The following is a 143,131-nucleotide window of genomic DNA, read 5'->3' as shown; positions in this document are numbered from 1 at the left end:
CATATGTGTGTGTGTGTATATATATATACATATATATATAACTAATATTTATTTATCTATAAAACAGTCGTTTTTGATAACATGTTAAAGGTGTTTAATAAAAATACAAGCATGTATACAACCCATGTATCATGTTGTAATTGTATGCTTGTTGGAAATAAACTCAAACCATAACATTTAAATTATTTTCTTTCATGAAGACAAGAATATAAGTTGGTTTATTACCTGATTCTGATGACATGCATTGATTGAAATCAGACAGGATTTACAGTAGTGCTGCTAACGTTCACATTAGAGGAGGTCCTTCATACCAACAGCCATCAGACTGTATAATGCATATGTTCCTTCTTGACTGCACTTAAATGTAGAATATATGCATAATATATTTACCGTATTTTTTGGAGTATAAGTCGCTCCGGAGTATAAGTCGCACCGGCCGAAATGCATAATAAAGAAGGAAACAAACATATATAAGTCGCACTGGAGTATAAGTCGCATTTTTGGGGGAAATTTATTTGATAAAACCCAACACCAAGAATAGACATTTGATAGGCAATTTAAAATGAATAAAGAATAGTGAACAACAGGCTGAATAAGTGTACGTTATACGTTTGTATGACGCATAACCAACTGAGAACGTGTCTGGTATGTTAACGTAACATATTATGGTAAGAGTCATTCAAATAACTATAACATATAGAACATGCTATACGTTTACCAAACAATCTGTCACTCCTAATCGCTAAATCCGATGAAATCTTATACGTCTAGTCTCTTACGTGAATGAGCTAAATAATATTATTTGATATTTTACGGTAATGTGTTAATAATTTCACACATATGTCGCTCCTGAGTATAGGTCGCACCCCCGGCCAAACTATGAAAAAAACTGCGACTTATAGTCTGAAAAATACGGTATATTATTCACCTGTGAATAATGCTGTATAGTATTTATTGTCTATTGTGAGCGAACTGTGGTGCTGAATTTCCCCCAGGGATCAATAAAGTACTTTCTATTCTATTTTATTCAATCAATCAATCAATCAATCAATGTTTATTTATATAGCCCTAAATCACAAGTGTCTCAAAGGGCTGTACAAGCCACAAAGACATCCTCGGTACAGAGCCCACATACGGGCAAGGAAAACTCACCCCAGTGGGACGTCAATGTGAATGACTATGAGAAACTTTGGAGAGGACCGCATATGTGGGTAACCCCCCCCCCCCCCCTTCTATCTATTCTATTTTCAAATTTACATTGGAGACAAGAAGTCATCCTCTTTTCCGTCCAATACAACATGGAAGTGGTTGATTTTTGGCATCTTAATTGTCCAGCTTTCATATTCGTTTTTATACACTTTACAATAAATAAATTGATGGCAAACTCCGTAGCTTGCTAGCTTGTGCGCGTGAGTTTTTTCTTATTTGGTTAGCGTAGGCAGGATGGATCAGCACTTTTATTTGGAAAACAGGAAAAGCAAGAGTTTGTTGGAATAAAAAGTGTTTCTTGCCTTCCTGTCAGTCGTTTTTTTCTTAATACTGAGCTCGCTGCATCTAGTGTCATCTCACAAGATCCTCGGGTCCTGCAAATGTCAATCAAGTGACGAACGTGATGTCATAGTGAAGATTGATGATCGCTAATATTTAGGACTATTTTATTAATGCATGACTGCCGATCGACTGACACACCTTTTGCTATGTCTATGAAGGTTCTCATGCATCCAGGTTATTTTCATCTCAGGGCATTCAGTTGATCACAACTCGACTGCTTGGTTTGTCTTAGAAAACGTTTCGCCGCTCATCCGAGTAGACTTCATCAGTTTGTGCTCATAGATTGGTCAGATCTAGTCCAGCGGCTTGTGCCAAAACCTCCAAAAACCAGTAGGTTGTGCCTGGGCAAGGATGGTTTCACCCTATCGTAGTGAGAAAAACAACTGTTTTAATGCAAAGGGGCAATCCTAACTGTCAAAGCCAACGACAGTTGTTGAAGTGTAAATTCCCCTCGTTAGCATTGAGGTATCGTGTGGCAGAACGATCGCTGTGGATCGACTACTACCAGTCCAAAATAGTCGGAATCCCCCATGTAAGCATTCCATTCAGTTGTTAACAAATGGCACACATGGCATTCTGGTCTAACTCCTAATATTTGTTGGAGGCTAAATTGCAGTCTTTTCGGAATGGTTGACGGACGGTGTTGTATGTGGGAGACAAGTGGTGTCGCAGACCACCACCTCTGTTCAGGGATGGTTTTTCAACCCATCGATGGCTTCCCTCACCCCTCTTTTGTATCATCCATCCTCCCTGTCCAGAATCTGTACATTTTTGTTCTCAAAGGAGTGCTGTTTCTCCCTGAGGTACAGGTAGACAGCTGAGTCTTGGCCTAAAGAGTTTGCATATCTATGCTGTGCCATGCGTCTGCATAGTGGTTGTTTTGTTTCCCCGATATGATTTTGTGGGTGTGGGGTGTCCGGTGTTTAGGATGCACCAGTCTCTGTCTCAGGGTGTTGCCTGGTTTGAAGTGTACTGGGATGTTGTGTTGGTTAAAAGTTCTTCTGAGTTTGTCAGATAGACCAGATAAACATGGAATGACAATATTTTTGCGTCTGTCCCCTTTTTCCTCCTCATCCACTCTGTTCTTGTTATTTCTGGAACTTGATGCACTTTTCACAAACGACCAGCTGGAGTAACCACAGGTTTTGAGGGCTTCCCTCAAATGCCTATGCTCTTTTTCTTTAGCCTGTGGCTGGTAGGAACATTATCAGCTCTGATAACACTCAGTTTGTGTTCCAGTGGGTGGTGTGAGACAAAAAGTAGGTATTGATCATTATATCTGGGTTTTCGGTAAACCCCAACATGGAAACTCAGTGATCGACCGGTAGCTTGCGATCGACATAATGGGCACCCCTGGTCTAGGTTTTCTTTAGGCTACTGTTTATTTACCTGAATCCATGCAGATTTGGACGTATTTTGAAATTTTTAGAGGCAAATATATAAGCAATCATGAAACAATATTTAAAATGGAATGGAATTCATAAATTTTTTAAGAAAAATATTTTTTTTAGGATTTAAACCACCAAGACGTTACTGCTCGCCACAATTTAACTTCATTTGACACTAACAGTATTTAGAGAAGAAAAGATTGGAAGCACATCATGTTTTTACATCTGAGGGGTCCACAAATTAAGCATTAATTAGTGAAAGACAAAGTTTATTAGTGCATCGGTAAGTAACATATTTGATTGACATAACGAGTGCTGTGCTGCTGTGATCGTGACGCTAATGTGAAAAAGGATACGTTTGTTTAAGTTAAGTAGTCTAGTAGTCTCATCTACAATTCATGTCTGCAGTTGTTTTTATGGTGTGAAGTTCATATTTTGTGTCATTATTTAGCTATAGATGTCCCTGTTGTTCAGCAACGTTTGCTAGCGATATCAAGATTCAGTGCTGTTGAGCCTACGAGAGATTTATTCATTTAGTTTATTAATACTACTAAGGATATTTAATTGATGCTCGCGAATATCACCAAAGACGCTATAATGTGGTCATTCGTGTCGAAATAAGCACTTGGCTTTCCTTCACAACAACAAAACTTTTAGTTTCTGTTATGAAAATCGACAACAAAAATATGATGGATTGGACCAACAATCACAATATTTATTACTCAGACCAAACATGACGTTAGTTTATTTGCACAACCAGGTCTTCGTAGTAATATTCAGGCATAGCAACCACAAAAGAACACAAACTAATGCCATATATTGTCCTTTTCTTACCCTACTTATAGTAGAGAATAAACCTGATTGCATCAAAAAAATTCTCATACAAATCAAATGTTAAAACATTTTACAAAGTGATTGTTGCAGACACAAGCTGTCCGATTGTATTCCACAAAATGATGGAAGTGATATTTTTAAGAGCCATTTCCTTTGAAACAGTTGAGTTTTTTCCCTGACTTTATTACGTTTATGAACCAATTATTTCGGGACTCGAGGAAATCTCTCTATTTGAACGACTGGAACACTGAAGAACAGAACAGCCACACGACATTTTCTGCTCACACTCTACACTCACTCTCACTTGTTGTAATGCTACGCTACGCTTGACCATCGTGTGAATTAAGCCGCGAAGAAGAAAAACGGCTGTGATGTCATATGCAATCCTCCTATAGGGCCCCTTTAAAGGTCTCGGGGACCCTAAAGGGTCGTAGTCATAACTTCAAAACTATCTGTCAATTGTTTTTTATAAATTTTAAAAATGTTATGTTACATGTCCTTTGTCAAAGAAAACTGTGGTTTTTATAAGGCCAACACACAAAATATGCAATATTTTTACCACCCCAAAAATTCTAAGTGCAGTATTTGATGTGAAGTAATTGGAGGCTTCAAAAGGGCACTAATTCATCACAACGATGATTTTGATTCATTATTATTTTTTGAGCAATGACAGTTGTAAAGAAAAACAGCCTGCATCGCAGCTTTTATAAGTGTCCAAATTTAAGCTTTTTCTTGTTACATTACACCTGTTTGCTTTTTTATTCCACTTATGTTTTGTTTTTTTGTAATTGTATTTTTTGAAGGTGCCCTCGGGCGTCAAATTAGCTGCGGGCTGCAAATGGCCCTCAGGCCGCACTTTGGACACCTTTGGTCTAATGAATAAAATCTGTCACTCAGGCCCCAGAATGGTTGATTTGGTCAGCACATTAGTTTGATTGTTGTGTTCACACCTGACAGCTGATTACTGTATAAAAGCACCCTAACATGTACTCTCAATGAAATACCTGCCAATGTATTGCTGCATAGATCTTAATCATTGGTAAACTCCATCTGTCTTCTGTAGGTTGGGACCACATTCAAACCATAGATTCCTTACTACGAAAGGGAGGTTACAAAGCCCCCATCACAAATGATTTCAGGAAGACCATTAAGTTAACCAGGTAAGCTCACATGGTTAGGTTTACTCATACAGCATACACACAATGATACTTTAGCCACAATATTAGGCACACCACTGCTGAGAACACATTGAAATCCTTTTAATTTGATTTCTTGTTTATGTGGATGGTAAAGTGCTTTACATTCACATAAAGTTGGTAAGGTATTCAATCATTTTGTGATAAATTTCCCCCAAAAAAACACCTGACTACCATGCAGCGATCATCCTCGACAATGTTACAGGTGAAACTCAATAAATTAGAATATCGTGCGAAGGTTTGTTTTTACCAGCAATTACATTTACAAGGTGAAACAAATGTATAACGTTAGCTCATAACAAGCAAGTCAATATATTTCAAGATTTCTTTTGATATAATTTTGATGATTGACGATTATAGCTTAAAAGTTTTATGAAAACCTCGAAATGAAAATGTCTTTACATTTTTGGTTTACAAAAACTGTAAACCATTATCAAAATTATAACTAATGAATGACTACGCACAAAAAAGCTTTTGTGTACCCTGTCCAGGGTGTACCCTGCCTTCCGCCCGATTGTAGCTGAGATAGGCTCCAGCGCCCCCCGCGACCCCGAAGGGAATAAGCGGTAGAAAATGGATGGAATGACTACGTTAAACAAATCTCTGTGAAGTCGGATTATTAATAAATCAAATAGAATTAAATGAGGTACTCCTTTTGAAAAATAAATAGAATTAAATGAGGTACTCCTTTTGAAAAATACCAATACTCGCTTTGGCGGCAATACTTCAAACTTAGGTAAATATTTAAAGGACAAACATCCAAACCTGCATGAGGGGTTTAAAGACAGACAGGTAATGTAGTTAACTAGCTCCCCTGTTGTGCCCATATAAATAGTTAGATGCCCCATAGAGCAGATTTGCCCGTTGCCAATTATTAGCAAAGTCAAAACTAATGCAAGTGAAATGACTGAATTTCTTAACAAATTCTTACAATCTTACAAAGTGCAGTTTTTGAAAGTGGAACTGCACTTTTAAAACAATATTTCTTATCATTCACAATCCTTGTCTAATCTACATTTTGTTTAATGCATTCTAACTTGTAAAAGTCTAGCAAAAGTCAGCTAACAATGGAGGTAATGGAATCCACACTCTTCCGGCAGTTAATCGCTCTAAAACATCCAAAAACCTCCTTCAACATTTTATATACATGCTGTAAGTATATACTATATGTAATGTAGTAACGGGCACATTAATAATAACATGAAATACTTACATATTTTGGTCATCTTAAGCATACAGCGGCACATACCTTTGACAGACGCATCACACCGTTCGCTATATCCTTCAACAACTACTCCTAATCATGGCAGGCTTCATGAGAAAGAAGAATAGCTGAATAAACTGAGGTTGTGCTCCAAGTTTTAGAAGCTGAGTGATAAGCAGATCTAGCATCATGCAGCACTATGGCTAAGTGCTAAACAAGAAATACAAACTACATAACAAAACAATCACTTAATCACTTACTGTGCACTGTCTGCTCTGTGTCATGCCTTTTAATGGACTGTTTATATATTGTTGTATAGATTAAGAACTATTCATAATCCTCACCTGGGTTAAAAAAAAGGGCTCAAATGAGTGTCTTTTTCCCATCTCCAGGATTAAGATGAATGTCAAATTTGACCAATTTCTAGGTTTATGGCTAAAATATTTTACTATACAAGTAGAGGCATCATTTATAATCTAGAATGTAATTTATCAACTGAGAGGCAATGCAGTAGGAGCTCAATATGTCAATGGCAACATAAGCTAGTTAGCGCTTTGTGATCACGGTGCAGCTAAAAGTAGTTCCTTAAAGGCCTACTGAAACCCACTACTACTGACCACGCAGTCTGATAGTTTATATATCAATGATGAAATCTTAACATTGCAACACATGCCAATACGGCCGGGTTAACTTATAAAGTGCAATTTTAAATTTCCCGGGAAACTTCCGGCTGAAAACGTTTCGGTATGATTAGGTTTGCGCGTGACGTCACGGGTTGAAGCACACATTTTGGAATAGCACAGTGGCCAGCTTAAGTCGTCTGTTTTCACCACATAATTCCACAGTATTCTGGACATCTGTGTTGGTGAATCTTTTGCAATTTGTTCAATTAACAATGGAGACTGCAAAGAAGAAAGCTGTAGGTGGGATCGGTGTATTAGCGGCTGGCTACAGCAACACAACCAGGAGGACTTTGAGTTGGATAGCAGACGCGCTACTGTGAGTACAGCATTGGCTTCCAAACATTTGATCGCTTGCCCGTATGTGCGTGCCGCTATGTGCATGTCACGTACGTAACTTTGGGGAAATATATGTTTCTTGCCGACTCTGATGGCGGCCGGGGTGTCGTCGAAAGCTACAACGCCGTCCGCCGCCGCGCCACTGTCCTCACCTGTCTGGGTTGACTTCCTCCGTCTCCGGGCCGCCGACCGCACCGATCATCGTGGTGAAGTCCTTCGTCGCGCTGTCGATCGCTGGAACGCAGGTGAGCACGGGTTTTGATGAGCAGATGAGGGCTGGCGTAGGTGGAGAGCTAATGTTTTTAGCATAGCTCTGTCGAGGTCCCGTAGCTAAGTTAGCTTCAATGGCGTCGTTAGCAACAGCATTGCTAGGCTTTGCCAGGCGGCACAGCATTAACCGTGTGGTTACAGGTCCAGGGTTTGGTAGTATTGTTGATCTTCTGTCTATCCTTCCAGTCAGGGGCTTATTTCTTGTGTTTCTATCTGCAGTTAAGCACGATGCTATCACGTTAGCTCCGTAGCTAAAGTGCTTCGCCGATGTATTGTCGTGGAGATAAAAGTCACTGTGAATGTCCATTTTGCGTTCTCGACTCTCATTTTCAAGAGGATATAGTATCCGAGGTGGTTTAAAATACAAATCCGTGATCCACAATAGAAAAAGGAGAGTGTGTGGGATCCAATGAGCCCTTGTACCTAAGTTACGGTCAGAGCGAAAAAAGATACGTCCTGCACTGCACTCTAATCCTTCACTCTCACTTTCCTCATCCACGAATCTTTCATCCTGGCTCAAATTAATGGGGTAATCGTCGCTTTCTCGGTCCGAATCGCTCTCGCTGCTGGTGTAAACAATGGGCAAATTTGAGGAGCCCTTCAACCTGCGACGTCACGCTACTTCCGGTACAGGCAATGCTTTTTTATCGGCGACCAAAAGTTGCGAACTTTATCGTCGATGTTCTCTACTAAATCCTTTCAGCAAAAATATGGCAATATCGCGAAATGCTCAAGTATGACACGCAGAATGGATCTGCTATCCCCGTTTAAATAACAAAATTTCATATCAGTAGGCCTCTAAAGTTAGTGCTTATAATAACGATATCGCTAACATTTGGTCATTATTCAGTTTACAAACTGTAAATGGAGTTTTTTTGGATGATTTTTAGAGGGCTTTTTTGGGCGCAATTGATGACTCTGATTAGCTTCACTGTTAGCCACTTCGTACTTGCTGTCTATTACAAATTGGAGTGCTTAAAAAAGAGACGTGACTGACAGTAAAAATTCCCCCCAAAAAGTGCAGTTCCCCTTTAGTAATGTGTGTTTTACCTGCTACATGTCTTCTTTGTGTAGTTTTAGCCATAGTGTTGTTTTTACTATTTACTAATTATTTTATTTGTCTTAAAGGCCTACTGAAATGATTTTTTTAAATTTAAACAGGGATAGCAGATCCATTCTATGTGTCGTACTTAAAAATTTCGCGATATTGCCATATTTTTGCTGAAAGGATTTAGTAGAGAACATCGACGATAAAGTTCGCAACTTTTGGTCGCTGATAAAAAAAGCCTTGCCTGTACCGAAGTAGCGTGACGTCACAGATTGAAAGGCTCCTCACATTTCCCCATTGTTTACAATGCAGCGAGAGCGATTCGGACCGAGAAAGCGACGATTACCTCATTAATTTGAGCGAGGATGAAAGATTCGTGGATGAGGAACATGAGAGTGAAGGACTAGAGTGCAGTGCAGGACGTATCTTTTTTTGCTCTGACCGTAACTTAGGTACAAGGATTCATTGGATTCCACACTTTCTCCTTTTTCTATTGTGGATCACGGATTTGTATTTTAAACCACCTCGGATACTATATCCTCTTGAAAATGAGAGTCGAGAACGCGAAATGGACATTCACAGTGACTTTTATCTCCACAACAATACATCGGCGAAGCTCTTTAGCTACGGCGCTAACGTGATAGCACATCGGGCTTAAATGCAGATAGAAACAAAAGAAATAAACCCCTGACTGGAAGGATAGACAGAAAATCAACAATACTATTAAACCATAAACATGTAAATACACGGTTAATGCTTTCCAGGCTGGCGAAGGTTAACAATGCTGTGCTAACGACGCCATTGAAGCTAACTTAGCAACAGGACCTCACAGAGCTATGCTAAAAACATTAGCTATCCACCTACGCCAGCCCTCATCTGCTCATCAACACCCGTGCTCACCTGCGTTCCAGCGATCGACGGAGCGACAATCATAGATGCGGTCGGCAGCCCGGAGACGGAGGAAGTCAAGGTGAGGTCGGCGGCTAGGGCGTCTGCTATCCATCTCAAAGTCCTCCTGGTTGTGTTGCTGTAGTCCGCCGCTAATACACCGATCCCACCTACAACTTTCTTCTTTGCGGTCTTCATTGTTCATTAAACAAATTCCAAAAGATTCACCAACACACATGTCCAGAATACTGTGGAATTTTGAGATGAAAACAGAGCTTTTTGTATTGGATTTAATGGTGTACCACCGGTTCAACGATTGACGTCACGCGCATACGTCATCATACATAGACGTTTTCAACCGGAAGTTTAGCTGGAAATTTAAAATTGCACTTTATAAGTTAACCCGGCCGTATTGGCATGTGTTGCAATGTTAAGATTTCATCATTGATGTTTAAACTATCAGACTGCGTGGTTGGTAGTAGTGGGTTTCAGTAGGCCTTTAAAGGGGAACTGCACTTTTTTTGGAATGTTGCTTATCATTCAAAATCATTATTGAAGGACATGAAGACGGATGGATTTTTTTAATGCATTCTAACTTGTAAGTATATGTCCGCTTACAGCGGAGCCAATAGCAGGTCCTCTATTTATAATGAATCCAGTGGGAGGTCCTTTATTCAGCCCATAAAACCCGATAAATAACGCCAAAATCGCCAACAATATTCCATTTACATTTTGTGACTTGAATATTAACCAACTATTAGTGATATTATTATTTTAGCGCTAACGCATATAAACTATTTATAGCGGCACTGTGTACCTATGTTTACATCATCAAGTGGTAAGGTGCTTCTTTTGCTCGTGAAAGTTTACTGTAGATCATAAATCATGATGAACATTCTGAATTTATTTCATCCATCCATTCATTTTATAGATAATCTTATTTATCTCACCGTATGAAATATAACGTATTACTTATGGAGTATATTGTGAATAAATTGAGAACGGGAAGTGAACAAAAGTTTTATCAACTGCCATGTTAAGGAAAAGGGGTTGGATTAAATAAGCTCTGTTTCTTCCTACTCTTTTTCGAACATGTTGAATAGAGAACCTGGAAATTGTGATGTATCATGTTGTATGCATGCATGTTCGAGATAAACTCAAACTCAAATCATGCCTTTCACCTGGTAGTAGAAGGACAAGGATGCAAGTTGGTACACTTTGATAGCTAATTTAGAGGTGTTTGGATGTTTTTAAGGGATTTTTAAGCAGAATAGAGAGACTCCCAAAAGCTCCATTGTAAGCTGACTATTGATTGCATTTATTTAATATTTACAATGCATAAAAAAAGGAAAACGTATTTGTTCTTGTCTTATATAAGGATTGTGAATGATAGGCAAAATTCCAAAAAAATGCAGTTCCCTGCAGACTAAGAGTGGCAACCATAAATTATGAAACATTTAATACAATGTCAATAAAGCTTTTTATTCTAGTTTTACCTAATCCTCGATTATGGCTGGTTATATGTAATATGTAAAGTTGTAAATAGTTTTTGAGTGCAATAAGAAAAAAAGCCCAATACATATCATGGCTTTTAATTTTTACTTGAATCTTCTAAAATTGTTCTTTGAGTGCAAAAATAAAGCCAACAATGACATTTTTTGTGGTGCCCTTTAATTTGAAAAGTATCGAAATACATATTAGTATCGCTACCAATTCAAAAAAGTTGGTATTTGAACAAAACTTACGACAATCTAAAGGTGTTTAAAAAAACAAACATTATTAGAGCCCTCCTAACATGAAATAACACACACATAGTCATGTTTCGACTGGCTTCACCCAATATAATAGCATTGAGTGTATTTTGTGGATTGCTTTTCTCACCGGTAACATAAGGATCCTCTAAGCGTCATTGCTATGGCTGTCACCTGGCCTAAGTCTGGACCGATGCCATCCTATATGAACCTGGACCTATACTTAAAAATATATTTAAGTATTTTAAATTGTGTCAGGGTGCTTCTATTTTGACAAGCACAGCTTTTGTAGTGATATTGTTTTACTGAATCATGAAATTCACCATCTAAGGTGCATGCAAGTTAAGCCATCTTACATGATACTATTCAGCCAATCGGATCTGTGCATTCCAGGCAAGGCCGGCCCATAGCATAAGCACACTATGCAGTTGTTTATGGACACAACCATGTGATCATGTCTTGGGATTTTGTAAAATTTGTTAGATTTTGTTCTTCAATTTAAATCCGTCTGTTATCAAATAAGACATCATAAAAGTTAATATAGCATAATTTTTGTTGTCAAAGTTCAACACAACACTCTTTTGCTAAAATGCAAAATAGTTCATTCCTCCTGGAAAACCAAGCATAGAAGTTCAATCAACACTGATGTCCTAATGTCGTCAAAGCTCATATTTATGCATTCACAGGTAAAAATATCATACATTTGTAGCCAAATTTTTTTGTTGTGCTTGTGCAATGACAATAAAGTCCTATCCTATCCAAATGAGACCGAGCGAGAGAACAGAGAGACAAGTGAGCAACACAGAGTGAGAGTACAAAGAAACCCTATTTAGTGAATTTGCATTATTTTATTTTCTTAACTTTTGAATTGGAAATTTCAATTGACTGTTAATTGTTAAGAGTTTTTGTCCTTTCTTCCGGGCGACCTTCCCTACCTGTATTCTTCTTTTTTATTTTTATTTTTTAACTTTCATGAAAACAGCAGCAGCGCTTCCTGAGCAATTCTTAAAAACAAAAAAACAAACAAACAGCAGTGTAAGTCAGGCCTTCAAAATAAAAGCAGGACACTAAATCTAAAAAAAAACCAACCCATCAGCATAACACATCTTGTAGCTGTAAAGTCAGGCCTTCAAAATGGAAAACGGACAATAAACAACAGAGTTGCACCACATAAGACAGTCCGGGTTTTACACCTGCAAAATTTGAGTGTATTTGTTTTTCCTGGTATTTTTAAAAGATAATTTAGAGAGGCATTTCAAATCCTTTAAAAACAGCATCTGATGAGGCGTGACATGTCTCCCTATCCCCCCGTTTTAGGTACCGTAGCGAGAAGATGACAATGGGCTATGCAGACTACATAGCCCACCGCCAGCATCCTCACTACCAGAATGGCATCGGGCACCCTCTTCCACCCTACAACCATTATTCCTGACAGCGAGCCGCATGACCAATCATTGGACCTCTCTGCTGACCTTTTCCCAGGAGAGCCCGCCCCCTCCTGGTCTAGCTATTTCTACTACTGTACCATTTTATGATGATAGTTTCCGTTGTCATGTTAGCAGTCTCCCAAGATGATGTTAACATGGCAACGGGCTCGATTACGGCGAGAGAATCCACCTTTTTGTTAATGAGTGTGTGTGCGGTTTTTGCAGCATACGTATATCTTATAAATCCCTTTTATTTGTGGTTTTTGTCATTTTAACCATCAAGTCCACTCAGTAACCGAATTCTGTGGATGAAAGGAAGTCTTTTATTTTGCAACCATATTTTACTTGGAATTTTTTTTTTCCCTTTCTTTTTCTACCAGACTTCATGTAAAGCATGTAGCAGGGCAACCACAGTTCTCAAAGGCTGTGTCATCTCTACTCTTGACTCCTCTCAAAAAAAAAAGAAAAAAGTTTGTTTTAGCGCTTAAACTCTAGTGTAGTAAATTTGTATCGAGTTGTGTATACTCCAAAAGTTTCCATTGATACCATTGAAGAGCTTTTGTTGGCTGTTTATTGCTGGAGCTCACATTTTTAGTTTTTGTGTATGTATTCTTCCTTCCCCTGATAGTCAAGACATTTAAGATGGAGTAGTGTTATTTGTTGTGTTGTCCCAGCAGGCGTGGCCATTTTTAGGCTTGTCTTTTTTAAAACGGAGTAACAGCATTTGATTTAGGGAGGGGTCCTGATACCACATGTATGCTGTTTCCGTTTTCTGGCAGGGAAGTCGTGTGACAGGAAAGCTTCTTAAAGCCATATTTCTCTCAAGTCGTCGTATTTTGGATGGCCGTGACCTCCAGCGTATTCAACGCAATATGTGTATTCATTCGCACGTCTTCGTCTTTTTGATACGTATTTTGAGTTTCTTTTTGCGCAGGAAGTTCTTTGTGTGCAGACACAATGAATTAAGGCCCGGGTTTTCGCGGAGCTTCGGTTTGGTTGGCTGGAATTTTTTTTTGAGAGGTTCTCTTTCCCTTTTTTTTATTTTTTTTGGGAGGGGAGGGGGTGTAACAGCCTTTTAGTTTTTTCTTTATGCAAAAAAACGTCAAGGGCTTTTTGGCACTCCTAACCACAGCTAACTCAAAATGAACCCACATTTTTTAAGTTATGTTGCCTTAAAACAGATTTTTACCAACAAATGACGGTGAGATGATGCTCTGTTCCTGCGTTTCCACCACCGCGGACACGCCCCCAACCCCGGGAGTTTTTAACGGAGCTTCCATTTCCCGCTTCATTTTCAATCCCAGCACAACCACAACTGATCTGCTGCAAAACCAAACTGACCCATGCTCTTGAACACACATGTCTTTGTGTACACATGCAATGTATCTAATTGCATCTATGAGTATGAGACCTATGGTTTTCTCCATCATATATATATTATTATGCTTGATTTATGGCTTGGACACTCTAAGAGATCGAAATGACAAATATGGTGCTATTTGACCTCATATTGGGGTGGTCACGGTTCGTGACTGGTCATGCGGACTCATATCTTTAAAAAAAAAAAAAAAAAAAAAAAAAAAGATGTTACATGTAAGGTTTTCTCTTTGGTATATTGCTGCGAAACGCAGCACATTTTTATTACTGAAGGAAAACAAAAAAAACGTAGCCCCCCTCCCCTCCCCAGCTGTCATCAAATCCATTGTGGTGAGTTCCCTATGGGAAAACGGATATTCCTTCACGTGTAATGAAGACATGTCCCAGCAGGGGCTACGGAATGTACTGTTACCAATCCCGATATATTCCGAGAGAATCTTATGTGTGTTACCTTTTTTGACTCTTTGATATATGCAGATCTGTTTTGTGTTCGCCCGTGCATGTTTGAAAGGACAGGAAGTCAGACGTAAACTTTAACCACACTCGCACGGCCTCGTCTGTCCAGGTGTCATCGGTCGTTTGCCCCTCTCCATAGGTCAGATCTGATTTTCCTTTAAAAAAAAAAAACAAACAAAAAAAAAACTCTCGTCTAGCCGCTGCCAAATAATTTGACGACCTTTGAAACGGCGACGCGTTGGTGTGTACCGATGCAGGGCAGTTGCCTGGAATTCTGAGCCGCCTGAAAGAATATCGTAGTGGGCCTCTCTACCCCAGTGGTTCTCAAAATGTTTTCACCAAGTACCACCTCATAAAACTCTTTGCTTTCGAAGTACCACGATAATGACCAATATTATAATACAGTTGCGTAGTAGGCCTAAGTATTCATTTAAAACAAGGCAGAAGTTTTAGTCAAGTATATTTGATATTTTTGGCCACTGTGACATGACACACAGTTTGAACAGTAACACTGAATCTACTTAAATTAAAATGAGGTGATTCTTTGGCACACCACTAAATGGAACCCTACTGCAGTTTGAGAATCATTTTACCCAAGTCATTGACTGTGTGTGCCAGTGTGGGCCCTTAGAATTGTTCCCCCCCTCCACAGCAGCGATACCTCATGGGATATTGGACTTGTTTCTAGTTTGTCGTAGCAGTTAAGCGTCAATAAGGGGGAAGAAGGCTTGTAGTTCAGCCTCAGCACTTCCTCGCACGGCCATTTCTCGTATTCAGCTGGCGTGGACTTGTCGTGTTTGACTGAACCAAAGATGCAAAGCGGCCGTGTCCCAACATGCTGCTCTTCTGGCCCGATTTCCTGTCCTTCCAACGCAGTCGACTAAAACCTTAATGTTTGTGCGTCGGTTTATCGAGCAACCCAATTTTTCAATGAAAAATCTCATCTGAAGCCGTTCATGGCATCAAGGATGGTTTTAAAAAGGTTGCATCTTATTTTGTTTCTTGTTATTGTTATTATTGCTCTAATTCACACACACAAAAAAAAATAATTCCCATTGTGTGCCTCGTAGCTTTATGGGTTTATATTTTTTCCCAGAAAACCAGCAGTTATCCTTTGTATAAAAGATGGGATTTGTTTCTTATGTTTTATGCCATTAAAGATGAAAAGCCTGTTTTCGTTACTCTGGACCCAGTAGCTGCACTGGTGTACAATCGCACTGATAGATGAATAGTAAAAATAAAAATGAATAAAAAAAGAATCATTAATAATAATCATGACAAATGAAATAAGATCTACAATAAACTTGTGTTTGAGACTTTTTGATTACAGAAGATAAAAAAGACTGTTTTTGTACATCAGAAATTCTTTTGAAAAAAATATTTTGAATCTTGTTTCTGAATTATTTTAGTGGTTTTCTATGTTCTGAATTTTGCAGACACCGACTTCTATGAGAATATGTCGCTGTACAAAATTATTTTTTTCAGTTGCAGTGGCCTGACGGGCAGGGGTTTGCCTGGTGTAACTCCCCATACCAACTTTTTTTCTTTTTGACTTGTTTGAATATGCTTTAATAACTTGAACATGTTGATGGAAAAATATGAACCTGGAAAGCGCAAATCCCACCCCTGTAGAAGTAGAACCTTCCTCCTTGAATTGCTGTTAGTGTGACAAGACTTGAAATGGGCATTTTGTTCATCGTGTAAGACCCCCAACATAAAAAAAAGTTAGGTATACACAAAAGAAAAGACATAAAAACAAAAAAAATGCAAAAGAGTTAGGGTGGGGATGAAAAGATCTTAAAAAAAATACATATATCAATGGGTTATCTTGAGTATGTAAGCAATGGATGTGAAGATAATGTAGTTTTAAACATTGTTATTACCTTTTAAAATCATTTATTCAATAAAAAAAGTCAACTCAAACATCAATGGGTTGTTTTCTTTCCGCAGTCACAATCGCCATGGTTACGGTACATATGCGGTTTGTCAAAGATAAACGTCCAAGTCTACATTTCAATCTAAAATGGTGTTAGCTCCCGTTTATTCTGTAGAATATGTTCTCAAAAAATGTAAACATGACAGATTAATAGTTAAAAATTAAATGTAACAGTAAATGTATATAAGTATGTGTATATATGTATATAAATATACATATATTGATCATCATAATTTTGTGCTAAGGACGAACAGCTCGTAGGTTCAGTGTGCACAACTGAATAGCTCAGTTGCTCAGACAGTAAGTAATGTGTAAATATATGTACATACATAATTTGTATGTATATACATATATTTACACATTACTTACAGTTTCCCTGCTCGTCGGGGGATTTATTTTAAAACCCAGGGAAACCTGCGAAACAGGCTTGTAGGGATGATATAGCCTCTGTGTTTATATTTCGCTCTACCCCGGTATTGAGCACTGTATAACGGATAAACCACAGAAACCTCGACTATAATTTGTGTATATATATGTATATATATATATACATATATGTATATGTATATATACTCTACCTACTCAGTGGCCTAGTGGGTAGAGTGTCCGCCCTGAGATCGGTAGGTTGTGAGTTCAAACCCCGGCCGAGTCATACCAAAGACTATAAAAAAAATGGGACCCATTACCTCCCTGCTTGGCACTCAGCATCAAGGGTTGGAATTGGGGGTTAAATCACCATAAATGATTCCCGGGCGTGGCACTGCTGCTGCCCACTGCTCCCCTCACCTCCCAGGGGGTGAACAAGGGGACGGGTCAAATGCAGAGGACAAATTTCCCCACGCCTAGTGTGTTTGACAATCATTGGTACTTTAACTTAACTTATATATATATGTATGTATGTATTATATATGATATATATGTATTATATATAAACAGGACTGTCTCAGAAAATGTGTATATTGTGATAAAGTTCTTTATTTTCTGTAATGCAATTAAAAAAACAAATGTCATACATTCTGGATTCATTACACATCAACTGAAATATTGCAAGCCTTTTATTATTTTAATATTGCTTATTATGGCATACAGCTAAGAAAACTCAAAAATCCTATCTCAAAAAATTAGAATATTTCCTCAGACCAAGTAAAAAAAAAGATTTATAACTGCAAAACAAAATCAAACATTTGAAAATGTCAATTAATGCACTCAGTACTTGGTTGGGAATCCTTTTGCACGGATTACTTCATCAATGCGGCGTGGCATGGAGGCAATCAGCCTGTGGCATTGCTGAGGTGTTATGGATGCCCAGGATGCTTCAATAGCGGCCTTTAGCTCATTTGCATTATTGGGTCTGGTGTCTTTCAGCTTCTTCTTCACAATACCCCACAAATTCTCTATGGGGTTCAGGTCAGGGGAGTTGGCAGGCCAATCGAGGACAGTAATGCCATGGTCAGTACACCAGTTACTGGTGGTTTTGGCACTGTGGGCAGGTGCCAGATCATGCTGGAAAATTAAATCATCTCCATAGAGCTTTTCAATAGATGGAAGCATGTAGTTCTCTAAAATCTCTTGGTACACAGCTGCATTGACTCTGGACTTGATGAAACACAGTGGACCAACACCAGCAGCTGACATGGCTCCCCAAAACCCAAGAAGCTGAAAGACACCAGACCCAATAATGCAAATGAGCTAAAGGCCGCTATTGAAGCATCCTGGGCATCCATAACACCTCAGCAATGCCACAGGCTGATTGCCTCCATGCCACGCCGCATTGATGCAGTAATCCGTGCAAAATGATTCCCAACCAAGTACTGAGTGCATTAACTGACATTTTCAAATGTTTGATTTTGTTTTGCTGTTATACATCTATTTTTTTTACTTGGTCTGAGGAAATATTCACATTTTTTGAGATAGAATATTTGAGTTTTCTTAAGCTGTATGCCATAATCAGCAATATTAAAATAATAAAAGGCTTGCAATATTTCAGTTGATGTGTAATGAATCCAGAATGTATGACATTTTTGTTTTTTTAATTGCATTACAGAAAATAAAGAACTTTATCACAATATTCTAATTTTCTGAGACAGTCCTGTATATATATGTATTATATATAATACATACATATACAGTTGTGCTCATAAGTTTACATACCCTGGGAGAATTGATGATTTCTTGGCCATTCTTCAGAGAATATGAATGATAACAAAAACCTTTTGTTCACTCATGCTTAATGGTTGTGTGAAGCTATTTATTGACAAACAACTGTGTTTACTTGACTTTGATCTGATAACATGCACAGAAGTTGACACAAACAGGTTTGAATGGCTAATCAAGGTTCCAATCCTCACCTGTGACCTGTTTGTTTCTAATTAATGTGTGTGTGTAAAAGGTCAGTGAGTTTCTGGGCTTCTGACAGACCATTGCATCTTTCATCCAGTGCTGCACAGATGTTTCTGGATTCTGAGTCATGGGGAAGGCAAAATAATTGTCAAAGGATCTCAGAGAAAAGGTAATTGAACTGCATAAAACAGGAAAGGGGTATAAAAAGATATCCAAGGAATTGAGAATGCCAATCAGCAGTGTTCAAACGCTGATTAAGAAGTGGAAAATGAGGGATTCAGGTAGACCAGCAAAGATTTCAGCCACAATTGCCAGGAAAATTGTTCGAGATGCAAAGAAAAATCCACAAATAAATTCAGCTGAAATACAGGACTCTCTGAAAAATTGTGGTGCGGCTGTTTCAAGATGCACAATAAGGAGGCACTTGAAGAAGAATGGGCTGGATGGTCGAGTCGCCGAAAGCAATGGATGTCGAGTGGGTCTGACATAATATTGTGAAAGTCCAGTCCATAGTGGATCCAACATATTAGTGAAAGTCCAGTCCATAGTGGATCTAACATATTAGTGAAAGTCCAGTCCATAGTGGGGCCAGCAGGAAACCATCCAGAGCGGAGACGGGTCAGCAGCGCAGAGATGTCCCCAACCGATGCACAGGCGAGCGGTCCACCCCGGGTCCCGACTGTGGACAGTCAGCACTTCATCCATGGCCACCGGACCTGTCCCCCCCCCCCCCCCCCTCCACAAGAGAGAGGGGGGCAGAAAAGAAAAAAGAAACGGCAGATCAACTGGTCTAAAAAGGGGGTCTATTTAAAGGCTAGAGTATACAAATGAGTTTTAAGATGGGACTTAAATGCTTCTACTGAGGTAGCATCTCTAACTTTTACCGGGAGGGCATTCCAGAGTACTGGAGCCCGAATAGAAAACGCTTGTTTTGGGCTCTGGGAATCACTAATAAGCCGGAGTTCTTTGAACGCAGATTTATTGCTGGGACATATGGTACAATACAATCGTCAAGATAGGCAGGAGCTTGACCGTGTACTATTTTATACGTAAGTAGTAAAACCTTAAAGTCGCATCTTAAGTGCACAGGAAGCCAGTGCAGGTGAGCCAGTATAGGCGTAATATGATCAAACTTTCTTGTTCTTGTCAAAAGTCTAGCAGCCGCATTTTGTACCAACTGTAATCTTTTAATGCTGGACATAGGGAGGCCCGAAAATAATACGTTACAGTAATCGAGACGAGACGTAACGAACGCATGAATAATGATCTCAGCGTTGGTGGTGGACAAAATGGAATGCATTTTAGCGATATTACGGAGATGAAAGAAGGCCGTTTTAGTAACACTCTTAATGTGTGACTCAACGAGAGAGTTGGGTCGAAGATAATACCCAGATTCTTTACCGAGTCGCCTTGTGTAATTGTTTGGTTGTCAAATGTTAAGGTGGTATTATTAAATAGATGTTGGTGTCTAGCAGGACCGATAATCAGCATTTCCGTTTTCTTAGCGTTGAGTTGCAAAAAGTTAGCGGACATCCATTGTTTAATTTCATTAAGACACGCCTCCAGCTGACTACAATCCGGCGTGTTGGTCAGCTTTAGGGGCATGTAGAGTTGGGTGTCATCAGCATAACAGTGAAAGCTAACACCGTATTTGCGTATGATGTCACCTAGTGGCAGCATGTAGATACTAAAGAGTGCCGGGCCAAGCACCGAACCCTGGGGGACTCCGCACGTTACCTTAACATAGTCCGAGGTCACATTGTTATGGGAGACGCACTACATCCTGTCAGTAAGATAAGAGTTAAACCAAGACAAGGCTAAGTCTGTCATCCCAATACGCGTTTTGATACGCTCTAATAAAATATTATGATCGACATATATCTATGTATATTATATATATATATATATATATATATATATATATATATATATATATATATATATATATATATATATATATATATATATATATATATACATATATATATACATTAGGGGTGTGGGAAAAAATCTATTCGAATTCGAATCACAATTCTCACGTTGTGCGATTCAGAATCGATTCTCATTTTTAAAAAATTTATTTTTTATTTATTTATTAAAATTTAATTGTAATTTTATTTTTTATTAATTAATCCAACAAAATAATACACAGCAATACCATAACAATGCAATCCAATTCCAAAACCAAACCTGACCCAGCAACACTCAGAACTGCAATAAACAGAGCAATTGAGAGGAGACACAAACACGACACACAACAAACCAAAAGTAGTGAAACAAAAATGAATATTATCAACAACAGTATCAATATTAGTTACAATTTCAACATAGCAGTGATTAAAAATCCCTCATTGACATTATCATTACACATTTATAAAAATTAAAAAAAAGAACAATAGTGTCACAGTGGCTTACACTTGCATCGCATCTCATAAGCTTGACAACACACTGTGTCCAATATTTTTACAGAGATAAAATAAGTCATATTTTTGGTTCATTTAATAGTTAAAACGAATTTACATTATTGCAATCAGTTGATGAAACATTGTCCTTTACAATTATAAAAGCTTTTTACAAAAATCTACTCTGCTTGCATGTCAGCAGACTGGGGTAGATCCTGCTGAAATCCTATGTATTGAATGAATAGACAATCGTTTTGAATCGGGAAAAAATTGTTTTTGAATCGAGAATCGTGTTGGAATGAAAAAAAAAAAAATCGATTTTGAATCGAATCGTGACCCCAAGAATCGATATTGAATCGAATCGTGGGACACCCAAAGATTCGCAGCCCTAATATATATATATATATATATATATATATATATATATATATATATATATATATATATATATATATATATATATATATATATATATATATACACACACACACACATATATCTAGCTATGTATATATATATATATATATATATATATATATATATATATATATATATATATATATATATATATATATATATATATATATATATATATATATATATACACACATATATCTAGCTATGTATATATATATATATATATATATATATATATATATATATATATATATATATATATATATATATATATATATATATATATATATACACACACACATATATTTATCTAGCTATCTATCTATAGTACAGGTCAAAAGTTTGGACACACCTTCTCATTCAAAACACAACTGATGGTCCCAACCCCATTGATATAGCAATACATTCCACTAATCAACCCTGATAAGGCACACCTGTGAAGTGAAAACAATTTCAGGTGACTACCTCTTGAAGCTCATCGAGAGAATGCCAAGAGTGTGCAAAACAGTAATTAGAGCAAAGGGTGGCTATTTTGAAGAAACTAGAATATAAAACATGTTTTCAGTTATTTCACCTTTTTTTTGTTAAGTACATAACTCCGCAAGGGTTCATTCATAGTTTTGATGCCTTCAGTGACAATCTACAATGTAAATAGTCATGAAAGTAAAGAAAACCCAATTGAATGAAAGGGTGTGTCCAAACTTTTGGCCTGCACTTCATATATACCTGTATATATGTATTTATATGTGTACACACACACACACACTTATATGTATTTAGCATTACAGTTATAATTTTCATTTGTTTCATCTTAAGGTTAGAAATTGCATTGCAGATTTTGAAGGGCATAAATATTGATTGCATTTTTTAAATTTAAATAAGACATTAATATGTAATTATTGTGTCATTCTTATTTAGTAATGTTTCTGCTGCTTGTATTTTTTTCCTTAATGTGATATGGGTGCCCCTCAGTCGGAAATAAAAAATAAAATGAATTGGCAAATATTTACTGACTAAATGACTACAGGATGAATAAAGTTGGGCTAAACTGTAAATGTTTCACTCAGTGTGAAAGATAAAGAGTTGTACTTTGGACGGCAGTTCCCAAAATAAGATGTTGGATTTGTGTAGAAAAGAAGAAAGCAGCTGCAAAATTTGTTCAACTGAAATAACTTTAATTAAGAACCTACACATAATCCCTTTAGAGTAGAAAAAGCATCCCTTTACATTGCAGTATATGTATACAGCAGAAGTCAAATGTGCTACAATGATGCACCCCCACACTCTTGAAATGATACAACAACACTTTCTTATGAAGACGCAGCCAAGAAATGACCCAAAGTGACCTCATGCAGATAAAGGGTGGATTTTGTGGTGACTTTTTTATGAATATCAACATGAGCAACAAGCAACACACTCTTCAAGTTTCATAACACATGACTGAAGCTTTTCCCTTCTAGCATATTTTGTCCAAATATTTAAGACAAAAATCAGAAAACGTCCTTGGCAGAAGAGAGCAAGACATCCCAGCGTGATCCTACAACATCTCCACAATGACCCTGTTTGCACAAGAAAATAGCAGGCAAAGACTAATGCCCTTTTTGTACTAGTAAATCGTTTGAAATGAAAAAAAAAATCCCAACTTCTTTGCAAAGTTGCTCTAGAAAAAAACTTTTGTACGACTTTTGATGAAACCCTTGTGGCAATAAAACACTAAACATCTCCTGATTATCACAATTGGAATAAACTGAATGGCTGGAAAAGGAAGCAGAAACTTACAAATGTTTCCTTCTGCATGTAGAAAAAGACCCAACTTCAACCAAATTCACATTTACAGTGGATAGCAAAAACAAAACACTTCATACAAGTAAAATGGCATTTTCACTCCCGAACACTCACAAACCGTTAGGAAATTTAGGAATAATTGGGGTGAAATTTCAAGATGCAGCTAAAACGCACCACAGGTGGCCTTTTGGTGACAGACTGTGACGCAAGTCTCATTTAGAAGGCGGATCTTACAAATGAACACAAAAGTCACTCAAATTGTATACAAAACACACTAACGTCGATTAGTCATAACAATACAACTACTGTAGCGTTCAATTGTGTGATTTCCGACTGCATTTTCACTACATACAAGAGAAGTGTATGTAGTGAAATTACTGCCAAAAATCCACAAACACACACATATATTTTACTCACGCCCGCTCAACGTAAAAAAAAGCCCCAATTATACAAAAAATAAAAATTCTGGAATTAAAGAAAAACAAATATATAAACATTTTTCTTTAAGTTAAAATCTTTGGCAGTAATTGCTAGTAATCAATGAAGTGACTTCTTCCCAGAAATGAAAAAGAGTGGTGGTCAACCAAGCCAAGATGGCGGTTGTGCAGGAAGCAGTAAGTTAACCTGCTAGTCTCCCCTCTCCTCTGTCTGCTATTTGACTCCCCACCCTGCAACTTAGGGGTGCTCTGTGTGCAAGTGTGTGGACCACGCAGGGTGAAATACTACTGCCAAAAGTTTTAACTTGAGGAAAAATAAAAAATATCGTTTTTTTGTGAATCGTTGGGGGTAAGTAAAAATATTTATGTTTTAGCAGTAATTTCACTCCATACAGAGGGTGAAGTTGTTTTGGCGCTATTGTAGCCGACTCCAACACGTGTTGGTGTTGCACAAATAGACATCATTGATCAACCACCTCCCCATCAGTCTGACAACACTTCATTTGACGCTACGATGCGGGCGGTCTGAGACAAGTGCGGCCAATATTGAGCACACCAAAATGACTCATCTCAAACACAACTGGGGGGGATTTCACCCATCAGTCACAATACACGTCTCTCTTTTTTGTGTTCACAATGATGAAACAAACCCTGCTAGCAACAGGTGGCTAAAACATCCCAAACCGAGGGTCACTTTTGAAGGCACATGGTTCAATGTTTCACTAGGTTGTTTTTTGATAAAAAGATGATGCACAATTGTGAGGCTTCAACTAGGACAGGGATGGGCAAACTACAGCCCACGGGCCACATCCAGGTGGTCTTTTTAATCTGGGCCGCCAAGTATTGGAACACATTTAAGCAAAGATTGGTTTTGAAAACAGAACTGATAAACTAGATCAACAACAATGCTCCCACCAAAAGAGAATGCAAGCTTTAACTCTGTAATATCGTTTTCATGTTTATTTAATGTTCTTATTTGAAATAATTTCTTTTTTTATCCTTTATATCAGTGGTCCCCAACCTTTTTGTAGCTGCGGACCGGTCAACGCTTGAAAATTAGTCCCACGGACCGAGGGGGGGGGGGGGGGTGTAGGTGTATTTTTTTAAAATAAAGAAATACAATCATGTGTGCTTACGGACTGTATCCCTGCAGACTGTATTGATCTATATTGATATATAATGTATATATTGTGTTTTTTATGTTGATTTAATACAAATAAAACATAAAAAAAATATTTTTTATTTCTTGTGCGGCCCACTGGTTGGGGACCACTGCTTTATATAACCAGGGAAGTCCCATTGACATTAACAATCTCTTTTTCAAGGGAGTGCTGCACATTCATACACCAGTGTCAGTGCCACAGGAGCAAAGTGGGTGAAGTGTCTTGCCCGTGATTAGGATGGCATAAGCTGGAATCGAACTTACAACCTTCAGGTTGCTGGCGCGGCCGCTCTACCATATGAACCACGCCGATCTGATATATTGTTGAAACAAGATGTATTAAAAAAATCCTATGTTTGAGAAGTCTACCACCCATAGTTCCAACAGAAATATGCTTTGAGATGCACCGTGTGAATGCTACATTTTAGAAGCCTATGTGGCCCCTGAGCCAAAAGTTTGCCCATCACTGAACTAGAATGTTCTTAGAGCTGCAAGTGTCTTCTGTCGGGAGATGCATTTTAGATTCATCCTGAAATTTGCTGACTGGTCCTAAATTTGAGTAGTGCTTTATCTTGAAGTTAGGCATGTGCTATCAGTAGTGGCCTTTTTCTGCACACAAAAAAGGCAACATAAGAAATTATTTTCTGGATATTTTTGCACATTTGATTCTCAATTCGGACCACTAGCCTTAAAACACCTCCCTACACGTATGGCATGCGAGCAGTGTACGTATGCCACTACATAAAAAACATGGCGTCACAAGCAACACTGACTGAAATAAAACCGTAAAATACTCTAAATAAAAGCAACATAAAAGGCAATGAAAGTGAAAGGCTTGTTCAGTCGATTTTCTTGCTGCGCAGTCGGAGTGTGTCCAGCGAGTATCTGCACACAGGGCCCGTGTGTTGCGAGAGCAGGGTCAGGAACTTTCCGTGGAGCAGCGTCAGGAGCGTCTGGTGGCCCGTCGCCCACACGCGGTACCAAGGCCCGTAAAAGGGATCGGACACGGCCGGGCACAGCATATTGTTGAGGTTCACCTCCGTCGCCTGTGGGCCAACACAATCATCTTTATGGTCTGCATACAAATGTCAAATGAACATTTTTGCCGACTCCTCCTGTTCCTTCTTGGCTTCAATCCACAGGGATTGGTGATGCTAACATGTAGCAGTAGGAGCGAACTACACTCAAGAACTGCTGGAAGGTTTTATACAACTTTTAATATTTACATTATGCAGTCTTTTCCATTCATCTTTGTATAGAAAACATACATAAAAACATTTGGTGGTAACCCGTTCGCCCCCGCTCATAAGCAGAGAGTAATTTCACCACACCTAGTGTGTGTGTGAGACTATCAGTGATACTTTAACTTGACCTTAAATAAGCACATTAGAATTAAAGATGAAAAGACACATGTCCAAAATAGAAATCACCGTGGGGGACACCAAATGATACAGTATAGTAGTTTGTTAATACTGTGTTAGAATGTTTCAAAACATATTTATTTTTAATATATACTCTGCCTGTAATGCTCCTCAGAAGATGGCTGACTTAACAGATCCATGTATTTTTATTATTTTGACACGGTGCTGATTTTGTTTTATACACTGGAGTTCTAACTTAAGTATGCACAGCAGAAAATAAGGACCAAATACATAAAATTTCACAAAAATGTATATTTGAGCCAGTAACCCTGGCTGAATGCTGAGGTGAGAGCTCTTCTGAAAACTAGAAATGCTGCGTTCAGAGCAGAGGAAACATCAGAACCCATAGTGGCGAGAAAAGATCTGATTGCAGGCATCGCGAGGACCAAAGCCACATACGCCCCCAAAAAAATCCAGGGTCACTTTAACACCAACGACCCCCTGGAGCATGTGGAATGGCATTAGGTGCATCCAAAGTACAGCATCAGGGATGCACAATGCCCAGGGGAACCCTTCTTGCCAGGTACCCTCAACACTTTTTACGCCGCTTCGAGGACCCTGACAACCCCCCCACCAACACCAGACTCACCCCACCACCAGGTGACACGCCCCTCAGTGTGACCACAGCAGATGTGAGGAGGACCCTTCAGCAGATCTCAACCCGCAAAGCGGCAGGCCCTGACAACATCCCGGGGAGGGAATTGAGAGACTGTGCCCACCAGCTGTCTGAGGTGCTGACAGACATCTTTAACACCTCACTGGCATCTGTCCCCACCTGCTGAAAGAATGCAACAATTGTTCCCAAGAGCTTCACAGTGACAGGCCTGAATTACTACCGACCTGTTGCACTAACCCCGGTAGTCATGAAGTGCTTTGAGAGGCTGGTCATGACTCACATCGACGTCAATGAGGACCCCAATCAGTACGCCTATAGAAAAAAACCCTCCACTGATGACGCCATCTCGTCAGCGGTCCAGACAGCCCTCACTTACCTGGAGAGTAGACACTCCTATGTCTGCCTGCTCTTTCTGGACTTCTCCTCAGCCTTCAACACCATCAACCCACAGACCTTAGTGCAGAAGCTTGCCTCTCTCGGACTGAGCCCCACACTGGTGAACTGGGTCCTGGACTTCCTGGCCAGTAGACCTCAGACAGTCAGGATGTGTGTCCTCCTCCATCACCCTCATCATCATCATTGGCGGTCACTCAAAGCGAGTATGACCGCCTGGTAGGGGGGTATCCCTTTATGGAGGATGCCTGTGCGTGACTTTGTTTAACGTGGGGAGACTGGTGCACAGACAGTCACCACACGATCCTTGACAAATCCGGGTCAGGGTCCAGTGGCATAGAGTCCAAGACGACTGAAGACCCTTTTCTGCTGCAGCCTTCATCCGCCATCCCAGCCGTTGTGACGCTCCATAGGGTTAGCAATCATCCTCCGCCTGTTCCACCGTTGAGGTCTTGGGTTGTTATTTCCCCATAACTGGGCCCACATGGATGTGGGGGTGCCTTCTTCCGCCATCGCAGCCGTTGTGGTAGTTCTTACATCTACCGTCTTCCGCCTGCTCCGCCGTTGAGGTCTTCACCGTATCCCTCGCTAGGGGGCAGTCAGGTACTAGGCCTTTGCCAAAGGCCACCAGGGGTAACAGTAGTAAAGGGGTTAACCTCCTAGTGCCCCAAGACCCCATAGAGGAGCCTCCACTGCCGGATGCACTTTAACGTCATGCCCAGGACACATCACCCTCAGCACTGGCTCTCGCCAGGGTTGTGTGCTGAGCCCCCTCCTAGTCACGATGCTGACGTATGACTGCTTGGCGAGCTGTCATATAGTAAAGTTTGCGGACGACACAGCAGTAGTGGGACACATCACTAACAACGGTGAGTCCGAATACAGACCGGAGGTTGAACAACAGGAGCAGTGGTGCAGAGAAAACCACCTCCACATCAATGTGAAGAAGACCAAGGAGATGGTGGTGGACTTTAAAAGGGACGCATGCCCCCCTCCTCCACTGTACATCAGAGCAGCTGTAGAAGTGGTCTCCAGCTTCAGGTACCTGGGTGTGCACATAACCAAGGACCTCACCTGGAGCACCAACACATCCTGTCTGGCCAGGAAGGCCCACCAGCAACTCTACTTCATCAGGAGGCTACGGTGAGCTGGATTTGGGAGCTCAGTCCTGAGGAGCTTTTACAACAGTGTGGCGGAGAAGAAGGCACTGCAGAGGGTGGTGAATGCTGCACAGAAGACCAGGGGGATAAGCCTTCTCAACACCTCAGAACTTTACACGCGGAGATGCAGGGGCAGGGTTTCCACTTACCCTGCACCCTTTCAACCCCTCCCCTCAGGCAAGCGCCTGCGGAGCATAAGGAGTAAAACCACCAGGCTCAGAGATACCTTCTTCCCTGACGCTGTCAAGCTGCTGAACGCTAGCCGGGCTCCATAGTCTCTATCTGCTCTTCTATCTTGTTGCATGCACAGATAATATTAAAGTTTAGAAGATACAAAGAATGGGTGCTTAAAGGCCTACTGAAATGAATTTTTTTTATTTAAACGGGGATAGCAGATCTATTCTATGTGTCATACTTGATCATTTCGCGATATTGCCATATTTTTGCTGAAAGGATTTAGTATAGAACAACGACGATAAAGATTGCAACTTTTGGTATCTGATAAAAAAAAGGCTTGCACCTACCGGAAGTAGCGTGACGTAGTCAGTTGAACATATACGCAAAGTTCCCTATTGTTTACAATGATGGCCGCATGAAGTGAGAGAGATTCGGACCGAGAAAGCGACAATTTCCCCATTAATTTGAGCGAGGATGAAAGATTTGTGGATGAGTAAAGTGCAAGTGAAGGACTAGTGGGGAGTTGAAGCTATTCAGATAGGGAAGATGCTGTGAGAGCCGAGGGTGACCTGATATTCAGCTGGGAATGACTACAACAGTAAATAAACACAAGACATATATATACTCTATTAGCCACAACACAACCAGGCTTATATTTAATATGCCACAAATTAATCCTGCATAAAAACACCTGCGTGTTTGTTATGCTAGCTCCTAGCTCCTCTGCTAGCTCCTAGCTCCATAGAACACGCCAATACAATTCAAACACCTGATCAACACACACAATCACTCAGCCCAAAAGACCGTTTACCTAACCCAAGGTTCATAAAGCTTATATATTTTTAAAAAGTTACGTACGTGACGCGCACATACGGTCAAGTTATCGAATGTTTAGCAGCCAAGGCTGCATACTCACGGTACCTGATATTCAGCTGGGAATGACTACAACAGTAAATAAACACAAGACATATATATACTCTATTAGCCACAACACAACCAGGCTTATATTTAATATGCCACAAATTAATCCTGCATAATAACACCTGCGTGTTTGTTATGCTAGCTCCTAGCTCCTCTGCTAGCTCCTAGCTCCATAGAACACGCCAATACAATTCAAACACCTGATCAACACACACAATCACTCAGCCCAAAAGACCGTTCACCTAACCCAAGGTTCATAAAGCTTATATATTTTTAAAAAGTTACGTACGTGACGCGCACGTACGGTACGGTACGTGTTATGCTAGCTCCTAGCTCCTCTGCTAGCTCCTAGCTCCATAGAACACGCCAATACAATTCAAACACATGATCAACACACACAATCACTCAGCCCAAAAGACCGTTCACCTAACCCAAGGTTCATAAAGCTTATATATTTTAAAAAAGTTACGTACATACGCAAAAAAAAGCCAAAGCTGCATACTCACAGTAGCACGTCTGCGTCTTTGTCATCCAAATCAAAGTAATCCTGGTAAGAGTCTGTGTTGTCCCAGTTCCCTACAGGCGTCTGTGTATCCAAATCAAAAGTCCTCCTGGTTAGAGTCTCTGTTATCCGAGTTCTTCCATCTTGACTGCATCTTTCGGGAATGTAAACAAAGAAGCGCCGGCTGTGTACTGTTGTGGCTGACTACGTTCGAAAAATACGTCCATTTCGCACCGACAACTTTCTTCTTTGCTTGCTTGGCTTCCTTCTCCATAATGCAATGAACATGATTGAAACAGATTCACGAACACAGATGTCCAGAATACTGTGGAATTATGAAATGAAAACAGAGCTTTTTCGTATCGGCTTCAATGTGGAAGGCATACCCGTGTTCCCCGGGCTACGTCACGCGCATACGTCATCCGCAGAGGCGTTTCGAACCGGAAGTTTAGCGGCAAATTTAAAATGTCACTTTATAAGTTAACCCGGCCGTATTGGCATGTGTTATAATGTTAAGATTTCATCATTGATATATAAACTATCAGACTGCGTGGTCGGTAGTAGTGGGTTTCAGTAGGCCTTTAACAACATCTATTCACATAAAAATCGCAACTTTTGTATATTTTGATTGTACACTAGCCCCATTCATAATGTTCGAGAATTGATCAAAATAAATATATATATATATTTCTTTGCCAAATATATATATATTTTTTTTTACAAAGATTACAAATAATACATTTTTGGATTGAACATTAAATACTGACGTTATTATTATTATTGATACTTTTGCTTTTATACATTTTTGATTTTCCTTTTTTCAGTATTATATTTAGTAAGTATTGTATGTCTTCTAAATTGATTTGTAAATTTGTATCCTAAATATTGTTGAGCTGGGATTGGGTTGGAGTTGATCTTTTTTCTTTTATTTGATTGATTAATATTCTGGGATTTTTGTAAATAAAATCTTAAAAAACATTTTGTAGGCCAACACTGCGAGTATAAATTTTGTCAGCAGCCAAGAGGAACTTTTGAAACCTGTAACCTGTTTTGAAAAGGTTTTTATTATAATTTATATACCAAATAATATATTACGATTGAATCGAATCGTCACCCCAAGATTCGGATTTGAATTGTGAGGTGCTCAAACAAGATTCCCACCTCTAGTATGCAGTAATTTTTTTGGTCAAAATTAAAAGAACAAATACATTTAGCCAAAAAGTATATTATTGACGCACGTTATTTCCAGCCTTTGGTGGGCCACATAAAATAAAGTGACAGGCCACATCTGGCCCCTGGGCCTTGGCACCTGTAGATTAACGTATCGAACCGAACCATGATTTTAATGTCTGGTAAAGTAACTTGTCGTCCAGGTAGTGGAGTAACTTGGCTTCTTAACACACCTAATTTTTACCTGGTTAGCTAGAGAATAAGAAGATGAAGCTACAAAGATCAATGTTGCCAATTTAGCAACATTGTTGCTATATTTAGCAAGTATTCATACCTATTTTAGGCCTGGGGGAAATATCGATTTTATCGATAAATTTGTTTTTTTGTTGTAGCTGATTTAAAAAATTTAAAAAATCTGTTTTTTTCCTCTTCCTCCGGCATAGTGTTTGCCTCCATGAGTTTCCGTAGCCCTCGCCTGCCCCCTTACTTCCTTAGCGTAGATTCACAAGCCTTTGCACGCTGCAGTTTGTTTAAAAAAGGCAGCATCACAACAAACTTACTCTGGCATCTTAAATCGAGCACAGCGGGGGAAACCAAATGAAAATATTTACAAGGCAAACAAGACTGCAACAACAACTAAAGTCCTGCTTAAAAGCAGCTTACTGTGGTGGAATCACTTACACAAGGTATTATGATGATACCATGTATGATGAGAAAATAGAAAAATGCACAGAGCGATCACTAAAGCAGTCTATCTGCACATCCACATGCTGCTGCAAAACTCCCGTGGAATTATAATGCGTTTAATCATCAATGAAGTGATATACTACGTGTGCAATGAAGTGTACATTGCCAGCACACACACAAGGACCCCAGGATACTTCAGGGTAAAGCCTGCGTTTATCCACTTACTATAAAACTATACAGTCATCTCAATGTTTTATTTTTGTATTTATTTACATACAATATACACAACTACATTTTTATTTACAGAGTTATTTTAATCAAGACAGAAATTTTAAGTTTGCACTTTATTGGTCTGATTGATTTTTATTACTATTTGTTGATCTTTGGTATCTATTGATTTATTGGAGTGTATTTGCATGCAATGTCCAATGCTACCTTTTTGTTTACACAAGTATTTTATTCAAGATGGAAGTTTTAAGTTTTTACTTTATTAATCTCAACACTGGAGATTACTTGCAAGCAATGTACAATGCTACAGTTTGGTTTACAGAAGTAATTTATTCAAGTATTGCCTCCCAGACAAAGCTCTTAATATAGTTCTTTGAAATGTATTGCATACAAAATACAATTTACATCTGGTCTAAAAAGAAGAATATTATACAAATCTGAATTTTGCCAGGAGTAAGATGCAGTGTATGCAGTGTCATTTCAAACAACTAGTTTTCGATCAACTGAAAGCAAAACTGGTTTTGAATTATCACTGGCATTTGTATTCATTGGTTTCTTTAAAAAGTAGGAAAAAATTAAATTTTTGTGTGAAAAAAACCCCCCAAAGTTGTTATTTTTAGGCTATACTACCCAGGCCGAACCCATTTATATTCTGTTTTTCAAAACACAACAGGCAACCAAGGGTCTTATCAGACACTTTTAGAGACCTTAAAGCAGCTTAATGCTGTTAAGCAGCTTAATGCTGTTGTGCCCCCTCTATAACAACAAAAGTGACAGAAGAAAGTTATTTTCTATTTTCACATTGTTTTTTCTCTGTCTGCCTTTTACAGCAGTTTTAAAGATTACTAGCATATGCGTCACGGCCAATTTTTCAGCCTCTCCCAACCCCTAATACCCAAAATTGATTTCGCCTATTCTGCATTTGTCACACAATAGTTCTAAATAAAAAACGTTTTGGTTTATTTGTTTCCAAAGACGCTCATCATCACATTTACAATTCAACATGTTTAAAAAGGAGTCGGAAGAAGCAGAGCTTATTTAAACCTTCTCCAAGTCTCACTAATTACAAATAGATTGTTCACTTCCTGTGTTTTAATGTGAACATTTTTATTTAGGAGTAGACAAAAAGTGAATGTTGGCAGATGGCTTATAAAAAGAACAAAAAAGTGTAATAATAAATCATAAATGTGTCTTGTGATTGAAGACCAAGTATTTTTTCTGTTTAATTTAATATAGTTCTTATTCTGACCTCTTTACATTTTCACTCTTTGTAACACTGCAGCCATATGCTAAAACCCTTTAAGTACTTTTTAAATGTACACACAGCACCCAATTTTGTCAGAAAAACACAGAATCCCCTACAGAGGACTGGAGGCAATTTAATGTTGTGTAGTAAATGTTTTGGTAGCATTTTCATCCCGAATCATGTTAATGTCATGCACAAATTGAAAGAATGATCAAATATGTATTGTAACAATACAACTAAAGAAAGACTCAGCCTGCATGCATTTCCAAATAATGGTAATATGAGGAAAATATGGACCTCTTCTGTCAAATTAATTTGCGCAAAATGGGACAGACCAACCGAGAGAAATGTAATTTGCAACTATTATTTTAATGATTTTGACTTCAATGAAGAAGGGTTTTGGTCAGAGTTTGGATGGAAATTTTTTCAAAGACTGAATTAGGAACTCCCTCGAAAGGACAAAGTCCAAATCTATACAAAAACTGAGAAAGAAGAGCAGACTTGCCGCTATTTTGCATCCTCTTGATGTTCTCAAAGCTGAAAGAGCAAAGGCTATAATGTCTATAGAAAAGGAGATGGAAGAGCAGGTAAGTCCGGAAATGGCGATTCTTTTATATTTATTTTTTGCTGTTAACCATATCAGCACAGTTAGGTACAGATTACTGGTACTCAAAAACGAATTGATATTATGGGAAAATGGCTGCCAATTTGAAATAGCAAATAACTAATAAATAATACAAATATTAATAATAACAATAAATAATAAAATACATAAATACAAGATAACTGCTATGGGTCCTTTGATTAGGAAAAAATTAACTTAAATAATTTTAGCAGACGGCTGCAATGTTACAAAGAGTGAAAAATGTAAAGGGGTCAGAATACTTTCCTGTACCCACTGTATATCGCCAGTTCTTTGTTCAACAGGGATGATTTAAAAACATTTATTTTTGCTCCTAAAAATACAGCCTATTTGCCAACTTCCCTAAAGAAGTGAAAGAACACTGTAGAGCACTACAGGATCTGTGGAGAGACAATCCTTTTGCATCCTCCATTCTTTTTATATCAGAATTCCTGTAAACATGCCGGGTGCTTACAATGCTTGTAAAATATTATTAATTTACATCTAACAATTAGCACTTTCATTTGTCTTGATTCACTCAAATCATAAGCACCACCTTGCCTGACCAAACAAAAATATGAATATTACAATAAACATTGTGCCAAATATGAAATATCAAGTGCGGCCAGCAGGGGTCTCTCTCTTACCAAGCCAAGAACTTGCAAGAAGACAAAGTGATACAGGAAGAGGATGCCGGTGGCGAGCAGCGCCCACCACATGTCCCCCAGGGGCTCAGGCTTGTACACACCTAAGAAGAAAAGCACACACTAATAAACACAAGTTTGTAAAGTGAAAAAAAGGTATTGGGAATTACATCAATCATATTTTATTCTTATTTGCAACATTTTTATTTCTTACTTTTCCTTAACACTGCACAGGCTACAGAGCATTTTTTTCAAACATTTTTTGCTTCTTGATATTTTTTTCCCCAAACCCTTCCCTTTGTCTTACACAAGAAGTGAAGAAAATGACCAAATGCAAGCACATTAAATATAAGATAAAGTATGAATGATTAATCGGTAATAGATAATAGAAGTAATAGATAGGAATAATTCGACTCCTTGTTAGGCATGTTGAATTGTGCAAATGCAACCACATGATGTTTCTTGCAACAAATACACCAGACTATTAGATAAGTCAGAACTGATGGAACAAAATAATGTTGATTCTTCCCATTTCTGACCAGTTTATGAAGACATGTAACACTTAGTTGCAGTGGTAGCCAGAGGATGTGGTGTCGAACGGGCTTTTCCTGTTTGCTCACTAGTGGCTCATAAGAGAGTAGCACTGCAGGAAAGTATTACATTTCCTTCTTTCATACTGGCTTAAGAAAACAAACAATACAGTGTGCTGATCCAAACGCTACTAAACAATGAGACAACTAGGAGTGGGTTCATAACTGCCACTGCTCGTCATGTGTTGTCAAATCAGAAAACCAATATATTAGGGACAGCTGTGATTAAGATGCAGTTTGGTTTCGCATTGGTGCCGAGACCAGGGTTGTCCAAAGTTTTTATACCGAAGCTCTTTTTGAACTTTATTGCTGACCTTAAAATGCCAACAGCAGTGACCAGTTGCAACATTGTATTCTTAAACACACCCATACACACCCATTTCTCCAACTCCACAAAACTTCCTCATAATGAACTAATCAGACTCTTGGTGAGGTGCATTCACAAACACCAGAATTCTGAATAACTAAATTACACAACTCGGCAAGGGTCCGTAACATATATTGCTGGATGATATAATGTAACACAAATTATGACCAATATACAATGTTATTGTCAACATTATTTTGAGACCAAATTAAGCACTAATGTAATCATAATATACAATACAGTAATAATAATGCAAGTAACCCTTTCTAACGCAATAAACCTCTCTCATCAGTGTAGAATTTTACCCTTGAAATTGGAAGGTCAAGAAATTTTAGATATGCTACATTTTGTAAACAAATATAAAAATAAAATGGACTCTATATATATATATATATATATATATATATATATATATATATATATATATATATATATATATATATATATATATATATATATATATATATACGTATAAGTATATATATATATATATATATGCATATATATATATATATATGCATATATATGCATATATATATGCATATATATATATATATATATATATATATATATATATATATATATATATATATATATATATATATATACGTATAAGCATATATATATATATATATATGCATATATATATATATATGCATATATATATATATATGCATATATATATGCATATATATATATATATATATATATATATATATATATATATGCATATATATATATATATATATATGCATATATATATATATATATATATATATATATATGCATATATATATATATATATATATGCATATATATATATATATATATATATGCATATATATACATACAGTATATATATAATACAAAAATTAACTCAATAGATACTGAACATCTTGAAGTGGAGTTTTTTCCCCCAATTGTTTTGTTTTGTTCTTTTTTTGTTGCCATCACTTTCTAACAAATTCCGGCATAAGAGCTCATTCGTCCGTTTTGAGGGCTTATCGCCCTCATTTCATGATTCATTTTTTACTTTTTTCTGCAAATTTTTGCTACTTTGCGGTATTTTATTTTATATTGGGGAATGTATTCCTTATTTTTAATTGAATCTCTATTATATTTTTATATTTTATATCTATTATATTTCATTTAAAATTATGATTAACTTGCATGTCACAAAATTATTTTCAGACAAAATATATTTATTTTTCCTTTTTTAAGTACCAGGTTGGCCACCACTTAAGCACTAATACTGTTTGAAAAGTACCGAGCAGAGTATGCTTTTTTTTTTACAACTTCTCAATAACTTACACTGAACAATAGAGTGAATATTTTGCTTGAGTTCCTCTAATTCCCTGATTGTGATATCTAGACAGATATTTCCCAATACCACTTCTTTCTTGCAAATGCAATTAGGTGACACAAAGAGCTTCTATTAGGAGGGCTGTTAGTACACATTTAAGTTCTCGCTCCATACAAACAGGCCATCATGTTAATTGGGCCCACCTAAAGTTGAATTAAAAGCAAATAAAAGGGGTGGAGGAGAACCAGTGGACAAGTGGAGTTTTAAATGATGCACCAGGTCTGAAAATCTTTCCTTCAAAGTAGGAAGACAACAAAGTCTAGAGCCAGCAACGAGACGATACAGGTGTAAACCAACACCTTACCTCCTTTCCTGAAAAGGTAGACTGGCACCAGGTAGAGCATGGAGTGCTGGATGTAATAGACTTCTTTCTCAAAGGGCAGCTGAAGACAACACAGAGGAGGAAAATCAGCCTTGCTGATGATTTAAAGGTAAAAGAACAGGGTACCCATATGAGAGAAGATCAATCCAACTACTGTACTTTTCGGACAATAAGGCGTATTTAAAATCCTTTCATTTTCTCAAAAATTGACGGTGCGCCTAATGTATGGACTAATTCTGGCTGTGCTTACCGACCTCGAAGCAATTTTATTTGGTAATGATAAGTGTGACTGGTAGATGACAGTCACACATAAGAGATATGTGTGGACAGCAGGAGGACACCTGTTCAATAAATGACACTAGCAAACAAGCCCAAAACTTTGATACATTATTGAGAATAGAGAACATCACACACGGCGCTCAAGTCTGTCACAATGTTCTGGTCTGACTTTGGTAAGCTACGAAACAGCACCGCTTGCTGGATTGTCCGTGTATTACAGCTACCGTAGTCATACGTACTGTGCTTCAATGTATGGTCAGGGCTCGAATGCCGCGACCGCCCTCGTCGTTTGCCGTAATGCCCTAAAAAATTGATCAGCATTGGCGGCAAGAACATGCCATGACTCCCTTGACTTTTTACTTGTTAATGGACTAGGGATGTAACAGTAAACGGTATAATGATAATTTGTGATAAAATTCCAGATGGCTAGTAATACCAGCTATTTTTTTAATTACAGAAAAAACTTCATTTACGAATGTATTTTAGGCAACACGAAGTCAGGCGCATGTGCACTAGCGTCATTTGGCTTGATAATCATGGCTAACTACACAGACTTTGCTCCAGAGATTTCCCCTCCGTGTAAACGGAGCCAAGCGCTTGGTTTAACGTCATTTTCCCCTCGCTTCCCGGCGTGCGTATAAGAGCGCACTGCTGTTAGATGGCGACAGGTGTGGACAATATTGGAGATGGACGCACTTGTCCCCTCACTAAAAGTATACAGCGAAGGAAAAAAACTATTTGATGTTGCTTTTATTTTCTCAATACAGCGTCCATCAGCTGCTGTGACTGAGAGTTAAGGAGATGAGGAAACATACAGCAGGCGATGTGTCGTGAATGTTGTCACAACTTGTTTATAAAATGTTTAGTTTGTTGACAGGGATGCTCACTATATCGGTGTTCAAATAACATCAATACTAGCTAAAATGTTTTGTCATCTCATTGAATTGAACGCAGGCTGTGAAGATTGTATATTCGATGCGAGAGGTATCACTCCTGTTTTTGTTGTTGTTGGCCAAACTGTTGTACTGAACCACTAGGGAGGCGTTGGAAAATAACAAAGCTTGTTTACTAGACTTCATCTTCATTAGCCAAACTGCTTTGTGTTTTATTTTGAGTAAACGCCATGTTTTTTTTTTTTACATTACTTGTGTTTTTTTCATGTCAGAGGTATTCCTTCAAAAACCATTCATTTGACACAGCATTTTGTTAATGTTTTATTGTGTATAGTGAATTCCTATATGACATATTTATCTTTAAACTCCTAATGGATCTGTCCCGATACAGCATCTACATGTACATATTAATGTACATAACTTAAAAAATAAAATAATCCCTCTATTAAAATGTAAACAGAGATAAAGGCATCATGTAATGACAAAAAGCTGACAAGTTGATATCAATAAAGAATACAAAAACTAATATTTGTCTTTAGATATATGGATAACGTTAAGCTATAGCATTTTTTATTAGACATTACAAAATACACGATGGTATTACGTTCACACCCCAACACTGCTTTACCTAGCAATCAGTAATCATGATTTAAATATTGATAACAATAATCTTAATTATTACTTTGCCACTAGATCTCATACATGAACACTATTTTTATCTATATGGACAAAAAGTGCAGTTACGTCTTATGGCCATCAGTTGCCATCTTTCAAAATTCTTAAACATGCACGCACACCCATACGCACGCCCACACGCCCACACGCACGTTTTGGAACCCCTGCTTTGAAAGAAAACAATGTTTGCCTTGGTGCCCTAAAATATGAGCCTTCCTTTAAGGTAACACTTGCCTTGACCCTAAACAGTTAAAATTCGAGGCCTGTAAGGGTATTATTATTGTGTGTGTATAAAGAAGCCAAAATAGCACCTATTAGGAGACATTACATGCGTTTTGTTTCACAATATTATACAAAACCAACTTGTCTTACTTATTAGTACCTGCTGATGTGTATTTGGGCTCTGCATTAGTCCTGAAAATTGATGCAAATCCGCCATTGTAGTACACGCATTCGCTGTAGTCAATGAGCTCCTTCTTTTTCTCCATCCTCTTGTTGTGGGGCATTTATCCTACCCGGTTGCCATTTCTAATATTAAAATACCGGTACAACAAAGATGACGGAGAGAAAACGCAGTCGAAGTGGAGCCACGTAAATAAGACCGCCCACAAAATGGCACATTCTGAAGAAACGCCCAGATAGCGGTCTGTAAAACATAATCTATGCAACATTTTGACTAAAGAATCACCATTACATGTTATGTAGACCACAAAGAAGTGTTTTAAATTTAGGAAAAAATCCTAATATTACCCTTTTAATGTGTTTTATAATCCGGTGCGCCTTTTGTATTAAACTAGACCTGAATAGACCCGCTCATCAGCAGTGCACCTTATAATCCGCTGCATCCTATGGTCCGAAATGTATTTGGTATTTGGCTTCTAGTGATGGCCATATTTAGACTATGTGGCTGTCTATAACATTATTCACTCATTCAAAAGTTTTGTATTCAGCCAAAAACACTTGGGGCAAACAATTATGGAAATAAACATATGTTGGTAAACTAATATGTTTTTTTACTTCCCTAATACAACATTTGTTTTTAGTTTACTTCTAAACATGATATGGTTAAGTAGACATAACATGTAAGTGGGTACAGAAATTGGATGCAGTGTGTATATCAATGAGAAAAAAAAATACAGTTATGTTTATGATTTTAGCAGACAACTGCAATATTCGGAAAAGTGTTCATTTAAAGGGGTCTAAATACTTTCCGTACACACCGTATACATTAAGTAATGTAGTTATATTGTACAGCATTTTCCTTAAAGAGTGGACTTCTTTGGTATCCCATTCCAGCTTTTTCTCCATCAAACACACCTTGAGCAGCTTTTGCATGTTTTTATAGATAACATTTAGATATTATTTTAACATTCTTGGCTGGCGTTACTCATTCTGCTTCAGATTGGTGCACACTAGAAGTGCTATGGCCACGTTTTTGATAACATGTCATAATTTCTTTTTTAAATTAAATGAATTATCTTCTAGTCTGTCCTTCTCACCAACTTTCCTTCTTCTGACAGTTGTAAAACAAAGTTATGTCGATCTCAAGCTGTAAGCTAATGCTAGCGAGTAAGACCAGATACTTTGGGCAGACCTTACGGGGTTCACTGGGGTATTTGCTATGCTAACAAATGGGGGGAATGCTTGTAACTTTAAGTACTTGGCCCCCTACTCTTCACCATCTACCTCCTGCCCCTCGGTCAGATCCTCCGCCACCACGGCCTTCAATTTCACTGCTATGCCGACGACACACAACTATACCTTTCCACCACGACCATCACTCCAGCCACCCACTCCACCCTCACCACCTGCCTCACAGACATAAAAACCTGGATGCAAAAAAACTTTCTAAAACTCAACTGCAACAAATCTGAAATAATTATCATTGGCCCCGACTCCCTCACTCGCTCCACTCAGGACTTTTCATTAAACATCGACGGCTCCCTTGTCACTACCTCCACCCACATCCGCAATCTAGGTGTAATCTTCGACCCTACCCTCTCATTCCTCCCCCACGTAAACCACATCACCAAAACTGCATTCTTCCACCTCAGAAACATTGCCCGTCTCCGGCCCTCCCTCACACCCTCTGCTGCCGAAACCCTCATCCACGCCTTCATCTAGACCAGACCTGGGCATTGTACGGCCCGCGGGCCGCATCCGGCCCTTTGCGCATCCCTGTCCGGCCCGCGTGAGGCCAATCATAAATTACAAAATAAATTTAAAAAAGTATCTATGTCGAGTGTGCAATACAACAGTGCTGCTTTTGTTTTGAAAAGCGTTAGTTGTATTACTTCCGTGTGGACGTATGCGCGTGTGCGATTGTGAGTGAATTGAACGGCGCAATTACAAATTACAAAATAAAGTTTAAAAAACATCTATGTCGTGCGCGCAATACAACTGTGCTGCTTTTATTTTGAAATGTGTTATTTATGCCGTATGTCCGGAGGGAACCTGTGAGGGAAGGTGCATAGAGACAAGTGATGAGACGCTAAAAAAAGAAAAGTTGATGAGGAATGGCGTGTTTCCAACAAGAGATGGAATGCCAAGTATTTCTTTACATAAATTAATGGTAAAGCCGTGTGCTTAATGTGTGGTACACAGGTTGCTGTGTTTAAATATCATTTTAATCGCCACTACACGAAGAAACACGAGGGAAAATACCGGAATGTGTCTGATGAAGCGCGCGCAAGGGAGGCTGATGCGTTGATGGTAAAACTGCAAACCCAACAAGGACTTTGTGCCATATTTCACACCCCCAGAGATGCAGCCGTCAGGACAAGTTTCGTCATTTCTCACAAAAGCGCCAGAAAAAGTAAGGCGTTTTCTGACGGAGAGTTTATTAAGGAGTGCTTATTGGACTTTGTTGCGCTGATAATGCCCGGAGACAGGACTGTTTTTCGCTAACTTTGGATGAGAGCTCTGATGCAGTCAATTAAAGAGACAACCACAGGTAATGACCTGTTCACAGAGGTAAATGGGTGTTGGGACACGCTGGCAGGTGTGACAATCCAATCCACTTTATTTATATAGCACATTTAAACAACAAAATGTTTCCAAAGTGCTGCACAACAATATTACAAACAATATTCAAATATTATCCTTAGCTCCACCAATGACTGAATAAAAAGAAAAAAACAATTACATATAAAACCAATATAAAAAACAATATAGAATAGATATGATTAAAAACTATTTTTAACAACAGATGGTTGTCCAAATCTGATGGGGAAAAATGTTGGATAATGCAGGATAAAGTGACCTTAAAAAGCAATCTGCTTTTGTATAAAGTTAAGTTAGGTTAAATGAAATTATTATTATTATTATTATTATTAATTATTATCATCATTATTATTTATCTTATGGTATATCAAAAATAATATTGAGCAAAATTTAATTGAAATATTGTCGTGTGGCCCTCCAGCAGTGCTCGGGTTGCTTATGCGGCCCCCGGTGAAAATTAATTGCCCACCCCTGATCTAGACTATTGCAACAGCATCCTCTACTGCATCACTTCCAAAACCCTCAATAAACTGCAATATGTCCAGAACTCCGCTGCCCGCCTGCTCACCGGAACCCGCTCCAGAGAGCACATCACACCTGTCCTTCATGACCTCCACTGGCTGCCTGTCAAATACAGAATCCCCTTTAAAATACTCCTCACCACCTACAAGGCACTCCATAACCTGGCTCCACCCTACCTCTCTGACCTCCTCCAGCCACACGTCCCGTCCCGTTCCCTCAGGTCTAGTGATGCTGGCCTCCTGGAGGTCCCCAAGACCAGGCGCCAAACCTGGGGCGACAGGGCCTTCTCCGTGGCTGCCCCCTCTCTCTGGAACGCACTCCCCAGGCACATCAGAGATGCCCCCTCCCTCCCTACCTTCAAAACCACCCTAAAAACTCACCTCTTCACATTAGCCTTTCCAAACTGACCCTGCCCTTGGTGTTTCTTTATTATTTTTTTATTTTCTTAGTTTCTTTTCCTAATAAAGTTGTTTTAATCCCCCCACCCCACACACGTGTAAAGCGACTTTGGGTATTTAGAAAAGCGCTATTTAAATCCCAGGTATTTTTGTAACTGAAAATTTTCATTGCAACTAAAAGCATAACATTGAGCTGTTAGACAGCTCTTATTTCAAAACACTCTTAATTACAGGTACCTGTATACCTAATGTGACCGGTTACGGTACTCTTTCATGTTGATGAAGTTTATTACACCTCCACTAAATTAGTAACATTAAACAGTCAATAAACAAGACAATTATCCTTGTGTAGCTCAGAAAGAAAAAAACAAGAGCACAGGGGGTACTTACCAGTCGGGTGTTGACTACGGGGAACATTAAAGCCAGTAGAGCACCATTCAACATGTGTACCTGCAGCCTGGAAACACATACATAAGTATTACCGACAAACATCTGATATCCTAAAGCCATCATTAGTCAACTTTACATGTTTTCAGAAACGTAAACTAGCTGAGCTCATCCAACAAATTTCCACATTGCAAACTAAACTCAATCAATTTTGAGTTAATTGTTTTAAGCACTCAGGTGGTTGCTGGGTTCAAGGTGGTGTTGTATACTTACTAGGGATGTAACTATATGGAAATTTCATATCACGGTTATCGTGACCAAAATTATCACGGTTATTATTATCGCGGTATTGTTGGATGTGCTCCAAAAGTACAAACACACTGACATGTTTTGACCAACTTATTTTTTTAAATAACTAAAACCCACTACTTTGCATATTTTGTGTTTCTTATGTTTTACTGATAGTGTTTAAGTCTTAGTATTTTTTAGCTTTTATTGTTTTAAATATTGCTTTGTACTGTAGCACTTTAAGATGTATTTAAATGAAAATTGCATAACAAATATAATCTATTATTATTATTATTAATTATATTTGGCAGGCGTTGTGGCATCCTACTCTGTTCAGCAGTCCTTGAACACACCATAAAAACACCTCCGCCTCGTATTCTATAGAACCATCACTCTGCCCTTAAAGAGCACAGCTTGTAGGTTCAATGTGCACAACTGAATCGTTTAGTTGCTCGGACAGCAATGTGTTTATATAAATTCCAGATTAGGGTATGTCGTTTCTTAATGTGGAAAGACGTTAACGTCTCTTGTTTTATATAAGCATTATATATGAGCTGGTGCCAGTCAGTCTTTGTGGTAATCAATCACTCTTTTTCGAACAATGTAATTTTAAAACGGTAACACTAACCGTCAGGAGTTTTACTGATATTATTAATATTGTTTATTGTTACATCTCTAATACTGAATGATCAGCATACATTGATAGGGATATTAAACAAGATATTGACTGACATGTAGTAATAGGTTTGAAGTGGCTTTTTGTCTCACTCGTCTTTCAGTAAACGCACACAACCTGCCTTTTTGTAGAAAGAAGGCTACATGGGAATTTCTTTTTTTTTTAGCTAATTATTACTCAAAAGGCTGATGTGTGTAAAACGATATGAGATAAGTGGGTGTAGTGTAGTTATCAGGTGTACCATGGGAATGTATCCATCCATTCATCCATTTTCTACCACTTGTCCCTCTCGGGGTTGCAATTTCACTTAATTGGTTTGAAAAGTATTATAATATATGTATCTTTGTTCAACTATCAATGCCAGTGACACGCAGAGACAGGCGGAACAATGAATTGCTCCTCCACTAGATGTCAGAAGGTACACAATACAACCATCCATCCATTCATCTACCCATTTTCTACCGCTTGTCCCTCTCGGGGTCGCAGGGGTGCTGGAGCCTATCCCAGTTGCACTCGGGCGGAAGGCGGGATACATACTGGACAAGCAGGCTCGTGTATAAAGAGAGTATGGCCAACTGGGTTTCAGGCGATTTCCTCAATAATCGGTCAAAAGGCACTCACGTGACTACAGTGCGCCATGACTACTAATAACTTTAAGCTGATGCTGTGTGTTTGCGATGCTTCCTCGTTAGTTGTAAAAATACCCCGTTGTGCAGAATGGGGTTGCTCCACCCGCGAGAATTGTGGAAAGCTTTTACATCGCTTTCCCCACAACCCGGAAAGTATGGGAAGTTAAGGTTTGCAAACAACACTGGATAGCCACCGATTACAGCGTCTTGTGCGAGGTAAATTGCAGAGAACAGACAGAAGCTAACACAAATAATAACAGAAGAAATTCCATCCATCCATCCATTTTCTACCGCTTGTCCCTTTTGGGGTTGCGGAGGGTGCTGGAGCCTATCCCAGCTGCACATGGACAAGTCGCCACCTCATCCTAGAAGAAATTAATAAATTAAAAAAGATGGGTTGACAAAAGTAGACTCTTTGAATATCAGTAAAACTAAAATAATGCAATTTGGTAGCAGCAGAAGAGAAAGTCAAACACAAATACAAATAGACGGACATTGAATGACTAAAAGAAACCAAACTTTGGGTGTGATAATAGATGAGAAAATGAACTTAAACGCTCATAAAAAATATACAACATAATGTGGCAAAAAATACATCAATAATGATTAAAGCAACAAATGTTCTGGACCAAAAGTCACTCCATATTCTCTACTGCTCGCCAGTGTTACCATTTCTGAGTTATTGTGCAAAATAATAGGGAAATAAGTACACTCATTCACTTACCATGCAACAAAAAAGTAAGATCAGTTAGAATAATACATAATGAGTGATACAAACAGCGATTACAAATACATTGGAGGCAGCCACCACAGTTGATATATTTCATAGACAAGTCATAATTACTCCGTGATTGTTGGTCCAAAGCTTATGAAAACTTTGGCAAAATGAAGGTAATATAATATTTTGTTTGGTCGTTCTTTTAATTTTATGATTATTGCGCCGCCGGGTGCATGTTAGAGTGCCTGCTGGTCACGAAACACTGCATAAATGTACTAGCAGCACAGTGTGTCAAATACGGCCGCAAAATTATATTGTCACAAAATAAAAGCATGTTTAATTGTTAAGTTTATGAGCTGGGGTATGTTTAGAAATATATATATATATAGACATATTATTTGGGTTTTTTCGTCAGAAAAACTAACGTCAAAACGAAAGCAATTGCATGCAGCCGGGCACAGACGCGCACGTTCCTGGTAGCAGTCATGGTGCCTCTTGTTGAGTTGGCCGTACTCTCTTTATACACGACTCTGAATACAACAGAATGCAGAGAGATTGTTTTAATGTCAAATATGTGCCCTGGTTGGATAAAGGTTGGGGAACAACTTTTTTGGGCTAATTTGCAGTCACTCTGCAATATCCTATCATATTTTAGGAAAACCGTCTACTCAAGTTGCCATTGAAATTCTTTCAAAGTTTCATGTTTGGCTAACCCTAACCCTATATATGAAAGTTAAGGTTGGAATTTTGAATGCAGTGGTCAAGGAAAGTTAAGTAGGACATGATCCTCCAACTGAGCTTTATGATCTGTCTCAAGAATGTTGTATTTGCGGTATTACCTGCATTCTGAATTCCAAGAGACATTGCACTTCGCCTAGCCAAAAGTCCATTGATAACAACACTGCGGCTCTCCACTGCACACTCATTTGTGACCGAATCCCAATGACAAAAACGTACGGTTCACTACTACGACACCTGTGACAGGCAAAACTAAACTGACCCGTCAAATTGAAACCCTATACTTTGCATCTATGCATTAAATAAAATGTAGAACAGACTAGATAACCAGAATGATATAACCAATAAGAGCTCGAGACAAAGCCTGAAAGAGCTGGTTGTTATGGAGCTTTCTCAGGCCAAGCGAGGAGGTGTCAAGTTTGAACGTTACTTATTGTTTTCTTTTTGTTAGACAACTAAAGGTAGCGGGAGCCTGAGGTGTGCCTCATGTGACATGTTCAAAAGGACAGACCAACTCTACTCTCACATCAGGTGTTTCACTTTTCATGATTTGCACATGCATTCAAAATGCCAGGTCACATTTTGATTTTAGTCTCGCTGCAGGGGATCAGTAAGTACTGAAACATTTTAGCAAAGCAGAATGGTGGCTGAAGAAAGCTAACAGAACCACAAGCAATAGACTCAAGTCATCCAGTTTCTGAACAGTAGTAAGTGGTGGTGATTGTGGAGTGGAAGTTGCAATTTCCTCAGAAACTGCATGTCAACGGTGGCAATCATTTCATTATCTTTAAAACACTGGAAAGTTCTTGAATTGGATCTGGGTTTTGCAGGTGTACCTAGTGGTGTGGTCGGCGAGTGTAACAGTTTACCTAAACACAACCATTGCAATTTTACAAGGCGGACAGGCCAGCAGGAAGATCTGTGGAACACAAAACACAAGGAATAAATTAATTATTTCTCACAGGATGATAGGACAGACAGCGAGCACAATATGGGATTTAAAAAAGCAAGATAAGATAAGAAGCGCAGAATGATTATTTTTTATAAAACCATTTATGGCTAAGCAATAATAAAAAAAATATATTCGGAAATAGCAATCCAAGTTGATGGTTACCGGTCTTCAAACATCTTAAAAGTGGTTAAGATATAATTTGGTGGCAAAGATTCTACACCCCGCACAAATGATATAAAGTGATTAGTTAAGCCCCTTTCACCATGCCTTTTAAAGACTGGAATTGTTTGCTTTTGATTGTGTCGTTGTAGTTTTGTCAACAGCACAGACACAGTATTAAAGTAGTGAAGTGAAGTGAATTATTTTATAGCGCTTTTTCTCCAGAGAAACAAAGCACTTTACATAGTGAAACCCATGATCTACATCTTTAAGCTACATTTAAACTAGTGTGGGAGCAGGTGCGTAAAGTGTTCTGCCCAAAGACACAACAACAGTGACTAGGATGGCGGAAGCGGGACTCGAACCTGAGACCCTCAAGTTGCTGGCACGGCCACTTTATCAACCGAGCCACGTTGCCCTAGTATTGGCATGGACTTCATGATCCATCCATCCATTTTTTACCGCTTGTCCCTTTCGGGGTTGCGGGGGGTGCTGGAGCCTATCTCAGCTGCATTCGGGCGGAAGGCAGGGTACACCCTGGACAAGTCTCCACCTCATCACAGGGCCAACACAGATAGACAGACAACATTCACACTCACATTCACACACTGGGACAATTTAGTGTTGCCAATCAACCTATCCCCAGGTGCATGTCTTTGATACAATGTTTATCACGACACTCTGACTTTATTCGGACAAACAACAAAATTTAAATATGAACAAGCAATTCACTGATCATCACAATTTGAATGGTGAACAGGCTAATTGTATTCTTATTCTTAATCTTAAAATCTTACTGATTTTTTTTCCACACCTAACAGATATGGAATTGACTACAGACAAATTGGCCCTGTTTACACTGCACACCAAATCTGATTTTTTTTCCCACTGAAGTGACACATATCTGATTTTCTTTGCCAGTGTAAACACTCCAAAGCACTTCAAATCTGATATTTTCCAATCAGATCTGATCTTTTCAAATGTAACAAAAAAAAGATACCTTAAGTTTCGAAAATGCCATCAAATTAAATATATAATAAAATATTCACTTGAAGCGCTAGTGACAAGTCAACTCTTCATCTGCGAGAGGTATCTCATTTCAACAGATGAACTTCCTTTGTTTACGCTTAAGGAAGCTGCCCATGCAGGTGACATCAAGGCCATATTTGGGCCACAATAGGGCCTGTGTGCGTTTACACTGGAATCTGATAAAGATCACATTTTACTTGCAGTGTAAGCATTGACCTTAAAAAAATTTTTTTTTTGAAAAAAAATCTGATTTGGGCCACTTTGGCCTGCAGTGTAAACGTAGTGAAGACAAGCTGCAAACTTTCATTTTGGAAGGCACGGCGGTGAAGGGAACAAGCAAAGAGCCAGTTATTATGCATCCATGGACAATAATGCAACCCAACACCATGGATAGATTGCAGTCATGTAGGGAACACTGGTCAGATATGTTGAAGTGATGTTAAGCTTTTTGTTTCACCCATTTAGCACAGCTCTTACTGGGGTAAGGCAACATACATCAGCATATAACACCAATGGAAGTCTGGGCTCCTCTAGTGACTTCATCTCTGTTGCTGTTTTTTTTGTCACACAAGAGATTACGCTTGGAAATGGATTTCATGCAAATTACTTCGCTGTAAAGTCTTGACAGAGCGGAGATGTTTGCTTGTCTACTCTGAAATAGACTCCTAAAAGATTTATGAGTCACCGCTGACACATTCATCAAAAACTAATATGTCATTTAAATGGGCAGAAGTTTTGAGAAGGAGGCTAATCTGTCTGTCCCAGAAAATGTGTGGCAAAACCAGATTGAGATAATGTGAGAACCAGTATTAATCCTGAGCTGGGCTACTCTCACATGAAGTTGTGGTATTATTACGATGTGAGAATTGTAATCCAGTGCTTCACACATACATACAAAGCTCCTCAGCGTTCAGTCACAGGCTAACCGTTTTTGAGTTATACACATATTGAGACTACAAAATTTAAGGAACAGTTATATGGTATCAGCGTCTCGTCTAATCAGCAAATTGACCCAAAGTATATATTTGTTTTATATTGTGTTTAGGAAAAATCTACAGGTAGTTTGTCAAATTCATCTTTCTTTTAGTCTTACTTTGCGGTGTGCACAAACAATAGTTCAATGTATAACTACAAAATAACATGCTGACCGCAAAGTAACCGAAGAATAAGTGCTAATTTTACTTTAAGAGGTGAAGGTAGAATTGTCTTTGAACAAACTTGCCTTCTTCTTCACTACCACTGAGACTCGGCTTAATACTGAAGGCATGCCTGCCACTGCCCTCTGCAGCCCACATCGAGTAATTACAGTTCACTACAAAATATTACCATCGCTATATTCTTGTATAACCTTTTCTGATTGAGAGTCCGCAATTGCAGAATGTTTAATAGGCTGAATGTTAAATTTGTATTAATAAGTAGGTAGAGGAAGCTAAAACATTGTCACGCAGAGATATGAATGCCATTAAGTTGCACTACTGTGTAGAAATTTGGGGCAATAATTCCATAAGCACACTATATCCACTCATCACCCTGCAAAATAAAGAAATAGGGGTCCTTTATAAGGCAGGTAATAGGGATCACACAAATACATTTGTTCAAAACTATTGAAATAAATTTAAAAAAAATAACAAAACAGTACAGATTACATATAAAGCAAAAAACTATTCACTGCCTTGAAATGTGCAACCATTTTTCACTGAAAGGGAAGGGGGTTATAATTTAAGGGGTAATTTCAATCTTAAAATTCAGAATGTACGCACAACACGAATAAACTTTTGTGTTTCAAAATGTGGTGTTAAACTATGGAACAGTTTGAATGTGGATAAAAAAGAATGTTCAACCTTAATTTTGTTGAAAAAAATGAAACAAAGTCATGAAAGAGGGTTTCTAACAATCTGTCCATAAAAGTTATGAACAGAATCGGTGACAAAGGGCAGCCTTGGCGGAGTCCAACCCTCACTAGAAACGTGTCCGACTTACTGCCGGCAATGTGGACCAAGCTCTGGCACTGATCATACAGGGAGCGGACCGCCACAATCAGACAGTCCGATACACCATACTCTCTGAGCACTCCCCACAGGACTTCCCGAGGGACACGGTCGAATGCCTTCTCCAAGTCCACAAAACACATGTAGACTGGTTGGGCAAACTCCCATGCACCCTCAAGGACCCTACCGAGAGTATAGAGCTGGTCCACAGTTCCATGACCAGGACGAAAACCACACTGTTCCTCCTGAATCTGAGGTTCGACTATCCGGTGTAGCCTCCTCTCCAGTACACCTGAATAGACCTTACCGGGAAGGCTGAGGAGTGTGATCCCACGATAGTTAGAACACACCCTCCGGTTCCCCTTCTTAAAGAGAGGAACCACCACCCCGGTCTGCCAATCCAGAGGTACCGCCCCCGATGTCCACGCGATGTTGCAGAGTCTTGTCAACCAAGACAGCCCCACAGCATCCAGAGCCTTAAGGAACTCCGGGCGGTTCTCATCCACCCCCGGGGCCTTGCCACCGAGGAGCTTTTTAACTACCTCAGCAACCTCATCCCCAGAAATAGGAGAGCCCACCATAGATTCCCCAGGCACTGCTTCCTCATAGGAAGACGTGTTGGTGGGATTGAGGAGGTCTTCGAAGTATTCCCTCCACCGATCCACAACATCCGCAGTCGAGGTCAGCAGAACACCATCCTCACCATACACAGTGTTGATAGTGCACTGCTTCCCCTTCCTGAGGCGGCGGATGGTGGTCCAGAATCGCTTCGAAGCCGTCCGGAAGTCGTTTTCCATGGCCTCCCCGAACTCCTCCCATGTCCGAGTTTTTGCCTCCGCGACCGCCGAAGCCGCACACCGCTTGGCCTGTCGGTACCTGTCCGCTGCCTCAGGAATCCTATGAGCCAAAAGAACCCGATAGGACTCCTTCTTCAGCTTGACGGCATCCCTCACTGCCGGTGTCCACCAATGGGTTCTAGGATTACCGCCACGACAGGCACCAACTACCTTGCGGCCACAGCTCCAATCAGCCGCCTCGACAATAGAGGCGCGGAACATGGTCCATTCGGACTCAATGTCCAGCACCTCCCTCGTGACATGTTCAAAGTTCTTTCGGAGGTGGGAATTGAAACTCTCTCTGACAGGAGACTCTGCCAGACGTTCCCAGCAGACCCTCACAATGCGTTTGGGCCTGCCAGGTCTGTCCGGCATCCTCCCCCACCATCGCAGCCAACTCACCACCAGGTGGTGATCGGTAGAAAGCTCCGCCCCTCTCTTCACCCGAGTGTCCAAAACATGAGGCCGCAAATCCGATGACACAACTACAAAGTCGATCATGGAACTGCGGCATAGGGTGTCCTGGTGCCAAGTGCACATATGGACACCCTTATGTTTGAACATGGTGTTCGTTATGGACAATCCGTGACGGGCACAAAAGTCCAATAACAAAACACCGCTCGGGTTCAGATCCGGGCGGCCATTCTTCCCAATCACGCCTCTCCAGGTTTCACTGTCGCTGCCAACATGAGCATTGAAGTCCCCCAGTAGAACGAGGGAATCACACGGGGGAGCACTCTCAAGTACTTCCTCAAGTGAATCCAAAAAGGGTGGGTACTCTGAGCTGCGGTTTGGCGCGTAAGCGCAAACCGCAGTCAGGACCCGTTCCCCCACCCGAAGGCGGAGGGAAGCTACCCTCTCGTCCACCGGGTTGAACTACAACGTGCAGGCTCTGAGCCGGGGGGCAACAAGAATTGCCACCCCAGCCCGTTGCCTCTCACTGCCGGCAACGCCAGAGTGGAAGAGAGTCCAGCCCCTCTCGAGAGAACTGGGTCCAGAGCCCTTGCTGTGCGTCGAAGTGAGTCCGACTATATCTAGCCGTAACTTCTCCACCTCGCGCACTAGCTCAGGTTCCTTCTCCCCCAGCGAGGTGACATTCCACGTCCCAAGAGCTAGCTTCTGTAGCCAAGGATCGGACCGCCAAGTGCCCTGCCTTCGGCTTCCGCCCAGCTCACATCGCACCCGACCTCTATGACCCCTGCTATGGGTGGTGAGCCCATTGGAGGGGGGACCCACGTTGCCTCTTCAGGCTGTGGGTACAGGCCCGGCCACCAGGCGCTCGCCATCGTGCCCCACCTCCGGGCCTGGCTCCAGAGGGGGGCCCCGGTGATCCGCGTCCGGGCGAGGGAAATCTGGGTCCTTTGTTTTTATTTTTCATGGAGGTCTTCGAGCTGCTCTTTGTCTGATCCCTCACCTAGGACCAGTTTGTCTTGGGAGACCCTACCAGGGGGCATAGAGCCCCCGGACAACATAGCTCCTAGGATCATTGGGACACGCAAACTCCTCTACCACGGTAAGGTGGCAGCTCAGAGAGGAGCAAATTCTGTATTCCTAAAAATTAGAAAATACCAATGCACTGCAGGTATTTTTTAAATTCTCTTTAAAAACATGTTTGTAACCTTTTCGTGTTCAGCTGTTTCAAAAAAGCATATTGCTTAAAAATATTTAATTAAAGCAAATTAATTGTCCAGTCATGGTATAAAAACTAAAAAAAATATCTGTCTAGGGTACACTTATTAATGACGAAAATTTTTATTTTTCTGCGATTAGTCATGATTAATTTAACTATGAACAAAATGCGATTAATCTGGAGTAAATATTTTAATCGTTTGACAGCACTAATATATATGTATATAAGTATATATTTAATGATCGTGAGAATTAAATTAATTAGTTTGATTAATTGTCCAGCCAAAATAGTTTGATACAAACATAAATTAAATCTACAGATTAATCAAATCAGTAAAATAATTGGTTCAATAAATGTTTGGTGCAGCACAAAAGTCATGTTGAGGACTTCAGAGAATTTTGTCCAGCGTAACAACCATCATCCACCTTCAAGACTGAGCATAAATATTATATACACAAACAATCTGGCCCACATTATAGCCAAAAGCGTGAGCATTGTAAACTGCTCATGACATTGCTGATTTAGGCTTAAAGACACAATTAACTTTGTTGGGCACATCTACCTATTAATTGTACAGCTGAAATATAAATGCATCAGTGGTTCTGTTTTTTTTGCATTCCGCAATCTCAAAAGGGGAGGAAAAAGAGAGATCAGATTTGATACAAAGACCAAACGACATGCTGCGACTTTGAAGTTTTCATTCCAAAGTTGGCACTGTGATGAAGTGGCAACTTGTCCAGGGTGTACCCTGCCTTCCACCCAACTGCTTTTGGGATAGGCTACAGCCCCCCCGCGACTCCGAGAGGGACAAGCGGTAGAAAAATTGATTGATGAATGGATGGACATGCTGAAATGTGTGAATAATCAGCTATTGTGACTCAACATGCAAGCGATTATAGACAAACACTGGCAAAACAGCAGCAAATTTTGACTGATTACTTTTTTTGTGTGAGTAAAATGCATACATGAAAATAGTCACTTTTCACAAACAAAATAAATTGATATGAACAGAATATATAGGACTAATTAATTTATGGTCATTTATGTGCTGCTGTATTTGTATTTTGTCTATCTTGATCTGTGTGTTTAACTACACTTAACACGCTGGAAAACGTTCAACCAAAACAGAACATTCTGTTGCAAGACTGTTTGACTAAAATTAATCATTAAACTCCATCCGAGTTTAAATTTCACTTCCTGTTACTATAATAGACATTATACTGTAAAGTGAAAACTACTGCAGTGTGACAAACTCACTTATAAGCCAATCCTCATTTAACTTTACAAGTGCCAAGATAAAAAAAGATTGCGTTAAGTGCAATCGGCATTATTAACATCTCGTGGAGTCTTGGGTGCTATTGCTCTGACTGATCGTGTATACTGATACAGAAACATTGACCGATAATGCTGATATTGTAGGCACTTATATTGATATTGAATAAAGCTTGTTGACAACAAGATATTATCTTTTACCCACACAAAAACCTGAAAGCTAGAGAGAGGACATACAGAAGAAATAAGACAATCATAGGGAAAAAAGTTAATATAATAAATTCTTATTAATGATAGGCAAATGGGAAATCCTGTATTGGCAGCTTTTTGCTTCATGCAGATGTAACAAGTAAAAACAAAACTCTGCCTGGGCAAATGGGAAGCATCACCTTCTCAGTCAAGACATTTCAAAAGCCCTTTGGGACTCTCAGTGAGCTTGGCCTGCTGTTTCAGATTCCTCTCACTCACACACACAAGTACTATTGGAACATTTTGGGTCAAAATATTTTGGCTAACAACACCACCTGTACATATCTAAGAGTTGTTGTATACAGTTGAGGTGAAAGTTTCTTCAGAATTCTTTGAGAGCTATTCAAGAAGGGCAAAAGAGTGCAAGATTTTACGAAAGATGACAAAAAAAAGGGTCACACACTCCAGTCCAAGAGAGCAGAGTTTGAAGACTGCACAAGTTTGATAATTATCATCAATAATCAATTGATAATCAGTTTGTTTGATATATTTTTAACGTTTAGTATTTTTCATTTAAGTATTGTCCTGATATTTGTATTTTATCTTGTTTTGAAGTTCCGTGAAGCACAAACTCGGCGAGTCTAAATAAAAGACAAAATATGAACAAAACCTACAAAAGTTAAGCTTTTATTAAAGGCAGCAATCATAAATGAAGCTTTCAGCACATACACAACATTGAGATGTATAGTTATACGTTGATAAAGACGGGCAAAATCACAAATACTCATAAACAGCGAATGCAACAACAACCAGGCAGCAAACATGGCTGTAGACGTGAAGTTAAATCATGAAATGCAACTTTAACCAAGCTTAAAGGCCTACTGAAACCCACTACTACCGACCACACAGTCTGATAGTTTATATATCAATGATGAAATCTTAACATTGCAACACTTGCCAATACGGCCGGGTTAACTTATAAAGTGCAATTTTAAATTTCCCGCTAAACTTCCGGTTGAAAACGCCTTTGGATGATGATGTATGTGCGTGACGTAGCCAGTGAAACAGGAGTATTGGTATCCCATTGAAACCAATACAAAATAGTTCTGTTTTCATTTCATAATTCCACAGTATTCTGGACATCTGTGTTGGTGAATCTTTTGCAATTTGTTTAATGAACAATGGAGACTGCAAAGAAGAAAGTTGTAGGTGGGATCGGTGTATTAGCGGCTGGCTGTAGCAACACAACAAGGAGGACTTACTTGGATAGCAGACGCGCTAGTCGCTAACCGCATCTGTGATCGGGTGAAGTCCTTCGTCCAAGTATGACACATAGAATGGATCTGCTATCCCCGTTTAAATAAAAAAAATTAATTTCAGTAGGCCTTTAAACGATCCATGATTCATATTAAGAGTCTTAATACCAATTTTCTTGACCCAGCCACACACAAAATGTGTTAAGTCTCCATGCTTTTCCAAGCTTTCATCTGTTTTGTCGGGTAGAATGTCTGGATCACCAGTTAGTTCAACATGTCTGGGATCATGATTGAAGGATAATCCTTGATATCGTTCGACAAATATTTTCTTGATAACGTATAGGGATCGATTCAGTTCAGTTCAGTTTCAGTTTATTCCGAACATGCATACGATACAATGTAATGCATCACATATTTCCAGTTGTTTCATTACAGCACGTCTGAAAAGGAGAAGGAAGAAGCTGAGCTTATTTAATCCTAACCCTTTTCATACCATAGCAATTTTATCCCATATCCTTGTTTTCTGTAACAGAACAGTGAATAATAAATAATAAATAAATATTATACCATAGTAAGTAAACAAATATAAATACATAAATAATCTTTATCTCCAAAAAAAAAAAAAAAGTTAGATTTTTTGCTTGTATCTGCTTTTTGCAAGATGATCTAGGCCCCTTGCATATTCAGTTTGCGTGCTGCTTGCTGCACAACAGCCATCTTGGCTTGGTTGAACACCAGTTTTTCACTTTCGGGAAAAAAATCCTATGTTTGTGTACGTTTGTGTTTGTGTGAAAGTGTGTCCTTGTGCGACGTCCCTTTTCACCGTTGCGAAAGTCAGGCTCGTCACAACGTAAATGATGTTCAATCAGCATCGTGCCTCTTCCCTCTTACACAGCTGGAAGTGGAGCCCAGAAGAACAAGATAAAGAAATATGACTAACACTAGCATAGAAGTACAAACAAGATTTAAAGGAAGCAGCGACTTTAGTGACACACTTTACTCTCACTATCTGTTGCAGCTCACCAGTAATACTACCCTGAATGCGTACTTGCAGGCACTCAGAAAGTCTATGTGACTGAATTGGTCCCGACTGGGAGAATCAACACACCCATTAATTTAATCAGAAAAGGCATTTTTTATATCTAAATACTTTTTAGGCTGACTTTTTGTTTATGTGTCTGCAAAGATTTCGGGGCGGCATGGCGTAGTGCCAGAGCGGCCGTGCCAGAAACCTGAGGGTTGCAGGTTCGCTCCCCGCCTCTTACCATCCAAAAATTGCTGCCGTTGTGTCCTTGGGCAGGACACTTCACCATTGCCCCCGGTGCCGCTCACACTGGTGAATGAATGATGAATGATAGGTGGTGGTCGGAAGAGCCGTAGGCGCAAACTGGCTACAAAAGTAGCTTACCACCACCAGGTGTGAATGAATGATGGGTTCTCACTTCTCTGTGAAGCGCTTTGAGTGTCTAGAAAAGCGCTATATAAATCTAATCCATTATTATTATTATTATTAAAGATTTCACTCCTCTGATATAACAAAACATGTACAAAACCCAAAACCAGTGAAGTTGGCACGTTGTGTAAATCGTAAATAAAAACAGAATACAATGATTTGCAAATCCCTTTCAACCTATATTCAATTGAATACACTGCAAAGACAAGATACTTAACATTTGAACTGGTAAACGTTATTTTTTGCAAATATTAGCTCATTTAGAATTTGATGCCTGCAACCTGTTTAAAAAACACTGGCATATTTGGCAAAAAAGACTGAGAAAGTTGAGGAATGCTCATTAAACACTTATTTGGAACATCTCACAGGTGAACAGGCTAATTGGGAACAGGTAGGTGCCATGATTGTGTATAAAAGCAGCTTCCATGAAATGCTCAGTCATTCACAAACAAGGATGGGGTGAGGGTCACCACTTTGCTCACGCATTTGTTCACAAATTGTCGAACTGTTTAAGAACAACATTTCTCAACAAGCTATTGCAAAAAATTTAGGGATTTCACCATTTAGTAGGGGTGTAACGGTACACAAAAATTTCGGTTTGGTACGTACCTCGGTTTAGAGGTCACGGTTCGGTTCATTTTCGGTACGGTAAGAAAACAACCAAATATAAATTTTTGGGTTATTTATTTACCAAATTTGCAAAATCTTCCACCAAAAATATTTTTTTTGTGGAATATTTGATGTGAAGTAATCGGAACCTCGGATAGGTCAATAATTCATAATAACATTGATTTTGATTCAATATTATGTTTTGAGCAATGACAGTTTGAAAGAAAAAAAAAACAGCTTTGTTTTATTAGTCAACATTGCAACTTTTTCTAAATTACAATTAACCTTTAAGCTTTTTTATTTCACTTTTGTTATGTTTTTGTTTATTTTAATAGTATTTTTAGAATGTGCCGTGGGCCGCAAATGGCCTCCGAGGCACACTTTTGACACCCCTGCTATAGATAATAAAAAATGTAATCTGATAAATATATGGATAAAAAGCAGAGCCTGGAGACGCATGTGTGTTTATCATAGCTCTCTCTGTCTCTGCCCCTCCCTCACGAATGCTGCTGCGCGCACAATTTGTTTTGTTTTTAACCCCTTCTTAACCCCGAACGTACATTGAAAATACACGCAACCCTAACTCAAAATGCCAGACATTTGAGGCATTTAAGAAACTCTGCCATGACAGCTCCGCAAAAGAGGACATGTCCGGAGAAAAGAGGACGTATGGTCAGTCTATCATAGCCTGTTAGTTGTTAGCATGCCGTGTGTTGTGCCTCAGTGTGCATTGTTTACACAACGTGCAGAATGCTACTTAATGTGTCTGTGTGGAAACTCGTTTGGTACACCTCCGAACCGAACCGGAACCCCCGTACCAAAACGGTTCGATACAAATACACGTACCATTACACCCCTACCATCTACAGTCCGTAATATCATCAAAAGATTCAAAGAATCTGGATAAATAACTGCACATAAGCGGCAAGTCCGAAAACCAACTTTGAATGCCCGTGACCTTCGATCCCTCAGGCAGTACTGCATCAAAAACTGACATCAGTATGTAAAGGATATCACAACGTGGGCTCAGGAACACTCCAGAAAACCACTGTCAGTAACTACAGCTGGTCGCGACATCTGGAACTGCAACTTAAAACTCTACTATGCAAAGCGAAAGCCATTTATCAACAACACCCAGAAACGCCACTGCTTCGCTGGGCCTGAGCTCATCTAAGATGGACTGATGCAAAGTGGAAAAGTGTTCTATGGTCTGACAAGTCCACTTTTCAAATTGTTTTTAGAAACTGCGGTTGTCGTGTCCTCCAGACCGAAGAGGAAAAGAACCATCCGGACTGTTATCGGTGCAAAGTTCAAAAGCCAGCATCTAATATGGAATGGGGGTGTATTAGTGCCCAAGGTATGGGTAACTTACACATCTGTGAAGGCAGCATTAATGCTGAAAGGTACATACAGGTTTTGGAGCGACATATGTTGCCATCCAAGCAACGTCTTTTTCATGGACGCCCCTGCTTATTTCAGCCATACAATGCCAAGCCACATTCTGCACGTGTTACAAAAGCGTGGCTTCGTAGTAAAAGAGTGCGGGTACTCGACTGGCCTGAATGTAGTCTAGACCTGTATCTCATTGAAAAGGTGTGGCGCATTATGAAGCGTAAAATACGACAACGGAGACCCCGGACTGTTGAACAACTTAAGCTGTACATCATGCAAGAATGGAAAATAATTCCACCTGAAAAAATTGGTCTCCTCAGTTCCCAAACGTTTACTGAGTTTTGTTAAAAGGAAAGGCCATGTAACACACTGGTAAAAAGGCCCTGTGCCAACATTTTTGCAATGTGTTACTGATATTAAATTCTAAGTTAATGATTATTTGTAAAAAATATATTTCTTTCTCAGTTCGAACATTAAATATCTTGTCTTTGCAGTGTATTGAAAAGGATTTGCAAATCATTGCACTCTGTTTTTATTTATGATTTACACAACATGCCAGCTTCATTGATTTTGGGTTTTGTACTAAAAAAAAAACTCTGCAGAAAGACACTTTGTGTTCTTTTTGGTTGTGGATTAAAAACATTTTGTTCCTGAAATAATCATTAAACTTGTTTTATGTGTTGGTAAACAATTTTACAGTACCTCAAATTCAGACTGTATTTTAATGTATTTTTATTCAACATAAGATACAGAATCACCCACATATGCGGTCCTCTCCAAGGTTTCTCATAGTCATTCACATCGACGTCCCACTGGGTTGTGAGTTTTTCCTTGCCCTTATGTGGGCTCTGTACCGCGGATGTCGTTGTGGCTTGTGCAGCCCTTTGAGACACTTGTGATTTAGGGCTATATAAATAAACATTGATTGATTGATTGAAGACTATAGGGCTGAAGAGAAGACGGTGAAGCCATGGCAGTAAGCTTAACCAATAACTACTGTATGTGTCATTGCATTGCATCAATCAGTCACCGCACGCTATCAATCAGTCAGATCCAAATCAATCAGTATAGCCACATTATATTCTCCTCGACCATGGGACTGCAGTGCCTTGTTGCCATGAACCTACGGCATGCAATCATGTACCATGAAGGTCAGGCAATCTGGAAGTGCCAATGAGAAATATTCTCATGGCAAAAGTTTATAAGTGCTTGAGTTTGAGGCTTTGCTGTGTTATAATTATGTAAATCCAATGCATAATTATTTCTGGTAGCATTTGAATGTACAGGGACATTTTGGTACACACAAAGTATTAGTCCTACACATAGAAATCAGTACTATTTTCATGATAGCGATTGCTTCGTACATCTAAGCCTGTTTTCCACCGGAATGTGGTCAAAATTTCAACAAAAATGATGCGATGTTACAGTAAGTCAAAAGGTATAAAATAATAAAAATAATTGCAAAACAGCATCTTGTGTTTGCCAACAGTGTCAGTTTAGTTCATGAAAACTACAGCACAACATTGGTTAGATTATACAAATGTCATGTGTCAAACAAAATATTCCTGTAAGGTAACAATGCTCAGTTTTGATTTGGGCTTAAGTAAAAATTATCTTTTAACATTTGTGATATAATAAAACTAAAACTAAATTGTAAAAATCTAATATGCAATTTTTTGGTTGTCATGTGATGCAAGCGACAAAGAGGAACAGTACAGTACACTCACTTATGTATATTTTAGTCTGAATGCTACACAGTGGTTCTCCACTTATCTAACATTCAGCATTCACAGCCCCGCAAATTTTCAGATTTTAGGTCTAATATATATTTTTTTAATTTCTTCGAATAGAGGCTATTATTTCAGTAGAAACAAATAGAATTTCACTCTTGGTAATGCTTGCTAAATATATTATAATATAGCATAACATGTACATAAATTGAGTACAGCATACAGTACATGAACCAGGTTAGGATGTTACATTAGTGCAAGATGGTGGCACCCTGTTTGGTTAAAGCAGCAATAGATTTAAAAGTAAATCAGGCTTCAAACCTTGCAGTGAGATGTCAATTTTGCATAATTGGCCATGACGCATTGAGTTGTGCAACATATTACGGGTGGGCGCAGGGTTGATGCAAATAGCAATAGTATTGTTATCAGGGGTGTATATATTTTTTGGTTGTTTTCTCTGTATATTTTCACAATTATCTGTTCTCTTGTGTTGTTAAAATTACAATATATTGTTTACAAACTCTCTGAATAATAATCATTGGGTAAAAAAACGAAATATTTGAATTAGATCTAGATTAGTTTTTGCTTTTGCTTATTTTGTACTATTGACTTTATTTGTGCTCTAGAAGAATTTTTCACAAATAAGTTTATTGTACCAACATATTTGTCTAAAATTTCAGTTTTCTGCTTGCGTTAAATGAAAACTATTGAACATAAAACATTGTCATCCATCCATCTATCCATCCATTTACCACCACTTGTCCCGCTTTATGTCGCAGGGGGTGCTGGAGCCTATCCCAGCTGACTCAGGCGGAAGATGGGGTACACCCTGGACAACTCGCCACCTCATAGCAGGGCCAACACAGATAGACAGAAAACATTCACATTCAGTCAATTGGGCCAATTTAGTGTTGCCAATCAACCTATCTCCAGGTGCATGTCTTTGGAGGTGGGAGGAAGCCCAATCAATGAAAAAAAGATCCATAAATTAGCCACACTGTTTTATAATGCACATAAAAAGTAGCGGCTCATGATCCGGAATTTACTGTAATTCTGATTATTATGATGATGATTAACAGGAGCCCAACAAGGATCTGTCATGTACACATTATACATTAATGATTGCAAAAGCACTAGTCCTGGAATCACCTATGTCAAATATTCATATGACAGTTATTATGAACACTACTAACACACGAACTATTAAAAGCAGACATTTATTAATTTTCTGATTGGTGCAAACACAATTGCCTGGATCTCAATACATCCGAAACAAAATAACTGGTTAATCATTTTAGGAAGGAACAACACACTAGCAAAACACTCCACATTAACAAAGACACAATAAAACAAAGGAAGTCATACAAATACCTGGGAACCAAAATTGTTAATGAACTCACATTTCAAGTCAACAGTGAGAACTTTTTTGATAAATGTCAGCAACGTATTTGTTTTCTTAGAAAACTAATTAAATTGTGTCAGTCTTCTACAGATGCTTCATTGAGTCAGTCACTGTGTTTCCATGCACTACATTAATTTAATTTTTCAAATAGTTTGGTTTGTTGTATTCTTCACACCTACATGTTAAGTCCAAGTGTCCATGCACTCTCTCTAATTCGACTATTGGTCACATGCCGTGTGCCTCCCGTACACTGCAGGGCGCTGATTTCCTTTTAGCACGGATAAAAGCATTGCTATTCCGGCTGACCTATGACATCACACTAGGCATCTGCGTCTCCTTGCAACGTGCTGTACCTGATGCCTGCTGTAATATCGGCACAGATTACAAATACTACATCTCTAACTGCTGTGCTGATGTTAACTAGCAGACAGTATCAACAAATGATCTAATATTACGCTATGAACATGACGCTAGTACCAAGAATGTATCAGGGCGGATGCAGATTTGAAGTAAAAACGGATTGGCAAGAGTTTTTTTGAAGGAATTTTCAGCTGGAGAATCATAGAGACAAAATGTTTGAATGTCTCGGAGTTCATTCATAAGGCTCTGTGGATTGATGGAAGGAGTTTTAAATCCGAAGGAAAAGACTGTTCGTGGCCCCACTGCTACTGTTCTAAATGAAGGTTATGCTGTTATTCTGGACTATCTTGCCAGTTGTGTGCTGTTATTTTGGACTAACTTGCCAGTTGTGTGTAATACATAGTTATTGTTTATCAGTGTGGAGTGCACAAATGCAGCGTAAAGGTTTGTGTATGCTTTATTATTCGCCTTTAATGTACCTGCCTCATTCTCTTTCATCTCATTTGTATTTCGTTCGGGAGTCCAAATGAAGCCATTTCCTTAGCTACCTTCTTAAATAAATCTTTGTTTTTTTTGTTTTTTTACTATCGATGCACTTCAAAATGTTCTGTCCATCCATTTCCTACCGCTTGTCCCTCTCGGGGTAACGGGGGAGGCTGGAGCCTATCCTCGCTGGGCCAACACAGATGGACAAACAACATTCACACACTACTAGGGCCATTTTTTGTGACTGGTGCAAGCGTGATGCGAAGGGTCCTCTCCGGCCACACACCCCCTCTCGAGAGATCTGGTTTTCAATCGCATAATCCAGGTGTGTTAGTCCAACTTTTCAAAAACAGATGGTGATGTTTCCATGGGTTGTAGGATGCTTATTGAGAGCCGAACTATTTAAGAAACTGCACTAATTTAGTTAGGGGTGTAACGGTACGTGTATTTGTATTGAACAGTTTCGGTACGGGGGTTTCGGTTCGGTTCGGAGGTGTACCGAAACGAGTTTCCACACGAACATTTAACATATAGAAGAACATAAGTAGCCGCCTTTGCTTCCTTCTGCCTCTGTCTCTGTCAGTCCTCTACACAGCACCCAGCATTGTCCCACCCACACAACCATCTGATTGGTTACAAACAGAGCGGTAACAGCCAATCAGCAGTGCGTATTCAGAGCGGTAACAGCCAATCAGCAGTGCGTATTCAGAGCGCATGTAGTCAGTGCTTAGCGTTTAGCACAGGGGTGGGCAATTAATTTTTACCGGGGGCCGCATGAGCAACCCGAGCACTGCTGGAGGGCCACATCGACAATATTTCAATTAAATTTTGCTCAATATTATTTTTGATATATACCGTAAGATAAATAATAATAATAATAATAATTAATAATAATAGTAATACTTCAACATAGTGTGTGCAACAGCATTCCATGACTAATATAAATAAATTAACATTAATAATAAATGACAGTAAAATAAGCACACGTATGACTGAGGAGTCATAGTGTAACTTTGTGTGGTGTTTGAGTTGTCCGACTTTTTGTGTGGCCATAAACGCACCAGTGGTTTAGTGCTATGCGTGTTGGTGACAGATGACAAGTTGGTTTTGGCCTGTTTTGTACGGCAGAAAATGACTAGTTTTTCGAGATAGAATTGTTTTACTCATGTTTTTGGTGTGGTTATGTCCGAATATAAACAGTTTTGCTCAATATAGTGATCGATATAATTCCTGTCCTCGAAGCATCTCGATAGACGTTACAATAATTGAACGGTGTTCAATTGAACGGTGTTGACGAACACCGTTAGGGCCGCTTGTTGTCACTGTCACTCAAAGTTGCATTGCAAAATTACATATAATAAATATGTTTATTTTGTTTAGAATTCAGATGGGATTTGATTTGGTGCGCGGCATATATTTGCTGCGCGCAGCAGACGCTTGAGCAGTGCGCAATTGCGCAGGCACGCACCTTAGAGGGAACGTTGCTTTGCAGTCCATGTCTTGTTGGAAACACGCCATTCGTCATCAACTTTTCTCTTTTTAGCGTCTCGGGTGTAAACCGTGCATCACTTGTCACTGCATGTGCACCTTCACTCGCAGGTTACATACGGACACACGCCCATAAATAATACTTTTCAAAATAAAAGCAGCACAGTTGTATTGCGCGCACGACATAGATGTTTTTTTCAACTTTATTTTGTAATTAATGATTGCAGTTGTTCACATTCACTCACACGCATACGTCCACACGGAAGTAATACAAATAACGATTTTCAAAACAAAAGCAGCACCGTTGTATTGCACACTCGACATAGATACTTTTTAAAATGTATTTTGTAATTTATAATTGGCCTCACGTGGGCCGGACAGGGACGCACAAAGGGCCGGATGCGGCCCGCGGGCCGCAGAATGCCCATGTCTGGTTTAGCAGGTAAGCATCAGGCAGCGGACTCTCCCCAAATTATAATAAACACCTCCCAGTCAACTACTAGTAACATCACTATGAGCCCGTTGACCTTCTAGAAATATAAAAGGCAGTTCAGCTCGCTCGCAGTCCTGGCTTGAGGTGAAGGCTAATTCGCTTTTAGCGTAACGTTAGCTCATTTTGCGGTGTGTGGTTGTGTGTGTGTGTGTGTGTGTGTGGGTGTGTTACGGACAGCACAGCCCTGTCTGTCTGTTATTTCACTTTACCTATTTCTGTGTTGATTGAGCTGTGTTGAAGCAGCAAAAAAGAACATTATGTTAAATGAAGAGTTTCTGTCTCTGATAGTTGATATAATAATGTAACTGCATCATTAAGCCTACATGAACTCCATGGTGTTTCAGCTATAGTTACATTAATCATTAGAAATGCAGCAGCCTAGTTTTGAATGGCAGGGTCCCTGCTATCACATGTTGATAAAAATATAACATTTACATAATAAAAATCAACTACAGGCTTCCCAAATGCTGTAATAAATTAAGCATGATGAGTTGACTTGAAACTGTTTAATATTACACTTTGTATATGAAGAAGAAAAGTTTTGTCATTGTATTTAATCTGAGCAACAACTTGAGGCAGTTTAATGTTGATTAACGTGAGCAGAATTATTACAGTGTTCCCAATGTTAAAAGGATAAAGCCATTGTTTACAAATTTGGTAAATAAATAACCAAAACATTTATATTTTGTTGTTTTCTTACTGTACCGATAATCAACCGAACCATGACCTCAAAAACTGAGGTACATACCGAACTGAAATTTTTGTGTATCGTTCCACCCCTAAATTTAGTGCATGGAGACACATATACAGTACATATTACCGTCTGCTCAAAACAGTGAAAAACCGGGACCACAGACAAACCGGGTACTTACTTTAATTTAGTTTTGTAGCGCCCACAAAAATCAAAAACCTTTTAAGTGAGACTGAAAGGTATGCATTTGTTTTGAATAAACGAGGGCTGTCAAAACATAGTTACGTCTTGTGATTAATCACAAATATATTGCATTAATCAAGTACATACACAGATTAATAACACAATTATTTATATTATTTATTCTGAATTTATACATTTTTTGCACTATTTATTTTGAGTGCCCATGTTCCTTTACCTTAACTGTGAAGGTTACCTGGAAGACTGTGCGGGTTGTATATGTCAGTGCAAAGGTGAGTGAAGAGACTGGCTTGTGTGCTTGCTTGCAAAGTTCACTTCAAAATAAACCCAGATGGGACTTTAAAGAAAACTGTTACCAAGTTTTGATTAAGTAAATGATGTTCAATTAAAACATTTATAACAAATTACTGTATTGACATTCTAGCAATGAAATGGTATTATTGTACAAATATTGAGGTCTTTTTTAAAGTTAATTTACATAATGCAAGCAAGTTTTTAACCTGTGATTACCGTATTTTCCGCACCATAAGCCGCACCTAAAAACCACAATTTTTCTCAAAAGCTGACAGCGCGGCTAATAACCCGGTGCGCCTTATATATGGATTAATATTAATATTTATTTTCATAAAGTTTAGGTCTCGCAACTACGGTAAACAGCCGCCATCTTTTTTCCCCGTAGAAGAGGAAGCGCTTCTTCTTCTACGGTAAGCAACTGCCCTCATAGAAGAGGAAGCGCTTCTTCTTCTACTGTAAGCAACCGCCAAGGTGAGCACCCGCCCCCGTAGAAGAAGAAGCGCGCGGATATTACGTTTCATTTCATTTGTTTGTTTCTGTAAAGACCACAAAATGTCTCCTACTAAGAGACACGCGTATAAGGTTCCACTGACTTTTGATATTCATGTGAACCGCACTGTGGATACAACGGGAACACGTACGTTGAATATTCGCACCACAGGGAATGAGAAGTCGTCCTTCACCGTGGTTTCTAGCTTGCCATGCTAACGGCCAGAAACTTCCACCCACGGTGATATTCAAAAGGAAGACCTTGCCAAAAGAGAACTTTCCAGCCGGCGTCCTCATAAAAGCTAACTCAAAGGGATGGATGGATGAAGAAAAGATGAGCGGAGAGACCGGGTGACTTTTTTCACGCAGCTCCGTCCCTGTTGATCTACGACTGCATGCGCGTCCACATCACAGATGGTGTCAAAAAACAAGTGAAGCACACCGAAGAAGAATAATTTGAGGGATTTGTGGATGAGTAATAACTTCAGAAAGTGAGCTTTAAATGTTTATTTTGTGTGTTGTGTGACACTAACGTATGAGCAACGTTGAGTTATTGATGCTGCTATTGCTCTGCACTATTTTGAGTGTTACTATTTTTGTGATTGCACATTTGCACATTACATTTTGGGAGTGAACAGAGTTGTTAGAACGCTGGTTTGTAATATATTATTAAAGTTTGACTGACCTATCTGACTGTTTTTTTGACATTCCCTTTAGCGTAGCGTAGGTGCGGCTAATAACACGGGGCGGCTAATAGGTAAACAAAGTTTTGAAATATGCCATTCATTGAAGGTGCGGCTTACAACACCTGCCTTATGGTGCGGAAAATACGGTATTTTTGAATAATCCAAATTCAAAGGTGTGATTCATCTGATAAATGTTTTGTATCATTTGATTGCACTATAATAAACATCATGTTAAAATATTTTTAAGACCATTCATAGTCCTATTTAAGACATTTATGAGATTTCGATAGAATTTCAGACATAAAGTCCCTGAGGGTACCCTGAGATAAAGTACTATAATTCAATTACATATTCTATGTAGGGGTGTGCCAATTGATTGGTCACCCACCAGTATCAGCCAATTTCCCTGTAAAAGTACCTAATCGCCATTGCTGATGAATGTCTTTTAAAGGGGAACTGTACTTTTTATTACATTTTTTTAAACTTTTCCTATCATTCACAATCCCTATATAAGACTTCAACACATATGTTTGTCTTTTTTTTAATGCATTCTAACTGGTAAATAAATAAATAAATAAATAAAGGTTGTATATACATGTCGTATGTATATTTGTAATGTAGTAATGGTAACATTTATAACATTTAATATTTACGTACAGTATTTTGCTCATTTTAAGCATACGCGGCACAATTTCAAAAATGCATCACAACGTTCGCTTTTTTTTCATCAACAACATCACTGATTACTACTCACTGCAGACTTCATGAGAGCCAACACACATAATAAAACATCACTTACTGTACAATGTTTGCTGTCCTTAGTATGCCGACTGATAGAATCTTGTTATATTCCCGTATGGATGAAGGATGAATCATAGTCCTCGCGAAAAAAAAAGGGGTGGTGGAACCAAATGTCTTCTCGTGTCTTTCTTGCTATTCCCGGGTCTAAACCGGCTCTCAAAGCGTACCAACTTTTCGGATTACGTCCTGATTCTTCTACTATCAAGGTGAGAGGCATGATTTATGATCTATGACTTTCACGAGCACCGAAGAAGCAGCTCACCAGTCAATGAGGTCAACATAGCCACACAAGCTAGTGATCACAGCGCTGTTATGAATAGTTTGTCTCCGTTAGCACTTATAATAACAATATCACAAATATTTGGTTAATATTCAAGTCACGAAATGTAAATGGAATATGTTGGCGATTTTGGCGTTATTTATTGGGTTTTATGGGCTGAATAAAGGACCTCCCACTGGATCCATTATAAGCGGATGTTTATTAGTTAAAATGCATTTTTTAAAAAAGGCATCCGTCGTCATGTCTTTTGTAATGATTGTGAACGTAAGGCAAAATTCCCCCCAAAAAGTGCAGTTCTCCTCTGGCTGTTTATTTAGTTTTAGTCCCCCTGCTGACAAGTGTCTTGAAGCGAATAATGTCTGATTAACAAATATTTCTATATAAAAATGCCTTTTCTGATTACATTTTGTTGATTCTCCCAGTCAGGACCAATACAGTCACATAGACGTTCTGTGAGTGCATGCGAGTCCGCATTCGGGCCAGGATTACTGGTGAGCTGCACCAGATAGTAAAACTAAAGTATGTCAAGTCGCTGCTGCTCTTAAATGTTGTGTTTCAATTACTATGCTAGAGTTAGTCATATTTCTTTATTTTGTTCTTCTGGGCTGCACTTCCAGCTGTGTAAGAGGGAAGAGGCACAACACTGATTGAACATTCATTACCTCATGAGGAGACTGACTTTTGTGACGGTTTAACGAGATGGTCTTGCACACAGACACACTTTTACACAAACACATGCAAACGTACACAAAGACACAAAATTCACAGACACACAAACTCAGCATCAAGGGTTGGAATTGGGGGTTAAATCACCCAAAAAATTATTCCCGGGCGCGGCCGCCGCTGATTGCTCACTGCTCACCTCCCAGGGGGTTAACAAGGGGATGGGTCAAATGCTGAGGAAATTTTACAACACCTAGTGTGTGTGTGTGTGACAATCATTGGTACTTTAACTTTAAATGCAATTTTGGCCACCCTTACACTAAACTAAAACTGAAATAATATATTACTGTTAAACATACTTTTTAGGTTCAAGATGTTATTTTTTTCAGGGCAAATTTAGGATACAAACGGACATATTAATAAACTATTTATGTGGATATAAAGGATATTGTGGAATACTTATGTGGTAAGTGCTGCTGGGGCATATAACTCTTACCTGGATCATGGTGACCACATGACAGGGGTTCAGCAAGTAGATGACAGTCTTAGTGGCAAATTTGAAGCCCACCTCCACTCCAAAAGTCAAGCATAGTGCAACAAGCAACAGGTTCTTGCTGAGACTGTCCTCTTTTGATTTTGTGCACTCTTTCTCCGCCACTATCAGCTCTTTGGAGATGTTTATTTTCTTCAGCGCCACGCTAATCTCAACTATGGAGAGGAGGATGACCACCAGACTTTCACAGACGCGCTGCTGGGGCGCCAGGAAGGCGGCACATTCCGGGCCCCCGTTGCCCTCAAACTTGGGGTCCACCCCGCCGTACACCCAGTCTAACAAGCTGTATATGTTATACCTGGACATGTTCCTCTTCTCGTGGTGGAACAGATACGAACAAGACGGGATGAAAGACGTCACACTGACCTCTTGGCGAAACATGAACTGCAAAATGTTTAGCAGTAGGTGGAGAGGAAGACATGTACAAGCCCCCTTGCCCCGTCGCCGCTTGCTAATTAGCCAAACCTTCTCCCCGGGCGGATGAGTAACTTCCAGCTAACTGCAGGAGGCTGCCAGTAAACCGTCAAAACAAACCAGTTGCACCACCGGGCTTACTAAGAAGCTTCTTTTCTCATTCATCCCCACTCAACTGGCGTCGGCATTATTTAATACAGGGTTACGCGATGTTTGTAATTTAATACACAACCCGAGTTAGCAACAGCATCGGTACCGGGGAGCTAGCTGGCTAGCTCTAGCTACGAAGCAAAAATTGCAATCCCCGAATTTTGCTTGTCAGACTGAGCAGCAACGCCATTGGCTTTGGCCAACTGTGTTGCGTTCATGGCCCATTTGCAATGTGGCAACCAGCGTTTAAAAAACAAAACAGGGCATTATTAGACAATTTTCCTCCATTTTTACCAATTCTAAACCTTCAGTTAAATGTATGTTTTCCTTGAGTGGTCATTTCTTAGAACATTTGATTTTCTCAGTGTGACTTTCACATTACATAGGAAGGGCGTATTGCCTGAAAGACAATAACAGGGACAAACATTTTAACAGCAGTATCCAACACAAGCAAATGGTGGTGCATTAGTATTTACCGGAAATTACACTTAGTGTTTACAATCTGTGTTATGTTTTTAATCTGTGGTGGAGGACCAACAAATTAACCTATAATTTAATAAGATAGAGGGACAAGCGGTAGAAATGGATGCATGGGTTTTGTTTTCACTTACATTTCTTCAGACGGACAATTCTTCTCAACAGAAGTGGAGAAAAATAATCTTTGAGAAAAATATAATTGAAAATATCTATATGCACGCACAACAATTAAAACCTTAAACATATCAATACAGCATGTGTAATGAAATTATGGAATGGATTACAAAAATAAATCAAACAATGTACAGATATGATCCAGTTAAAAAAAAAATCAAATTTAAAGTGTTTACAAAGTACAAGGCAAAGGATTACTGATACAAATATTGAACCTGATTGAAGAATGACACATAATCTATCACTTATTCAGTAAATTATGTCAACCCATCCATCCATTCCCTTCTTGGGGGCATACTTGCCAACTGAGACCTCCAAATTCGGAAGATTTGGGGGGTTTGAGGTGGGCAGGGTCGGGGTGGGCGGGGTTAAGGGGGGATGAGTATATTTATAGCTAGAAGTCACTGAAATTCAAGTATTTGTTATAAATACTGTATATATATATAAATGAAATAAATACTTGACTTTCAGTTAATTCTATCTATATATATATATATATATATAGATATATATATATATATATATATGTATATATATATATATATATATATATATATCTATATATATATATATATATATATATATATCAGTGGCGTGCCGTCACTAGAGGCAGGGGAGGCACGGCCTCACCTGCCATCATGGAAAGAAAAAAAAAAGTAAAAAGAAAAAAATAATAATTAAATTGTTATATGTATCCAGTGATTATACTAAAGTTATTTTCCATTTAACTTCACCAGTTTTAGATTATTTTTATTTTTATTTTCACATTTCCCGTTCAAATACTGAGAAGAGACGGTGCGGTGATCAGCAGCCAGTTGAGGCACTTGTGCCTCACCATGGATTGCGACTCGGCTGACTGCTGGCCTGCTGTGCAGTGACACCGTATTGCTATATGAATTATATTATACATTTCCATAGTTTAGTTAGCTGAGGTATATAATGTACAGTGTATTTTGTCAACAACTGTATGTGTGTAACGTATTTTTAGTGCTGAGCGATCATAAATCTGCTGCGGAGACACACTGTGTGAGGCTCGTATCATAACCCCGCCTCCTGGTGCCAAGCCTACGCCGCAGAATGCACTGCCCGACGGGAGCACCGCGGCCACACCAACCAAAGCCCACACCCAAATCCTCCACGTGCAAGACCGAATCCACCCAAAAAAAGTCACTTAACAAGAAGCCAAAAAGTGCAAAAACAACAATGCTCGCGCTGGAGGAGCCGCGAACGACCGCAGGGACACAACAATAGGTACACCTGCACTGCAGGTTCATATGTTTGTAAATCAGGGGCCGTATTTATCAAGCGTCTTATAGAGTGCCATTTTACACTTAAGTCCTGAGAATTTGCGAAATTTAGTCCTACTCTCAAACTTAAGAATAAAAGCTTTTTTTATCAACTTTCTTAAGTCTAAGAATCACTCCTACTCTCCACGATATTTAAGAGACCTTCAGAGGTGTCTTAAGTGGTTAGGAGTTGCCAGCAGGGGATGGCACTGAGGCGAGAGAGACGTGCGCGAACGTTCAGGGAGCGGAATTCCGCTCCCTGAACGTCCTTAAGGATGTCCTGGATTTGTTTGATGATGAGCAGCTGATCAAACGGTATCGTTTAGACAGAGCGAATATTATTTTTGTCACAGATTTAATAATTTTCGATTCCTTATTGATTTCTGCATGTGGCTGCAGTGGGCTATTATACATAGAGCCACCCACACCAGTTTCAAATTAGTTGCCTAATTAATGAATAGAGTAGCGTATGTGTGTGGCCGTGAGGTGAGTGACGTCAGTGAGTGTGTGGGCGAGAGAAGAGAGGGAGCGGTAGCGTGATTGCAGACGGGGACTAGTTTGTTTTGTATTATTTTGTAGTTTATTGTCAAAATATACACTCCCATTGTCCACTTAAATATTTCTAAGATATTTCTTTATTCTTAGACAAGGGATTCCCTTCCGTGATTGGTCATTTCTATGGACACAGAAATGACGTCACCTAAAATTCCGTTTACGGCACATAGTAATGTTGTAATTCAGCTCTGAGTGTGACACTTAAGATTCAGTCCTACACTTCGCTGAAAGTGTGAGTAAAACGCTTGATAACTAACTTTTAAGTGCAGCTTTCAGCGAATAATTTATTTACTCTTAAGTCAACTCTTAGCAGACTTCTTAGAAGTAATTCTAAGAAGCTTGATAAATACGGCCCCTGACTGTGATGATGCAGTCGTGCCTCACCAGACATTAACCTCACCGCACGCCACTGAGATATATATATATATATATATATATATATATATATATATATATATATATATATATATATATATATATATATATATATATATATATATATATATATATATATATATAAAAATAAAATAAATACCTGAATTTCAGTGTTCATTTATTTACACATATACACACATAACACTCCTCTCTACTCATTGTTGTATTTGAAAGTGCAATGCTTTGCAGCCAGTAGCACAGGCTTTGAAGGAGCATAGGTATTGGCAGTGTAATATTCTGGGTTGGAGTCAATAACCAGGCGAGGTGACGAAGTTACGTCTCTTTACTTCATACTTCAGAACCGACTCCCACACTTGCCGCCAGGGTGCGCAATACAACGTAAACCGTTGGCCAACCAAAGAGTAACCACAGAACACTATACGGTATAGTGTTCTGTGGTTACTTTTTGGTAACCACAGAACCACCCAAAGCTGAAGATCCTGACCAAAAAGTAACCACAGAACACTATACAGTATAGTGTTCTGTGGTTACTTTTTGGTTGGCCAAGCGGACGTGACGACAGGCTGTCCTCACTCAGGTCCGCACGGACCTGGAGGGGGCGGGCCTTAAGTCCGGCTGGAAATCGGGAGAAATTCGGGAGAATGGTTGTCCCAGGAGATTTTCGGGAGAGGCACTGAAATTCGTGAGTCTCCCGGAAAATTCGGGAAGGTTGGCAAGTATGCTTGTGGGTGCGGGGGGTGGCTGGAGCCAGTAAATTAACTCCCTAGACATATGAACTCTATTGATATTTATTTATCTATTCATCGAAAAAGGTAGTGAACAAGTGTGTTAGAAAGTATTGCAGGCAGGAAAAGGTTAGGATTAAATACCATCCATCCATCCATCCATCTTCTTTCGCTGTCGCAGGGGCAGAAGCCTAAGCAGAGAAGCCCAGACTTCCCTCTCCCCAGCCACTTCGTTCAGCTCCTCCCACGGGATCCAGAGGCATTCCCAGGCTAGCTGGGAGACTTAGTTGCCCCAACGTGTCCTGGGTCTACCCCGTGGCCTCCTACTTGTCAGACGTGCCCTAATCACCTCCCCAGGAAAACGTTTGGGAGGCATACTGACCAGATGCCCGATCCATCTCAACTGGCTTCCCTCGATGTGGAGTAGCAGCAGTTTTACTTTGAGCTCCTTCCGAATGACAGAGCTTCTCACCCTATCTCTCAGGAAAAGCCCCACCACCCGATTGAAGAAAAACATTTCAGTCGTCTGAGCCCATGATTTTGCCCTTTTGCTCATAACCCAAAGCTCATGACCATAGGTGAGGATAGGAATGAAGATAGACCCGTAAATTGAGAGCTTTGCCTTCCGGCTCAGTTCCTTCTTCATCACTTAAAATTCGGCACCGATTCACCTGTCGATCTAATGGTCCACACTTCCCTCACTCGTGAACAAGACTTCGAGGTACCTGAACTCTTATACTTGGGGAAAGATCTCTTACCCAAAGCTGAAGATCCTGACCATATGAAGCCAGCAGGACCACATAATATGCAAAAAGTAGAGACCTAATCCTGCAGCCACCAAACTGGATACCCTTCACTCCCTGACTGCACCTAGAAATTCTGCCCATAAAAAGTTATGAACAGAACCGATGACAAAGGGCAGCCTTGGCGGAGTCTAATCCTCACTGGAAACAAGTCCGATCTACTGCCGGCAATGCAGACCAAGCTCTGATACAATCATTCAGGGAACGGACCGCCACGATCAGGCGGTCCAATATACCATACTCTCTGAGCACTCCTCAGAGGATTTACAGAGGGACACGGTCAAATGCCTTCTCCAAGTCGACAAAGCACGTGCAGACAGGTTGGGCAAACTCTCATGCACCCTCAAGGACCCTGCAATTGTATAGAGCTGGTTCACAGTTCCGCAACCGGGACAAAAATCACACTGCTCCTCCTGGATCCAAGGTTTGCCTCCTCTCCAGTACACCTGAATAGACCTTAGCGGAAAGCCTGAGGCATGTGATCCCACAATAGTTGGAACACACTTTCTGGTTCCCCTTCTTAAAGAGAGGAACCACCACCCCTTTCTGCCAATCCAGAGGCACCTCCCCGATGTCCACGCAATGTTGCAGAGTCTTGTCAACCAAGACAGTCCCACAGCATCCAGAGCCTTCAGGAACTCTGGGAGGGCCCTGCCACTAAGAAGCTTTTTAACTACCTCGGCAACCTCAACCCCAGAAATGGGAGAGCCCACTACAGGTTCCCCAGGCACTGCTTCCTCATATCATGAAGGTGGGATTGAGGAGGTCTTCAAAGTATTTTCTCCACCGGTCCACAACATCCCGACAACCAGCGGGTTCTGGGATTATAGCTACGACAGGCTCCAACCACCTTGCGGCCACAGTGGCCACAGCTCCAATCGACCGCCTCGGCAATAGAGGCACGGAACATGGTCCACTCGGACACAATGTCCAGCGCGTCCCTCGTGACATGTTCAAAGTTCTTTTAGAGGTGGGAATTGAAACGCTCTCTGACGGGAGACTCTGCAAGACGTTCCCAGTAGACCTTAACAATGCGTTCGGGCCTGCCAGATCTGACCAGCATCCTCCCCCACTATTGGAGCCAACTCACCACTAGGTGGTGATCGGTGGATCCTAATTAAAACAAAGCAACTAGTGATACAATATTCTATTTTTAATAATTTCAATAACCCCCTTGATCCCTTCCTATAAACATGGTTTGGTCCACACCGCTGTTCGTTCACGCCACGGTGCTTCCTCATCTCAATTAAGCAAGCGCGAGCGGACTCCAGCAGGGTTAGAATGCCCCCCAAAAAGCACTTAACAAAAGTACTTTATTAAATGTTGGGTAATAATTTGTTTAAACAAAACCAGTTTTCTTTTAAGTAATATAAACAAATGTTTGTGCTGTTCATCTAATTTATGGAGGTATGTAGTTAATCATAGAACTGTACAGATTTAATTCACAAAAGAGAAGTGTGGGATACTTTTCTTGTTGCCTTATTTGTATTTGACTTTATTAAATGGATTTATTTAATGTTTGGCGCGGCCGGACCGGTGCAGGAGAGGATAAAAAGAAGAGAAATAAAGGAAGCCAGAGGGGGAAATTGAGGGGACAAGAGGGGGATAAGACAGAGAGACAACAACAACAAAAACGACATCAACAAGATCAGCAAATACAATATGTACAAATATGATACGAAACAGAACCCGTTAGTGAAGTAAATAGTAATAACACAGAAATGACAATTAACATTATTGCACTACAAATGGAGCAATACAAATAATAAAATAGCACTATTAACAATTCATAATAAACGATTTAATCATAATTACTTCAGTTATCAACAATATCAATCAATCAATCAATCAATGTTTACGTATACAGCCCTATATCACGAGTGTCTCAAAGTGCTGCACAAGCCACAACGACATCATTGGCTCAGATCCCATATCAGAGCAAAAAAAACCTCAACCCAATGGTATGACAAGCGACCGGTGCAATGGACGTCGAGTGGATCTAGCATAATATTGTGAGAGTCCAGTCCATAGTGGATCTAACATGATATAATACATATATTATAATAATATTATAACATATACATACATATAACACATATAACAATATGATAATAATACAATTGTTTCAAATGCAAAAATACATATATGTAATGAAAACTTGAAATACAAAAGAAAGCAGATAAATGGAGGGGGAAAATGAGCGACAAACTATATTAACCTTGTAGATTGTTATAGTAAAATTAGGTTAAGCTTAATTCAGTGTGCAGTGTTTTACACAGTTTCCCCTCAGGGGAATACATTTAAAATATGTTTGATGAAATATGATTATATGCATGAGTGTAGGTGGGTATGCAACAACAACAACAACAACAACAACAACAGAGAATGTATGTACCGTGTGTGTGTATGTATGTACTGTATTTGTGGCTGTATAAGCGAGCGTATGTACCTATGCATTTCCTTAAGTACCTATGTGTTGGCGTATGTATGTATGAACGAATGTGTGCATGTATGTGTTCATGTATAAATAACTGTGTATGTACATATGTGTGTGTGTGTTTGTATGTACAATGTATTTGTGTCCCAGTATATGCAAGAGCCAATGTACAGCCCCAGCCATCCAGAGAGCCCAACCCAAAACAGTAGGTGCGACACTGGCCCCACGCAGGCAGGTCGGCCAGCGACAGGACCCCCAGAACCGGGCCCACCATGCCACCTTGCAGGCCAGCGATAGGCAGTAGACAGACAGCCCTCAAGCCAGTGAGCATACCCCAGCATACCCCACGCGGGCAGAAAGACGGGACGCCCAGCCCTGGGGTCCCAGAGACTCCCCGCAGCCGGAAGGGAAGACAAGCAACCGGGCCACTGCAAGCCGCCCCACTTAAGTCGGCCGCAGCAGGACTGCCCAGCACGGGGCCATGGGAACCAGACGCCCCACCTGCAAGAACCCCAGCGATGGAGATGGAACATCCAACAACAGCCCTGGTTGATCTTCTCCCTGAGAAAAGAGAAAAAAAAGGAGGATAGAAAAGGAAAGGAGATCACAGATACGCCAACACACAAGGTCACTACTCCAGCAGCTAGCCGCCATGCAACACAGCAGAATACCATGCAACACACACAGGTGCCACGATAGACGATGGGACTAGACCCAGCAGCCCGCAATCAAAACACACATACACACATATACATACATACACACACACATACATACATATAGACATACACATACACTGAACAAAAATATAAATGCAACACTTTTGTTTTTGCTCCTATTTTTCACGAGTTGAACTCAAAGATCTAAAATATTTGCTTTCCAATATTGTTCACAGGTCTGTCTAAATCTGTGTTAGGTGTGGCCTATCAAGATGATGATTAAACAGCATGATTATTGCACAGGTGTGCCTTAGGCTGCCCACAATAAAAGGCCACTCTGAAATGTGCAGTTTTATCACAGCGCACAATACCACAGATGCCGCAAGTTTTGAGGGAGCGTGCAGTTGACTTGCTGATGGCAGAAATGTCAACCAGAGCTGTCTCCCGTGAATTTAATGTTTGTTTCTCTACAATAAGCATCTCCAAAGGTGTTTCAGAGAATTTGGCAGTACATCCAACTGACCTCACAAACGCAGACCACGTGTAAACACACCAGCCCAGGACCTCTACATCCAGCAGGTGCACCTCCATGATCGTCTGAGACCAACCACCCGGACAGCTGCTGCCACAATTGGTTTGCATAACCAATATATTTCTGCACAAAATGTAAGAAACCGTCTCAGGGAAGCTAATCTACATGCTTGTCGTCCTCATCGGGGTCTTGACCTGACTGCAGTTCGTCGTCGTAACAGACTTAAGCGGGCAAATGCTCACATTCTATGGTGTCTGGCCCGTTGGAGAGGTGTTCTCTTCACGGATAAATCCCGGTTTTCACTGTTCAGGGCAGATGGCAGCCAGAAAGTGTAGCGTCGTGTGGGAGAGCGGTTTGATGATGTTGATGTTGTTGATGATGACGTTGTGAATGGAGTGGCCCATAGTGGGGGTGGGGTTATGGTATGGGCAGGAGTATGATATGGACAACAAATGCAAGTGCATTTTATTGATGCCATTTTGAATGCACAGAGATACCATGACGAGATCGGCCCCATGTTGCAAGGATCTGTACACAATTCCTGGAAGATGAAAACCTCCCAGTTCTTGCATGGCCAGCATACTCACCAAACATGTCACCCATTGAGCATGTTTGGGATGCTGTGGATCGGCGTATACGACAGCGTGTTGCAGTTCCTGCCGATATCCAGCAACATGGCACAGCCTTTAAAGATGAGTGGACAGACTCTTTTAAACATATATACAGAAGAGTATGAAGCCGGACTTGAAGCGGAAACCTCAGTTGCTTACTTCTGTGACTTTGTTGGATAAATGTGAAATAAAGGAAGCAGCACACGAGTGTATGTGGAGAGGCGGGGCCGGCAGTCCGACACCGGGGCCCGCTGCAAGATGGCGGCGAGGAGACGTGGCCTGCGGACCCGCGTCCAAATGGACTACAGGTGCGTGGGTCGGGCAGCTGGGCACAATCAGATAATCTGCTGTCTGTGTATAAAAGCATGACAGCCGAGAGAGACGAGGAAGGAGGTGGAGAACCAGAGGCAAGACGCAGAGCAACGTTTGCAGCGAGAGCAAGATGCCGACGACGAAGACGCGGCCGGCTGAAAAGCGGGAGGCGGATCGAGCAGCAGGTGGAGCCGGAGCTGAAAAGCGGCCAGCAAAAGACTTTCTGAGATTGCAAAATAAAGAAGTCAAACCTGTCACGACAATGTCGTCCTTGGATGGTCCTAAGAACCCACCCGGAAGCAAGAGTCTTCCACATTTGGCACCCAACATGGGGCCATCGGAGGCGGGGGAGGACGATCTCCTGTGGGCTCTTGTGGGGGCGTTCACGGAACTGGCGGCAAGTAGCCGCCAGCGTCTCGAAGAGTCCCGCAAACAATTGCGGCTCCTGCAGGTCCTGGCGGGCCAGACAGGGGGTGGCGAATGGCCCCCCACAAAAGAAGAAGAAGTGGTGGAAGAAGAAGAAGAAGTGGTAGAAGAAGTGGTGGAAGAAGAAGAAGAAGAAGTGGTGGAAGAAGAAGAAGAATTGGTAGAAGACGTGGTGGAAGAAGAAGAAGAAGAGGTGGTGGAAGAAGAAGAAGAAGTGGTGGAAGAAGAAGAAGAAGTGGTGGAAGAAGAAGAAGAAGTGGTGTAGGAAGAAGAAGTGGTGGAAGATGAAGAAGTAGTGGAAGAAGAAGATGAAGAAGATGAAGTGGTGGAAGAAGATGAAGAAGTGGTGGTGGAAGAAGAAGAAGAAGTGGTGGAAGATGAAGAAGTGGTGGAAGAAGAAGATGAAGAAGATGCAGTGGTGGAAGAAGATGAAGAAGTGGTGGAAGAAGAAGAAGAGGAGGAAAACCATTCAGGTGCTCAGCAAGGACCAGCTGATGACGAAGGTGGGGAGGAAATTGACAACGAAGAGGAGGATGAAGATTGGGATCACGATGATGACGAAGATTGGGAGGAAGAAGGGGAAGAAGAGGATGAAGTGGACAAAGGCAAAGACAAAGAAGGAAAAGGCAAAGACAAAGACAAAGAAAAAGACAAAGGCAAACAAGGTGAAGGAGAAGAAAAGGACATGGGAGAAGAGAAAGACACAGAAATTGAGAAGACCGGGGCAACAGGGGGACCGGGCCGTCCCCACTTCCCGCTCCCTCGAAATGGGGGGAGGGGAGTAGGCTTGCGTCAGGCGATGGAGGACTGTGGAGAGGCGGGGCCGGCAGTCCGACACCGGGGCCCGCTCCAAGATGGCGGCGAGGAGGCGTGGCCTGCGGACCCGCGTCCAAATGGACTACAGGTGCGTGGGTCGGGCAGCTGGGCACAATCAGATAATCTGCTGTCCGTGTATAAAAGCGTGACAGCCGAGAGAGACGAGGAAGGAGGTGGAGAACCAGAGGCAAGACGCAGAGCAACGTTTGCAGCGAGAGCAAGACGCCGACGACAAAGACGCGGCCGGCTGAAAAGCAGGAGGCGGATCGAGCAGCAGGTGGAGCCGGAGCTGAAAAGCGGCCAGCAAAAGACTTTCTGAGATTGCAAAATAAAGAAGTCAAACCTGCTCACGACAATGTCGTTCTTGGATGGTCCTAAGAACCCACCCGGAAGCAAGAGTCTTCCACAGTGTAATAAAGGTAAACAACATCAAATATTAACTATTTACTTTATTACATGTTGTAAAAGTAGTCGGTGACTCTCCATTTGTGTAGTTATTAACCTCAACCCGAGTGAACAGAATGATAATGCTAACAAGCTAACGCTAAAGGCGATGTGTTTGTGCTGTTGGCGTGAGATATTCACTGACATTTATTATTTACATATTGTTATTTACAGCTGAACTGGACCAAAATGACTAACCTGGCCCTCATAAATTCATCAATTACCGAGAGGACAACTTTCTGACTGTTGGACATAGCGGACAAAAGCCTGACTTTTTATGAAAAATGTGGTACACTAAATTTTTTGGAATCATATTGTTTTGTATACGATTTCATTTACTTACTTTTAAGTAAAAAAAACAACCTCCGACCTAATATTGTCTGTTTATTTACATAGTATCAATGTAGAAATATAGTAAACCACTTCTCCATACGTCATCAGCCTGATTTGTATAAACTACCTTGAACTGTGAAATGCGGTGGAAACACAAACCACACACTTCTTCAAGAACCTCTAGTTCCAGGAACTAGAGGTTAAATTTTGGTGGAAAATGGCCAAATGTGAGTTAAAAGCATCTCCAACTTTAGTGGGCTTAGCAATTGCCGGAATAAATGAACCCTGTAAGATCTGCCCTTAAAAATAATCTCATCACCTGTCCCAAATCATTCTAAAGTCACTCCCACTGTTAACAGAACACATGAATGATACTTAAAGTACACAAATAAAATGATTAAATACAACAATCAAATCAAAGAAAAAGAAAAAAGGAACTCCTCCTCATGTGAGCTACATTTCTGAGACAATTTAGCCAAAAAAACCCTGATAAGTCCAAATAATGTTTATTTGCAAAAAAACAGACTCATCCTACATGGTGCCAGCCTGGCCCTAAAAATGACAAATTTAAGTATTTTCAGAGGAATGCTTTTTCTATCAGTGTAATGAATACATTATATCCCAAAAAAATCACCTTTTTTGGGTGATCCCCGGACAGGGGCGTCTTGGGTTTCCATTGACCGATGCATCATGACATCATGACATGACAGCTGCATCACAAGACACCAACAGCAGAGTAAACACTCGATTCAGTTTGTCTTTGAGAGAGTAGTGGTTACACACATATCCTATACATTATGTACACTAGCAATAGACGGGATTTTTCAAACCACACTGTGCCGACCTTTCTTGCTCACGGGCCGCTCAGATTTGTCAGGACAGCGTCTCTTTTTGCGGCAGGTAGGCGACGGCACCACATACTCACTGATTTTTAAAAAAGTTACTTATTTTTGATGCTTTAATTTAGTTACAATAATCGCAAAACCGACACGAAAAAAGCAAACTTCGGCATTGATGTTGGATGAAGTCATCAAATTTCGATGCACTGATTGGTCTGATGGATTTGTCTGTTTGTGCCTCAAGAGAGCAGGGTTATTGATTGTTTCTGAAGCAAAACTGAATATCCAACATTGAAATGTGAGAAATAAGTGGTTTTTGCAAAAAAATTGATTTACAGCTCAAAATCCGTGTAATGGCGTTTATCGGTTTTCGCGTCTGAACACTTCGGAAATGTGAATATCTCTTGAAGAAGAATAAAGTATCTATTGATCTATGTTCTTTCAGCATTTTCTCACAAACAATTCAACTCAACTCAAGGTACAATTTCAGCAATAAAACATCAGTAGCAGAGGATGCAAAATAGAATACTAGCAGCTTACCTTCTATTTCTTTACTTTTTGAGCGCCCGTGTCCGTAGCAGAGCTTGTGTACCCTCTGCGAGCGTGAAGCGGACCTACATGTCCGTGTTTATGATATGGATACTCTTAAGCTCCACAATGTAGCCACTAGTGTGTCGGCTTCAGGCCGAAAAGAAGCCACAACATTATGATGACCCCAAAAAGTGTACAACACGTAATGTACAGAATATTTTTCTATAGGATTTGACTCTTTCTTTCCTAGCAGGTATTTTGCTATTTTTGTCAAATTCTGCAAAAAAATAACATGATGAAGATGCTACCAAAAGACAAACTATTTAATAGGGCTGCGAATCTTTGGGTGTCCCACGATTCGATTCAATATCGATTCTTGGGGTCACAATTCGATTCTAAATCGATTTTTTCCGATTCAACACGATTCTCGATTCAAAAACGATATTTTCCCGATCCAAAACGATTCTCTATTTATTCAATACATAGGATATCAGCAGGATCTACCCCAGTTTGCTGACATGCAAGCAGAGTAGTAGATTTCTATAAAAAGCTTTTATAATTGTAAAAGACAATGTTTTATCAACTCATTGCAATAATGTAAATTTGTTTTAACTATCAAATGAACCAAAAATATGACTTATTTTATCTTTGTGAAAATATTGGACACAGTGTGTTGTCAAGCTTATCAGATGCGATGCAAGTGTAAGCCACTGTGACACTATTGTTCTTTTTTTATTTTTAATAAATGTCTAATTATAATGTCAATGAGGGATTTTTAATCACTGCTATGTTGAAATTGTAACTAATATTGATACTGTTGATAATATTCATTTTTGTTTCAGTACTTTTGGTTTGTTCTGTGTCGTGTTTGTGTCTCCTCTCAATTGCTCTGTTTATTGCAGTTCTGAGTGTTGCTGGGTCGGGTTTGGTTTTGGAATTGGATTGCATTGTTATGGTATTGCTGTGTATTGTTTTGTTGGATTGATTAACTAAAAAAAAAAAAAACAGAAAAAAAAATAAAAATAAAAATAAAACAAATAAAAAATCTATTTTTTAAAAATGAAAATCGATTCTGAATCGCACAACGTGAGAATCGCGATTCGAATTCGAATCTATTTTTTCCCACACCCCTACTACTTAACATGAAATTGCTTCCTGTCTTCTGTAGGTGACGTCAGTAATATGTTAATTTTTAAGATAAAACTATCCTAAATTCCCTATTGTTTCTATTTTGGGGGGAATTTTACCTGTACACATTTTTAGCCAGAATTATGAAATAAGTGCTAATTTGAATAAAACGTGGTTTGCTGTCTCAATCAGAAGGGAAAAAAACAGTACTGCAGCTATGAATCCAGCAGAGAGAGCCACTTTACAAGTCAATTCACTCAATATATTCCAGCTTGAAGACGCTTTAGCAATATGTGATGCTGTGTAACTGCATGTTACACAAACGATACAATTGCACACGATACTGTATACTCTACAGCAGTAATTGTTTATATGTGGAAGACTGCATTTAAATTATGTTTGATAACTGCAATATAAGCTTTAGAGCAGGGATATTCAACTAAGTTGCCAGATTTCTTACTTCACTATTAGTCTAATTTTGGGTATGACGAAGAACAAGTGTACTCCGCAGTAGACATTTGATTGTGGTCTATTTTTATTGGGTCTATCCATTATTGGTCAGAGTTACAGGAGCGCTCTGCTGTTTTTTAGGACATTCTGCAAAAAAGCTAGTGAAAGATCATCTCTATGACAGCCTATAGGTTTTTTTTTAAGAATTTGCTGCAAAAATTTGAGTCTCTCACAAGTTTTCTAAATTGAACTCATGGGCCACCATGGTGGTTCAATAGCTCAAATGATGAAAATGAGAGGACCTAAAAATAAACCTTGAGGAACACCACGAGGATAACTAAAGATGTTAAACAAATGACTACTGACTGCATCGGAGGTAGACAAGCTACTGCAACACCTTAGATACATAAATCACATTACAAAAATAATTTTTCAAAAAAGAGAGGACTTAAAGGGGTCACCTGAAGAACACCTTAATTATGTAAATCAAAAGTATGGATCTCAGCGTTCTATGTTTTCTAGAAAAGTTGAATTGGCAATGCAAAGACCTGCCAGTATGTTTAAATTTGTCCAAGTTGCTCTAACATGAGCACACTAATGTTTTAGGAATTTGCTGCAAAAATGTTTGTCTTCCAAGTTTTGAACCAAACCCTGGGGTCGGTATAGTGTCATAACTGGGTCGGATATGTCCCTCAGGCCAGCAGAATATACATGCTTTAGAGCAGGGGTTCTTAACCTTTGACCTCAGAGCTTAACTTTTCCACTAGAGACCACACGTACCAGGCTGAGAAACACATGTGTTTGCCGGCCCTTTAGGGGGCGCTTGCAGCCTACAGATTGGCCTCAGCACTATGTTAAAGAAACACTGCTTTATGTATCTAAGATAGGCATTTTTAAGGGCCTGTTTTGGTATTTGCCGGGGGTCCTGGAACTTAAGCCCAGCAATTATGGGTTATACTTGTATAGCGCTTTTCTACCTTCAAGGAACTCAAAGCGCTTTGACACTATTTCCACATTCAGACATTCACACACACATTCACACACTGATGGCGGGAGCTGCCATGCAAGGCGCTAACCACGACCCATCAGGAGCAAGGGTGAAGTGTCTTGCTCAAGGACACAACGGAAATGACTAGGTTGGTAGAAGCTGGGGATCGAACCAGGAACCCTCAGGTTGCTGGCACGGCCACTCTCCCAATTAGCGGGGATCTTCTTTGGCTTCCAGTTTTTACATTCAATTTATTTTAAAGGTGTCAATGTACTCTCATTAAACACATCAATTCTTGTTTTTTCCCCTCAGTAATGAGCACCTGGCATCAGCCAAGATTTTAACGTCACCGACTTGGAACAAAAGCAGCCATAGTTACATTACGTGGGCGGTTGGGCCAGAGGAGACGGCATCCAAATGGACAGCAAATCAAGCATATTGTGTTAATGTTTGTCAGATATTGTTGTGTAAATGTTTGTGAAAAAAAAAAAAGTTACACTTAGGGATTACTATGTAATAATAGGCCCGCGGGCCGCGCCCCACAAAAAGGACAGAGTCGAGGACATGAATCTAACCATCAGTCGTGCATGGGGAGAAACCCAGAAGGAGAATAAGCTTGCTCATCCATGCAGCTCTCTGGAGAAGGAGGAGGTGGGTGGAGGTGGAGGAAGGGAGCTGAATGGTTAAGTATGTCATTGTATTAACTCAGGAGATGTGGTGTGGGCTGGTTTGATGCGCTAAGACAATCAAAAGCTGAGTGGAGAGGTTGGCAATATTACAAATTAATTACACGCATAACTTACCGATATGCGTGATCATCTTAATAACAAATAGCACACTGAGCTAAAGAATTGTGTGTTTTCACCAGTAAAAAGGCAGACAGTTTCATCTTATATTGGATTAGACTGAACAGCTATGACCAGAGAGAGTGCATTACATATTTGTCATGACTGTCATGTCAAGTTTGGACTTTGTTTATTGTATTGTTTCCTTTCCAGCGTTCTTATTTTCAGTTCCATATTCTGTTTGTTTCTTTTTGCCACCTATTTTTCAGTGTAAGCGCTGGTTTCCTCACCAGTCCATGATTGACCAATCTGAACACACCCGTCCCTGGTTGCCAATCAAGATGCTTTATATGCTAGGCCTGTTCTTTTTAACTGCACTTTGTCTGGGGTCTCTGCATTTTGGGGTCAAAACCAATAAAACCGTGACACGTTCTAAGCTCTGCTACACCGGAACGTAACACATATCTATATTTATGTCAACTTCCTGCCTGAAATGTTTGACCTGCGAGGACGTCTGTATCAACCGGCTTGTTTGAACTCATCGCCACACTGCTTACTGTCCTCTGTACGACGTAATCATTTTCAAGCAATTACTTTTATTGTGAACTTGTAATTTCCTGCCTGATCCCCACACTCCAGTTATTTCCTTGGTTTATGGTTAAGGCATTATGAGGCAATTCCAGGCACACATAATGGGAAGCCATCAAACACGCATTCGAGTCGGCCTGACAAAATAAAACTATTTGAATAAGGTGATTATTTTTCTTGCTTTAATGCTCATTTTGACAGGCGTGCTGCAGAAAAGCTCATTTGCAAGCCATGGGGTGAGGGTTGATTGTCGTCTACTGGTATTTGCACAAAGGATGTAATTACCCACAAACCACTAATTGCGGACATTAAGGTGTATTCAGCCACTGTGAACATACACTAATTCAAACTCATGAAACTGAGATGAAGAAAATATTACAGTTTTCTATTCTTTACACTCTAGACCAGAGGTCACCAACCTTTTTGAAACCAAGGGCTACTTCTTGGGTACTGATTAATGCGAAGGGCTACCAGTTAGATACACACTTAAATAAATTGCCAGAAGTAGCCAATTTGCTCAATTTACCTTTAACTCTGTTATTATTAATAATTAATGATATTTATCTTTGTGGAAACACTGATTATCTTAATGATTTCTCACAATAAATATATATAGAAACAAATAAATATCAATATGCAACACTTTATTTTTATATTTTCTCTAAGTGCACATTTTTCAAATTGAACATTTTCAAATGATCACTTCTAAGACAGTCTTGTGAAATCACAATATCCCATTTTAACTAGCTAGCCACTAACATTTTTTAACAAATCATGAATTACTTTGCACCATGTTTGTACAAATAATAACTCATGTAAAATACAAAAGTAAACTCTCAAATTTGTAAATCATGTCACACTTTGAACTGGACACCAAATCTGTTATCTGTTTCTTTGTCAGTTAGTGGGAAGCCTGTTAACTAGTGTGTTGTACTCTGGTGTGTAACTTGACACTGCAACTCTGAGTGAGTCTTGCAGATGTGCATCAGTGAGGCGTGTTCTGTGTTTGTTCTTGATGAAGTTCATGTCAGAAAAGGCTGATTCACAAAGATAAGATTTTTCCTTATTGTTTGCGGAACCTTCTTAATCTTTTGGACATATTTTCACAGCAATCTGGCCTTAAGCTTAATTATGATAAATGTAAAATGTTAAGGATCGGAAATCTAAAGGGAACGTCCTTTCGAATGGAATGCAAAGTGCCTGTTTTGTGGACAGATGGAACAGTTAACATACTTGGTGTTGTTGTCCCAGAAAATCTGGAAGATCTAGGCTCAGTAAATTATGATAATCGACTAAGAAAGCTGGAGAAAAATTATGCAATTATGGAAAGGGAAATCCCTAACCTTGTATGGTAAAATGTCTATTGCCAACTCGTTAATTATTCCTTAATTTATTTATTTGTTTTTGTCATTACCAGCTCCATCACAAAACTTTTTTAAGATTTATGAGCGGAGGGTCTTCGATTTTGTCTGGAACGGCAAACCAGAAAAGATTAAAAGAAAGGTTTCGTACAAAGAGTATGAATATGGGGGCCTGAAACTTCTCAACCTTGAAGCTATGTGTCTGTCTTTAAAAGCATCAATTGTTCCAAAGATGTATTTAAACATTGAGTGGTAGACAAATGTCCTGTTGGACAAAAAACATGTACTGTATCAAAAGAAATTGTATCCTTTTTTACAAGTGATCCCCTCCCAGAGAGTCTGCTGGGAAACATGGCGGGGTTCATAAAGGAAACAATCCACTCATAGTGGTGTTTTCAATTTTATGTGCCAGAAAAAAGAGACGATATTTTGCAGCAGTTAATATGGATGAACTCTAATATTGTAATAGATGGAAAGCCTTTCTTTTGGAAAAATATGTTTGAAAGAGGAATCATTTTTGTCAATGATATCAATGAGAATGGTAAAATTATGAAGTATGATGAATTTAGAGCTATGTATGGTGATGCTTGCTCAAGCTTTTCATTTTATCAACTAACTGGAGTAATTGGGAAAAGATGGAAACAAATAATTAATTATGGAACTACTAAATTATTAGTTTGTAAACCTCTAATAAGAAATTCTAGTTGGCAAAAAGGAACTAAAATAAATAGAAAAATATATAATTTTTATTTAATAAAGAAATCTTTGAAGGCTGCCTCATACAACACAAATTGCCTTTTTTGACTGCCCGTTGCCATGGGATGCCATATTCAAACTAATCTATAAAACCACTATCGATGTGCAAAATCGTTATTTTCAAATTAAAATTATTTATAACTTCTTACCCACAGGGAAAATTTTAAAATTATGGAATATGAGTCAGATGATTGCCGATTTTGTTGTCAGGAGCCTGAATCCACCCTGTATTTGTTTTGGTATTGTCATATTGTGTCTTTGTTTTGGGTGGAAGTTGAAAAAATGTGTTTAAGGATTGGTTTGTTTATGAAGCTTAATGTGGTTTCTGTTATTTTAGGAGAGTTCATTGACAATCATGATTTAGTCAATTTAATTATAGTACTCGGTAAAATGTTTATTTTTAAGGCCAAAAACAGATATTCACTTAGTATTACTTTCTTTAAAACATTTATTCAGTATTTTCTAATTTTAGAAAGTTACATGGTTGAAAACGATAATGATGCCAAAAAACATTAAAAAAAAGATGAGAAGTCCTCAAAGGCTTATTTTGAAAGTATAATTATGTTTATATATTATATGATATCTGTTGTTGTGTTCCCTAATTTGAGTGACCTGGACATAATCTGGACTGTACATAAATGCTTATTTTGAAAATGTAATTTTGTTTATAAATTATATGCAATCTGTTGTGTTCCCTAATTTTTTTCTGTGTACATGATTGAAAGTGTGTGTTGCTGAGTCCGACTTGGACATTATCTGGACTGGGCCTGGTTTAAAAAAAACTTTAAACAAATCTAATTTCATTGACAACCTGGGGCCGTACTTATCAAGCTTCTTAGAGTGCCATTTTACACTTAAGTCCTGAGAATTTGCGAAATGTAGTCCTACTCTCAAACTTAAGAATAAAAGCTTTTTATCAACGTTCTTAAGTCTAAGAATCACTCCTACTCTCCACGATATTTAAGAGACCTTCAGAGGTGTCTTAAGTGGTTAGGAGTTGCCAGCAGGGGATGGCACTGAGGCGAGAGAGACGTGCGCGAACGTTCAGGGAACGGAACAATGTTGTTGTTTTTTTGATGACGAGCAGCTGATCAAACGGTATCGTTTAGACAGAGCGGATATTATTTTTGTCACAGATTTAATACTTTTCGATTCCTTGTTGATTTCTGCATGTGTCTGCAGTGGGCTAGTATATATAGAGCCACCCACACCAGTTTCAAATTAGTTGCCTAATTAATGAATTGGAAAGAAAATGTTATGACAGTAGCGTTTGTGGGTGAGTGTGTGGGCGATAGAAGAGAGGGAGCGGTAGCGTGAGTGCCGGCGGGGACTAGTTTGTTTTGTATTATTTTGTAGTTTATTGTCAAAATATACACTCCCATTGTCCACTTAAATATTTCCAAGATATTTCTTTATTCTTAGACAACGGATACCCTTCCGTGATTGGTCATTTCTATGGACACAGAAATGACGTCACCTAAAATTCCGTTTACGGCACATAGTAATGTCGTAATTCAGCTCTGAGTGTGACACTTAAGATTCAGTCCTACACTTCGCTGAAAGTGTGAGTAAGACGCTTGATAACTAACTTTTAAGTGCAGCTTTCAGCGAAGAATTTATTTACTCTTAAGTCAACTCTTAGCAGACTTCTTAGGAGTAATTCTAAGAAGCTTGATAAGTACAGCCCCTGGTCTGTTGAAGATAAGGCCCTTTTTTAAAAAATAAAATAAAATAAGATAAATAAATAAAAAACATTTTCTTGGATAAAAAAGAAAGTAAAACAATATAAAAATAATTACATAAAAAATAGTAATTAAGGAAAATGTTAGTGGACCAGCAGCCTATACAATCATGTGTGCTTCAGGGACTGTGTCCCTTGCAGATGTGTTGTCTATGTTGTGGGAACCAGAATATTGGTAGTGGAAAGAAATAACCCCTTTTGTGTGAGTGGGTGTGGATGAGTGTGCATGGGGGAGTTTGTTTGGGTTGATGCACTGATTGAAAGTGTATCTTGTGTTTTTTCTATGTAGATTTAATTAAAAAAAAAAAAAAAATAAATAAATTTTTTTTTTTTTTTTTTTTTTTTAGAACAGGCCCGCGGGCGACTCATCTGGTCCTTACGGGCGACCTGGTGCCCGCGGGCACCGCGTTGGTGACCCCTGCTCTAGACACAAGCTAAAACAAAAGTAACACAACTTGATGTTGTTGTTGCTATACCTTCAACACAATGTAATCATACCTTAAACAAAAACGCTGCTTTGCATTTTGTTGCAATGCTGCAACACACCTTCTCTTTTTTGCAACAAACTGCACACTACAGACAATTTCAAACATTAGGCAATTTGTTCAAAAATGAAATCTCATTATACCATTAGGAAATGCATCTATTCAAAATACAAAACACATCGGGTAATTGTAAATACTGTACTTAGGGCCTGGAATTAATAAGGTTGTGAATCTTTGGGCACCACACGATTTGATTCAATTTGATTCGATTTGATTCTTGGGGGTAACGATCGATTCAGAATCGATTTTCGGTTCAAAACGATTCTTGATTCAAAATCAATACTTTTTTTTAATAACATTGGGTGCCAGTTCTTTTACTTATTTACAGTTTTTTCCAATTGCTTACACACTAAATTGTACATTTTCACACAGTTAACAAAAGTCTACTCACAGTAAACAAAACCACTGTGCAGATTTGCCTAATATTAGGCATAGACTCTGTTTCACATTTTTTGCGAAATATTACACACAATGCTTTACACACACCTTCCCATCTTGCACACAGATAACGATTGTGATACACACATTTTTACACTTTACACACACACTTGGGTTGTGATACACACATCTTTACACCTTCCACAAAGATAAGAATCGTGAAGTTACTTCCTGGTCAATCCAAAGGGCTGGCTTGCCAACAACCACACAATTGAACACATTGGATAATCACATCCATCCATTTTCTACCGCTTGTCACCAGGTGTAAAGACACTCGGGTGATACATTGAAAATACAGCTTTCAAGTGGGTGCTACATTTATACAATTTTTTCCATTTGTAATTTTTATCTCCAGATTTTTTTTCAAACCTTTTTACAGTTTTTTCCATTTGCTTACACATAATTTTACTAAATGTGTGTCTTTTTTTCAAAAGGATTTACACAGTTTTCCAAACACCACATTAAATGTTCTTAATTCCTAGATTATTTCCAGAATGACACAATTCAGTGAAAACATATGCCCATTCATCAAAATAAAGCAAGTATTTGTAAAAATGCAGTTTTATTGTCATCTCACTCACACAGACTTCAAATGATAACACACTATTGGAGTGAGTTACCCAGAACAGTGATAAATACAAAACCCATTTGTAAAAACCCCTATTTTACTATAAGAAATCACATGTTTGGGGCATTTTGCCCGACCTTTTTAGCATATGTGATGAATGATTACTGTAACTTGACAAAATATATTGGCAAATCCATAGCAATCGTCATTGTTTACTTTAAAGTGGGCCTATATGTAAGGACCTAAAGAGAAAGTAAAAATATCCTGTAATCTTTTCAAGAACTGCTCAACAATGATGCTGCAAACTGCAAATATTTATTTTTACCACAGTCAGGTAAAGTAACATATCACAGTAGTCAACAATGACATGCAGTACAAATCATAAGCAGCGTGTATGGCGTCGTGTGAATGAGCGGTTTGCTGATATTAACGTTGTGATCAAATGGCCCGTGGTGTCATCCATTACGTACTCAGTGGCCTCGTGGTTAGAGTGTCCGCCCTGAGATCGGTAGGTTGTGAGTTCAAACCCCGGCCAAGTCATACCAAAGTCTATACAAATGAGACCCATTACCTCCCTGCTTGGCACTCAGCATCAAGGGTTGGAATTGGGGGTTAAATCACCAAAAATTATTCCTGGGCGCAGCCACTGCTGCTGCCCACTGCTCCCCTCACCTCCCAAGGGGTGATCAAGTGTGATGGGTCAAATGCAGAGAATAATTTCGCCACACCTAGTGTGTGTGTGACGATCATTGGTACTTTTAACTGTTGGCATTCATCCATAGTGATCCCCTTCTAGCCATTCTGTAGAAAAATGCAAGCACAACTTGTTATTGCTTTGCTTCTTATTTACAGCACTGTATATACAAGATAAGCTTTTTCCTCAAGGCTGTGGCCTCCATAACGTTATTGCCACCCCCACCCTCCTCCCACCATATGCCTTGTCCCCTACACACACTCCTAACATAGATAAACAAACAATTACCATACATACACAAAGCATGGACAGTTCGCAAATATGAACACGTATTAAAGTCTATATAAAATAGACTTAAATACTAAAATAGTTTTTAGTTTTTTAAGCTGCGTACGCTTGTTGTTTTTTATCTTTGTGTTTTTTTTATTGTCTGTTGTATCTTCAGCTGCTGTTGTCAGAGTCACCCAACAAAATGTTGTTGTATTCCTTTACAAGGATAAAATAATGTATTCCATTGTATTATATTTTGAAATTTACTTTATATAGTATACGCAGTAGTAAAACATGTCAACACATACTCGTGTATTTTTCACAAAACTACCACTTTTGTAAGAAAAGGGACATTTGCCACTCTGCAATACAGTGCATGTGATAAAGTAATGTGATGTAGCACAGTACTGTAAATACTTTAGAGTCTGGGTAGAAAGTTGAACATTTCGACTGTAAATCAGCCGTTAACTCTCTACTTCAAAGCATGCATGAGAACGTGTTGACATATGTCGCTGCTGTGTATAGTATATAAAGTAAAGTACAGAATATACAGTACTAAGAAAAAGAAGCAAAGCAATAACAATGTCTTTGAATCTTTGAATCTCAGTAAAACTAAAATAATGCTATTTGGTAATAGTAGGAAAGAGCATCATACGCAAATACAAATAGACTGAGTAGACATCGAAAGGGTAAAAGAAACCAGATTTTTGGGAGTATTAATAGATGATAAAATGAACTGGAAATCTCATATACAAAACATACAACATAAGGTGGCAAAAAACATTTCAATAATGAATAAAACAAAACACGTCCTGGGCCAAAAATGACTTCATATTCTCTACTGCTCACTAGTGTTACCATATCTGAGTTATTGTGCAGAAATATGGGGAAATAACTACAAATGTGCGCTACATTCGTTAACCATGTTACAAAAAAGATCAGTTAGAATAATACATAATGTTGGATATAGAGAACATACAAACCCTTTATTTATTAAGTCAAAAATATTAAAGTTTGCTGATTTGGTAAAATTGCAAACAGCTAAAATGATGTACAAAGCAAACTATAACCTGCTACCAAAGAATGTACAACATTTCTTCTCAACTAAAGAGGAGAAATACAACCTTAGAGGAAAAAATTATTTAAAACATTTATATGCACGTACAACACTTAAAACTTTTAGCATAACAGTATGTGGAATTAAATTATGGAATGGATTAAGTAAAGAAGTTAAAAATTGTACTGACATGATCCAGTTTAAGAGGTTGTTTAAATTAATAGTGCTTACAAAGTACAAAGAAGAAGAATTATGAGAAAAACTTCCAACCTTATTGAAAATATTCTTCATCTCAGTATGTTAATAATGACTGAATTAATTAATTACATATTACAAACTGTTGTATATACTAATTCATAGATGTTATTTTATTATATAAAAAGGTCAGTAAATGATTTTATATAATTGTAAACGCTTTGAAGTCAATCAATCAATCAATCAATTCCTTTATTGTCATTGTCATAATAACACTTAAGTCATACATGTCAACGAGATTTTGTTTGAGCTTTGTCCAGCGGCATAGAAACTGCATTAAAGTGCCGGTTGACCATATTTCACAGTTTAGCATTGTCAGGAAGATGGCGAATAGAGGGGGCATGGGGGTGGGAACAGTCAGATGTCTGATGGGTGTTACGCTGATGTTGCAGCAATGCAGTGTCCAGAGCACAATTATTGAGGTGGTGAAGAGTGAAGTAATGAGATGGTCCGGGGCAGCAAAGGGGCAGGCTGTTCATTTAGCAGTCTCACAGCCTGGGGATACAGACTGTGAGACATTCTGGTGGTCCTGGCGCGAATCGATCTATACCTTCTTCCAGAGGGTAGCAGGTTGAAGAGGCCATGTGCTGGGTGGTATCTGTCTTTCAGGATGTTGTGTACTCGCTTTAGGCAGCGAGTTGTGTACATGGCACTCATCTCTGGGAGTATCGTCCTTGTAATTTTCCCCGCCGCTTTAACCACTCGCTGGAGGGCCTGTTGGTTCGCTTTAGTGCAGCTAGCAAACCACACTAAAAAGCCGTAAGTGAGGACACTGCTGATGGCACAGTTGTAAAAGTTAACCATTGATTTCTGCGGAATGTTTGCGCATTTTAGTTTCCTCAAAAAAAAAAGACGTTGTTGGGCCTTTCCGACTGTAGAAGCAGTGTTAATGTCCCAGCATAGATCTTCTGTTATGTTCACCCCTAAGAATTTGAAATGCTTGACCCTTTCTACTAGATTGTTATTAATTAAAAGTGGAGGGTGTTTGCTCTGCCCTTTCCTGCGGAAGTCTACAATTAGTTCTTTTGTTTTGTTAGTGTTAAGAACCAAGTTGTTGTTAGCACACCATGAAGCCAGCTGTTGGACCTCTGCATTGTATGCTGTCTCATCATTGTGGGAAAGGGGTAGGATTAAATAAGCTTTGCTTCTTCCTACTCCTTTTCGGGCATGATGTAAATGAAATGATATGAAATTGTGTGATGTATTATGATGTAAATGTGTTCATGTTCGAAATAAACTAAAAGAAAGAAAGAAAGAATGTGTGCTTGCATTTTTCTACAGAATGGCTAGAATACCAGCTGGGGATGGACACCAATACACGGTGAGATTGATAAACCCATTTCCACATAATTGTAAAAAGCTTCTCAACCTTTTTGGCCCAACTTTTCCACTACAGAGGGGCTAAGGGCTCACTCAAATATTAACAATTAATTAGTAATATTGCTCTTGGTTTTAATCAAATGTATTAATTATATCTAACTATACTTACAGTTTAACAAAATCAACCTTGTAAAATGATATGACAGCATATGCTAATCACAAAGATTATTATCAAGGCTTAGGTAAAGGCAATTACAAAAATAACTACTAATCAAATATACTGCAAAAGAAGGGAGTCATAAAATCTGAAGAACCATTCATTTACATACTATTTAGCAGAGCTAAAATAAGTACATTCTAACTAAATTAATATTAAATAATGATATGCATTTTCCTTAAATAAACTGTCAATGAAATTTAGTTGCAAATGAAAATACAGCTTCACCACTTTAGTCATAATTTTTTCACTGAAGAAACTTCTCTATGACTTGAGCTCCAGAATTCTTCTCTTTGTTTGATATTGTCGATACCGCCACACGTGGTGGAAAAGTGTATTACAACTGATTACCGCTGCGGCCCATACGGACCACAGCTGAGAAACAGATGTTATTCGGCGGCCCTCTAGGGGGTGCTCAGGGCCCAACAATGGTTAAGAAACACTGCTGTATAGTACACTACTTAATGTACAGTACTAAGTATTTTATTTTTTAGTTGTTGTGATAAGATGCCTTCTGTGGAACTGAAAAATGAAATAATGCAGAGCTTTATATGAAGTAGATTTGCGAGTTAATTCATGTAATGCAAATCTGTATCAGTTTGTCATCAGTGTGACATTTTTTTGCATTGTTAGGTTTTGATAGCCGAGTGTCAATTCGACATGAATGTGAATGTTTTTTTTCCTCAGTGTTTGTGTTTTATTCGCTTGTGTATACAGTTTTGATACAGAGTGCTAAGTTTTGCAAAACATGTCCAAGCAATGGGCAAAAACTATACAAACATTACATATACTTGTTTTGACTCTGAAATTCCACATCACTGTGGGAGGCCTGCCAGTAGCATCCTTTACATCAGTGACTCATGCAGTCTCCATCACGACAAGCTTTCCGCAGCAGGTACAGTGTAAGGTCAGTATTATGTGATTATGAAGTGTCTGCACTGCTAGGGTCTGATGATTAAATACAATACCACCAAGTTGTTGGGGTGGAACGGTGCATGTATTCTTATTTTACATAGGCGACATGACACTTAAATTAGTAAGAGACAGGAAGTGTTTCTTGTGTCATGTTCGGCAATCAAATACAAGCGGCTGCTGGAGGCGACATATTTGCTGCGGGAATGGAGATCCAGGCGCGCAGGGAACCTCCATAAGCACGGGGAGTGTGGAAAACACAGCACTTTGACTAGCAGGGGGGTCATGGTGTGTAATGGTGCTAGAAAGACAGCACATGCAAAGCCACTACCATTATTTGGTAACACTTCCTTATGAAATACTTAATCCAGGGATGTGCAAAGTTCAAATATGAGGTAACTGAGGTAACTTGCGTTATATTATAGATATGAACATATAACAAGAAAAAGTTGACATTTTATATAGTGAAACCTTCATTTACGAACATAATTTGTTCTTGAACAGGGTTCCATAGGATCCTAGATACAAAAGTTTGTATATTGAAGCTAATTTCTCCATGAAAAACAATGTAAACATGAATAATGGATCCAGCCTCAACAAAAGTCCACATTTTAGAAAAAGGTTGTACACTTTGAACATAGTATAAAGCGCTATACAGTAATGTACATCAAACAAACATAACAAGGGAGTAATGGATCAACTTTCTATGTAATAACAAAGCTAAAACAACAACAAGCTCAACTATCTTTATTTGCAGCGTCTCCCGGATGACAGCGCTTCTCACCCTATCTCTGAGGGAGAGCCGCACCACCCGGCGGAGGAAATTCATTTCGGCCGCCTGTACCCGTGATCATAACCCAAAGCTCATGACCATAGGTGAGGATGGGAACGTAGCTCGACCGGTAAATTGAGAGCTTTGCCTTCCGACTCAGCTCCTTCTTCCGCACAACGGATCGATACAGCGTCCGCATTACTGAAGACACCGCACCAATCCGCCTGTCGATCTCATGATCCACTCTTCCCTCACTCGTGAACAAGACTCCGAGGTACTTGAACTCCTCCACTTGGGGCAAGATCGCATCCCCAACCCGGAGATGTCACTCCACCCTTTTACGGGCGAGAACCATGGACTCGGACCTGACGGGGATGATTCTCGGCTGAGAACCGTTCCAGTGTGAGCTGAAGATCCTGGCCAGATGAAGCCATCAGGACCACATCATCTGCAAACAGCAGAGACCTAATCCTGTAGCCACTAAACCGGATCCCCTCAACGCTCTGACTACGCCTACAAATTCTGTCCATAAAAGTTATGAACATACTCTGTGACAAAGGGCAGCCTTGGCGTAGTGCAACATTTACTGGAAATGGGTCCGACTTACTGCCGGGAATGCGGACCAAGTTCTGACAATGATCAAACAGAGAAAGGACCACCACAATCAGACAGCCCTATACCCCATATTCTCTCAGCACTCCCCACAGGACTTCCCGGGGGACACGGTCAAATGCCTTCTCCAAGTCCACAAAGCACATGTAGACTGGTTGGGCAACTTCCCATGCACCCTCAAGGACCCTGCCAAGAGTATAGAGCTGGTCCACAGTTCCACTGCGACGAAAGCCACACTGTTCCTCTTGAATCCGAGGTCCGACTATCTGGCGTAGCCTCCTCTCCAGTACACCTGAATAGACCTTACCGGGAAGGTTGAGGAATGTGATCACACGATAGTTGGAAGACACCCTGCGGTTCCCATTCTTAAAGAGAGGAACCACCACCCCGGTCTGCCAATCTAGAGGTACCGCCCCCGATGGCTACGCGATGTTGCAGAGTCTTGTCAACCAAGACAGTCCCACAGCATCCAGAGCCATAAGGAACTCCGGGCGGATCTCTTTAACCGAAGAGCTTTTTAACTACCTCGGCAACATCAGCCCCAGGAATAGGAGAGCCCACCACAGATTCCCCAGGCACTGCTTCCTCATAGGAAGACATGCTGGTGGGATTGAGGAGGTCTTCGAAGTATTCCCTCCACCGATTCACAACATCCTCAGTCGATGTCAGCAGAACACCATCTGTCCCCCTGCTTCCTCTTCTTGAGGCGGTGGATGGTGGTCCAGAATTGTTTCGAAGCCGTCCGGAAGTCATTTTCCATGGCTTCCCGAACTCCTCCCATGTCCGAGTTTTTGCCTCCGCGACCGCTGAAGCCACACACCGCTTGGCCTGTCGGTACCTGTCCGCTGCCTCTGGAGTCCCCTGAGCCAAAAGGACCCGACCGGACTCTTTCTTCAGCTTGACGGCAACCCTCACCGCTCGACACCAGCGGGTTCGACGCTTACTGCCACGATAGGCACCAACCACCTTGCGGCCACAGCTCCAATCGGCTGCCTCGACAATAGAGGTACGGAACATGGTCCACTCGGACTCAATGTCCAGCACCTCCCTCGTGACATGTTCAAAGTTCTTCAGGAGGTGGGAATTGAAACTCTTTCTGACAGGAGACTCTGCTAAAAGTTCCCAGTAGACCCTCACAATGCGTTTGGGCCTGCCAGGTCTGTCCAGCATCCTCCCCCACTATCGCAGCCAACTCACCACCAGATGGTGATCGGTAGAAAGCTCCGCCCCGCTCTTCACCCGAGTGTCCGAAACATTAGACCGCAACTACAAAGTTGATCATGGAACTGCGGCCTAGGGTGTCCCGGTGCCAAGAGCACATATGGACACCCTTATGCTTGAACATTGTGTTTGTTATGGACAATCTGTGACGAGCACAAAAGTACAATAACAAAACACCACTCTGGTTCAGATTCGGGCAGGCCATTCTTCCCAATCACACCTCTCCAACGTTCACTGTCGTTGCCAATATGAGCATTGAAGTATCCCAGTAGAACAAGGGAATCACCCGGGGGAGCACTATCCAGTACTCCCTCAGGTGAATCTAAAAAGGGTGGGTATTCTGAGCTGCTGTTTGGTGCAAAAGCGCTTCTCATTTTGCAACAGAAGAGCTTCATAACAAACTATTTCTCCTGCCTTGCAGTTGGTAGAATGACACAGGAGGGGTACATTTTGCATGACTGGTAGCACTAGAAGAACACAGAGGAGCTACATTTATCAGAATCAGAATCAGAATATCAGAATACCTTTATTGTCATTGTATGGAAACAATGAAATTGGACAGCAATACCGCTCAGTGCTTTTAAAACACTGTATAGCACTGTATATAGCATTTATTAGCAATATGTTTTGTTCTGAACCTCATTTAACATACCTGACTATTTTCTTACATTGCCACGCGTACTAAGGACCTGATCTACTAAAGGTTTGTATGTATAAAAACATGTGCAGACTTCATAGCTAATCTATTAAGCTCATGCACTGAGGATTGCATCTGTTAAATGTGCAAAACATCAAACACAATCAATTTAGCGTTTACCTTTATGTAAATGCAGAAAATGTGCAGATTATTACAAAAAGATGCAAATGTAATAATGTAGCACTCATAGTTTTTGCTTCTACAACCCTGAAAAAATAATGGAATTACCAGCCTCGGAGGATGTTCATTCAGTTGATGATTTTGTAAAAAAAAAACCAAAGAAAAAAAACTATAGTCATTTCAATTGGCAACTTTCTGGCTTTAAAAAAACAGTGAAAGAAATCAAGAACATAGATTGTGGTAGTCATTAGTCATTAACAGTTTTACATTTTAGATCAAGCAGAATGAAAACATTATGAAATCACTCAACTCTGAGAACAAAAAATATGGAATCACCCTGTAAATTTTTATTTCCAAAGGTAGCACCTGCATCAGATTAAATCTGTTCATTAGTCTGCAGTTAAAAAGGCGTGTTCACAACTTGGAGACCTGTTGCACCAATCATGGCTCCAACACGAGAGATGTCAATTGAAACAAAGAAGACGATTATCAAACGTCTTCAGTAACGTAAATTGTCAAGCAATGTTGCAAAAGACGTTGATTGTTCACAGTCAGCTGTGTCTAAAATCTGGACCAAGTACAAACAACATAGGAATGTTGGAAAAGGCAAGAATTATGGTAGACCAAAGAAAACATCAAAGTGTCAAGACAGAAAACGTAAAGCAATATGTCTTGAAAACAGAAAATGTACAGCAAAACAAATGAAGAACAAATAGGCGCAAACTGGAGTCACCGTCTCTGACTGAACTGTAAGAAATGGCCTGAATAAAATGTTATTTAAAAACAGAAAAGCTAAACGAAAGCTGTCATTAGGTTACAAGCACCCGCTGGCTATGGATGACTGGATTAAAATCATGATATCATGAATCGCAAATCTGCATTGGGCAAAGTGATGGTGCTGAAACTTTTGTTCGGTGCCGTTACAATAAGATTTTTGAAGACGACTGCCTGAAGAAGATAGGCTGTTATGGGTCAGCCAGGGATGTACAATAAACACAAAGAGGACGAGCAAAAGCAAGTAGAATGACATTTAATTTTAAGCAAGAGTGTAAACAAAAAACACTGGTGGGAGCAGCCAGTTTCACAACAAAATGAGAATGACCAGCAAAAATAAATAAATTACAAAAAGGACAATGCGCCAAAAGGAGCTGGGTCAGTACCGAGCAAACACTAACGGTACCAATTTAACAGGGGGCAGAAATAGCAGGTCTGCACAGAGGCAAAAGAACGCTGTGGATAAGGTGTCGGAGCACTTGGGAAAGATCCCGCAACCTAGGTAATTTGAGTAGGCTTAAATAGGAGCTGGGCAATTACAAGCCGGTGTGTTCAGGTCCACCACATTTTCTTGGTCATCATGGCAACTAAACAGAGAGAACATAATCAGAAACCAGGGAAAACAACTACAAGCAGAAGACAATAAGGAGACATAAAACCAGACATATGACAGTACTCCCTACCTAATGGACGCCACTTGGTTAGTTTCTCTTTGCTTCTGTGGGCCAAAGACAATGATTTCGGTTTTGTCTGACTTTAGCTGAAGAAAATTGATTTGCATCCACACACTGATCTGTTCGAGGCAGTGACAAAGTGAATAAACAGGCCAATGTTTACCTGCCATCAGTGACACGTTGATCTGAGTGTCACCTGCGTAGTTGTGATAGGACACAATGAAACTGCATATTAGCAGACCTAGTGGCAGCATGTACAAGTTGAACAATAGGGTCCCAAAATCGAGCCCCGAGGAACCCCACAGGTCTTAGCCACAGAGACACAGTTACCAATTTCAACAAAATATACCCTGTGATCAAGATATGACTTGAACCAGGTAAGAGCAGAACTGGATATTCCCACCCAGTTTTCTAACCTCTGTATGAAGAAAGTATGGTCATCCGTTTCCAGATGCCCAAGAGGAGAGGAGCCAGATGAGTTGGTTCAAGCATCTGGTCGGAATGCCCCCCCGAACGCCGAGGTGTTTAGGTAGGAGATCACAGGGAAGACCCAAGACACGATGGAGAGACTATGTCTCCCAGCTGGCCTGGGAACGACTCGAGATCCCCCGGGAAGAGCTAGATGAAGTAGCGAGGGAGAGGGAAGTCTGGGCTTCTTGGCTTAGGCTGGTGCCCCCCCGATCAGACTTTGGATAAGCGGAAGAAGATGGATGATGGATTAATGGTCAACTGTGTCAAAGGCAGTGCTCAGGTCCAGCAGAACTAAGACTGAGGCTTTTCCTGCGTCTGTGTTCAGGCGGATATTATTTGTCACCTTGATCAGACCTGTTTCAGTGCTGTGGTAGGGCCTAAAGCCTGATTGAAAAGTATCAAACACATTGTTAAAAACAGCAGAAAGTCACTAAGCCCTTTGGATACAGCTTTTCTAGGACTTTGATCAAAATGGCAGATTTGATATGGGCCGATAGTTGTCCAGTACTGTTGCATCAAGACTACTTTTCTATAACAGGAGCTTAATAACAGCAGTTTTTAAGGCCTTTGGAAATGTTCCTGTCTGAAATTAGATGTTAACAAGATGACTAATTTTTGTAACAAACTGCTCAGGACAGATCTTTAGAAATCTATAGGGTAACTCATCAAGGCAGCCTGTTGATAACAGTGGCGTGTCTGGGGGATGACCACAGAACTTTCCTTCAGAAGGTCTTATCTTTGTCCATGTGATGTCAGATGAAACACAAATTGAGCTGTTTGGCCACAATACCCAGCAATATGTTTGGAAGAGAAACGGTGAGGCCTTTAATCCCACAACACCATGCCTACCGTCAAGCATGGTGGTGGTAGTGTTATGCTCTTGGCCTGTTTTGCTTACAATGGAACTGGTGCTTTACTGAGATTAAATGGGGCAATGAAAAAGGAGGATTATCTCCAAATTCTTCAGGACAACCTAAGATCATCAGCCTGGAGGTTGGGTCTTGGGCGCAGTTGGGTGTTCCAACAGAACAATGACCCCAAACACACATTAAAAGGGGTAAAGGAATGGCTAAATCAGGCTACAATTAAGGTTTTAGAAAGGCCTTCCCAAAGTCCTGACTTAAACGTGTGGACAATGCTGAAGAAACAAGTCCATGTCAGAAAAACAACAAATTTAGCTGAACGGTACCAATTTTGTCAAGAGGAGTGGTCAAAAATTCAACCAGAAGCTTGCCAGAAACTTGTGGATGTCTACCAAAAGCGCCAGTGAAACTTGCCAAGGGACATGTAACCAAATATTAACATTGCTGTATGTATACCTGTGACCCAGCAGATTTGGTCACATGTTCTGTAGATCCATAAAAAATTCATAAAAGAACCAAACTTTATGATTGTTTTTTGTGACCAACAAGTATGTGTACCAATCACTCTATTACAAAAAAATAAGAGTTGTAAAAATGATTGGAAACTCAAGACAGCCATGACATTATGTTCTTTTGACCACGACTGTAGGTACTAATTTGGACAGCCTTTCAAACTGATGGTCAAATTAATCAAAAACAAACACAGAACGTTAAAATATGTTATACAAAACACACAACTTGCCCACTGAACTATTTATAAAAATATATTATAAAAAATGTCTAATAGTATAACACACCATTCAGAAACACCCATTTGCTAGGCCTAATGGGTTAAATATGCAAAACACTCTCCACACTTGGTTGGACGCATTTTAGTTGCTTGAGGGACACTGGTGACATCGATAGAAGTAAACAAGGTAGTAATGGTTCACATATTCTTCATATTCAATGTTTTATCGTTTATACTTCTTATTGTAGTGGCCGGCAATCTTATCAGGCACGCTCTAATTTTTAGGCAATCTTAGGTGTCGGATTCGGCCGCCGCTCACATATTCGGGTGCCGGGGAATGTTATCCGACGCGCAATCTTAATCGTTGGATTCTGCACGCCCATTTTCAGGTGGGGGGCATTTATGGAAGAATTATTGTAGCAAAATTATTTGCAAACGTGTATCTCAATCTGTGTCCGCGTAATCCAATTTGCGGGCAAGTGTACTAATTTGTGTCAGTATATCGATCCGAGTGTGTGTTTCAGATCCACGTATGTGTGTTTTAAGTTGTTGGTCTGTCCCTTATCAGAAAGTAAGTAAGTCTACTTACACGTGACTTTTGCGACATTTTTGCCATCCAGATTTGGGTGCGTGCAATACAACCTGTTCACGCGCATTCAGCAGTGTGCGCGTGTAATACAATCTGCGTGTGCGTAACTGAGGTGGGCCTAAATTTGACCAACCACAGAAAACACCACGCAATTTAAACCATTCGGAAACAACGTACAGTTGAGGTGCGTGAAAAAGGGATGCCAAGAACCGCCTTAAGTTGTTTCTGATTGGTTTGAAGTGCTTAGTGTCTTTCGTGGTTAGTTAAATGTAAGCACAGTGGATTGATAACACAGGAACAGGCGCAATTTTGAGCGTTATTTCAGTCCCACCATCTTTTGTTATTCCACCATGACTTTAGTTTTACTCAGTCCAGTTAATGTATTTGTTTTTTCCAAATACTTTTAAAGGCACACTGTGTAAATTACTATAGTAGCTGCAGCTGCTCCTGGGGTAGACTGACTGTTTTATGGGTGCCACCCTTGCAGAACTAGGTGCCACCCCTGTGGAACCCCTGAAAAAAAAGTCTGGACATGTGAAGTGAAATGTGCCATCTCTAGTTTACTAGCTGGCTGCAGAGTAACTATTTGTTTCCGAGGAATTATTGCATTTCTAATGCCTTGAACTTTATCACAAAATAATATTGCAAACTCATTGCACTTAGATGTAGAAATGAGTTCTATTGGAAGTTATATTGGAGGGTTTGTTCATCTGATTACTGCAGAAAACAGAACACGAGAGTTGTTACTACTACAATTTTAATTTTCCCTTGTTCTACGCAAAGTCTGGTTGAACACATTTAGCTCTTCTTTGTAAATCTCATGAGTTTGGAGCTTTGATCATTCTAACCTTGACAGGAGCAATGGTGTCCAAAACATTCACAACATTTGATGTAGATGAGTACAACAGATCATCAACATTAGCATATGTGGTGTTTTCAAACCTAATGCCTTCCACAAACTGTGTCCGTATGCTGTCATTTATGAGTCTTCCCCTAACAGCCACATACCCAACTGCTGGTTTGGGTCTAACAGACAAGTCGAAGAAAACACAGAAATGACCTGATTAAGTAACATCAATAACATTCATGTTTGAAATAGCAGGACCCTTTGTAATGATCAAATCTAGCGTGTGGCCTCTGCTGTGGGTGGGCTTGTTTACATGCTGAGTTAGATCAAACATTACAAGGACAGCACTGAATTCTTTAGCATGCCTCTCATTGACTACATCTACATGCACATTCAAGTTCCTTGTGGTGATCAAACAGTCAAAATCGGGGCACATAATTGAAAGTAAATCTATAAAATCCTCAATAAAAGAATGTGAATTATGCGGTGGTTTGAAGATTGTGGTATGGATGATTATTTAGAATTATTTTGAAAGACACACATTGCAATGATAAAAAACAAAACAAATGACAATTTATGGGTGGGGATATCTTGACTAAATTTGGCACAAACACCCTCAACCCTCTGGTTTTGCAGTGTGTGAAACACACAGTTATATTGCGGTGTGCTTGTTTCAATCAGAACTTCATTGACTGTATTTATGTTGAAAATATAAAATCAAGATTGTAAGAGTAAAATTATTCATTAAAAATGATTTATTACTTAAATATCTGACATTGAGTACTGCGTGTTTGAGATTAACTAAAGTTGCCCTAGACCAGTGGTTCTTAACCTTGTTGGAGGTACCGAACCCCACCAGTTTCATATGCACATTCACCGAACCCTTCTTTAGTGAAAAATTAAATGTGTTTTTTTTTTCAAATTCAAGATGAAGTTATATGTTTTTTTACTGGTGCACAAAATGAACCGTGCATGAACGCGACCTTGTTCAAAGAACAAAACCAACACAGTGCATGAACTCACAACAAATTACACACACACTTCTGCTGTTGCCTTTGAGAGACCAGTTCAGATATGCTTGGCTTAACCTTGGCAAGTACCACTCTCATGTCATTTTCACAGCAAAGTCTGTTCCTTTTCTTTGTTTCTATGTCCAGCATCCTTGAAAAGGATTGCTTGCAAATATATGTTGTAACAAATGGTATAAAAAATTCCAGGGCTTTCTTAGCAATAACTGATCCCATGTGTACATCTTATTGTGCAACATGTGAATGTTTTAGTGGGAACTAAATGCAATATCTGAAAGGAGTACACATTATTTCCAAAGCAGGACCCCCACCCAGACATACAATACTAGTACACAGCTCATGGAAAACAATATTTTTTGTTATTGTCATTGTAAGTGGGCCAAAACACTTATATTAGAAAATTATCTCATGGACTGCTGTCATTTGATTATAATAATAAAACATTTAACTTGTTATTTAGTCAGGTTTGGGACAGGTGTGCTGCTAGTCTGGCCACAGTGCATGTGCACATCTGACGTCGCTCACATGTGCTCCACTAAATGCTTAGGGAGTTTTTGTGTTTGCTCATGCATATGGAAAATTAGAGGGGACATTGTTTGGGGGTATCCATAATACGTCGATAGGGAGAAGTTGGGTGTGTCTTGACCTCTGCGGCGGAGGTTCCTCCGAACTCCTGAGGCCGAACCCCGGTTATGAACCACTGCCCTATACATTGTGTTCTTCAAATATCATTTCTCTGATCAGATAATCTGTCTGTCTCTTAACTGATCTAGGTGCTTTGATAATAATTATTGTTTAGAAGAGAGCACTTCCTTTTTGGGCCTCTGATTGATATGATGTTTATCAGCGCAGTGGCCTTTAGTATCCTAGAAAACAGCATTGACGCAGTTGGGAATAACAGCTTTGGGCACTAGCAGGGGCCAAGGTGGGACAGCTTTGGTTAGTTGATTAGGGTTTAGAGGAAGAGGGGCGCAATATTTTTTTGGTGACAGAATTCTTGATCGCGCCATGTCCGGAGTAAGGAGAATCATTCTAATTTTATCAAGCTCTCAAGAAGGTCAGGAAGTCTCATGGGTGAAGAAGAGAAAGACAGTGAAGCATCTCTGGAGGGTATAGTTGCAGCAAGTGGGATCCATGTTTGTGGTGAGGGCCGTAATGAAGGTGATTGATGATGCAGGAGTTGCTGCATCAGAATCCTGTATTCAGAATACTGAAGGTGCTGCTGTGGTTGCTGTGGCAGGAGTTCCTAGGTGGCAGCGGAGGAGGAGTTCTTCTTCTGCTCCCCATCTCTCTCCGCTGTGACAGCACAGGATCGGGCCCAGGCCTATTTTGATGCCTCAAAGCGTGGAGGTGGTTATCCGTCAGTCGTCTCACGCCACCTCTGTTAAGGTGTGGGCCTTTCCTTTGAAACTGTTCCTCTCTTTGCCAGAAGAGATTGAAATTGCCAATAAAATTCAGTCTTCTGGACTCACAGACATTGGACAGCCATGTATTCAGCTGAAGCAGAATTTGTTTATCCTCCTGTCGATGTTTGGTAGAGGCCCGCTGATACGTGTAGATATATCCATTTTATCAACACTCTCAAATAGTTTATTAAAGTATTTCTTCAGGATTTCAGACTGTTGGTTTCTGACGTCCACGGCACCCACATGCACAATCAGCTATTTGATTCCCTGGTGTTTTGCCAAGACCTCAGGTAGCTGCTTTGTGACGTCTGAGCACTTGGCACTTGGAAAGCTGCATGCAACCATTCTTTTTATGTTTATGGTACATATGGCGCTGTCTCCAAACACAAGCGTATGTTTGACCTTGGCCCTTGGCACAGTTGCTCTGTCCGTCTGACGCTCTGTGCTAACTTCTTTCTGTTTGTGATATTCAGACACATTTGGCTGTGACAGTGGCAAACATCTGATGTTACGTGTCGCTCATGTATACCAACGTTCTGACTTGGTTTTGGTTTAGCAGCAAGTCCATTGCAGGTGTCTTTAGTCTTGGAAAAGACACAGTTTCATTTAACTATAGGCTGTGCGTAACACTTTTTTTACCCTTTGGGAAGGTAAATGATGACTTCTTACTACTAGATTCCACTGGTAGTGTCTCATGAAGTCCTTTTTTGCTTTCCAGTGGAAAACAATTCTTGCTTTTAGAGCACAAATTTCTAAATGATATATCCATTCAACTTTAATAGGGAACGATTATTTGGGTTACTCCTTCAGTCATGTTGAAAGGGTTGTTGCTGACTTGTCAGATGGATTGTAAAAAGTATAATAAAATAAATAATACATCAATTAAAAGCATGAGAATGATTCAGAAAGTCTTGTTTCACTTAAAAAAAAATGGAATACAATTATATCCAAGACATGTAGGACGATTTAAAAATGAATAAAGCGGCAAGCAAGCAGGAGCAAACAGAGATACATCTGCAAGTCTTGGAAGCAGGAAGCATATTCTACTGTCACAAAACACTCACTGATGTCACCGTTTGCTTCCTGCTGCTGCTAGCCTTTCTCTCCTTAAAACCTACCACTGTCCTCCTATTATCGCACAGTGCACATTTTGTTGATCACTGTCTGCGGGCATATTTCGGATATACTGTATTACAGTAAGTCTACATCGCAGACATGCTACTTCAGTTCCAAACAATCACGTGCATATTGCCTACGTCATCACAACATCCGGTTTGGCAGGGCTGTTCCGGTGGTCAAAGTATTTTTTCGGCACCTGAATTTTCGGTACATCACTAGTCAATAGTCCGTAAATAATAGGCTACATATATCTCCATTCACACTGTAATGACCTGCTGGTGTTAATGTTACATTTGTGTATTATTGATGTTCATTATTCCAATGGTCGCAAACACACCATGCTGGCGGAGGATGAGGAAGTGTTGTTGTTTGTTTAGGAGCGGAGCATGGAGGCGGACGTGTGTGCACGGGAGGAAATACGTGAAGTGAATTATATTTATATAGCGCTTTTTCTCTAGAGACTCAAAGCGCTTTTACATAGTGAAACCCAATATCTAAGTTACATTTAAACCAGTGTGGGTGGCACTGGGAGCAGGTGGGTAAAGTGTCTTGCCCAAGGACACAACGGCAGTGGCGAGGATGGCGGAAGCGGGGATCGAACCTGGAACCCTCAAGTTGCTGGCACGGCCACTCTACCAACCGAGCTATACCGCCCGGTTGTGTTGGAATTGAGCCGGTTGTTAACACAAGATTGTCAATAAAAGCTAAAAAGAGCGTCAGACTTTGTGTGACTTCGTCTGGAGGCTACATTAAATTGTATTACTTAATTTTTTTTATATGTAAAAACCCTCATTTTTAAGGTGATGCGACATTTATTTTGGCGTGGCCGATCAGTTACATTAAGGGGAATCACTGTATATCTATATGCCCCTTTGTAAATGACCAGATTTAGTTTTGTGGCATGTCTGTTATCTGCATTTCCACAAAATTAAACAACTGAAGGAAAATCCTACAGGACTGGTGATTACATAACTTTCCCCAGGGGTTGTATGTTGAGCATATTTGTGGTGCAAACTGGCCCAATTACGAACAAATGGCCCACAAGTGGCAAAAAGGAAGCGATCCATGGAATGACCACCTAATGATCTCTGAAGGCACACTAATGTGCTGGGACACAGTGTTTTGGAATTCCTGCTATTGAAGATGCATGGATATGTGTAGAAAACATCAAACTGTAGCTCTCATATTAATTGTGCAGTTGCATGTGGGGGTCAGTGAGTGTAGTTTCAAGCTTAACATTTTTACAATATTCAATTTTTTTTGCTGTACTATTTACTAAATAATCACACCTGAGCAAATTTTAGGTTAGTGTGTGTTCACATGTGTGTAAATCCACCTGCACACTCACCTCTTATTACAGATTATTGCCATATAAGCCCCTCCCATATTATACTAGAACAGGGGTTGTTCTGCCCTCACTATATGTGTTGAGGTTATACAGCTTGGCAGACAGCTAACAAACAATCCAGGATGTTCTAATAAAGTTCCAAAGCAGATGAATCCATTTAGGCTCTTTATTGTTGTTGATCTTGCTTTGTCTTTTTTGTATCTTTACTTTGTCTTGCACTGGACTTTTAATTTTCATTTGTAAAACTGAAATACACACAATGACAATTTATAAGTTATATGATTCAATTAACATACTGAAATGTAATACACAATATGTAAACATTAGCTTCACACAAATATACAGCATTACCACCAAACAAATACTGCTGAGTGTTGAAACTATTTCGATGGTGGAAATATGCGACCGGCAGCCATTTTAAGTCCTCAAACATCCATTAAAATAGTGCACACATTTTTTTTTTCAATACACATCTTATTATCAAATTTAGCCACTTTCCACCTTAGTATTGAGTTACATAAACAAGTTAAAGGCCTACTGAAACCCACTACTACCGACCACGCAGTCTGAAAGTTTATATATCAATGATGAAATCTTAACATTGCAACACATGCCAATACGGCCGGGCTAACTTATAAAGTGCAATTTTAAATTTCCCGCCACACTTCCGGTTGAAAACTTCTATGTATGATGACGTATGCGCGTGACGTCACGGCGGCAACGGAAGTATTGGTACCCAATGTGTCACCATACAAAAAGCTCTGTTTTCATCGAAAAATTCCACAGTATTCTGGACATCTGTGTTGGTGAATCTTTTGCAATTTGTTTAATGAACAATGGAGACTGCAAAGAAGAAAGTTGTAGGTGCGATCGGTGAATTAGCGGCGGACTACAGCAACACAACCAGGAGGACTTTGAGTTGGATAGCAGACGCGCTACCGTGAGTACAGCTTTGGCTTACAAACATTTGATCGCTTGCTCGTACGTGCGTGTCGCTATGTGCATGTCACGTACGTAACTTTGGGGAAATATATGTTTCTTGCCGACTCTGATGGCGGCCGGGGTGTTGTCGAATGCTACAACGCCCGCCGCCGCCGCTCCGTAGCTAAGTTAGCTTCAATGGCGTCGTTAGCAACAGCATTGTTAAGCTTCGCCAAGCTGGAAATGATTAACCGTGTATTTACATGTCCACGGTTTAATAGTATTGTTGATCTTCTGTCTATCCTTCCAGTCAGGGGTTTATTTATTTTGTTTCTATCCGCATTTGAGCCCGATGCTATCACGTTAGCTCCGTAGCTAAAGAGCTTCACCAATGTATTGTCGTGGAGATAAAAGTCACTGTGAATGTCCATTTCGCGTTCTCGACTCTCATTTTCAAGAGGATATAGTATCCGAGGTGGTTTAAAATACAAATCCGTGATCCACAATAGAAAAAGGAGAAAGTGTGGAATCCAATGAACCCTTTTACCTAAGTTACGGTCAGAGCGAAAAAATATACGTCCTGCACTGCACTCTAGGCAAGGCAAGGCAACTTTATTTGTATAGCGCTTTTCATACACAAGGCAGACTCAAAGTGCTTCACAGACAACAAAGTGAAATGAAAGAAAATAAAAGCAAAATTAAAATGCAGACAATAAAAATAAAAACAGTGCAGACGTTAAAAGTTAAAAGATTAAAAGATTTAGCTGAAAGCTAAGGTGAACATAAAAGTCTTCAGTCTAGTTTTAAAAGTAGTGAGAGTTGGGGAGAGTCTGACATCTTCAGGAAGTTTATTCCAGCTATTTGTTGCATAGTGACTGAATGATGATCTCCCTTGATTTGAGTTTACTCTTGGAACCGCTAACAGATTGGTCTCAGAAGATCTTAGTGATCTAGAGGGCGTATATAGTGGGAGCATATCAGTGATATACTTGGGCCCTAGACCATGTAGTGATTTATATGTGAGCAGGAGGATTTTGAAATCTATTCTCTGATGTACAGGGAGCCAATGTAAGGATTTAGTCCTTCACTGCACTCTAGTCCTTCACTCTCACGTTCCTCATACACAAATCTTTCATTCTCGCTCAAATTAATGGGGTAATCGTCGCTTTCTCGGTCCGAATCTCTCTCGCTGCATTGTAAACAATACGGAAATGTGAGCAGCCCTATCCCCTGCTGTGACGTCACGCTACTTCCGGTATAGGCAAGGCTTTTTTTTATCAGCGACCAAAAGTTGCGAACTTTATCGTCGTTGTTCTGTACTAAATCCTTTCAGCAAAAATATGACAATATCGCGAAATGATCAAGTACGACACATAGAATGGATCTGCTATCCCCGTTTAAATTTTAAAAAATCATTTCAGTAGGCCTTTAAACAGTTTACTTACAGACTTATCTTTTCCAAGGCTTGTAAGAGCTAACACAACTTGTCTACTTGTAATTCTCTCATGAACTGGACTAACATCGTAAACCGGGAAGTGCCCAAACTGATGACGCGCAGCATTTTCCCATCGCCACAAGGTGTCAGTAATAGTCCACAATCAAACGGGCATAACAGGGGTTCTTAACCTTTTTGAGCTCGGGCCCCAACTTTTCCACTGCAAAGGGGACCAGGGCCCACGCTAGTATTAACACTAAATTAGTAATATTACTCTTGATTTTAATCAGATGTAATATTTATATTTAACTTACCTACAATTTAACAGGATAACCTTGTCAAATGATACGAAAGCATGTGTTCATCACATAAATTATTATCAAGGCTTAGGTCAGGCTGATCACAAAAATAAATACTTATCAATTATACTGCAAAAAAAGCACTCGAAAACTGAAGAAAAGTAAATGTATATATAATTACGCAGTGCTAAAATGTAAATAAATTCTAACCAAAGAATGAATAGTAAAAAATATGTTTCTTAAATAGTCTGTACAATTGAAGTGCAAATAAAAATACAGCTTCACCACTTAAGTCAGAATTTTTGCGCTTAAGAAACTTTTTTGACTTTAGCTACAGACTATTTCGGTTTGTTTGAGATTGTCATTACTGCCACAAGTGGTAGAAAAGTACATTTACAACTTAGTACTGCTGCGGCCCAGACGGCCCACAGCTGTAAAACTAATATTTTTTTCTGGACCTCTCCGGGGCGCTCGCGGTCCAACAATGGGCCCTGGCCCTATAGCTAAAAAATCACTGTACTAAAATATTACAAATGGATGCAATAAATAAGTCAGAATTTGTAAAATGTGTTTATTTCTTATACCCACACAGTTGCTACTATTCCCCTTTCCTTTGCGGTCATTTGTCATGCGTAATTGGTAACATAATTTATTGTTCCATTATATTCAAGGTTAACGTGTTCTCGATGAGTCAACATGCAGTACCACAATTTATTACAATAACATAACAAAATGTTGTCTGTTGAAGGTCCCGATTATTTAATTATTTTGTAAATTCAAACCTTTGTGTTTACAACTTGATTAGTATGTGTGCAGGCTATGGTAAATACATTTTTTTTTGTTTTACTTTCAGCAACACAGATCGAAAGTACAATTATTAGGAGTGTGGGAAAAAAATCGATTCTCACGTTGTGCAATTCAGAATCGATTCTCATATTTAAAAAATCGTTTTTTATTTTTTCATATATTTTTTAAATTAATTAATTAATTTTTTAAAATTAAACAACCCAACAAAACAATACACAGCAATACCATAACAATGCAATCCAATTCCAAAACCAAACCCGACCCAGCAACACTCAGAACTGCAATAAACAGAGCAATTGAGAGGAGACACAAACACGACACAGAACAAACCAAAAGTAGTGAAACAAAAATGAATATCATCAACAACAGTATCAATATTAGTTACAATTTCAACATAGTAGTGATTAAAAATCCCTCATTGACATTATCATTAGACATTTATAAAAAAAAGAAAAAAAAGAACAATAGTGTCACAGTGGCTTGTACTTGCATCGCATCTCATAAGCTTGACAATACACTGTGTCCAATATTTTAACAAAAATAAAATAAGTCATATTTTTGTTTCATTTAATAGTTAAAACAAATTTACATTATTGCAATCAGTTGATAAAACATTGTCCTTTACAATTATAAAAGCTTTTTACAAAAATCTACTACTCTGCTTGCATGTCAGCAGACTGGGGTAGATCCTGCTGAAATCCTGTGTATTGAAGGAATAGAGAATCGTTTTGAATCGGGAAAATATAGTTTTTGAATCGAAAATCGCGTTGAATTGAAAAACATAGATTTTGAATCGAATCGTGACCCCAAGAATCGATATTGAATCGAATCGTGGGACATCCAAAGATTCGAAGCCCTAACAATTACCGTAATTTCCGGACTATAAGCCGCTACTTTTTCCCCTCGTTCTGGTCCCTGCGGCTTATACAAGGGTGCGGCTTATTTACGGCCTGTTCTTCTCCGACACCGACGAAGAGGATTTCGGTTGTTTTAGCACGCAGGAGGAAGACGATGACACAATGATTAAAGACTGACTTTTCATTTACCGGTAGGCTGGTTATTTTGATTACGTACAGGCGAGCACTTTGTATTACTTTGCACCGTTGTATTATTTGTACTCTGCACGAATGCTGTTCGCCATGTCAAAAATGTGAAAGTTTGATTGAATGATTGAAAGATTTATTGTTAATAAATGGGACGCTTTGCGTTCCCAAACAGTCATCTCTGTCCCGACAATCCCCTCCGTGGTAGCAGGAACCCCTATATACTACGCTAATTGCACATCAAAACCCTGCGGCTTATAGTCGGGTGCAGCTTATATATGGAGCAATCTGTATTTTCCCCTAAATTTAGCTGGTGCGGCTTATAGTCAGGTGCGGCTTATAGTCCGGAAATTACGGTATCCATTAGTGTTTCTGTGGCATACATTTACAGTATGTATTCAGAGAACTTACATATTTCCTTCATTATTGGCCTCCTTGTAGCTTTTAATGGCACATAATGGAAACCATAACATTCCGGCTGGATGCTTTTGCACTTAAATAATTGAGGCCACAGGATGGCCACAGTTCTGATTTTGCTTTTGGTGCAATGATTACACAGGTAGCATAATGCAAGCAATATAACATTTTTCCATTCTGGAGGATTTATTGAACGGAATCTAATAATTCTAGTTTTTATTGTTCAGCAAGGACAAGCACCAATGTACCTGCTCAGAAATTATCCCCAAGACGGATTATTTAGCTCTTAAATACATACAGTATGTATTTAAACAGTACTAGAATCACACATTCTATTTATTACGTCTCCCTAACGTATTATTTTTGGGTACAAATTGGTACAAAATGCGGCTGCTGGACTTTTGACAAGAACAAGAACGTTTGATCACATTACGCCTATACTGGCTCACCTACACTGGCTTCCTGTGCAATTAAGACATCTGCGGTCCCTTCCAAGGTTTCTCATTGTATCCAATTGGGTTGAGTTTTTTCTTGCCCTGATGTGGGATCTGAGCTGAGGAGGTCGTTGTGGCTTGTGCAGCCCTTTGAGACACTTGTGATTAAGAGCTATATAAGTAAACTTCGATTGACTGATTGATAATCAAAGTATGGCATTACATACATTATGAGTTTTATGTGGGCCACTTCAATAGTTCTAACTTGCATAACAACACAATAACTAAATCTGTAAATTTTGCCCCTAGAGATAGTAAAGTGTTTTGTCAGATATTGTAATTATTTTCTAAGTATGAATACATGTTGAAGTATGATAAATGTGCATCTGTCACATGCAGTGAGTAGGGATGTGTATCCTTTGCATTTTAACCGATATTAGCACCAAATCTACATCTTAATTCTTAATTTTACTATAGCCTCTGTTTTTATTGTGTCTTTTATATGTTTTTAATAGTGCTGTCAAAAATAACGAGTTGAGTCATGTGACTAATCGCAAACAAAATGCATTATTCTTGTGCATGTGCACATTCGCAATGCATTTTGACCGTTCATACTTCTTATCTGAAAGATGTTGGTTATACGGTCAGTGATCAGGTCAATGTATACGTGAAAAGATCGCCAACAAGTTCACTTCAAAATAAACCTCAACGGGACTTTAGATGAAACTGTTACCAAGTTTTGAACAAATAATTAATTACATTTGTGACCAAATATTGTTTTTTTTTTTTAAGGTAATTCAAATTATGCAAGCGAGTAATAACCTGTGATTAATCATGATGATGTCACAGCTCGGGCGCATTCCAATGCACACTCATCTGTGCGCTCTGCTGAGAGCACCTCCAAGAGCGCACCTGCGAGCGCCACTCCTGCAGAAGCTGCGCCGGTGCACATCTGCATTTAATCATCCTCCTTGTCGCCTCTCTGCAGGCTGCCTTCGTTCTCACGTCACGAGATGTGTGTCTCGTCTCCCCGCGTTCCCTCTAGTTCCCTGGCTGTATCTTGGATCTCGACCTACCGCTTGGAGACGTACTTATAACGCCTCGTTATTGCCCCGACTCCCTGCCTGTGCTCACGGACCTACGAGCCTGCCTCGCCCCTATTGGACTTCCGCGCCTCTCGTTCAACACTCCCGGTAACACTCCCCAGTTAATTCACATACGTAGTCGGATTTGGATTAGTTTCACACTTCATTTATTATTTATATATATTGCATTTATATATAAATAAATATAGAGCTTAAACGACATCCTCCTGTCTGTGCCGTCTCCTCCTCCTGTACACGTAACAGATAAATCTAAATTCAAAAATGTGATTAATCTATTTTATAATATTAATGATTTGACAGTACTAGTTTGTATATACAACAATGTTTGTATTTTGGTGCTGTCTGTCTCCTGTGTTGGTGAGCCAAAGACAGTTTTCCACCTCGGTGGACAATAAAGATGTATTCTTTTCTATTCTGGTACATACAAAATGGAAAACATGCTTTTCTATTTTTATAGAATTTTGTAACATTCCAGTTGAACAGACTTGTAATTTAAATACTTCAATTATATAAAATAAATGATAACTAACTAATGCATTCAAAATTAAGAAAGAAAGTCCAACTAATATGCAATGCAATAATTATTGCAGCAATACAGAACATGTGCAAAAAACCGACTTGTTGTCGAAACTCATAAATCTGGGGGTTCATGAATGCACCACACGCATGTGCAAACATTACTCGCTTCCTGCCCTGCTACTACGGTTTTACGATTTTGAGTTATAAAAAATAACTCAGAAATAACCGATGTGCACTAAAAGTATTTGCAAAATATTTTTTGTAAAAAAAACAAACAGCACTTCATTTATTAGCCAGAACCTCATAAATCTGGGGGTTCATGAATGCACCACACGCATGTGCAAACATTACTCGCTTCCTGCCCTGCTACTACGGTTTTACGATTTTGAGTTATAAAAAATAACTCAGAAATAACCGATGTGCACTAAAAGTATTTACAAAATATTTTTTGTTAAAAAAAAACCAGCACTTCATTTATTAGCCAGAAACTCAAGCTATTTAGTTATGGCAATGTAACCTTGAAAGATGAAAAGGGCAGCTTCAAATTTGAATAATGAATTACATAAACAAATACAAGTGTAGTTGTTGATTATTTGAGGTTATTAGTAGATACTTTAGAAAAAAATGAAAAATGCCTAGAGGCTATTTTGGAAAAACTGCCGTCAAGTAGGGAACTGAAGTTGCTGTGTTTTGGCTCATGTGCAAACGGATCAGGCAGCTCAGTAAATCAGGCAGGGACACCAGGTAAAGTGTTCTGAAGAGGCTTAAATGCACGATGTGAAAGAAAACATGTTGAAAACACAGCTGCAGTGTATTAATAACACAACACTATCCTTTTCCAGGAGAAGCTTTGTTACTTTGTTGTTTATTTTACCTGTGCTTTTCCTCTTTGTAGAAAGATGGCAGCGACAAGTACTTGCCAGCTCAGGTACGCCCCCGTCCACGCAGAGCCAGAGTACTTTACGCCTCACTGCGAAACTTTAACCTGTAGTTTATTAGTTGATTAGCAAGAATGATGATGTCACACTAATATTATTACCGGTACATCACACAGGTTGTAGAAAGTCATGGTGTTATTTATTGTTTCTGCAAACATGCTGACAAACAGAAACAGGCAGAAATATGAAGGATTGCACAATCAAGAAGGTATTGGCTCGGCTCGCCGCAGCCTGATCTTTGATTTCTGTCCTGCATTTTATCGGGAAAATGCAAATCCAGAAAACAATTGGACTCAAACAAAAAATACATCCATAACACAGTTTGGTTAACTATTTAATGTTATCATTTATAATACAGTTTGATGAACATATATATTGAATTTAGCTAGTGGGCTTTTACCACTTGGTGTCCTGCCTTGTTTGGTACATTATGTTCTGTTGGATTGTCTACTGGGACTTGGGTGATATGTATGCCATTTCTCTCACCTACTTGCAGGAAATGACAATCACGTACATTTGTGACTTCATCCACACACACGCTACATGTTGGATGTTGGTGTAAAACTGGGGCCCACTGCAAAAACTGAAATCTAAGCAAAATCAAATAACGCAAATGAAAAAATAGCAGATTTTTATACTAACAAGATATTTTAATTTCCATGTTATGTTATGTTTTGATTAGAGCTGTAAAAATAACGGGTTATCTCAAAAAATGCATTAATCATGTATATTCGCAGATTAATTATGATACATACTCTATGTATATATATATATATATATATATATATATATATATATATATATATATATATATATGTATATTTTTGACAGCACTAGTTATTGTTGTTATGTTGTTTGTTATGTTTTACAACATGTTATGTTTGAGTTAAGTTTTGTTGTTGTTTGTTATGTTATGTTTGTTGTTATAGCATAAAATACATACCGTAATTTCCGGACTATAAGCCGCTACTTTTCCCCTCTCTCTGGTCCCTGCGGGTTATACAACGGTGCGGCTTATTTACGGCCTGTTCTTTTCCGACACCGACGAAGAGGATTTCGGTGGTTTTAGTACGCAGGAGGAAGACGATGACACAATGATTAAATACTGACTTTTCATATACCGGTAGGCTGGTTATTTTGATAACGTACAGGCGAGCACTTTGTATTACTTTGCACCGTTGTATTATTTGTACTCTGCACGAATGCTGTTCGCCATGTCAAAGATGTGAAAGTTTGATTGAATGATTGAAATATTTATTGTTAATAAATGGGACGCTTTGCGTTCCCAAACAGTCATCTCTGTCCCGACAATCCCTTCCGTGGTAGCAGGAACCCCTATATACTACGGTAATTACACTTCAAAACCCTGCGGCTTATAGTCGGGTGCGGCCTATATATGGAGCAATCTGTATTTTCCCCTAAATTTAGCTGGTGCGGCTTATAGTCAGGTGCGGCTTATAGTCCGGAAATTACGGTAACAAAGATACTATAATACAACAAACATAACATAACATGTTGGTTATGTTTTATTATGGTATGTTTTGTTATGTTATGTTTGCTATGTTTTTTACGTTATATTTTTTATGTTGTGCTGTATTATATTTGCCTGGCAGATTGTTTTGCTAATTTGTTGACATATATCTTGGATTTTAGTGCCTTTTCCTTTTATAAAACAAAACAAATAAAATAATAATATAGTTGTATATGCAGTGATTTTCTGTCATAACTTTGAGTTAACTTATGCTTCTTGTTTTTTATATCCATATTTTTTTCTGTGTCTAATTGTTTTATTGTATTTCTAAATACATTTTTTAAACTCCACTTCCGCTAAGTTACGTTGTGGTTGTATGAGTTGTGTGTTCTAGGTTCTCATCTCATTCTAACGCTAACATTAGCTACGGAATCCTGGTGGTCTATTTGTCTGATTTTAAATATTAACTATTAAAATAATAATAATAATAATACCTGGGATTTATATAGCGCTTTTCTAAGTACCCAAAGTGGCTTTTACATGTAGAACCCATTATTCATTCACACCTGGTGTGAATGAAAGTACCTTTTCATTGTACCTCTTCAAAAGTCATCCAACTTTCTTCTGGCATTCTGCCAGTGACGTGCGGTGAGGTCCATGGCTGGTGAGGCACTGACTTCATCACAGTCAGATTTACAAACATATGAACCCTAAAGAGCAGGGGTGTCCAAACTTTTTCCACTGAGGGCCGCACACGGAAAAATTAAAGCATGTGGGGGCCATTTTGATATTTTTCATTTTCAAACCATAACAAAATATATGCATTTTTCATTTATTTTACCTTTAGGGGTCCCGGGGACCATAAAGGGTCACAGTCATTAAAATGTTAAAAATAAAATAATTTAACGCTTACAGTAAATCTCTATATCAACTTTAAGTTGATATAAAGTAATACAAATTTTAAAAAATGTTTTATGGCTTTTCTGTCAAAAACAACTTAGTTTTTTTTTTATAGTAAAACTGAAATATGCAATATTTAGTAATTAGAGCCCTAAAAGATCAATAATGCAGGACACCATTGATTTTAATTCTTTCATATTTTTGAGTAATCACAGTGAAAAGATAAATAAAAAAATCACTAAATATATTTGGGATCCAAAAGGTGCCCCACTCATAAAGTGATACATTTTTATTAGGTTTTTCTTTTACTTTCAACACTTAAGTTACAAGATCAACTTCAGATATATCTGTCGATTTTATGCTAGAACTATTATTTTGTTTGTTTTATGCGCTATGTCAAAGAAAACTTTGATGTTTTTATATGACAACCAAACAATATATGCAATATTTACCACATAAAACATTTTAAAGTGAAATATTTGAAGTAATTGGAGCCCTGAAAATAATTCATTAAAACATGGATTTTTGGTCATATATTTTTTTGAGCAATGGCAAAAAAAAGAAAAATGAATGAAGACAAAAGAAAAAAAACAGCCTGCATGGCAGATTTTGTGTCAACATTGCAACTTTTTCTCGTTAGATTTCACCTCATTCCACTTTTTTTAATGTTCTTTTTTATTTTTACAATAGTATTTCCAGAATGTGTGGCGGGCCGGTAAACAATTAGCTGCGGGCCGCAAATGGCCCCCGGGCCGCACTTTGGACACTCCTGCAAAGAGTATCTTATTCACCATGTGATTGGCAGCAGTTAACGGGTTATGTTTAAAAGCTCATACCAGCATTCTTTACACATACAAACTGTAGCACACAAAAAAGCACATTTAATAAAAAAAACATTATTATGGCCTTACCTTTCTTGCTGGACATCCACACAGCCAGCCTTTGCGTGTGTACCACGCCGTTTGAAAAGAACGGGTCTTCTGTCCCGAAGTCAAAAGCAAACCTTTTGTCAGTACATGGACTATGATGCAGTTTCCTGCGTGGGTTGCTTTCCCGAGATGCAAACAAACTGAAGCAAACATGGCGTGGAGGTAAAAACATGATTTTATTCTACACTAACAAAACTCAAAAAAGGTATAAACAAAAGGCGCTCCCAGCGGAGGTAAAAACTTGACTATGAAAAACAAAAGACATGCACTTGGGCATAAAAACTATAAACATTAAATCAAAACTTACTTGGCATGAGATGAAACAAGAACTATGGTAAACAGGTGCAGAGCATAAATTTGTGTGGAGAAGGTGATGTCGCCAGGAAGACCAACAGAAAAAGACAAGCTTTAAATAACAGTGACATGATCAGTGAAAACAGGTGTGTGACTCGAAACGTGAAACAGGTGCGTGACAAGACAGGTGAAAACTAATGGGTGACCATGGAAACCAAACCAAACAAGGAAGTGCAACCAGGAACTAAAAAGAGTCCAAAAAACAGACACATGGCCAAAACAAAAACATGAACAGACATGACAGAACCCCCCCCCCTTACGGACAGATCCCAGATGTCCAAAAAACAAAACACAAAACAGGATCAAGAGTCATGGGAGGGCGGGAGGGGGACATGGCGGTGGGTCGCCAGGCCAAGTGGCCCCGAATCCACCGAGGCATAGTCATGTGGCGGCGGCGAGTGGAACGCCCCCACCACAGGCGAGGTGGGCGACCCGGGAAGGGCCACATGCGTGGCCGACGAAGAGGTGGGCGCACTTGGCGTGGCGGACGACCAGGTAGTGGCCACAACGGTGGCAGGCGAGGAGGCAGGCGCGTCGTCGTCATTGCAGGCGTTGAAGCCGCAGGTGCGGGTGCAGCAGACGAAGCAGGCGGCGAAGCTTGGCGTGGCACTTCGGGCGGCGAAGCTTGGTCTTGGCCGCTTGGAGGGTCTTGGCGAGGGTCTTGGTCTTGGCGGGGGTCTTGGTCTTGGCGGGGGTCTTGGTCTTGGTCTTGGCGTGGGTCTTGGTCTTGACTTGGGGGTGCTTGGTCTTGGCAGCGTGGGTCATGGTCTTGGCAGCGTGGGTCTTGGTCTTGGCAGCGTGGGTCTTGGTCTTGGTGTGGGGGGTCCTGGCGGCGTGGGTCCTGGCGGCGTGGGTCCTGGCGGCGTGGGTCCTGGCGGCGTGGTTCTTGGCTGCTTGGGGGGTCTTGGCATGGCGGTACTTGGCGGCGTGGTTCTTGGCTTGGGTCCTGACGGCTTGAAGGGTCATGGCTTGGGTCAGGGTCTTGGTCTTGGCTTCGGGGGTCAGGGTCTTGGTCTTGGCTTGGGGGGTCAGGGTCTTGGCTTGAGTCTTGGCATGGAGCAGCTACTGGCGGCACTTGGCGGCGTGGAGCAGCTACTGGCGGCACTTGGCGGCGTGGAGCAGCTACTGGCGAAACTTGGCGGCGTGGAGCAGCTACTGGCGGCACTTGGCGGCGTGGAGCAGCTACTGGCGGCACTTGGCGGCGTGGAGCAGCTACTGGCGGCACTTGGCGGCGTGGAGCAGCTACCTGAGCTTGGCGTGGTGCTGGTACCGGTGCTTGGCGTGGTGCTGGTACCGGTGCTTGGCGTGGTGCTGGTACCGGTGCTTGGCGTGGTGCTGGTACCGGTGCTTGGTGTGGTGCTGGTTCTTGGCGTGGTGCTGCTACCGGCAGCACTGGAGCTAGCCTTGGACTTGGTGCTGATACAGGTGCTAGCTGTGGCTTCGGTGGAGGTGGCCTAGCTGGGGGTTGCGGCTTAGCCGGCCGAAAAACCGGTGGCGGCGGCCGTGTTGGAGGCTGTGGCTTGGCGGGCCGAAAGACTGGTGGTGGCGGCCGTGCTGGAGGCTGTGGCTTGGCATGGTGATGCTGAGCCACCCCACCTGAAAAGTTCCCAGCCCTAGCCCCCCCCTCAAGGAGCGGATACCAGACGCGCTCCCCGCTGTCTGGAACCGTTTTTTGGGGTGGGTGGAGGGAGGTCAGGAGGGGGGTAAAATCCTCCCATATAAATTGTCCAAAATGTCTTTCTTTTTGTACCTGGGATTGAGTGGGTGAAAATTTTTTTTTTTGTGACTTGGGCGTGGCTTGAGTCCTGGGGGGCGGGGCATGAAAACTGGGTGACTGTGAGGGACTTGCTCTAATGTCCAAAATCATGTTCTGATAATGTTTGATCATAGAAACAGAGTCCTTTGTTGAGGGCAGGTGATCGAAAGTAAAAGAGTTCAAAGAAAAAAAATCTTTAGCTGTGATGTCATCCTCTGGTGATGGCGTGACGTCATCCTGGAGAAGCGGGGCTGGCAGCAGCCTGCTTCCGCCCGTAGGAGGAGGAGCTTGTAGGAATGACGCGTCCTGCCGGCTCGGAGAAGCTCTTCCTGATGGCTTCCGCTTTTGCCGGCGCTTCCGGGAATGGAGCGACGCGCCAACGTCGTCGGGCCACACGGAGCTTATCGGAATAAGTTTTCCGATTGGACTCCACATGAGGTCTTGATCCGCCATGGCTCCTAGTGCCTCCCACTTTCCTTCCTCCATCGATTGCCAGTCGTTTGCGGGATAGCTTTTTGCTGGCGACATAATGTCAGTACATGGACTATGATGCAGTTTCCTGCGTGGGTTGCTTTCCCGAGATGCAAACGAACTGAAGCAAACATGGCGTGGAGGTAAAAACATGATTTTATTCTACACTAACAAAACTCAAAAAAGGTATAAACAAAAGGCGCTCCCAGCGGAGGTAAAAACTTGACTATGAAAAACAAAAGACATGCACTTGGGCATAAAAACTATAAACATTAAATCAAAACTTACTTGGCATGAGATGAAACAAGAACTATGGTAAACAGGTGCAGAGCATAAATTTGTGTGGAGAAGGTGATGTCGCCAGGAAGACCAACAGAAAAAGACAGGCTTTAAATAACAGTGACATGATCAGTGAAAACAGGTGTGTGACTCGAAACGTGAAACAGGTGCGTGACAAGACAGGTGAAAACTAATGGGTGACCATGGAAACCAAACCAAACAAGGAAGTGCAACCAGGAACTAAAAAGAGTCCAAAAAACAGACACATGGCTAAAACAAAAACGTGAACAGATATGACACCTTTTAGCTCCGGCATTGGTCTACCTTTAATTATTATCTCCTGCTTCGATTGAAAGTCCAGTTTAGAAAACTGTTTTATTTTACATATGTAATCCTCCATGTTTTTAATAAAAGTTCAGGCGAGAGGAAAAAAATAAACAATCGCTGCACTTGACTTGCTAACTGTTGCTTGTTCTCACTTCTGGCCTAGTGGTTAGAGTGTCCGCCCTGAGATCGGTAGGTTGGAGTTCAAATCCCAGCCGAGTCATACCAAAGACTATAAAAATGGGACCCATTACCTCCCTGCTTGGCACTCAGCATCAAGGGTTGGAGTTGGGGGTTAAATCACCAAAATTATTCCCGGGCGCGGCGCCGCTGCTGCCCGCTACTCCCCAAGGGGATGGGTCAAATGCAGAGGACAAATTTCACCACATCTAGTGTGTGTGTGACAATCATTGGTACTTTAATCTTTAATCTTTAATCTTCTGCGGCCGAGGAATGATCTCTGGGACCACTACCGCCTTCTACCACCAGGAGGCCGGATTACTGCGAGCCTCAGCCAGTACATCTTTTGCAGCAGTTTTATGAATGCTCAGCACAAAAAAATACGTTACACACATACAGTTGTTGACAAAATACACTGTACATTATATACCTCAGCGAACTAAACTATGCCATAGTTTATTTAGCTGATATAATTCATATAGCAATACAGTCTCACTGCACAGCAGGCCAACAGTTAGCTGAGTCATTGCGCAATCCATGTTGAGGGCTTGAGGCACAACTGAGTGACGTGCCTCAACTGGCTGCTGATCACCGCACCGTCTCTTCTCAGTATTTGAACGGCAAATGTGAAAATAAAAATACAAATAATCTAAAACTGGTGAAGTTAAATGGAAAATAACTTTAGTATAATCACTAGATACCAGTGACGTGCAGTCACTAGAGGCAGGGGAGGCGGGGCCTCACCTGCCATCATGGAAAGAAAAAAAATGTAAAAAGAAAAACAAATAAATTAAATTGTTATATGTATCCAGTGATTATGCTAAAGTTATTTTCCATTTAACTTCACCAGTTTTAGATTATTTTTATTTCTATTTTCACATTTGCCGTTCAAATACTGAGAAGAGACGGTGCGGTGATCAGCAGCCAGTTGAGGCACGTCACTCAGTTGTGCCTCAACATGGATTGTGCGCAATGACTCGGCTAACTGCTGGCCTGCTATGCAGTGAGACCGTATTGCTATATGAATTATATTATACATTTCCATAGTTTAGTTAGCTGAGGTATTTAATGTACAGTGTATTTTGTCAACAACTGTGTGTAAAGTATTTCTTGGGCTGAGCGATTATAAAACTGCTGCGAAGACGCACTGTGTGAGGCTCGCCTCATAACCACGCCTCCTGGTGCCAAGCACCTCCGCCGCAGAATGCACCGCCCGACGGGAGCGCCACACCAACCAAAGCCCACACCCAAACCCTCCATGTGCAAGACCGAATCCACCCAAAAAAAGTCACTTAACAAGAAGCCAAAAAGTGCAAAAACAACAATACTCGCGCTGGAGGAGCTGCGAACGACCGCAGGGACACAACATTAGGTACACCTGCAGACTGCAGCACGGATTTCATATTTCATTCATTTACAACTCCTCCAACACGAACACCACTGTTCCCGCACTTATGAGTAAAGGTAAGACCATAATAATGTTTTTTTTATTAAATGTGCTTTTTTGTGTGCTACAGTTTGAATGTGTAAAGTTAAAGTTAAGTTAAAGTACCAATGATTGTTACACACACACTAGGTGTGGTGAAATTTGTCCTCTGCATTTGACCCATCTCTTGCTCACCCCCTGGGAGGTGAGGGGAGCAGTGGGCAGCAGCGGCGCCGTGCCTGGGAATCATTTTTGGTGATTTAACCCCCAATTCCAACCCTTGATGCTGAGTGCCAAGCAGGGAAGAATGCTGGTATGAGCTTTTAAACATAACCCGTTAACTGCTGCCAATCAAATGGTGAATAAGATGCTCTTTAGGGTTCAAATGTTTGTAAATCTGACTGTGATGAAGTCAGTGCCTCACCAGCAGTGTTGGGTTAGTTACTGAAAACCAGTAACTAGTTACAATTACTAGTTACTTAATTTCAAAAGTAACTCAGTTACTAACTCAGTTACTTACACCAAAAAGTAATGCTTTACTGTGAAAAGTAACTATTTAGTTACTTCTTTTTTTCTTCTTCTTTTTTTTAAAGCTCCAATTAATGCCCTTTAAGCCTTCATTACAATACTGTTATTGCACTGGAGAATAATACAATCTGTTGATCAACTTGACATGCATTTTTATTTTCATTTTAACATAATTAATGAAAAACAGTGCAACATAAAAAGGCATTTCTCCTTTCTTTAAACTTCGACCAATGATCATTAATAAAAAAACTGAAAGTGCAACATAAGAAGGCACATCATCTTCCTTGAAACATAGGTAGTGAAATAAAGCCTGACATCGGGAGTGATGCCGCTGTCTTCCACACTTGGAGTCATGGATTGTAGAATCCTTGTTTTCAGTGGCAGGATCATTGACACAGATGGTGAAGTTTCAGTGCTCAGTAGAGATGTAACACTTTTGAGGGGTTGAAGCACCTGGAGGACCTCCTCTGACACTCTCACATCATCATCAGACAGGGTGATGATGTCTTTGACATTTGCCTTCAGGGTGTTGTGGGTCAATGCAGAGTATATAGCTGCCTGCTGCTGCAACATATCATAAGTGGAATTCCACCTCGTTGGGACATCATGTATGAGATTTATGAGTAGGCAGCTTTAGCATTTCTTGCTTTGTCTTAAGCACATAAGCAGCTGTTGTGCTTGCGTGGAAGTAGGAAACCTCCTTCCTGATCCTCTTAAGGAGGCGCTCCATCCTATTGACTGAGATGTGATGCCAAATTCACTACATGTGCAAAGCACCTATCTGTGGTCCCAGTCCTGCCTCATTCACTGCAATTATTTGATTTTTGGCATTATCACGTGTGACTGGGATATCTTTATCTTCCATTTCTCCACTGCTTGTGTCAGTACCTGCGCAAGGTGACTCTCGTAGAGGGGGCGTGTCTGCTCATCTGCCAGTCTGCTGTGATGAAGTGAGCGCTTATCGTCACATTGTTTCCCTGGACGTGCACCAGTCTGTCATGAGCGCAACAGATGATGCTCGGGATAGTTCATCCACAACTTTTTTCTTCTCCTGCTCATAAATATCTGGCACAATCTTATCGCTGAAGTGGGTGGGCGACGGGATGTCGTAACGTGGCTAAAGCACGTTCAGGATGTGTTTAAAACCGATCGTCTTGCACAACGGAGTCTGCACCTATAAACACACCGATTAAATGGCGCGGGGCGTTCAAGCTCTTCCGTTACTCCGCTCGCCATGACCACGCTGTGTGTGGACTGAACGTACGAACAACTTTTTTTTTTGTTTCATATATCAAACCGCGGATCACGCGTGTCTCTCCCCTCCCCACACCCAGACACACACACACGCCTCTTTTCTTCTCCCCGGCTTGTGACAGAGGAAGATTCAGAAGAACGACACCGCAGCGCTTCTGTTTCTAGCCGATACTACATAAAAAATAAAGTAAAATAACGCAGTAACGCATCATGTAGTAACAGTAACTGAGTTACTGAATATAAAAAATAACGCGTTAGATTACTAGTTACCGCCGAAACTAACGGCGTTACAGTAACGCGTTTGTCACGTTTCAGTGCACAGTGTCCACACGTATCGGAGAATAAAGTAATACTCTTAATCTTTAGCCTAATGGCATATTTATTACAAGTAGCGGCTGAAAAATGGCGCGTCTCACAATGAGAGCGTAATGACGTCACATCCTGTGTACGTACCGTAAACATATAGAACATACAGCACAACACAATAGGTACCGTAATGCAATGAGTAAGGGCGCACTCCAAACACAACATTTAACACCCCCACTCGCCATTAACTCAATTGGTTACCTTGAGAAAAAAAAAATTACAATGCAAGAAAAGAAAATAGGGATCACATGTTGTCCCTTCCCCAATAAACAGAAAAACACACTGCACTTCTAAGTGCCAAACATGTCCTGTTTGAACCTTTTTAGCTTCATCTTGGTGGCTGGCTTTGTCAGAACATCGGCAATCATATTTTCAGTAGGACAGTACTCCAAAATCACTCTGCCACTTTTTATAGTTTCCCTTATGAAATGGTATTTGATATCTATGTGTTTACACCGTTGCCTGTTCACTGGGTTTTTGGCTAGTGCAATAGTGCCTTGATTATCTTCAAATACCTTTGTTTGTGTATAAGGGTATTTGTCAATGCCTCTGAGTAGCTGTCCTAGGTAGATACATTCTTGAATGGCTGATGCCAAAGACATGTACTCTGCCTCACATGTAGATAAAGCAACAGTAGCTTGTTTTCTTGTTTTCCATGAGATTAGAGAGCTACCTTCGCTTAGACTAGCACAATAACCTGATGTGCTTTAGTTTTGGTTCACATGGAGTCTCTCTGGACTTGCAATTTTGCATTTCAAATCTCTCTAAGATTTTGTGAACATATCTCTCTTGAGACATTGTGACTTTACCATTTGTTTGGTCAAAATCTATTCCCAGAAAATGTTTCAATTTTCCTAGATCCTTCATTTTGAATCTTTCAGTGAGCATCATTTTCACACTGTTGAGTACACCATTGTTTTTAGATGCTATGATGAGATCGTCTACCCATACAAGTAAAATCACTTTCTCATAATGCTCCTCTCGTGAGTACACACAATGATCAGCAGAATTTTGTACAAAACCATTCTCAGTTAGACATGTGTGCAACATTGCATTCCAATTTCTACCGGACTGTTTCAAACCATAGAGAGACTTGTGCAATTTACACACTAGCTTTTCACCTGTGACTGATTCTTTCTCATAGCCTTCTGGCTGTTCGATATAAATTTCGCAATCGATCGGGGCGTGAAGATAAGCAGTCTTTACATCAAGCTGGTGCAGCACTAGCTCCTCTTGTGCCGCCTTTTGCATGATCACCCTCACACTTGTCATGTCTGCTGTGGGTGAAAATGTCTCTTTGTAGTCAGTTCCCTTTTTCTGACTGTAGCCTTTCGCTACGAACCTCGCTTTGTATTTATCTGTTCCGTCAATGTCACTCTTGAGGGCATAGACCCATTTTCCCCCCACTGCCTGTTTGCCCGGTGGCAAATGGGTGAGGCTAAAGGTGTCGTTTTCCTCCAGTGACTTCACCTCATCATCCATAGCATTTTTCCACTGCCTTGATTTGTTTGACATTATCGCTTCCTTGTAGGTTTGAGGAATGTCACATACTGCTCTGTAGCAAGAGTCCACGCATGTTACAAATTTGTCCATTGTATCCTCAGTCTCAAACTCCTGTAAGTGAACCGGCCTCCTCCTGGTTCGCGATGGGTTCCTTCTGTTTACAGTGTCAGTGACTCTACCCGGCTGTGTGCGTTCAGTCTGTTCAGGTCAAGTCTCAGAAACACCCTGTAAACCTTGATCTGGTACATTTTCAACCTTGTCATCATCAACACAAATTTCTCTTTCATTAACCCTGGGTTGTACATCACCATACCCCATGTATGACTCACATGTTTGTGTTTCTTTTTCTGTTGCAGTTTTGGTTGTGAATTTTACCAATCTATGTTTCTGAACTTTCTCTTGTTCTGGGTAGTACACTAGGTAGGCTGGGCTGTTTTTATCGTAACCCACAAAAACACCCTGCTCACACCTAGAGTCTAGCTTGCCCTTGGCTTGTTGCTGGTAAGCATAGCACACTGATCCAAATTTTTGCATTTTGGAAATGTTTGGTTCTTTCCCTGCGAACAACTCGTATGGTGTTTTCTGTGTACGCCTAGAGTAGCATCTGTTCCGTACATAGGCCGCCGTCTGTACAGCGTAGTTCCACAGCTTATTTGGTAAGTTACTTTCTAGCAGTAAGCATCTGCCCATCTCATAAAGGGTTCTCCACCCTCTCTCGGCCGTGCCATTTTGGTGTGGTGAATAGGGTGCAGACGTTTCATGTCTAATCCTATTCCTTATTAACAGTGCCTGGAACTCTTTGCTTGTATACTCAGAACCATTATCTGATCTGATGCACCGAACCTCACCGTATGGTGCTACGTCAGCTAAAAACCGTTCTGTTGCGAGCACTGCATCACTTTTAGACCTTAGAAAGTACACCATCATGGTACCAGAATAGTCATCAGTAAATATTTGTGCATATTTGTGACCATCAATGCTAGGCGTTTGCATGGGACCGGCTAGGTCAGTGTGGACTAGTTCCAAGGGTTTCTTAGCCCTCCTGTCAGGCTCCTTGTTTCTCGTCTGGGTAAATTTTCCTTTTGTGCACACTTCACATAATTGTGCTGGTTTAGCCGCACTCCCTTTTATCCCCATGCCTCTCACTACACCTTGTAATTTTTGCACATCTTCATAATTACAATGGCCTAAAATTTCATGCCATGTTTGTACATCATGACACACTTTACATAGATCAATATCAGTTTGAACAGTAGGCAAGTAATACAGATTACCACTTTCGTGTATGTCAAACCTGCTACCGTCCCTTGTGACCATGCGATTGTCCCCTTTCTCGAAGGTGATCGTCGCTCCTCCATTTGTGGCACGCGCCACGGAAAATATGTCATGTGGATATGTGGGCATGTACAGAGCATCCCTCAGTTGTGCTCTGTGCTGTCGTCCAGCGCTGTCCTGCAGACAGATGGTCGCTGTTCCTCTTCTCTGTGCTATTCCACTGCATTTGGTTCCGTCTGCTAGCTCCACTGAATGAGAGTCAGGTTGAAACGTGTCATCGAAGCTTTTAAACTTTTCTATGTCATTCACAATATGTGATGTTGCTCCTCCGTCGACCATAATGCCTTTCATCTTCACGCTGCCTGGTGGTCTCTCATTCCTTGCGTCGTTTGCCTTGAAGAAATGGTCCTCTCGGTCGCTGTCTCGTTCCTCCACGACCTTTCTCGCGCCATCTCGTTCCCCCTTTTTCTTGCACAGCGACTCTTCGTGTGTATTACTTTTGCAGTATCCACACCATACTTTTCTGGAACACTTTCTTGCTTTGTGCCCCTTTATTCCACATCTGTAGCACGTCACGTTGGCATCTTCATCTTTTCTATTGCCAGCTTGTGCCCTTGGTGGACCTCTGCCCTGTTTTACATGGGTCTTCATCACATTGTCTGTAGATTCTGTCTTCTTCATTTTATCGCTCTCTTCATAAACTCTTAGTCTCCTTTTAAAGTCTGCAAATGTAACTGTATCTTCATTTTGTGTTACATGGACTGCTAGGGGCTTGAAGGATTCTGGTAGCCCATTTATCACCATGGCTACATTTAGTCCGTCACTCATGGTTTCACCAGCGTCTTTTAGGGCCATGATAATGTTCTCTGCTCTTATAATGTAGTCTGTAACATTCTCACCTTCTCCCATGTGTAGCTTGGTGAGTGATGTGTACAGATTGATGATCCTCGGCTTACTTTTTCCGGAGTAGTGTTCTCTCAGTATTTTCAGGGCTTGTCTGCCATCATCTGCAGCCTCGTGTCTTATTAAGGATAAGCTTTTGTCATCAATGAGTCTGATCAGTTCAGCATAACAGTCAGTATTCTTCCTCCTATGTTCAGCTTGAGCTTCTTCATTGCCAGATGGCGCATTCAGGATCGCCTCTTTTAATTTTAGAATGTGTAGATGACCTAAAAATCTTGTTTCCCACAGGTCATATTTTTCATCTGATCCATCAAAAAGAAGTTGCGGGGCTGGTGTCGCCATTCTGCTAGCCATCTCGCGTATTGCGTCGCGAAAAACTTCTTCCGAGCTTTACTCACTTTATCTCCAAGTTGTCCACAGAAGCTCCGTGTTAATCCGTCACGTTAAACTTCCTCCAACTCTTCCTGGGCCCATAACCTGTCACGTTTCAGTGCACAGTGTCCACACGTATCGGAGAATAAAGTAATACTCTTAATCTTTAGCCTAATGGCATATTTATTACAAGTAGCGGCTGAAAAATGGCGCGTCTCACAATGAGAGCGTAATGACGTCACATCCTGTGTACGTACCGTAAACATATAGAACATACAGCACAACACAATAGGTACCGTAATGCAATGAGTAAGGGCGCACTCCAAACACAACATTTAACAGCGTTACAAAGTAACGCGTTAGTCCCAACACTGCTCACCAGTCAAGAACCTCACCGCACGTCACTGCTAGATACATATAACAATTTAATTAATTTTTTTTTCTTTTTACATTTTTTTTCTTTCCATGATGGTAGGTGAGGCCCCGCCTCCCCTGCCTCTACTGACTGCACGTCACTGCATTCTGCCCATGTCTTCAAGACTTGCGTCACTCAATTTTCACTGGAAGCCTGGAAAGCTTCTGTTTCATTCTGTTAACTTGCAACATTTCTCTCATGAGGTTCATTTTTGGGCGTATGTGTGTTCTTGGCACTCACTGCATTTTTATTTTGTTTTTGAGCTTGCAAAGTTTGTGATTTCAGTATTTTTGGGGCGGTATAGCTCGGTTGGTAGAGCGGCCGTGCCAGCAACTTAAGGGTTGCAGGTTCGATCCCCGCTTCCGCCACCCTAGTTACTGCCGTTGTGTCCTTAGGCAAGACACTTTACCCACCTGCCCCCAGTGCCACCCACACTGCTTTAAATGTAACTTAGATATTGGGTTTCACTATGTAAAGCGCTTTGAGTCACTAGAGAAAAGCGCTATATAAATATAATTCACTTCATTTTCATGTTTGATTGATTGATTGATTGATTGAAACTTTTATTAGTAGATTGCACAGTGAAGTACATATTCCGTACAATTGACCACCAAATGGTAACACCCGAATACGTTTTTCAACTTGTTTAAGTCGGGGTCCACTTAAATCGATTCATGGTACAGATATATACTATCATCATAATACAGTCATCACACAAGATAACCATCAGAGTATATACTTTTAATTATTTACATTATTTACAATCCGGGGTGTGGGATGTGGAGGGGGGGGGGGGGGGGGGGGGGGGGGGGGGGTTAGGTTTGGTTGATATCAACACTTCAGTCATCAACAATTGCATCATCAGAAAAATGGATATTGAAACAGTGTAGGTCTGACTTAAAGTTATAGAACCAATGATTGTCACACACACACTAGGTGTGGTGAAATTTGTCCTCTGCATTTGACCCATCCCCTTGTTCAGGTGAGGGGAGCAGTGGGCAGCAGCGGTGCCGCGCCCGGGTATCATTTATGGTGATTTAACCCCCAATTCCAACCCTTGATGCTGTGTGCCAAGCAGGGAGGTAATGGGTCCCATTTTTTTTATAGTCTTTGGTATGACTCAGCCGGGGTTTGAACTCGCAACCTACCAATCTCAGGGCGGACACTCTACCCACTAGGCCACTGAGTGGGTAGAGTTAGAGAGAGAGAGATCAGAAAGCATAAGAATAAGTATCTACATTTGATTATTTACATTTGATTATTTACATTTGATTATTTACAATCCGGGGAGGTGGGATGTGGAAGGTGGAGGGTGTTAGTTTAGGGTTGAAGTTGCCTGGAGGTGTTCTTTTAGTGCAGTTTTGAAGGAGGATAGAGATGCCCTTTCTTTTACACCTGTTGGGAGTGCATTCCATATTGATGTGGCATAGAAGGAGAATGAGTTAAGACCTTTGTTGGATCGGAATCTGGGTTTAACGTGGTTAGTGGAGCTCCCCCTGGTGTTGTGATTATGGCGGTCATTTATGTTATGGAAGTAGTTTGACATGTGCTTCGGTATCAAGGAGGTGTAGCAGATTTTAATAGACTAGGCTCAGTGCAAGTTGTTTTACTCTGTCCTCCACCCTGAGCCAGCCCACTTTGGAGAAGTGGGTAGGAGTGATGTGTGATCTGGGGTGGAGGTCTAGAAGTAATCTGACTAGCTTGTTCTGGGATGTTTGGAGTCTAGATTTGAGGGTTTTGGAGGTGCTAGTGTGGCACTAAGTGATTTAATTTGACTAAAATAGTTGCCCCCCCATTAAAAACTCTTTAAGGTCAGAAAACTTGATTTAAATACTGTTTATAGACTAATGTTTTGTGATGTCAAGGTTTTCTATGTATTTCTATGCAGCATGCGATATTTAGTTACACCAGCAGAGGGTGCTTGGTGCCGTTGGTATCAGTATCTGGTGCCGTAGAAGAAGTCTGCCAGTACGTGATATGAAAAGAAGCAAATGCATCAAGCTCCAGTTGTAACGCAGTGTCAATTGTTTTGCAGGTAAGCTTGTTTGCATATAACACATACAAGCAGTAGTAGAATTTATTCTGTACCTTTTAGAGTAAGCAATGTTAAGCTAATGTCTGTTTTGTGAATGTTATGAGTTAAATTCGAGTCACATTCAGGGTATTTTCTAAGATGGCGGACGTTGGTCCGAGGGTAACCACGGTGACGAAGCAAAATACAGTTAGCTTTAGTTTAAGAGTAAGTTCACAACATAACTCCTCAGAGATACTTGAAAATAAAATGTTAAATGCCATTTATGTTACAAGGACATGCTAAACGAACTTTTGAGTGTTGTATTGATCATAAGCACACCAGATAGGTGTGTCAAAGCTAAATTACAGTTAGTGTGTGCTAAGGCAGTAGATTTACAGTCGCACATAGGACAGTAGATTAGGTACAAGTAATGATAAGATGACACAAATAAATACATATAATGAATACATATAAATACAATACATATATTATTAAACAGTGATTAAGAGCATGATTCTAAGGTAGATAGAAATAGTAAAAAGGGTTTTTGTGTATATATATGTATGTGTATGTGTATACATAAATATATTTTTGGAATATTTGTAAAATTGTTCAACTCCAGACATTGTATTTTGTAGAAGAAGTCTGCCAGTACGTGATATGAAAAGAAGCAAATGCATCAAGCTCCAGTTGTAACGCAGTGTCAATTGTTTTGCAGCTTGATCCTGAAAAATAAATGTGTCGCACAACGAAAGAGTTGGCCCATCTTTCGAGTTGTGTAACACTAGGGTACCAGGAGGTGCAAGCGTAATCAAAAAAGGGTTGAATGAGAGTTCCCGCTAGAATCTTCATGGTGCTTTTGTTAAACAGAGAGGAGATTCTGTAGAGAAATCTCGTTCGTTGGTTGACCTTTTTGATTACCTTGGTTGCCATTTTATCACAGGAAAGATTAGCCTCTAGAATGGAACCTAGGTAGGTGACCTCATCTTTCCTGATGATAACAATGTCACCCACTTTTATAGTGAAGTCACTGACTTTCTTAAGGTTGATGTGGGACCCAAATAGGATGGATTCCGTTTTACCCAAGTGTATGGATAGCTTGTTGTCAGCGAGCCAGGTGCAAATTCTACAGAGTTCAGAACTGAGGATTTTCTCCACCTGTGATTTGTCCTTGCCGGATACCAGCAGAGCCGAGTCATCCGCAAACAAAAACAATTCACAGTCGCATGCTGATGACATGTCATGTTGCTTGTGTTTGTTTAATCATGTTATAATTTCTATGTTTGAAGCGTTTTTGATGCTTTTGTCATTGTCAGCCACCGTACTCTACTACTTAAATCCAACCAGCAGTTAGGGTGTCATCACTGCTGCAAGCTCAATGATGTTGAACTACACTTTACTGCTGTTTCTAGTATTTCACTTACCTTAATATGCCTCATGGGAAAGCCACAATATATAAAGACATCCAAAAGTGCAAGCATACATTTAGAGTGATCATTTTTTATTATCCAATTTAACTTTCTAGCACTGCATCTCATTGATTTGTGCAAGTGTAGCTAATGTTGCATTCTGTAAGCATGGAACTGAAAACAACACTTGGCTTCAGGGAAGGTTGTTGGACATCTGATCTATAATTATGTTTACAGTATTGTTGAACTACATTCAGACTAAAGCGACTGCAGCCAGCGAAAGTTAAAATACAGTTTTAACATTTTTCTGTCTCATCAAGTTTAAAAAGATATTATTTATTTTCTTTCACAGAATACATTGTGGAATAGGGCAGGGATGCAGGGGTGTATATGCGCTCCCTGTCCCCCAGGACCCTTCCCTGCCCCCCATTTTCAAACAAACACCTTAATAGGGTTTTGGATTTTTTAAAGATCAATTTGATATATATACATTACTATTATTTATAATAATAATAATAATAATAATAATAATAATAATAAGCCTATCCATGCATCCATTTTCTACTGCTTGTCCCTCTCGGGGTCGCGGTGGTAGCTGGAGCCTATCCGAGCTGCATTAGAGCGGAAGGCAGGGTACACCCTGGACAAGTCGCCACCTCATTGCAGAATAAGCCTAATAATATATTATTATCATTATGATCTGTTTTGTTATTGTATTAATTAATTATTTTAAAAATGTTATGTCCTGTTTGGGGTTTTGTTGAATAACTGCCAGTGTATTGTACACCTGTGAAAGAATTGGACATTGATATTTTTAAAAATAACACGGAAAAAATGTTTAGGAAAAAATTATGTATAATGAAGCAACAGAACAACAATAAGGACCAACAATACATCAAAATGTACTGACAGGACGTACAAGTCAGCCTTTGTCCTCTGAGGGTAAACACACATTTCATAAAGCCAACAAATTGTTCAGTCCCATGTTGATATAGTATTGACAACTTGAAAATTATCTGTATTAGGTACACTTAATAAAGATAAACAAATTGTATCTGAATGTGATTAATCGTGAATAATTACAAGTTAACTACAGACAAAATGCGATCGATCGTGACTACCCTATTTTTCAGACTATATGACGAACTTAAAATCCTTTCGTTTTATCAAAAATCGACAGTGCACCTTATAATCTGGTAAAGCCTAATGTACGGAATAATTCTGGTTGTGCTTACCGACCGTGAAGAAATTTGGTACATGGTGTAATGATAAGTGTGACCAGTAGATGGCAGTCACACAAAAGAGATATGTGTGGACTGCAAGATAAAGCTAGCAAAGCAAGCCCAAAACGGAAATATAGAACATTACACACACCGCTTCAAAGTCTGTCAAAATGTTTTAGTTCAACTTTGGTAAGCTATGAAGCCACACCGCTTGATGGATTGTCGGTGCAATATAGCTACCGTAGTCAGGCGTACTTTGCTTCAACATATGTGTATGATGTGTCTAGCAGGACCCCAAAATGGTACCTATTAGAAGAATTATCTAGTGTTTTGTTTTGCAATATTATGCACAACCAACTTTTCTTACCTATTGGTTCCTGTTGATGTGTATTTGGTATATGCCATTTTAGTCCGCGCTGTAGTCAATAAACTCCTTCTTTATCTCTATCATCTTGTTGAGGCGCATTTACCCTCCGCTATTGCCATTTCTAATATAAAGCAGCGTACAGTTCTAACTTACTGTATAACTGTCAGTAGATTTTCTAGGGAAGCACTAAAAACTACCGGTGCAGTGGTTTTACATAATTCACCCTGTTGTGGTGGCGGGTTTTAATTATTATTAGCTATAGGATGCTATGATCAATGCTAACTGAAGTGACTGATCATTTTCTAATACTATTGTAAATCCTACATTCCTTATTTTTGTACAAAATGACTGTTGTAACATCACAATCAATGCTCTGCGGTGTGGCGCTGTAATGTGTGTATTTGTGTGTGTGTATGTATACATACACACACACCGCTTGTCCCTCTTGGGACAAGCGGTAGAAAATGGATCGATGGATGGATGATTAAACATTGTCATGCAGCAATATGAAACTACCCCCCTGAAAATGCGAGACCACAAGAAGGAGACGATGCGGGCGGATGAGAGAGAGGAAGAGGAAGTGAGTCTCTGGTCCATTGCCAAACACAGTAGGCACTGATCCAATTGAAATATGTTTTTTAGGAAAATCATTCTTTATTTTGCCAGAGGATGGCTACACTGTTCACTTACATTAGAAGGCTAGGATAGCTACACAACAAATCGAGCTAACTTTGCTAACGTATCATTCACACATTTCTAACCATCTGTTATTCCTTACCTTACTCATTCACTCTTCTCCATATATATATATATATATATATATATATATATATATATATATATATATATATATATATATATATATATATATATATATATATATATATATATATATATATCCATCCATCCATTCCTTCTATCCATCAGCTGGTTTGTTTTTTGTTAATTGTTTATTTGGGGAGATTAACAACAAGTAAATGGAACCACTTTAAAATAATGCCCCTCATATATTTTTCTTAGATTTGTAAAAATATTGTACCTTTTTACTTTTAACTAATATCAGCTGGTTAGTTTTTGTTTATTGTTATTTCTACAATGTGCTGCTGGGAGATTAAAAAAAAAAAAAAGAAAGAAAAAATAATGAATGAGCTGCAAGCTGCTAGTGAGGCTCAGGCCACACTTTGGACTTCTCTGGAATATGCTGTGGAAATATCACTGCAGTAATTATGTCACAACCTTCTGAACATATTTCTGTCAAACTACTTAAAACAAACCATGTTCCACCTTTATTTCTCACTGCTGTTAGAGACATTTTCTTAACAAAATCTCGATGGATAAATATGCACACCTTGTGGCTATTTTACAAGTGTAAATGCAAAATTGTCCTAAATATTGTAAGATGCATATTGTTCATGTAAAATTGAACAGATATATTTAGTTTGTTGTGTTCCCTGTAGGACGCCTTCACACTACAGTGTGTGCTTTCTCCATAATTAATCAGTGTAAAGTGCTTGCTATGCACAGGCCAAAAAATAGCAAACACCCTGGAGCAGGGGTTTGGAAGTGGAGGGTTGAGAAGGGATGAGCCTTGTGCTTTTATAACGTTTGAAGATACAAAAAAATAATAATCAAATAGCCGTGAATGTTTAATGATAGTGTTGCTTGAATCAAATTAAGAATGTCTAAGACTACCTTCGCCCACTGTCAAAAATGCAAAATGATTTGTTCCATCAGGATAGCGGCAACCTAGCATGGAACCTGTCACTCAACACAGACGTCATTACATCATCAAAGCTCACCTTTGAACTTTCAAACAGCACCAGCCTTTTGTGTGTAACTGTCGTACATTCGAGGACCCATGACTTGTCATGTTTTGTTGTCATTCTCCTAGGTTTTGTATTTTGTTCTGTTTCTAGCTCTTCTTGCCGTCGTTTGTTTACGTTCTTGTTGCTAGGAGCGCATGAGCTCACACACCGGTTTCTGATGAATTAGTGTCTGCCGCCACTAATCGCTCCTCTTCATATGTCTGTCTCACCCTGCCAGTCCTTCCGGGGTTTTTGTTTGTCCTTGACAAGTTACATTCTCTTGAATCTTACACTACAGTTACGTTTTCAGGCTAGCTTTACGCTACGATCCCCGTCTTGTGTATTTTCTATGCCATGCTTCCCGTGCGCCTCCAAGCTTCACGCTGTTTGTTTTGTCTTATTGCCTTGACATTGGAAGTAATAGATTCTTAACTGCACGCTGCTTCTTCCTGAGGACACAACCATGGCAGCCATGCGACCCGAACATAACGAGGGGGGGGCTTAACCCCCAGGACATTCACTCATAGTAATATAATCCTAATAATAATGGCATATTATTATGATTTGTATTATGTACATGAATCAGCCAATCTCTACTGTACACTCTAAAGCAGGGGTGTCAAACGTACGGCCCAAGGGCCAGCTCAGGCCCGCGAACAGGTTTTATCAGGCCCGCGGGATGAGTTTGCTAAGCATAAAAATGTACCTGAAATTTTTTAATGAAAGAAACGGCTGTTCTAAATGTGTCCACTGGATGTTGCAATAGCAATTATTTGTATCATTGTAGATTATACTACATATGTACAAAATAAAACACATGATGTTACTACATCAGTCGAGGAAAATGATCAAACTACATAAATAACATCCTGTAATTGGATTTTGATCTAATTTTTTTATGTTGATAGATTGAAAATTAGCACCAACATTATCATATAATTTATTCAGAAAATATAAATAACGACAAATAAAGTACATATACTATTAACCGCAACAGGTAATTGTAAAAAAAAAACAACCCAACAACAATATGATTTGTACAACTTCAGAATGGGCTTGTTCTATTTTTAAATAAAAAAAAACAATCTTAAATTGTCTTTATTTTTAAGTTATCGTGCCGTTATTTTACAAGTCCGGCCCACTTGGGAGTAGATTTTTCTCCATGTGGCCCCCGATCTAAAAGGATTTTGACATCCCTGCTCTAAAGTAAAAGAAAAATCGGCAGAGTTCTAATCATATTTAAGTGAATAATTCCAGGTAGTGTGATTTTTTTTAAAATTCACATTAATGCCACAATGACAGTTTTGGACTTGTGTTTATACTCCTGTGCTTGGTGTTATTTCCGTTCAAGCACTCTTGTTTTCTTGTTTCCACTTACTGTGAGTTTTCAGTTCCTGCTACTTCATCTTTGGCCTGACTGCTGCCTTCCCTCACCTGTCCCTCATTGGCAGTCAGTACACACCTGTCCTAGGTTGCCAATTTGGATGCTTTATACGGCTGGATCTTTTTTGTTGCTCCCTGAACAAGTGTGTGCACTTTCTAGCTTCATTAAATAGATTTGTACCTGTGCTACTACGCCTGCTGTCTCTACATCCTAGGGTCACGCTTAGATCAACCTGACACACACACATAGGCGCCGATCTACATTTCTGCCAGTAGGTGCTCGGTGTGTGTGTATTAGTGTTTTCCCGATACCAATATTTTGGTACCGGTACCAACATAATTTTGGTACTTTTTTAAATAGAGGGCACCACAAAAAATTTCATTATTGGCTTAATTTTAACAAAAAATCTTAGGGTACATTAAACATATGTTTCTTATTGCAATTTTGTCCTTAAATAAAATAGTGAACATACTAGACAACTTGTCTTTTAGTAGCAAGTAAACAAACAAATGCTCCTATTTTAGCTGCTGACGTATGCAGTAACATATTGTGTCATTTATCCTTCTAGTATTTTGTCAACCGTATTAAGGACAAATGGTAGAAAATTAATTATTAATCTACTTGTTCATTTACTGTTAATATCTGCTTACTTTCTCTTTTAACATGTTCTATCTACACTTCTGTTAAAATGTAATAATCACTTATTCTTCTGTTGTTTGGATGCTTTACATTAGTTTTGGATGATACCACACATTTGGATATCACTCCAATACCAAGTTGTTACAGGATCATACATTGGTCAAATTCAAAGTCCTCATGTGTCCAGGGACATATTTCCTGAGTTTATAAACATAATATATATTAAAAAAAACCAAAAGAAGATTTTGTGATGTTAAAAAATATCGATGTAATCATAGTAGTATCGACTAGATATGCTATTGTACGTTGTATCATTACAGTGGATGTTAGGTCTTGATCCACCAATGGCGTCTGATTATATTGGAGCGTCCCAGAAGAGTTGGTGCTGCAGGGAATTCTGGGAATTTGTTCTGCAGTGTTTATGTTGTGTTGCGGTGCAAATGTTCTTCCAAAATGTGTTTGTCGTTGTTGTTTAGTGTGGCTTCACTATGTGGCACATGTTTATGACAGAGTTGGCATTGTTCATACTGCCACCCTTTGTGTGACATGTATGGCTGTTGAGTAAATATGCCCTTCATTCGCTTGTGTGCAGTGTGTTCAAAGTTAAGTTGATTGCATCATTAGATCATTATCGGGCATACTGAAATCTTGGTTAGGCTTTGTGAATTATAGACTATATGATTTGTGACTTTTTTATTATGTTAAACAAACCAAACTCGCCACAAAATTAACAGGATTGATTTTTCCTAAAATTATTTAAAAGACTGAAAATTGCCATCAATCCCACGTTAGTGCTCGGCACTGGATCGACGCCTATGCACACGTGTGTTTTAAAAGCTGGTTTCAACTAAATCCATGCAATAATTACTTTTTAGTGCATGTAAACATACCAAGCGTGTATGGATATGTGATGTTGGATTTAGGGTTAGATGGAGGACCAGAATTTGGTGCGCCACCCTTGTCTTCACTTGAAAACTGAAATGTGCTGATAGGGTCAAAGAAGGGCCGTGTAACTCCAGGACAAAATACAACATCCTTTTATTTCATTTTTCTGTGTACTACATCTCATTACAGTAAGCACATGAACGAGATAAGTCAACATACAGAGAGTCCAGTCACTGAGCACATAGAGAGCCACTTCCCAACAACACCACAGTCTCGGCTTTGTGGAGGAAGTCTTTCATCGCTCGATTGCGTACACACATGCAGTGAAGTTGCTGGAGAGAGAAAACACAGTGTGTACAACTGTGCTTGCAAACAGCTGCTAATTCACAGTTAAGTTGGGAAAAAAAGTGCACACAAGGTACCGAACGTGTCAGCAGACCCATGAATATTATCTACCGCACGTGGTTAGAACACTATAACACGCATGTGTTACAGAGCTGAATGTTAGAAGACAGCGCTACGTATCAGATTTGAAAAATAAACGATGTGACATATCAATATTCACAAACTATTGGAATCGATTCCACAATATCTACAAATTCACAAGTTGG

At 39.8% G+C, this 143,131-nt stretch overlaps 2 protein-coding genes across 5 annotated transcripts in view; one reads left to right on the top strand and one right to left on the bottom strand.

The window, feature by feature from the left end:
* Positions 1 to 16,535, top strand: part of ammecr1 (AMMECR nuclear protein 1) — a 59,155-nt gene extending 42,620 nt beyond the window's left edge. Inside the window, exons 5-6 of one of the 4 annotated variants that reach the window (XM_062048135.1) lie at positions 4,837 to 4,933; positions 12,467 to 16,535. In XM_062048135.1, the coding sequence (XP_061904119.1) occupies positions 4,837 to 4,933; positions 12,467 to 12,581 (212 nt within the window). In that variant the 3' untranslated portion in view covers positions 12,582 to 16,535. Of the gene's footprint in view, positions 1 to 4,836; positions 4,934 to 12,466 lie in introns of those variants that run through there. The other 3 variants (XR_009826266.1, XR_009826267.1, XR_009826268.1) reach the window with 3 other exon arrangements.
* Positions 16,536 to 22,664: 6,129 nt separating this feature from the next.
* On the bottom strand, positions 22,665 to 70,670 carry LOC133650639 (transmembrane protein 164). Its single transcript, XM_062048133.1, has 6 exons — positions 69,849 to 70,670; positions 47,393 to 47,442; positions 43,478 to 43,544; positions 37,300 to 37,378; positions 34,679 to 34,779; positions 22,665 to 25,934 (listed from the first exon to the last, which is right to left on the bottom strand). Exons 1-6 carry the CDS (start codon positions 70,284 to 70,286, stop codon positions 25,728 to 25,730), a joined length of 942 nt encoding a protein of 313 aa, XP_061904117.1. The 5' UTR covers positions 70,287 to 70,670; the 3' UTR covers positions 22,665 to 25,727.
* Positions 70,671 to 143,131: the final 72,461 nt, after the last annotated feature.

Source organism: Entelurus aequoreus, linkage group LG05, assembly GCF_033978785.1.
Source record: "Entelurus aequoreus isolate RoL-2023_Sb linkage group LG05, RoL_Eaeq_v1.1, whole genome shotgun sequence".
NCBI lineage: Eukaryota > Metazoa > Chordata > Actinopteri > Syngnathiformes > Syngnathidae > Entelurus > Entelurus aequoreus.
The sequence above is the reverse complement of the archived record's forward strand: the minus strand, read 5'-3'. Positions and strand labels throughout refer to the sequence as shown.

Excerpts from the sequence above, each read along its gene's own strand:
- LOC133650639 (XM_062048133.1), bottom strand. The coding sequence starts at position 70,286 with ATGTTTCGCCAAGAGGTCAGTGTGACGTCTTTCATCCCGTCTTGTTCG. Across the intron at positions 37,379-43,477 it reads CCGTAGTCAACACCCGACTG|CTGCCCTTTGAGAAAGAAGT; the intron begins GTAAGTACCCCC and ends TGTTGTCTTCAG. Across the intron at positions 25,935-34,678 it reads TCTTGCAAGTTCTTGGCTTG|GCGACGGAGGTGAACCTCAA; the intron begins GTAAGAGAGAGA and ends GTTGGCCCACAG.